At 33.7% G+C, this 144,179-nt stretch overlaps 3 protein-coding genes across 3 annotated transcripts; 2 read left to right on the top strand and 1 right to left on the bottom strand.

The window, feature by feature from the left end:
• The first annotated feature begins 5,223 nt into the window (after nucleotides 1–5,223).
• On the top strand, nucleotides 5,224–10,383 carry LOC137918496 (cuticle protein 64-like). Its single transcript, XM_068761317.1, has 3 exons — nucleotides 5,224–5,241; nucleotides 7,987–8,086; nucleotides 9,982–10,383. The coding sequence occupies exons 1-3, from the start codon at nucleotides 5,224–5,226 to the stop codon at nucleotides 10,305–10,307; spliced, it is 444 nt and encodes a 147-aa protein (XP_068617418.1). The 3' UTR covers nucleotides 10,308–10,383.
• A 32,063-nt stretch (nucleotides 10,384–42,446) lies between these two features.
• Nucleotides 42,447–105,468, bottom strand: mAChR-A (muscarinic Acetylcholine Receptor, A-type). Its single transcript, XM_068761316.1, has 5 exons — nucleotides 105,400–105,468; nucleotides 86,840–87,648; nucleotides 56,150–56,258; nucleotides 44,912–45,087; nucleotides 42,447–43,227 (listed from the first exon to the last, which is right to left on the bottom strand). The coding sequence occupies exons 1-5, from the start codon at nucleotides 105,466–105,468 to the stop codon at nucleotides 42,447–42,449; spliced, it is 1,944 nt and encodes a 647-aa protein (XP_068617417.1).
• Nucleotides 105,469–114,540: 9,072 nt separating this feature from the next.
• On the top strand, nucleotides 114,541–118,375 carry LOC137918569 (esterase B1-like). Its single transcript, XM_068761408.1, has 3 exons — nucleotides 114,541–114,687; nucleotides 115,701–117,022; nucleotides 118,049–118,375. The coding sequence occupies exons 1-3, from the start codon at nucleotides 114,559–114,561 to the stop codon at nucleotides 118,221–118,223; spliced, it is 1,626 nt and encodes a 541-aa protein (XP_068617509.1). The 5' UTR covers nucleotides 114,541–114,558; the 3' UTR covers nucleotides 118,224–118,375.
• Nucleotides 118,376–144,179: the final 25,804 nt, after the last annotated feature.

Here is a 144,179-nt window from a genome sequence, read left to right as displayed (position 1 = left end):
GAAATTCTCGTCCTTTGTGGCTTGAAGGCACCTGAGATTTGGTAATTCGAAAAGAAAAATAAGCTTAATTGTGGCCAATTTACTAGTATATTACGTAATAACCAAATATCTGACATAAAAGGGACCGCCGGGAACAAATGACGAATATTACGAACGAGCCCATCGGGGCTGACGGCGAAACATCAAAACGTTGTAGGTAATTAAAGCAATGAAGTCGTACAGTCTCTTGTGCGTCCTTTGATTTATCGCATCTTTCACGGTGAGATGAAATAAAAACGGACTACAAATAGAGGCTTGTCTTTCAGGTGGCTTTATTGTTTATTTACCTCACATCCCTTCCCAGCGTCGAAACCTGTAGAACTAAAGACGGGTATCTAGGAAGGCACGGAGTTTTGTCGTCTAACGTCAGTGTTACAAAGCGATAGTCGACACGGCATGGGTGTCGAAGTAATTCAGTACTCGCAGATTTACAATCTATTTTTCACGTAGTTACGAAATTTCATTCGAATAATCAGAATACGTCCGAGCTATTTGTAACTTCGATGCCATGAGTAAACACTTCTTTTTGTTGTTGTTTTATCAACCATCGCGCAGAACAGTTAGCCGCAGGGGCTTTAAGGTTCTGGCGCGAAGATCAGGGAGAATAAAAGTGGACAGACGATCTGGTTAAAGTCGTGGGGAAAGACTGAATGCTCGCAGCTTCTGGTCTCATTGAAAATCTACGAGTTGAGGCCAATAATAAATATGAAATAATGATAATGATCAAATATGTTTTTATTCGGAAATAGATAATAAATTCACTATGAAATATGTACTATTCGTGTACTTAAAAATATATAAACGCTTATATAATACAATGTAGTACACATCGAATAGAACTGGACACACACTCATGCACGCAAACACACACACAGACATAAATCAAATACAAGCGCATATTTCATTTGTTTTCTTCTATAAAAGTTTAATACTTCTTTATTTATTTCATTGTTTGTCCTCATTGGTAAGATATCCACTTCTTCAGTGAGTAAAAGTTAAAACCAAGGGCTTACAAACTTTGTTTTCATTTCTATAAAAATAAAGATTGTAATTATTATTCGTAACTAATACACGCAATTCAAATAATATATCTGATTTAAACTTTACGTGCTACAAACAGATTGCAACTCGGCAATGCGCAGGCAGTTAATATATTAACAGTTAAGAAAGTCTGTCAAGAATGTACCTCCAGTTATTTATACTTAACTGTCTACCAGTTATCTCTACGCCATTGGGTTGACTGCAAAAATCTACATATAGGTATGATTGTCATTTCACATTATATTGTCTGTATAAAAAAATAAATATCAAATAATAATCAAAAAAGATCATTGTTTAGAACAACACAAACGCCTTTTCTATGATCCCTAATAGTTAAAAAAGCGAACGAATTATAAAGTATTTCCAGTTAATTCCTATTAAGCCAAATTTATGCATAGATTCTTGTGTTTTCTTGTTTTATTTTTATGCAATAAAATCAATCAAAAATCAAACATCTTGGATCAAAAAAGAAGTTGAAATTTTCATTTAAAATCGAGGGGCAAGTCCATAAATCAAAGATTTAATGCTTGATAATCTTCGACATACAATTAAAGACCTAGCTGATAGTGTTGTCATTTAACATAGCTCAAACTATTATGAAGGATGTTTTATATCTGAAACGCATCAAGGCTTGATTGGTCAATATCATACTGCGTTGGTTCTTCGCTACTTTTATGCCAAAAATTTGACACTTATCGCTCCGCAAGCACTTTCTTCGCCTGATTTGGCTATTTAACAAACTGAAAAGGTCAAAGCGGGGATGCCGTTTTGACACGATCTAGGAGATAAAAACCGAAAAGAAGTTCTTGAAGGCTTTACCGAAAAAAGGCTATTCCCACTGTTTCAAGGACTAGAAAAAGTATTGCCGAAAACTTCGAGTATTGTCGAAAACTTCGATGCAAACTTCATCAATTTTTTTAATAAAATTCCGTAAAACATTTTTGGACTATCGTTAACAAAATTTAAAACGAATATAAAAAATAAATTAACAACAAAAGCTTATTATTTAATAAACAAATATTTATATAATAAATATTCCTCGGCAGTATTGTTATTTGATTATTTTGATTTCGTTCAGGCTTTATCTGATGAATTGTATATGCATAAATCTATGTTAAACTTTATTAAAAGATGTGTTGTAGTGTAGTTTCTTACTGCTTCTTCTCACTTCACTAAAACTCCATGGGTGGTCATCTTCAATGCCTTTGGAAGGGCCCCCGGATCTCTTACGAAACCCGCAGCTGCCCCTTAGTACTAAGCCAAGACACATCCCAGGAGGAAACTGGCATTCCGGCATTCTCATTGTACGGCAGCATCATGTGACCACTTCGCCTCGCTGCCCATCTCGGGTTGACATTGATTGGACAATGTAAGTCGCCTCTTACAGGGGACACCTTAGCATTTTAAAAAAAAAGGCACGAAGTTCAAATCTAGGGGCCCTAGCGGCTGTCTTTTCTATAATATTTAGTCGAATTTATTACTACTTTTACGTAAATAATTCAAAATATAAATAGTTTTTTTAAAAAATTTGAAAATAAATGCTATTCATATATTTAACGTAACACGAATTACTGTTATTGCAGGTTATATATTAGTAAAACATACGTATGTTAATTATATGTAAAGAACATATAACGAGAAACATAAAGGAAACAATACGAAATATAGTACGCGGCGATAAATATTGCACATCGACCGTTGGAAATTGACAATTGACTTATTACGGCTTCCTAGAGCATCTATCTAGCATCTATCTTTGTCTCACATTACCGGTTGTCTCTTTTCAAAGTTCGATGTGCAATATTTATCGCCGGGTATTGTGTATACTTTCTTGTTTTTTTTCTGACTGATAAAAACGAAATATTTAAAATTATAAACAATGATATTGATCATTTTATAAGCATTTTAAATTAAATATAAACAAATAAATGGAAATTAAATAATATTGTTTAATAATGTTGTATAGGTTAATGTCTGAAGTGACAGTAGGCTGGTCAAATTACCCTTGCAACCGATGATCGTAAGGGCCGAAAGGTTCTCGAATAGCGACCACGTCTTACAGAAGGTGTCTATCGGATAAAAAGAAGAATAATGTTCCAAAAATATGTACACGTGATTAAAAAAAGTCAGTTCAAGAAACGCGAACGATAAGAAACCAACATTTTTACATGCAGTCTCTGCAAATCTAATTTTATTATACATAAAGGTTTACTTCGCAATTCCTGTTCCCGAATCTCAAGTTACGAGTTCCGAGAAAGCCTTAAAATATCCAGTGGCGCCGCCTTCATCATTAACAGAGCCCGGGGAAAAGAATTTTCACTGTAACTGAATTCCTTCCGATGTTTTTTTTTGTCCGAAAAACTACGCACCGAGGTGCTTTTTCTAAAGAGTGTTGTTTAGCTATATTTGACCGCATTTAAAAAAAATTAAAAACACTTTTTAATTAAACAAGTCAGTTGGGTATAACTTTCATGAAGGCATTCATAATGCTTTTTTTTTTGGATGTTATTATCCGCGTAGAATAAATAAAAGCGACCTCTCGGATAATCCTGATGACAGCGATATCCCACGACCGTAACTGTGACGTTAGTCCACCCAGTGGGATGTCCTTCCCACGCCGTGTCTACCGTGATAGGTATCATCAATTTATTTGTACCACTTGTGGACTAAAATACCACCAGAACAGCCCAATTTGACAGACACATGTATCATATTGAAATCACCTGTATTGGCTTACTTTATTATAAAACTGCGAGGGTTTTAAATACCCTGATGTTATATGAGAACAACAAACTGATGCTAGTTTTTTTATGGTTACATTTCACAATTCACAAGCTATATAATTTATATGTTACTTTATGTAATTATCAGATTTATTGACGAGTGTTTGTTTAATATACTTATAAATATTGATACATGATAACTTAGACGTCGCTCAAGAGTGGGCAGTGGTTGCCCAGCGGTAGAGCACTGAGACTTGCGATCATAAGTCGCGAGTTCGATTCCCGAGATATATACATACATACATAATTGAGTCTTTGTGCATTATTTATATATTGGATTGCTACTACTCACGAATAAGTTTCCAGAGGATAGGCAGCAACGTAGTCTGCGTACCATAATACCACACTGCGATCGCCAACCCGCCTGTCAAAGGTTGGCGAATATGGTTTATCTTCCTACACATATGTTTGAGGGCTTGTCTTGCAATGGGCGTCCATGGGCTAAATTGACCACACAGGAGTTTATAGTAAAAGTTTACACTTACATTTAGATTTCAGAATTTTAAATTTACCATTATTTCTCCTATACTTAATTATATTTTAATATACATAAATTATTTATATTACCATCCATATAAATTATCGATTGTAATAATTTATCGCCATAAAAATTTCCACTAAGAATCTAAATTTTTTTTTGACGAAACACGAGTATAATAATAAAAAAAACTAATTTAACAGTTTATTAATTAGATTTACGTTTGGCTGGTATTAAATTTTTTCTAAAATAGTTTATTAGTAAACTATTGTTACAGAAAAGCTTAGTAAAGAAAAAAAATATTTTGTATATATATACATATACAAGTATGTTTGTATATATGTATGTGTGTATAGTAATGTATGTATTACTATATATGTACATCCTAAACTGCCCTCTCCTTCATGTATCTCATCTCCATCCAAAGGTTGCCTTGTAGAGATCGCTTCGAGCGACAACACCGCCTCTTGTACTTGTATATTAATTGTTTCTCTTAATTAAGTTATTACCTGTATAATTTTGTTTCATCTCCTTTTCGTATTATAAATAGAGTTTATATATATGTGTGTGTGTATATATATTGCAAAAACGTATCTAATTCTATAAAATATAAATTGTAGCTATATTTTAGTATCGTATAAAGAATATTTCCGAATGTAACATGTCTTTTTTTAACCTAAAGTGTTTAGTAAAAAAAATTATATCGGAAACTGAAAAAATGTGCACAAGGATACCGAATGTAAATAGCGGCAACAACTCAGTTGCAACACTTGCGTGCAAGCAGTTCCGTTCGGTTCGGCGCTTGTGGGAAATCGACTCTATCGTATAAATATGAAGTCCGACAACAATCCAGTATACTTCGTCTGAAGAAACACCAGCAATATGTTCGCCTACATCGCAGTAAGTTAAACTTATATTATTAATATTTCAATTAATATTTATTTAAATCTTTTGTCTTAACGCTAAACCTTACGACGAAAGTCCAAAATATGGCTAATAATGACTTGCAACATTAAAACATGGTTTCTAAGCCTCTGGCATTACAAGATCGAAAATAAATGAACAGATATATTAATAAACGAAAGTACTAGAAGTCCACGGATTGACAAGATGTGGCAGTTACAAGGTCACATACCGCGTAGAACTAATGGTCGCTTTAAATGTAGACAGATAATATTGTTAAAGTAATCGAAAGATCCTGGAACCAGATCTCTTTCAAACATTCCTATTGGAAATATGTTGGCTAGGCCTATGTCCAACAGTGGACCTCCTAAGTCATCATCAAATAATGATAATATTGGTGACTAATGTTTAATTCCAATTGTGTTAATATTTTCCAAATAATTATTTATGAAGTCACATCGCTAAGAAATTGTACTATCATGTAAATGAATTTTAAGAAATAAAACCAGAAACAAATTGCTCCGGTTTAAAAATAATTGTAAAATTTCTAAACAAAATAAACCCGTTTAATTTTATTGAGGACTCCCAGATGTGCGTTGGCAACCCTTATTGTTTTATATTGAAAGATATCGTTATAGAGTTCACTTGGATAATTAAAAAAAAAAAACAGTGATAGCTTAGCGGTAGTGTAGTATGACTCGATCATATGTCGCTGTATCGATTTCCGTGATACAATCATTTCTGAACGTCTTATCCATCTTAAAACACCTTTAAGGATTCTCTGACAAGCTTCTTCCATACTATTTTATCTATTTACGAATAAATAAATATCTGAACCTAACAATAGCACAGCGGTAGAGATCGCGGGTTCGTTTCCGATACAATATATAATTCACACTTTGTTCGTTATTTATATAGGACTGTCACTGCTCATAAATAAGTTTTCAGAGAATTTCCAATTTGCGTGCTCTGAGTACCATAATTTCCACACGGCGATCGCCAAACCGCCTCTCAAGCGTGGCGATTAGTATATGTTCCACCTTGATATCTTTGCGGAAGGCAGTGGGTGTCTATGGACTGAGACGACGACTTTTTTTAGGCAAATAACTATTCAGATGTCTTCATTGATCATATTTGCAACAAGTGGTAATAATTAAAATTATAAAGTTAAATGAAAATAAATAATGATTAAAATAAATGTCAATTTACAAAACAAGAGGTTGATATACGAAGCGACGAAGACAGGACGACGAAGGTAGTGACGAACTTTGAAATGAATGAGACAGCTAAATAAAAGTTTCTACAAAATTGGGCTCTTCAAGCATTTACCATAATCATTAATGAATAAGATAGAGTATCATTAGTAGAATATTGTGATAGGATGCGTGAAGTAAATATTCTCAATATCCGCCAACCGTGACCAAACATAACGCAGTTCATACGTTTTAATGAGGAACGTAAAAATAACAAAGTATTGCATCAAAACAGGTATATGAAAGTTAATCGAAGGGTCAGTGAAATCAATTACGATTTTATATAATTACAACTGTAATGTAATGGTTTAAGCAATATCATTTACATCGATAAATGTTATAGAAAATTAATTAAAGCATATAAGCTGTATATATAAAATGTTTATATTGTTAAACCAACAATAATATAAATATTATATGCATAAAATATTAAATAGTCTGTTTAAGTATAGAAAATTTAAATTTGGAATTTCAAGTTCACATTTAAGCACCAATCGTTGTCAGTGTCAGGAGGTGAATACAATGAAAAGTATATATGTGATAAAAAAAATTAGACACGTAGCGTTTGTGTGAAAAAAGCAACCACAGCGATAAAATAAAAAAAAAGACTTTCAGGACATACGCCTGTTTTAAAAATGGTGTAGAGATCGGTACAAATAAACATTTTACCAATATCCTATTCCGTAACCAGGAATAATAATTGTATATATTTTTATGACGCCGCTTTGGGAACCTTATATATATATAAATATATATGTATATATATATTTACATGTATATATATATTTATATGTATATATATATACACATATATATGTGTGTGTATATATATATATATACATATATATGTGTGTGTGTGTATTATGTATATTATTCTACTACAGTACTTTTTATGTCATTTTTTTTATAATTTGTTTTATTAGCACTCTCTGTCTATCCTTCACAATTTCTTCTATTCTCTCTTCTCTCATTCTTTACATTGTTTCCTACGGCTCCCATCTTTCGCCACATTTCTCGCAATGATAATTTTTCTAATTTATACAATTTTTTTTTTTTAATTTTCATTTGAAATTTTTTCCTCCGCTATTTAATATTTTAATGCATATAGATTATTATATACAATTAATGTTTTATCATATTTTATTATGCTTAAATATATTTCATATTACCTTTTTAAAATATCGCAAAAAGATGCGTCAACTTCCACCAACTTTATGACGGAAGCGATGCTGCGACTGTTGAATTTTTCTTTATTACTCGTAGTAAATATAACTTTTTTTAAGGCCCTGATTTTTGAAAACCTTTTGTTTTCCCACTGAACATTGCGACGCTTCTCTCTCGTTTTTTTCAATATTTTCTGTTCGTTTCTCTTGTTTTGCATTCACTGCAGAATGCTTTCCTTATATCATAAACCCGTTTGAAGATTTTACATCTATTACCAATCAACTTGTATATTAAACGTTATAATTAATTTCGTTATTGTTTTCAGGTCGCTTGCCTTCTGGCCACAGTCCATGCAGCTCCCTCTGGTTATGGAGGCCTTGGAGGTTACGGAGGTTACGGAGGTCTCGGAGGATATGGAGGATATGGTAATTCATCATTTATCATCATATTAACCTTACTTATTCTCTGTTGATGTTGTTGCATCTAGCCCGAAGGCTTTTACAGCTTCATCGGAACCGAGTTTACGGAACAGAAGGATCCGTGAACTAAAAATTCAACCTTTAGGAGTCAACTGCTGAACATAATTCTCTCATAAAGATTTATAAAAGGATACATATACAAGGTTTTCTATTAACATTGCATCTTAAAATAATAGTGCGATAATAAATTTAACATGTAATTATTAAAACAATCTTACTAATTGTAACATTATTAATTAAAAATTCTTCTTTTTGTTCATCTTTCTGCTTCCTCGTGACTAAGTGTCGTACAAGTAATAAATTCGAAATAATTCAATATAGTTATATTTACAAATGTTTTTATTTATATCGACAGCATTTCACTAGCTGGACGTTTCGAAAGTGATTATAGAAAAAATAATCCATCTGAATTTATTGTAGCCTCTTCTAGAACAGCAGGAAACGTTAGGAACTTCTGTGGTTTCTAATTAAAGAAAGTAATTTCAAAAGAGTTCAAATTGACTCTATATTCTATTAAATTGTCTCCTCTATTCTCCTCTTTACATCGTCATCGTCATTTTAGCTCATAGACACCCACTGTAAGGCAAAAACCTCTCCCAAAGATATCCATAGGGGGATATACAGTAATCGCCACGCTAGACAGGCGTGTTGGCGATCGCAGTGTGGTATTATGGTACGCAGAGGACGCTGCTGGCCATCCTCTGGAAACTTGTTTATGAGCAGTGGCAATCCTATACAATAATTGCACAAAGTGTGAATTGTATAAAATTATATCGCGTTAATCGAACCCGCGACTATCGATCGGAAGTCTCAGTCTGCTTTCGCTAGACTACCACTGTTTCTGGACGCATTTTTAAATGATCTAAATAAGAGTTCTCCAAACTTTTTTGTGTCGTAGACCCCTTACCATATTTTTCCGTGTTGGGTAGACCCCCTACTTACCTAATATTGATTTCTTGTAAATTTCTCCTTCCTCTAAGTTTTTACAAGTTCAAAATGTATTGCGATCACAAAGCGAATTCCAACATCCTACAACTTACACAATTTTAAACATATATAATATTTATTTAAATTCAAAGGTACTTTGATAAATTATGTAAATGTTTTGATATTATAAGTTAGTATGATGTAAGTAAATAGGTACTATCAGTGTATGTGAGATCCACTATCGTGGACCCCCATTTTCATTTCATGGACCCCCAAATTTTTTTTCGCTGACGTAGACCCCTTGCAGGTTGTCATAGACCCCTAGGGGTCGATATAGACCACTTTGGGAATCACTGATCTAAATTGTATATTAATTATAGGTACAAAAGATTTAAGAGGTGATTGGCATAAGGCTCATTTGTCAGCAAATTTTTTTAAATCTTTTCCACCTAACTTCAATCAATCTGTATAAAGTAATCACTGCTATTTTCTAATAGCATTAGCTGCAAATCAACAACACCTAATAGTTTTATAATGTCATGAAGTAATTTATTGTTTCTAAAAACTTCGTTTCTTGCATAGTGTATAACATACCTTACTTGAAAGAAAATTAGCTATGTATTCATAACTTTAAGGCTTTTACACATATATCTAATCACCCTTTATACATATAGAGCTGAATAATGTGTTTATTATTCAAATACTTTCATCGCTAGAACATTCATCTTTACTTTCAGATTAAGTTGATTTATTGTTACCTCATAAAATATATTCTGAACTTGCGAGTATGTTAAAGCTATTGATTTTTGAATAAGGTGTATCATACACTACTTAAAAACGAATGAACTATGTATTTATTTGTCAAGTTTTTATACCTGTAAAAATCATCTAGTGTAATAATTTTTATTCAACAGGCTACACGACGCAAGTCATCTCTGCGCCTATCTACACCGCGCCTGCGATCTCCACAGCCAGCTTGATTAAAGCTGCGCCTATACCTGTGATCAAGACTGTATCGGCTCCCATCATCACCGCCCCCATAGCGCCAATAATTAGCGCACCTGTTCTTAAGACCATCGCCACGCCTATTATTTCGTCTGGTTACTCACTTGGAGGCTACGGACTCGGCGGCTACGGACTCGGCGGCTACGGACTCGGCAGCTACGGTCTCGGTGACTACGGACTCGGCAGCTACGGAGGCTACGGAAAACTCGGATATGGTGGATGGGGCAAACACTAAGCCGTTAGTTCGGTGCGACAGACGAAGTACTCGATCCAAATTGTAATAGTACCCCTGTCCCTACACTTTGGTCAATGCACACAATAAAAATACCGCAATTCTATTTAATCGTTTTATTCAACTTCACCTTAATGTAGATAAAAATTAGATTTAAAAAAAAAACTCTTCTTGCGACTGGGCAAAGGCACACGTGGTTTTAGATACAGGATGATTAGTTACAGGTGAGAAAGCTTCAACAGGACACAGCTCTTGAGCTGTCACTTTATACATTTTACACCCCAATAAAAAATCAATGATACCAAATATAATAAATAACATAATGATAATATAATAAAATGAGGCTTCTTTAAAATTCTGGTCGCTGAACTGACAGAAAGTGAAGGATTTTGTTATTCCAATTAAATTTCAAAGCGATCACTTTATAAGTGTTTGGATATAAATGTTAAGGCTATAAAGCTTTTTGCAGATAAATGAGCTTTCACCACTTTAAAACTTTTATATCTATAATCAATCACCCCGTATATACATTTACCACACACTTTTGCATTCATATAGTATTATTTTAGTCTATTTCTTAATAACTCCTTAATTTCTCTTACCAATTCTTTTGTATAAAATTTTATTTTGATTTATATTCTGAAAAGAATATTTATCTCTTTTTAATTCTTCTTAGCCATATATAAACCTAATAGACTGAATAGCGGTGAATTATAACGGTAATCAAGCATATATATATATGTATGATTTTTACAGATCTAGACGTGACGTTTTTATGAGTAATTTTAAGTTTATTCTAGATCATTCATTTCTTCAGATTCTTCAGATGTTCACTGTGAACGATCCAAAGTGGATAACGATGTAAATAAATTTATACATAAATAAATCTCTAGTCGAATTAGCTACAGCTAGAAATATTTCTAAACAAAAATGATCTAATACCTTTTATTTCTGTCTATAAAGATTTTACTCTTACCCTAAAACAAAGTAGCTTTTTGGATCATGCGAGTGTCTTTGAGCGCTGATCACACAAACGTATCGTCAGGTCCCTTGTTCATTTTATTTTATGTTAATAAAACTGAATGTCATCATTCTCTACTGGAATTTTAAGGAAGATGAGAGTAATATCTCATCTTCTCTGATGAGTCTCTCCTGTTCTTCAGATTTTACTACAACAAGACATAGACCTCCCCAAAGGTATCTATGGGATATATACCATAATGGCCGCATTTGTCAGGCGTGTTGGCGATCGCAGTATGGTATTATGGTACGCAGAGAACGCTGCCTCCTGTCTTCTGGAAACTTGCTTATAAGCAGTGGCAATCCTTTATAGTTACTGCATAGTGTGATTTATATAAGATGGTATCCTGAGAAATGAACCCGCTACCTAAAATCGCAAGTCTCAGTTCTCTATCGCTAGGCTACCACGGATATTGATAACCATAACCTTTATATAAATTGTAAACTTATATCATAAAGATATAAATTAATTTTCACGTCAGGCATTGTTTCATTCGTTTTCTTGTGAAAAATCAAGCAGAATGATCCTTTGCGCTCATCCACGCCAAACTATAGTGTGACGTTATAAACTGCCACCGCCATCTATCGATGCCATTCAAAATTATAGCACCACTACTGCCATCTTGTATAAATTTTGCGAAACTTCATACTGTTGTTATGGTTTGTAAAACACTTTTTTACGAGAGAATATTTATTTATTTATTTTAATTATAAATAATGAAGTTGTCTGCTACCGAAAACTGATTTTTGATATAAAAACTTTAGAAACCTGAGACGTTTGAACAGGTGAGTAAAGCTGTTAATTATTAGGAATAAATAAAGGAAAAAATTAGCTACGTAAGTCTTCCATACAGAAGGTGAACGAACGACCTTATTAAGGAATCGGAACACGCTGGAAGCCACTTCCAACCTATTATATTGGAAATCTATAGAGAAAACCTATGTCCACCAGAGGACTTTCTATTGTTGCAATAGTTACAAGACAATGGAAAATTTATCAAAAGTAATGGTTTTTGCAAAAACCTTATACTTCGATTATTCTAAAATCTTTTTGTTTTTGTACCTTAATATAGTACTAAAAATATTTATTTGTTTATTAACACTTTTTTGTACACCATGAAGAATAAATAGAGGAAAAAAGAAACATTCCATATGGTACAGGAAGCAGTCTTACCGCTCGAGGCAATCTCTACCAGACAACCTTTGGATGGAGATAAGAGACATGCAGGAGAGGGCAGGTTTGGGTGTACTTACATTACTATACATACATATATAAATACAAGAATACTCATATATATATATACACAAACGTGGGAAAGGTACTAAATAAATACATGGGAAATGCTTCACAATGTCCTATTTTAGAGGCCAAGAAAGTGAGCTTTTACCATTTTTCGCGCATCTAGTTAGTTCTGGTAACTTATTCCATGACCTGACAGCTAAAACAGTGAAATATTCCTCCATAAATATAGTAGAAAGAGCAGGCATCGTCAATTTCAAGTTCTCCGATGATCTAAGCAACTTATGTGTCATGTAAGTAAAGAAATCTAGATTTAAGGTAAGAGGGAGTAAGCGGGTTAAACAAAATACTATAGATAGCGGAAAGGATTTCGACGAAGTTTAATCAGCAACCACTTGAGCTTATTACGAAATTCAGAAACATGGTCATATTTGCACAGACTAAATATGAATTTAATACAAAAATTCTGAAGGCGCTCCAGCTTATTAAGTTATTCTTCAGTAATATTAATATAGTTTTCATCAGCATAATCAATGGTAGGAAGGAGAAGAGACTGTATCAGTGAAATATTGGTACCCAGAGGTAGACAGTTGCGTAATCTTCACAAATCGCCGCAGGCGTAAAGTCTTTACGAATAATATGTTTAATCGAAAGTGCCCATGTGAGTGCTATCCAGGTTCTACCTGAAATTTTTAACATTACCGCTAAACGGAAGAATGGTATTGTCTAAAAATATATAAGGAATCTGCGACCAATTTATCCCGCTTAGCATTCTATGGTTACCTACAACAATAACTTGCCTTTTACATGGATTTACTTTTAAACCATGAGCCTTATTCAACTCAAAAATATGGTACTGGTTAGAATTTATTATCGCAACAGCTTCAATCAGCTTCCCTTCATCAACATATAGGTGGTAGGAAGAGAGGAGCTAATTTGAGATGGAGTTGATGAAAACTGCGAAAAGAAGTTCAAAAAGAACGCCACCTTGAAGCACGCCGGCGGTGGAACAGTAAGAAAAATATTTGTCCTCTATAAAAATACGCTGCTAGCGTCCAGACAGGTAATTATAAAACCAATCAATTGCTGTCAGAGATATGTTAAGGGATCGGAGAGAGTAGGGTAAAATGTCAAAATCAAGTGTTAAAAGCGTTACTGAAATCAAGTAGAAGTAACACAGTTAATATTCTTCTTCATACCAGACCTGATGTCTTCCGTAACATAAATTAAGGAGGTAGTAGTACTGTGACCGGAGCGGAAACCACATTGAAACAGATTCAATAGTCGATTTGTGTCGTTTGATTTTTTGTACAATTTTGCTATTTGCTATTATTAGCTAAAACAAAATAGTTTTTACTTCTACGCTATTTACGTTCCGTATTGCTGGCTAGTACGGCTATAATAATTTTATGATGAATCATTCTTTCACTTTCGAAATTGAATTCAAACGCCGAATTGAATTTGGATGCCATCAATAATATGGTCGCTGGCATTCTGTTAGGATTGTGTAAATTGTAAATACTATTTGTACATTTATGAATAAATCTTTGATTACTGTTTGCTGTCATTTTCCTTGTCATGAATGAGAAACGATTAGTGTTCGGGCAGGGGCGTCTCTAGCTCGTGTAGCGCCCGTGTGCAATGAAACCCTGGCACCCCCTAGGCCTTCCCCACCCCCTGTCGCTTCGGCTATAACTATAAACTTTGCCGTCGTAACAAAATAGTTTTTTCATATCCCAACAAGCTATTTTATAAGTAGGTATAGCTTACAGTACGGTATTAGCTACGGCCTTTTTGACGGATGCCTGTAGCACATCTCTGTTGCGGAACTAAGCGACGAACCGCGATAGATTCCAAAAAGATGCTCTTAGCTGTCTCAGGGAGCTCCGCGGTACGCCTTGAAACGACGGCGCCCGTGTGAACTACACACCCTGCACTATATGTTAAGCCGACCCTGTGTTCGGGCGGTAACTCATCTCCGCAAGTTTTATGAATTATTCGAAATCTTAATTACATTTCATGTATATGTACTTAGCATTGGTTATTATTACTTAGCTTTTAAGATTTATGGGCGATTCAACACAAAAAAAATAAAGTTTAACTAATTAATTTTATTAAAAGAAGAACAAGGTTGAATCTGCCTTGTACATTGAAGTGTTAATTAATCATTCCTTTCGTGTTCTCTTCTGTACATACCGACTTTAATAATTACATTTTGAAATTAATAAACGATCATTTAATAGTAAATAGACGTTCGAATTCTGCTTCGTGGAATTTCGGCTTCAATATATGCAAAACACTTCCTTTAATATTAATTTACGTAAGAACTTCATTCAAAGCCTGCGGCTGTGGTAGTAAGTTACGAAGTTGGAGGTAGTTCGCACTTTGTTCAAATTAATCGTCGGCTGTTTGCTCAGGCAAATGTGTATGCACCAAGCTCCGGTCGTTTCAAACTTGCCTGCACACAGATTTTGAGAGGAGTTGAGAAGGCATAACATGTAATTACTGGGTTAATTATACGTATGTTTATGTAAGAGATTTTTCAACGTCAACTTTGTTTTCATATCAAAATATAACAAAGAATTTTTATAGAAATCAACTTATTTATATATTTTTTTTAAATTTAGTTAACTTTCAATACGTTTGGAGTATCTTTTTTTTGGTTTCAGGAGGAAAATCTTTCGAATGTTTAAGAAACACACAGGTAATCACCGTTGCACGACCGGAGTCATTTTTGCAAAATGACTGGTTCATCCCATTATTTGATTTTATTAGTTCTATATCATCATTATCTTTGTGTTAATTTCACATGTGGACATAGGCCTTACCCATATATTTAGATCTGTTAGAAGCGCCCTGTATCCAGATTGCTCCAACGATCTGCAAAATTTTCACTCTGTAGTTATATTTATTTAATAAATCAATAAACATGATGTCCCGGACTATCAACTAAGGTAAATATACATATCCCATGCAAAATAATTACATTCGCGCCGATTTTATATTTACCCAATGCGTTTACTTTAATAAAATATTCCAATAGTGTGATCTTGATATATATACGAGTGTATCCGCGGCAAGAAGTTGTTTCAATCTCATTTTTGAAACTACGGTGGTATGCGAAGGTTTTGCTGTAGTTTTAACAAAATGCGTCGAACAAGATCGTGTAGTTTTAGCCGGTAGGAGTCTACTATACCTTTTTTGTTGACGGTTATCCTATTTAGAATTTTCTTCATGAAAAAACGAGACATTCATTTTGGGTAAATTGGTTTTTCAATTTTTCTTTTATGCCTTCCTTTTTTCCACTACCTTCTCCAGTCGAGTTATTTTAGTTTGTATTTCTTTAGCAGTCTCCAGCCAACTGCATAAAGCTCCGCGCCGGATTGCGGCTTTGGAATTACCATCGCTACCAGGGCTTAGGCGAGCAACGTTTGCCAAATGGTATCCTGTATAATTACCTATACGCTCTGTTACGAAACGGATTTCTAAACCACCACATTTACATTATATATATATGTATATATATATATATATATATATATATGTATACGCGCATACTCAATATTATTGTTATTAGTTATGAGTTAATAAGATTCTAGTTGATGTAAATTTTTCATGTGTAAAATAAATAAATAATATTACATTTGCGAGACAAGACGATTTAAAATATTACGCAAAAAGCTCAAAGAGGTACAGAGAATGGCCGGCAGTAATTTGTAACTTCAGAAAGCTCTAATCAAACTAACGAAGCAAAGAACTTCATACATTGTTCTTTTTATGACACTAGTTTACGATGTTTTAGGAATTCAGCATGATGTTTTGGTGTTATTTTATTTGCTTAACAGAACCTTTAGTTTTTATATTGCTGCGTAATGGTCTAATAAATTGTATCTAATAAATATATATCAGAAAAACTCCAATTCACAGCACAGTAAATACTTTTATTCCACTTATAATACTCGCATAGGCCAACTAGCATAGTTTCCACTAGACAACTTATCACTTCAATGGTTATTGAATGAGAGATCGAGCTCCCGGCTCAATAATCAAAACGCTGTTTCAACTCCACCACTCTCAATCCTTTTACTGGAAGTTGTCACAAAAGAGTGACGGAATCGAGTAGTATTGCCATTTAAGAAAAATAAAACTACCTTTTTTATAAAATTATTACAATATGTATTAATTTTCAGAGATATAAACTTATATATTAAGTGTTAAATAAAAACAAATTTTTATCGTTATATATATATTTTAATCGTTATAAGTATTGTCCGGTTCAAATAATAATCTGAACGTGTGCTAATCTATAAAACGCGCTAAATTTGAATAGTTATTATATATTTTTAAATTTTGTATATCTTGCGCTCTTATAACAAAGAGGATTGCAAATAAAATCAGAAAAATAGTTTTAAACATATGGCGTGATCAAATATATATAAATGCGTTAAGATTTCTGTGCGGCTGCTGTTTCTAATAGCATCAATAGATGGCGCTAGTAGTCATTTGCCATCGAGTAATCCAAAATAAGAGTACGGCTCGGTCGTGGTTTCTTTAATCAACTAATAAGGATCTCAAACACGCGTCTCAATGTCTGGAGACGAAGGTATTTGACAAGTGTGTGTTACTGATGATGACTTACTGACGGTGATGACTACTTACTACTTATCGACGATTAGTCTTTCTTTTATGGCCCCCGCTATTGGGGATCTCTAGTACAACACCTGTCTTGGGTTTCGTGGGACACACTTTCTTTCACATTCTTTTTTTATTTTCTCAATCTTCTTATATCTCACTTATTCTTCTTTCATCCGTCACATTATTTTCTATTCCTATCATTTTTTTAATCTAATTTAAGCATTGCTACTTCACACTTTCTTTTTATTTATTTACTTTATTTACTATTGTGTTATAATCAAATTTCTTCTTGTTTTAACTTATGTGTATATCACAGTATTATTATTTAATTTTTCTATCACATTTTGTTACCTTTTTTGTAGTCGATTACGACTGCATTTTTTTACTTTATTTACTACCTGGTCTGGTGGAACTACTATGCCTTGTAGTGGGCATCTTTCAGCTGTTATGATGAAGATGGTAATGAAACGCGACATAAAATGTTAGATGTAATCTGCATTTCCACTAAAAAGAGTTTTAACTATATGACGGAAACTCTAAACTAGACTACAATAAATACATAAGGATTTTCATTCCGGTAAAATTTAATTTAATCGAAGATAGCATAACCGTCATAAAGTAAGAAGAACTTCACTAACCGATTCAAATACGGAAGCTATAAACTAAATAGATTAAAATCTTTATTGCAAAACTTTTCATATTACCCTGATATTGACTGTCCACGAAGTTACCTTTGCAGATTGCTCAAGTCAAAGACAAGATAGTTTCAATATTTGGCGGTCGTTATGACTTTAAAACAACTATTATTCTAAACAACCTAAGCATATTAAAAACTAGTAAAAAGAAGTGATACCTTGTTTATAAAGATGTGTAGTACTGGCATATAAAACACAAACCAGCTCAAGTTAAAACGACAGTGTTTTAAAAAAAAAAACTAAATATTATTATGTCTCGTACTACCCTACAGGTTATTGTATGTTCTGTATAGATATAAACGCTCTAAAGATTCGAGTGTATAGCCCATAACCTGCCAATAAATGTTTAGTACACCCCTCAATAGTGCCCCGATTAGTTCCAAGTCACAAAAAATCAATAGTTATGCTCGGGGTTTAACTACGAGATCGTATCACAAATAAGGAGCTCTAAGAATTGCTCATCTGAAGTGGCAATGGGCAGAGCACCACGTGTACCGTCACTGCGAGATCGTATCACAAATAAGGAGCTCGAAGAATTGTACTTCTGAAGTGGCAGTGGGCGGAGCACATCGGTTTTGCAACTGCTAGCCGTTGAAGCTGAAAGGTTTTCAAATGGTGACTACAAGCTGGTCGAAATGGCGTTTGTGGGCAACGCAAGACTAGTCATCATAGCGATTATTGGGAGAGACCTGTAATTTGCACTGGGTATATCTGTTTCAAAGAAGTAAGAAAAGGACCAATATTTAGCCACTACCGCACATGCAATGGTAGTCGTGCAACAAAGTGCACCGCCCGCCAGTCCGCTAATAAATACGTATGCGGCAAACAATGCAAATCACACAACTGCCACCGCCAAATTACTCAACACGTGTTTCACCCCTCCACGGGGCATCTTCCGGAGTTATATTACACAGATTAGTGTCTAATGTGCACTTTGTTGCACGACTACCACTGCATGTGCGGAAGTGGCTAAATATTGGTCCTTTTCTTTCTTAGGATGGACTTCCGCGAGGTAACGCCTGACTCCATTAAATGTTTCAAAAAACATTATGATAATATAGTAACACAAAGCGTTTTCAAAATTTAAATAAGTCCACGTTAAAATTAATTACTTTTTACTATCTTTTCCTGAAGGCTGTTTTTTGTGTAGAACCCATACCCGACAACAACAAGCTTACTAGCTTGTTGTCGTGTAACAAAAAGCCTTCACAGCCTTATATTTCTTACGAAAAACGTGGCCAATTCTTACAATCGCGTTACCAATATATCTATAATAATGTTTGTTTGACCGCAAAATATCCAAAATAATAAAAAAACTGTGATATAAACTCTTAATATAAGTAATAAGATGTATACTTCTAGTTTTCGTATTCAAAAATTAGATAAATCATTTATTACATAAGGCATGTACAATAAAATTCCGCAATTAAATTTAGATGTGCCGCTGGAGAGTTTGAAAACCAAAATTAATAATGAGTAGAATATATTTTTATTGCTCATTCAGGAAGCTAATTATTGTGTACATACTATATTTGTAAAGAGCAATCGTTGAGTTTCTCGTCGGCTCTTAGCAGAACTGCCTTCCGAGGTGGTAGCTTCGTTTAGAGATAGCAATGCCGACTTTATGTTGGTTAACGATTCGAATGTGCTTGTAACAGCTTATTTGAAAAACGAATATTTTTATTTTGAATAAACCTAAAAATTCAAAAGATTGTCGAACAATTTTGAGCAGCTGGAAAATATAACCATTATTGCGGAGTAGTCAAACTGTGTGTTTGGCACTAATCGGTGTCACATAACTCCTGAAGATGCCTCGTGGAGGGGTGAAACACGTGTTGTGTGATTTAACGTTGGTAGTTGTGTAATTCGCATTGTTTGCCGCATACGCATTTATCAGCGAGCTGGCGGGTGGTGCACTTTGTTGCACGACTACCACTGCATGAGCGGAAGTGGCTAAATATTGGTCCTTTTCTTACTTAGGATGAACTTCCGCAAGGTAACGCCTGATTTCATTAAATATTTAGTCAAAATCTTTCTTCTCTAGAGTAGTACATCAACTTACGTTTGTAAATCACATTATGTGACCACTAAGTTAAAAGTCTATATTTCATTCAGGTTTATTAAACTTCACCCGCCATCTTATTTCTTTAGTCGATATAAATATTCCATAATTCTTAAATTCCAACTTCAAGGATCCTGAGAACAATGAACATTTAAAAATTCAGACTTTTATTTGACTTTAATCAAGTATAAGAAAGCTGGGGAATTTAATTAGAATCGAGGAGTTGGGCTGACGTCTCTGGGGTGAGACACGAGGGTGGTATGAAGAAACATCTCTTCAATTTTGAATTATTTACTTGTATAATATTTCGTTACAAAATTAAATCACTTTACTGATTTATTTATTTTATGACTTATTTATTTATCTTATTACTTAGTTATTTGTTAACTCGATGAAGTTAAGTCATAATCATTCTACGGGCGAAGTACGCTTTTACATCAGGTTTCAAGAAAATGTACGGAAAGCTTACAATTGTGGGAGTCGTATATATACTGATGTGATGTCTGAATGAATAATAGGTGTAAGATTTTGTGGGCGAGCGTAGCCGACGGGCGAACTTAGTGTGCCGAATTAGTGCAGCGAGCACATGCACGCACCGGTGACGCGGGCGCAGACCTTTTGTTACTTTTGTTTCTTTTATTTCTTTTGCGCCTTTGTTCTATTGCCCGCTTTCACTCGGTCGCAGAGCACATTGCGCCCCAGAGTCCTATGACGAATGCACGTCCTTTTTGCTCGCACTCAAGCGCTAATAAAAATTTGTTCGTGTGTTAAATAAATTGATAAAGTGTTACAAACGTCTTTTAATAAGACGCTAACTCCTTACAATGTTAGATTTAAGAAAGTCGTTGATTTAAAAAAAAATATTTATACCAGAAGGAAAAACAAATTTGTTTACCTTCTTAGACTTTAATAAGATCAGAAACCCAGCGGTGCTATCGTATATCGTGCTGTATATTCCCCTATGGATATCTTTGGGAGAGGCTTTTGCCTTGCACTGGGCGTCTATTGGCTGAAATGACAATGATGACGCCAAGAGAAAAATACAAGAGGAGTCGATTTAATGGACAATAGAGTCAATTTGAACTCTTTTGAAATGACATTCTTGAATTTAAAACCACAGGAGTTCCTAACGTTTCATGTTGTTCTAGAAAAGACTACAATAAATTCAAATGGATTATTTTTTTATAATCACTCTCGAATCGTCCAATTAGTGAAATGCTGTCGATATAAATAAAAACATTTGTAAATATAACTATATAAAATATTTCCGAATTGTATTATTACTTGCACGACGCTCAGTCACAAGGAAGCAGAAAGAAGAAGAAAAAGTAGAATTATTAATTAATAATGTTACAATTAGTAAGAATGTTTTAATAGTAATATGTATATTTTTATATCGCACTCGTCGACCCGCTTGCCAAACGTGATATATCCCTCCAAAACTATCAGCCGGGGAGGCCTATACCTTGCAGTGGGTGTCTTTAGGCTGAGAGAACGATGAAGACAGATAAGAAAATAATTACAATTTTTTTTTTATAAAACCTTTTTGCGACAAAAAAAAACCAACGAGAGGTTTTTTTTAACAATCTCATATGCGAAAGCGTGTGAACGACGCAATAAAGACAACCGGCCGCTTAAATTGCAAACGATAAAAACAATCAAACGAAAGACAAAAGAGGATAATGGCGAACAAAACGCGCCAACAAAAGGCGCTCTGCGAACAAAACCGTTCTAATACAATTTACATGCAAATGTAAAATGTACGAGTGTCTGCACTTGCGAAACGGATTACCAGTCAAGTTTTTAAGTTGAATTACAAATGAATTCTCACGAGTTGTGATTTTAGTTCGCTTACTATTAATTCAGCAGCTAGGAGTTCAATGACTCCTTTATTTTTACATATTTATATAATAAGGTCTTTTTGAAATTATTGCAAATAATGAAAATTTAAATATCACGTTTCAGTGTCGTAAAATGATACTGAAATATTATTTTTTAAATTACTTATTTTCTCTGAAAACTAACGAATGTAGTCGAAATATTCCAGCGTATTCGCAAGCTAATATAGCAAAGACAAGACATTGCGCGAACAATGCTGCTAGCACCTGGAGGTTGTGGATTGGAGACCACGTAGGTCCAGCGATATATATCGTCAACCCATAAGGAGTACAGATGACATTTTTTTTTTATTAAATCTATATTGCACAGATATTATCATCCGTGCCTTTGTTTTTTTAAACTACATTTAAACTTTCTATTCTAGTCTCTAAACTATTTCCTAGCTTAAATGTTAATCTATTTTTTAGCAAATTGAAGTAAACTTTATCCTGTTTGTTTTTCATAACGGCCTAAAAATGTCCAGTTGTGAACATACTGGCTCGAAATAAATATAATAAATAAACAAATAAAGATGGAAGTGGTAGACTAGTAGCAGCTTCCCTTTATGTCGACCCGGAGGAAATTTATTTAGATATTTACCAATTAGGAAATACCTGTTCTAGGGAATATAAAATAAAATTACTTACATATCAATTTCATATAAAATATATTGTTCTCTACATAAATTAATTTGGTAGAGATATAAAAATAATTAAAACGATTTTAAAGATTGTTTATAAACACAAAACCAAATATCATGACAGTCAAATAAGAGTACAATAACATCACATACAGCGATATGGAATACAAAATGCTCTCGTGTTACAAACCCAGTGGAGATTCAAAGATAGACAGCAACGGAAAAGAGGAATTTTCAACTACTTCTCAACTTATATAACTTCATCCCTCGCCGGCTTTGTTAGCACAAACTCGGAGCGTTGGACCACAAACGTTATTCAAACAATTAATTTAAGTTATTCCAATGAAAGTTTTAATCCCGTAATGTAACAAATTATCACAGTGATTTGTATTTTATAATATCTTTATTCCATATTAAATATCAAACAAAACACTAAACATACCATAACGTGTTAAACGACACATTTTAAACATTTTCATTAATAATATAAAAAAATCAACAAGCAACGGATAAAAAACTTCCTATTTATTGCGTTAAATATCAATATACTATTTTGTTTAATTTAAAATCAATCAGGAAACATAAAGTCGGGTGATATGACCCACTATGTTAGAAAGATAGCTAGTGTTAGTATGATTAGTGTAAAACTAATTATATTTAAATTTTAAGTAGTTTTATAAATATATTATATTTCCGCACATGCAGTGGTAGTCGTGCAACAAAGTGCACCGCCCGCCAGCCCGCTGATAAATGCACATACGGCAAACAATGCTAATTACACAACTACCACCGTTAAATCACTCTTCCATCACACATATTTGTTGCACGACTACCACTACATGTGCGAAAGTGGCTAAATATTGGTCCTTTTCTTACTTAGGATGGACTTCCGCAAAATAACGCCTGATTCCATTAAATTATAAATATATTATAATATATACATATATAATAAACACAAAAAAATAGGTCAGCCAAACAAAAGACGGATATATGATATTCCGTAAATCGCAGGAAGTGAATGTTAACAATACAAAAGAGATGCATGGAATATACCACAGGCGGACCACATTTCAAGAGGTCGAAATCAAAGAAAAAATAATTACTAATATTGATGGAAATGTATTTTATTATATTACCGATATATAACGGATTGAGGTTGAAGTGGCTTTGAGTAGGTTCTGAAGTGGTCACCACAGATGGACGAAGTTAATCTAAAGCTCATTAATCAGCAAAAAGCTTTAAATATACGATCATCCTGTACAAGCGTATTTTTTATTTTATAACATGCTGGCAACTTACTACATTATTTAAAACCTCTTTGTATTTTTATTTGTTTTTTATACTTTCTATATTGACAGTTTGTGTTGCGATCCAGTTTTGCTTGTTCGTCTGTTCTGTCAGTATATTGTTACGTATTATTTTACTGTTACATTGTTTTTCAAAACATCATTTTCATTTATTTAATCTGTTTATATAGTATACACGCTCGCCAATATAACGCGACGGGCCAATAAGTTCTGGCAGTACAGTCTGCAAGGATAGGTGGTAAATAATAATTAATTTTATTTTGTAGTATTCTTAATTTTAAAGAATCTTTTTTTTTCAATATTATCCTTACTTTCATTATTATTTTCGAAACTAAATATTTTAGATAGAGTGTACCTTATATTAATCAAAAGCTATAAATTCGTCCTTTAAAACTTTTACAGTACCCGGCGATAAATATTGCACATCGACCTTTGGAAAGAGACAATCGGCTAACTTCGGCTTTGTAGAGATCTCTGTCCCACACTACCTATGTGACGTTTTGACATTCGTTGTATTTCATGCGACAGAGATAATGCTCTACGAAGCCGAAATTAGCCGATTGTCTCTTTCCAAAGGTCGATGTGCAATATTTATCGCCGGGTTTTGTACACCTATAATCTATCACTATGTATAATTACAGTATTTTATTATTTTTATTTAATATTCTTTACTGTACTCCTTAGGATATATTAAAATAGTTTCACAATACACAAAATGTAAAAAGGGCGGTCTTATCACACAAGGCATTCTCTTACAGACAACCATAGTTTTGTAAAGGTAGAAGTAGAGATAATGGGTGGTTAACGTGTAAAAAACGTACATATATGCAAACAAACGTACATAGACGTACATATATATGTATATAACATATATATTTATATTCAATAAGGTATAATACATATTGTAATGTGATGCAATGATAAATAAAAACATCAAATTGATTTAGACCGTTCTTGCTGAAAATATATATATATTTATAAAATTTTATAAATTTAATTATCACAAAAAAGTTTAATCTGCAATTGCATAATAAATAAGAGAGTTATAATGGAAAGCCATTTGCTTTATACGTCAGAGACAAGAGTCTCGTTGAGTGCGTATTAAGAGTAAGTTATTTTAACTTGAAAATAAAGTAAACAAAGTGTGCAAGTGATGTTTCATTAGCACAATTTGAACAACAGAGCGCTTCAGACGTCGGGCGCGTAAGAAATTTGTAATTTTGTAGGACGTTAATTAAAATTCTAAAGTAGTCTGTTAATTCAGCGGGCGCTTTGTGAGCACGCCGTACTCGTGCCTTCAGTTCTTCTAATTACCATTTTTTGAGACCTGGAATAGGTAATTAAAATTCTCGTTTGGTATTTTTAAATTCATTTATATTTATTATATGTCACTAGCTGATCCCGCAAACGTTGTTTTGCAAAAAAAATTAAAGTTTTTAATTAAAAAATGTAAGATAAGGGTTGATCGTAGAGGGGTGAAAATTTAGGTTTGTATGTATTTCTGTATGCTGTATCATAATAAAATAAAAACCAAAAAAATTGTCTAAAAAATTAAAAATAAAATTTAGGGGTGGACCACCCTTATCACTTAGGGGTATGGAAAATAGATAGTAGCCGATTCTCAGACATACTGAATACGCATGTAAAATTTGGTAAAAATCGGTCAAGCCGTTTCGGAGGAGTTCAAGTTCGAACACCGTGACACTAGAATTTTATATATTAGATATATCATACTAGTGCCTCGGACAATTCTGCTGTTGCTAGAATTAAACTACACAAATTAATTTTAAAGGTTTTAGGAGTAATTGTAAAATATTTCTGAACAATTTTCTAATCCAATGGATGCCTACTGCAAGGTATAAGTCTGCCCGAAGATATAGGGGATATACCATAATCGCCACGATTAATTGGGACGCTGGTATCTATCCTCTGAAAACTTGTTTGTAAGCAGTAGTAATCCTATATAATTATTGCACAAAGGTGAATTACACAAGATCGTAATCCCGGGGATTGAACCCGCGAACTATGATCGCAAGTTCCAGTTCTCTACCACTGTGCTACCACTCGTTTTCGTTGATCAGGTAAAAAAAATGCTTACAATAGTTGTGTGCTATTTTAATTTCTCAAGGAACAGTAAGTGTTATTTTATATTCTATAAATATATCTTTGTAAATTGAGGCAAACTTATAACAGTACGTATACTTTGTCAATCGATCATTAATTATTTTGTATTAAATTATTACTTTTGAATATGCTCTGTGAAAATTATATGTAAAAAGATTAATGAAATATCTATTGTATTTTAACGAAGATAAAATCAGTTTGAATATATTAAGAAGGTAACTATTACAATAAAACCAGTCTTGATACTTTAAAATTCACGCCTTTTGTTACAGTCGTAAAATAAACTACACGTATGTTAAATCCGAGAACGAAGTCGTCTTTTTAGAAACTGAGAAAAACCTAGCGTCTGTAACACGTGGAGGAATGTACTGATTTATTCAAGAGATTCAACTTTATAAATACTTCACTGTCAGAGTATCAAGTTTATTTATACATCACGAAAGTCAGAGATATATTTACTGCAAAATCAACCTCTCAATCAATTTATTACACTTTACTTTTATTGAAGAGGTTCTATATTTAAAAACTAGGTAAGGCAATTACATGACAATTTTGACAGACTACTGGTTATAGGGAAAATAGACTGTAAAAGACCAAGTGAACGATCAAGTTGGTCTCATCAAATCAAATCACTAGACAATGAATACTGCCCGAAAGAAAGCAGAGGATATGATTTTTAAATACGAACAACACCTTCAGAAAGAAAGAGACGACTTATTAGAAGTGTAATGTAGAAAAGTTTAATCGAAGATCCAGACAGAGGAAGAAAATTATTCTCAAGTACAAAATTTTTGTTCACCAAAAAATCTAAATGTAGACTCTTCTTAAATAAGATTTGGAACTTTCTTCTTCTTTTCAGCTGATGGATGTTTAGGCCACTACAACGTATAGGCCTCTGCCGAAGATGGCAACGATGACTAATTCCCCGTTGCCTGCATCCCAAGATTTCCTGCGACATTTACTATGTCGTCGTCCATCTAGTTAGGAGCATTACCACGCCGCGTATACCGACGCGTGGTCGCCACTTGAGAACCTTTCTGCCCCAACGGTTGTCCGAGAGATATGCTCATCCCACTGCCACTTCAGATGAACAATTCTTCAAGCTACGTTAGTGAACTTAATTCGTTTTGCGGATCTTTTCATTTATAATTCGATATGTCAACAAAACTCCATTACTCTCTGAGTGACTTTGTGCCTTTTTAAAACTGTTATAGCTCGTTATAAAAGATGTAATTTTACAGAAGCTTAATTAGATTCTAAATCAAATTGGGGTCTATTTCTGCAAATAAATATATGTTTATTGTAATACATTATTATTAATCTATGGGAAAAGCCCCATGTACAGCGATTCTCGTTCTATAACTGAAATGATAAAGATAGTATCACGGTATTCTTTTTTATGGCGTACAAGTGATTTCTTTAAATATTTCAATTAAGATAGAGCTTTACCGAATTAGATTAGTGTTGGACAACGTTAGTATTTCTATTTTTTTTTTGTTTAATGCTATCTATAAACAACATTGAAATAAATTTACCTCGATGTTGAGATAACACCTAACACAAGAAGACAAGACGTCTCTCTTGACGTTCTATGCGCACTAAGTGATATCCAAAGTGCATAACAAAGTGTGTGAATGAATAAGTGTTAAATAACTTTAACAGTTTTTTATTCATTCAAATCACTTTTAAACATAAAACACTTCGGTTTCCCTTCACGTATAATATAGAACACTTGAAATTTTATCTCACTTAACGGCACATAGCGCACAGATTCTCCGACAATTCTTACTTAACCTAGATTCTAGTAGATGCTGGGAATTCGTTGAAAATGCGGATTTACGAGCTCAAAGTCTCGCCTCTTTGTTCTAAACTTCCACGTCCAATATATGGCTCAGTTAGACTTTTATGTGTCGTTCGGATACTGTCTTATATCTTTTGGATTTGTCTCCTGATTCGGGACATTTTAGGTTATGTTTATTTCTTAAACCCAAACAGAATTATTTGAAATTATTAAGATATACAAACACTATACATCTATGTGATATAATTGTATCCTATATCTAAAAACAAAACTGTTTTTCTAAATTTATAACAAAATGGCTGCCGTTTCAAATTATGATATTACTTTTGCACCACCTGTTGTAAATACTGGCCGATGCAGCGGTTTAATGACAATTTAAATTTGCAGCGCGTAAACTCAAACACTCAATATTGAACTTTGAAATATTAAAATTTTCCGCAATCTTCTATTTTGTGAACTTTTTGTACAATTTTTTTTCTGTAAATAACCTTTTACGATTAAAATCAAAATTGAGGTTCTCAAGTTATGGCGATAACAGAGGCATTTATTTTTTACTTCGGTTTCAATTTGTGACCCCCTTCTTTTAGGGACTCTAGCACATCTGATGTCATGTTGTATATTTTACATTTTTTTACATATTTTCTTATTTACATTCTTAACTTGTTTTATCTCAATGTAATTACGCTTTTTTCATTCCTTTTCATTCATCATTCGTATATTCCTTACATTCATCACCTTACTTCCATCATCTTTCCTTCAGAAAACTACAGGTCATGAGAAGGTTGCATGTTCATTTTACATTAGGTTTATCGTACGCCGCACATAGATAATTTTTCATATGGACATATTTATCCAGAGTGCAGAGATTACATTCTGCCCGATGTGTTTTCGATATTTTCAAGCAATATCTGTTGCAGTACACCGTGGTACATTGAGAGCCTTCATTGGTACAACGGCTTCAAGCTGCATGTACCATGAAATCCCCAGACTCTGAATCTCTTCGCGTAATTACTCTACCAAACAACCCATGTGCACATTCTGTAATGTAACTCTAGCTAGTGTCGATCACGTCGTGGTCACCCATGGTCGGGAGATACATAGCCAATATACTATAAATTACCGCAATGTTTAAAGACCTTTGATCAGAGTGTGTTGTCGATGATGACTTATGGATTCGAGACATGGTCGTTTACGATAGTCCTTAAAAGAAAGCTCAAAATTACCCAGGGAACAATGGACTGGGTTATGCTCGAAGCTTTGTTGATCGAATTACAAATGATGAGATTCGCAGAAGAACCAAAATCACCGACGTAGCTTGAAGAATCGTTTGTTTGAAGTGGCAGTAAGTGGAACACATCGCTCATGTAACCTATGGCAGTTAGAGCTGAAAGATTCCGAAGTAGACCGCCAGTAAATGGACCGACAAAATAGTCAAGATTGGGAGAAATTGCTGGATACAGGCAGCGCAAGGCTGGTCATCATGACGATCTATGGAAGAGGCCTATGCCTTGCAGTAGCTGATGTGAGTATGATGATGATAAATATAACATCACTTTGTCATTTTTTACTGAAAGTAATTCTTGCAATATTAAAATTAAAATATAACACCATATGGTACATTGAAGTACTCAAAAGTACATTAAAATACTAAAATTATATAGAACAAGATTGGAATCAGTGTAATGGCTCGATGTTATTAATATCTACTACTGGCACTGCTAGATATTGGAGAAATCCTTAGGGAGTACAACCGCGCACAAAAGTGTTATACATTTTTAACACTCGTTTTTTTTTCGTTATATCAAGATAACATTATGTATAAATAAATAAGGCAAAGACAGCAAAGAAACTCATAATTCATTTATTTTTTATGGTCCCCGTTTTTTTACATTGCATTTATAACATCTTTCATCCTTCGCAACTTTTTTGTTTTATTATTTTCTTTATTTAATTTTCCATCGTGTAAAACTTTGTTATGGACTCCGAGCTTATGTGTAGTTTAAATCTTTTTCCTATTGTATTTATCGCAGTTGTGTTCGCCTATATTTTTATCCGACCTCTGTTTTGTTCCGTTTTGTTACCTCTTCCACTACTTTTGTGAACCAAAGGGGCACAGATGACTAAATGTTCTCGAAAGGCGCTGAATGTATATCGTTCCCAATCTGAACAGTTCTAGAGCTAAAATGAAAATCATAAAACATCGTTTCCTGCCATCACATATATGCTATTCCATAAAGCTGGTTACAAAAATTTTTAACTTTATAATTTACTGCAAGGATTTAAATATTATAATAATACATACAATTGGTAAAAATCGATTAAAAATAAGCATTTAAAATCTGAATAACCTTAATACAATGTCAAACACTAATTTTCTAAAGATTTATGTTTATATTATAGTATTTTGCCAGCACTATTACTTTAATAGAAAAGATTAAATTTCATTTAAATGAGCAACTCATGAATTTCTGGCTGACTCTTCTCAACAGATCAGTGTTCGTAGTCGATGGTGGCTTACTACTAAAAATGTTAAAACATTCGACGATTCAAAAGCGCATGTAAAAGTCTATTTGCATAAAGATATACATTCGCGTACAATAATAATAAAAGCAAAACAGAATGAAAATTAAAACATTAATAAAATTATTGTAAACATTTTTGAACGCGACTGTACTTTGCCCGCTGTTCAGAATAATTTAGTTACAATCGAATCGAGCTCCGAGAACGATCGGAAACGAGAAATGATTTAAGTAATAAATGGTAGTAACGTACATAATTTAATGTATCTCAAGATATTAAGTCTCTTTAAAATTGTTTCAATGACATGAACGCTTTCTATGCTATGAATTGAACGCATATCTTATTTAACTAACGTCATTTCAACTATAGGACGTTCAATGCTGAACATATGCCTCTGCACATAACTTAGGATCATCACCCTGTGTATCCTTTACCTAATTTATTGATAATACTGTCCCCTGAGCTCCCAACTATCAGGTTACACTAATGGAGATAGTACACCAGCCCGAAGGCAGAGTACCTATTTACAGTAGATCTTGCCTCCACCGTCTCCGACAGCAGTACTCATTAAGGCAAGTGCTCTGTGCGCATGCGCACTACCTGACTCTCCAAGCATATGATAGAGTTGTAAAGGCATACTCACTTGCCGTACGTCACCAAGAATGCACTAACAATTCAATCCTCGCCAGATCCTTGCAAGATAAGCTTCCCTAACCGAAAACAGCGTGGGAAAACAGAAGTTGGTTCATTGACTCGCCTGTGGTCCACGCTGCCGTCCCAAGCCACATATACACAACATCAACACTACACAGCTCTACTCGGGTAGAGCGATTTACTACGTGCGAACAAGATCGTGCAACTGGAATGCGTCTGTCCAGATTTTGTTTTATTTTTAAGTTCACGGACCCTTCCGCTCAGTGAACCCAGTTTTGATGAAGCTGTAAAAGCCCCCAGGCTAATAGCATCAACTTCAACTGAAACCAAGATAAGCAGGGTAATATTTTCTAGATATGGTACTGGAATCGTTAGCTCAATCACTTCTTGATTCCCAACGTGAGATCTTTCCTAAACTACACCCGGCTGTGGTGGGTACTACCATATTGCTGAGCAGACAAGTACCCGAGCTGCGGTAACTTGCCGGTTTCCCACCAGCAAGATTCACCAACTTTAAGAATTGTTCGCAAGACTGAAGACGTTACCACCCACTCCGCGCGACCTCGAACGCCCGGCCTGAACCTGACCAGGCCCACGAACACCTTTGACGTCTGGAATTTACCACATAGCCGATACGATGACAATGACCTGGAACTACCGCTCACACAGTACTTGAGTCCAAATAACCGGAGCCATAGTTCCGATTGCGATTCGACTAAAGCCAAGTGTTTCTCCAGCTGTTGTGTTAATAAAGCCAGTAGGAAGAGGTCTGAATCCAGTGCTTTTCATCAACCTTAACAAGGTGGGATATCTTGTCCTACGCTGCGTGGACCATTGTCTTCACTCTAGAACCTTAAGGTCTCAAAGACCATTTGTTTTGTCTTATGTCTTACCCACAGCCACTAAGCCATAAAGTCTACTTTCGTTTGTCTATGTATCTTCTCATAGCCCTTTCCATTACTCTTTGAGCGACTACATATGAACTTCCAGATGAGACTCAAAGTATGTGCCCACGTTTCTCTGCCGTACGCCATCAATGGTAACATTTGTCTCGTTTGTTTGCTTGTTATTTAACGTTTCAAAGTATTAATAATGATATCTTATTTTCATTATTATTCTATCTGTATACTAATCACAATATAAGATAATTAAGATATTACGTAGTTAATATTTGCTCCGTTACATTTAAAGTAGTTGCTTAGAGAAGAATAATTCCGTTAATTTAAAAAAAAATTGGCATTTCGTAACCTTGGGGTAGTGGTAGTTCACCGGTACAGAACTCAGACTTCCGGTAATAGGTCGCGGATTCGATTCCATCAATATAATCTATTAATAATTCACTCTGCGCATTAATTATACAAGATTGCCGCTGTTTACAAATAAGTTTCCAGAAGATGGACAGCAGCGAGCTCTGTTGTATTAGTACACTGTGATCGCCAACCCTTGTCAAGATGGACGATTATGATCCCCCATAGATATCTTTTGGTGAGGCCTAGGCCTTGCAGTGGGCGTCTATAGGCCAAAAAGACGACGACAATGCAAATGCAGCATAAGACAGGTCATCGTGGCAATATTGAGCCGAAGCTTATGCCTTTTACAGAACATGATATAATGACCGCCATATCATCATTATCTCTTCAGCCGTTGGATGGCCTGGGCTAATATAAGCCTTTTTTTTAGATATCCAAAAGGACCAGTAGAAAATGACTCACACCCTGCGTATTTTTGTCTTTCCACATTTTGGATGGACGTCCAATACTGTGCTAGCCGGTGTGTGGTCTAGTGGCTTATTATTTCTATTACTAATGTTTCTCATGAAATATATAAGACAAAAATTATGATTATAGCATTGGCAAATGCGAGAAAAAAATATGAAATCTCATCAAAATATTTTTTGGTAAAAGTGAAATTCAAGTTTTTTTAAATGAATGTCAAATAATGTTATGTATGTATGGAGACTTACTTTATTCTTCTCTTGAATAAATGAAGTCAAATTTCTCTGTCAAACTATTCACATTCGCATGCGAAGTCCACAACGATTTAATAATTGCTGGTCTTAGTTTTCTATTTTCAGTCATGTAAAAGTAAACAAAGAATTGAAGCCTTAAATTCTTGTTCACGGACCCTTCCGCTCCACGAACTCAGCTCCGACGAAGCTGTAAAAGCCACAGATCTAACAGAATTAACATCAAAACAAACAAAGCAAAAAAGCCTTAAATTGTATATTCCTCAAAACAATATTATATTACACTTTTATCATAGTCCATGCTTGTTTTGTTGAGGTTTACGAAGTCTGGTTTTCGGCTAAGAAAGCCAGTCTGAGATCCGAATACTGAGTAAGTCAAGTTATCAGATTTTAATATAAATTATACCAGTTACAGGTGACGAAAACATGAGAATACAATTCGCCATTAATTCAAGTCATCATTAGTGAAAGCATGGGTAGCTAAGCTAATGTTAAATAAGTTTGCTGTCCATAGACTTAATTATAAACATCAGAACTAGAGTACTGGACTATGATAGAACAATAATTATAATAAATTATAAAAAATAAACTTCCATAGTGTATTTACAAGGCACCGTGAAATACTGGCTATACCAAAGTTTTAACTGCAAAAAGTCTCTAATTCATTTGTTTTTAAGCGGTTTGGTTTTATTTAGTTCGACCCGTACGGAATTTGTTTATTTATGTGTCAAAATTAAAAATTGATTCGTTGTCAGATTGATCTGAAATTTGGTACACACATTTAATTTAGATGACAATACAATATAATAAAATCAATAACATTATAAATCTAAGATGGCCGCCGATGCAAAATGGCGGATTACATATTTTTCCTTAACCCGCTCAATATGGGTATCAAATGAAAGGGCTATACTAGTAAAACACGATGATTATGTCAAAATTAAAATTCAAGATAGACGCCGTTCCAATATGGCGGACTAGGTACATATTTTTTCATAACCACCACAATATGTGTATCAAAAACCGTTTAACCTCAAGTTTTTTAAATATATTTATTTAAATTTGATTTTGTAAAACATTATTACCACTATTTACAAAATTCAAGACGCATATAAAAAGTAAATTGACGGAAAAAGGCTTATTATTTAATAAACGAATATTTAAATGACAGGAATCCTTGGTAATAATGTCGCCTGATTTATTTTATTATATTAGGGCTATATCTGTAGTGTATATCTATAAATCTGTGCAGTTAAACTTTATTAAAATATGTGTTGTTGTGGAGTTTCTTCCTGCTTCTTTTCCATAACTATAACAACATGCGAAGCACGTAGAATCAGAAATAAAATAGATTAAAAAATACGTTGAAGATCAGAAAGAGTTCCGTTAAAAGTTCCAATTTTGAATAAATTAATTTTATCTTTAACTAACTAGTAGCATTGGCAAGTATTTATCAAAATTTAGATTAGATTTATTTCAAATTTAATCAATAAATAATGTGATTGTTCAGTTACATATTCAATCCAAAAAAGCCAATAACTTCTGGCAGTACAATATTTGTCGGGATTTTACATAATGTACTAGTGAAATGATCATAATTTCTATTAATCTAACAATCGATGCCCGTAATAAGTGAATAAAATCAAAAACCTTTTTGTTTTAAATTCTCTTAAAATTCTGGTTTCCTTTAAATACCCTCTCATTTAGTTCACATTGATGTTACAATCATTTAAATATGTATTTGCCTGGAATCGAACCCGCAACCAACCTCAGTTGTAACCCACTGTTCTATCACTGTCCTTTTAAAGTTTGTTGTGTTTAATTTTCGAATAATAAATATTTTTTAGTTAAATTTTTATTGTCTTTGGTTATACAAAAACATGGATTAATATTTAAAAATAACTTACAAAAACACATTTATTTATTTCATAAACACGTTGCGAATACTAAACTTGTACATTGATAGTAATAAAATTAGATTATTTTCACGTTTTTAAGACATTTTTACATTTTGGCACACATCATCAGAGTTCGAGGTCGGCCATTTTGAATTTCATATTCAGTAGAATAAAAACAATCGAAATACGAAATTCAGAATACAACTTATTTTGAATACATCATTTTAGTAATAAAGTTAAATAAAAATATTGTAATACGTTTTTAATTTAAAAAAAAACAATCACTACAGACAGATGTAACAGTGAATATAAAAACGGAATAAAAATGTGTAAACGACATCTCAAATATGCCGCCAAAACGTCATAATGCGGCAGTATTAACGGCCTTTTGGCCATTCAATGCCAAAGCCCCGACTCTACGATCGTCAACATAATCGCTGGACCACTACCCGAAATATGTTACATCGTATTTGAATGTGACAAATTATCGTTACATTTAAACATGGTGCAATCACGTTAGAACCCATCTAGACAATAACCACTGTTCAACGACTGTAACATTACATTATTTGGCACAAGCAAACAAATACATAGCTTCATTATAACTTTACGTTTTAAATACAATTCGATATCATATAATAGCAATAAAAAATCTGTTATTTCAATTCTGATGTTATATAGTAAGTTTGTGACAAATTATTTTGTACATATTATTTAGATAAATACGATAGACTATTTTACATTTTTATTAACAAATTATACTAATACTCTCGGAATATATAAATACAACAAAGTTTATGAATATACAATACAAGCATAAATTATTTATAAATGTTATACAAATAAAAATAAAAAGTGGTCTTTTCTACTGGTTTTTCATCACGCTTCCATTTCACACAAAATGCCAATTACATCAAACATTACATTTATCCATACATTTATTTCTACATTACTTGAAATCGTTTATTATATACTTCAGTTCATTTTATTTCATTTATTATTATTTCGTGTTTTTAAAATCGATATCTAAAAAAGTTTTGATACATCTAACGTAGTGTTAAACGTAGAAACCTCAAATATTATTGAGCATTGGAATTTTATTTTAAATCTACACCATTAAAACACACAAAGACACCTGGAATGAGCAATAATTTCATACATACGTTCTTACAACGAATTTGTATAAGCTATGTTTTTATATATCTCCACATTTAAGTTAAAACGTCATCTAAAATAAAATAAAAAACAAACAGGTGTCGTCTAAATGGACCCCCAAGGGTCGATAAACTCGTCAGAGGACTAAGACTTGGTAAGCGGAGGTCCACGAAAATGTATCTGCTTTCGATAGTGTAAAACTAAAATGCTGGAATGATTTCCCACATCAATAAGAAGATAATATTTCAGTTCAGTACAAAGTGTCGAGACATACAGAATGTTTTATTCCACAACGTTTTTCCAAACGTACAAAGGGAAATGAAATAAGACTTGTAGTATTTGATTATAATCTCGCATGAATATATCAACGCAAATTTTCAAAGTTCTAATGAACATATATCTGCAGGGAGTCCATCAACCGACTTTATTGAAAGTGACCTATGCGAAAAAAAGTCTTCGAACCTCTGATATAAAGCTTTACGTATTCAAAGGTTGATATATAAATATTTGAGGTTACTACAATAATTACAAAAAACTTAATACACCAAGAATTACTAATATTATGAATATTACTTTATATTATAACTTAATACAATATTAATATAACTGGCCACGTGGTGAATAAGGTTTATTGAAAGAGGCTTTATGGATCAAAACCTACAGCGTTCATAGTCAAAAGCAATTGTAATGTACGTTAAAAAAAATTGCGATCTAATAAAGCTGCATCATCTTATATATTGTAATCAAAAAATAAAGTGATATTGTCATTTAAAAGTCGTTGGAAAGCAGGTGAATTTTTTTCTAGGTTGGTAGGACTGTCTATAACATTTGTCCAAAGTTGGAATATCATTTGGCTCAGTCCAAACCATCCACCAATACTCGATTATTCGATGTCATACTGCATTCCTACCTCGCGACTTTTCTGCCAAAAACCATCATATTCACCTGATTTGGCTCCGTACGACTTTTGACTATTCAGCAAACTCTAAAACCCGACGCAGGGACGCCATTTTGACACGATTGAGGAGACAAAAACCGAATCGAAGAAATTTTTGAAGGCTATACCTAAAAAGGACTATTCCGACTGTTTCGAGAAGTGAAAAAAGCTTAGCCAAAAGTAAGTTTTATCGGACCGTGATTACTTTGAAGGATATTAAATTGAATTAAGAAGGATAAATAAAGAATTTACATTGTATTAACAAATTCATCTTACTTTTAGATCACAGTTTTATAATCTGTTTAGGAGAAAAAACAGATACACAAAAACAGTTAAGTGACAAACTTAAATATTTTACCAAAAGCGAAAGGTTAAATGGAACCAAATATCAATATCATAATTTGAAATTTAGAACGTTCACAGCTGAACATGATCCTCGTCCACATATCTCCATCAGGACCAGCTTCCAGGTGAACGTTCTACGTGGTCTGGTCTCCACAGTGTTAAGGGATTAATAGGCAACAGTTCTATGTGTCTACATGACCAGCTCTCCTCAACTTGGTAATCGTTTGGACCATGTCTATTACTTTCCTTCGTCTTCATATTTCCTAATTTTTCATTCGATCTTATTATGAAATCCCGGGAAAAATCCTTTCCAGAAGACCAGAGACCACGTTTCACTGCCGTAGGACATCAGAAAAAACTAAACATATATTTTTAAGTTTTAAACCAATAAAATAATACGTGACTAAATAAAATATATTTCGTTCATAGCTTATTAGAGATAAAAATCAAAATGTAGGGAATAAATAAATGTGATGAGACAACTGTGATAATAAAACTAGGATGAAAACTATAATATTTTAGGAAATCTTAAAAGAGAAAGACTGTAAATACAAAAATAAATGAAAAAAATATAATACCTGAAAATGTTCCCTGTTTCAACGGAGGCCATTAAAAAAAAACATAGCTTGTTATAAAAGAGGCAGCAATAGACAATTAATTTTGTATCTACCGTAGAATACGACGCATGTTGGAATTGTATAAGAATTTTCAAAACAATCAAATGTTGCAACATTGTAATTTTAAATTAATTATTCAAATTATCAGATACATTGCGCTAATCTATTGTTCACTACAGCCTCTCAGTACCATTATCAACAATCATTTATATCTGTGTGGAAACGTAAAGGTTTTGTACTATTAAATTGCATTTAATACATCCTTTTATAATATATCAGAAAACTCTACTAGGGAGGAAGCACGACCTATATTTATAGATATAAAATAAATATATATCTTTTAAATATCGATGCATTCGCTAGTGCAGTGATAATAAACAATCTAGATCAACGTAATTGTTTATAAAAAGTTACGTTAATTTAAAAAAAAGTTCTTTTTTAAAAATAAATGAAGAAAAAATGTTTACAATCACTGCCATAGAAAATGCGTTGATACATAAACATCTTACTCCGTCAATATCGTAAATATCAAAGTACTCTACCGATTATACATCCTACAAAGAAATTCAGACTAGAACGACATTCACGGTGAACGAAATGATATTAATACTTCTAGATTACTGTGCGCATTGACAATAATATTATAAATTACTATAATATTCACCAAAATATTACAAATACATTACGATTTCAATATATTTTTTATTACCCTTATCTCGGTTCACGGCAAATAATCTCTGAGGAGAAAATTATTCTAGAAAGTTCCACAACAGCTATATGTGTAAACGCCTTTACTATTTATTTATTTTATTTATCTAAAACAATTCTTATGCAATTTATATAAATAACGGCGAATTTAATGCCGAAGGCATTCTCTACCAATTTACCGTTGGGCTGTGCAAAGATAAATTAATTAAGGTAGGTGAAACAAGTTAATACTGTAAAAGAAAAATAATAAAATAAAGAATTAATATTAAATTGGGAAAGAATATCATCGTAAGATAGAAAAACATATATATAAATATATTAATGGCTACTACTTTCTGCAATTATACATAAATATACCATAACATATTTATTTAAATATCTAGATATACTATTAAATAAATATAATAAATAATAAAATCTAATTATTGTGATGATTCTGTCAGCTTAAGCATCAGCTTTCGAACCTCCTGGATGGGCATCGAATCTTGATCATCCTAATATCGAGGAGGAGCGCCTTCCGGAGAAGAATAGATTGTATTGCGAAGAAATGAGTGAAGTCGGTATGTATACTACATCTAATATTGTATTAGAATACATTAAGAGAAATAGAAAATTAGATTCAACGATGAACGTGTGTGCGTAAAAATTATAATATACACGTAATTTTAAATAGTTTGTATAAAATGTCATCTGTAGTATTTTCAACGACAATAATTTTGAATAAAATTTTGAATTGCGAAAGTAACGTTGACTACTATTTTAATTATTATAATTAAAATTTAATGTCGCGTCGCAATGCTTCTCCTTCAATATTATATAAAATACATTTTCAGGAAAAGTAATTATTTTTAAAAATGACATTTGAAATAATAATTTAACAAAATCTATCAAAAATACGAGACGATTTTTCTATATATTATCAAATCTTTCGAAATTAATATGTCGTGTGTATTTTAATTGTACAACATTATTAACAGTAAGAAAACATTTTCAACTTGCATATATTTTATTAAAATTTCTGAATATGTGCCATTTTCGAAATGAAAAAATAATAATATTATTGATTAAATACTCGGATTCTAATATAAAAATACATATATTTCAAAATAATCAATTTATACGGGGGCATTGAAAATAGGTGAAAAATCTTTTAAGTTGACAAATAACAAATGAGATTTACGTTCACTTTTAAAACTTTTAAACGTATTTCGGCCAGTCCGAGTAGCAAAGTGTAAAATGTTTTATATTGAAATCGTCGATATGTAGTTTGTTAATATTTTGGTGTATATAATTTTGGAAGAATTGCGCATTCGGTTTTATATTACATTTACGTACCTCAGTTTTTACATTTTTTTTTAATATATGCAAATGATGCAAAGATTTAGCGATAATATATGAATTGATAATAATATAATAATATATAATAATAATATAATTGATGATAATATAAAAGTGACACGAAAAATTCGATAGACAAGTGCTCTTATGAGATCGAAGTTTTAGTATCACATGTAGTTTTAAATTGACAGATGTCATCATAGGCGATTTTTATTTCGTTTTAGTTTCTGTAAAATTAGAATGTTACATTCTATTCATAAGGCATAATTATCAGTATATATAGTAAACAAAGCAGTGGATAAAAATATAGATAGATATTAATTTTCAGATAGCAAAAACAGAGATCATTACCAAATGTCCTTAAGATGAGCTTAAATAATATATTTTTAACCTCTCATAGCTCCAATTTAAACTTGGGTGTAATACCATTGAATATAAAACATGCTGGTAAATAAGTGTTATAATAAAGTATTTTTTTATTAAAAAATTGCATTATGAATTTTAATTTTAAATGTCCGGATTTCGAAAACAAAGAAATAATATGTACCAATGGCTTTGTAAATATAAAAACAAATACGCAATTCTCCTCAAATATTAGTGTACCACAAATCTAAAGGGCAATGTACAATTTATATAATTTCACATTAGTTCTATATCACTACACATACATCAATAAATAGGTTAATAAAACCTCTTTAATAACAAAGGAACGTCGCACGATACATATGTATGTGCATGTCACAAATTCATTCCGTAAACACACACACAGACACATTACTTGTATATAAGTAATAAAATTAAATAATACATTTACATTAATAATACAAGGTCGATACAAATGTGATCTTATCAAATATGGAGTCGCGTGTAATATTTACAATATTTGTTATTAAATACATACATATATAGCATTTCAAAAGGGTTGATCCAAATAAACATACGTAATCTAGTAAATCTGTATTATGAAATTTATTATTATCAAAGTGTAAAATTCAATGAATTAAATGTATATTTTGAACATAACTGTACATTATGTGATATGAAATTTTATATCAATAGGTTAACCCTTCTGAAATGAAATTTTCATTACACATATTTAGAATTCAATTTTATATTGTATTAGCCTAGTTCTAAATATGCGATGACTTATAAATATTCTAATTATATTAAGAATGATTATAAAAAACATCGAATCTCTGTTAAATGTTGCGAGTTTACAAAATACTTATTATCGAAATAAACTTGAATGTCGCGGGTATGAACTGAATATATATCTTTATCACAAATTTAAATGAATTTTTACAACGCCACAAAATTGTCAATCTAGTATTGGACACTATATCTAAATGAATCTAGATATTCCGTAGTCGTTGTATGAATGTATTGTATGATAAAATATTAGTTTCTATCTATCAAAATATTTATACAAAGTGAAATTTACAACATGAATAACATCGAAGAATGATTCGTTAAAATATTTCGTAATCCACTTTGCAAGTTAATAAAATGACAATCACGCAAGACGACGACTTCAATATTGCTTAATATCTCTAAAAATACGAAACTTACAAGAACTTTTAAGACAAAAACACTTAGAATTGGAAAAAACAAGGCTCAGAGTTCTCTCATAAAGACGATTTATCTTAGTTAAAACTTTCTATATTACCAATTAATACTAACCACAGCAAATTCCGGATTCCGGAACTTTGGTCTTTTGACTGTTAAATTCTCCTTACAGAAACATAATTTATAACCTAAGAAATATCTTCAAATAATCCACACATACAAATTGATAAGTAACTTTTGATCACTATTATATAATTTCAATTCGAATTTCAAATCAAAGATTTATGCAGGTAATGAATATATTTTAAAAAAAACCACGTTTAATTTAAAAAAAAATCTCCACGCTCTAAATTCGAAGACATTAATCCTAAAAGCTCACACTTTGTCAACATCGGAAAAGACTAGAGAAATCACTTATCGATTATTAAAAAAAACTATATATTACGCATTATTAAATACAACGCCATCTTCATTTATAATCCTACACCAATATCCTCGTGCATATCTTGACATTTTGAGTAAAGTTTATTTGATTAAATGACCTTATAAAAGAATAACGAGGGCTTGTATTGGAAACATACTCGTTGCGTATCACAAAAAGGTACAAAATTACAAATAATGATTCTAATAATGGACGGGATGAGTAACTAACTAAATAAAAATTGGAATGTCTTTTATTTCGGTGGGTAAAAGTAATGGCGTCTTTTTTTTAAATATCTTAACATCAAAAACGCTTGGAAAATTTACTCGATCGATGTTTTTAAGAACACTTTATTCAATTAATATGTTTTAATTTTTCATTTACACCTCGTTTTGTTATTCGAATTTATCACAATACCAAATCATATAAAAAAGTTTTATTCCATTAAATATATAATTGCAAAAAGTGTAACTATGATTCAATAACCAATCCGAAGTATCAGAGTAAAACGTTCCCTTTAAGCAAATGAAATCACTTACAGTACCAAAACTGGGCAATTTCGTTTTGGTACGTAAAGTTCAAATCACACAACAAATAATTCACACGATTATGTTTTTAATTGTAAACACCTCTAGTCATTGCTTCTCTGTTCCTATTGTGCCATTTACATGTCAGAATTCTCACGTACGTTCTTCTAAATGTCGCATTACAGAGAGCGTAGCAGACGGGGTTAATAGTAGAATTAATATAGCACAATGCGTAGAAGAATGACCAAAGCTCGTCTGGTATGCATTTGGTGCACGCTGTCAAAGGTTTGAGCAGCACTAGGATGTTATAAGGCGTCCATGTTATAATAAATGAAAGGAGAATAGCGGATAGAGTTTTTGCCGCTTTCGTCTCCTGTTTCTTCTCTTGAGTTTTCTTCTTCTTAGGCTGCTTTGATGTTATTCCTTTACCGGCGAGTTGCTTAGGAATAATTTTAGCGTTTAGAGGAATCCTTACATCTTGTATATGAGATGTTCTTCTTGTTAAAGCAGAGTGTCCACCTGGATGGAGATTCATTTCGGAATCTCCTCTTGCTGGTCGGTAATGGGTTCTTGCGTTTGATGGTGGCGATTCTTCTGTTATCATTTTGATGCTCGGTCGTTCTGTATCCGCGTCTGGTAGTCTGATTAGGATGGTATAAACTGAGTCAGCGGATGCAGATTTTGGTGCTGGTGAGGTAGTGGTGTTGATTCTTGTGTTAGGTGGAAGGGAGCGACTGTCCCTCGCCTGTGGTATAGACGACGTGGGATTTTCGTAAGTCCTCCGCAGCGGAGAAGTTCCGCCATCACCGGAACCACCTGAGCCACCTCGCACGGCGTAAGGGTCGCGTATCACATTCAGGGACGTGCATCTGAAACAGCGCTTATGTTAATTGGTATGTTGCTGAGTGGGCCGATATTGATGACAGACTTTATAAGGTTTATATTTTTCACATTCACAAAGTCACACACTTAATATAATTCTGTTTGACTTAAATAAGAAACATATATGAAACATGTTTTAAAAATTCTGATCACTACATAATAAAATATATTATTTTTTACTATCTATCCCCGGCAAACGTATTTACAAAGTTATTGCCCTACTATTAAGGATATTTTATATAGGATGATTTGTAATGGGTATTAAAGTTTAGAAAGTTTTTACTAACAAACAATCGCCCCTTTAACGCCTTTCTACCTATAACCAATAGTCCTATATAATCCATGGATACACTAACTAGTTTTCAATGCTACTTATTTGTTCACGCTATATAGTATTAGATATAAACAGAATTTATTGACTATATTTAGAATAAAATATTTCTTTTGACCATGTATCGCCGCCCCATCTGAGATAATAAGTCCGAAAATTCAACTTTTCAGGTGAGACGAAAAACTAGATATTGCTTATATCTCCAAAAAATTTGCCACGTAAGGCAATTAAAATATTTATAAGAACATAATAGTATGTATTCTTAGGCATGATTTACTTATATCGTGATATAATCTTTTTAAAATATAACCATGCCTATCGATACCATTTTAGTCAGAAAATTAAAAAACTAAAATACCGTCATTTTATTCGGTGGCGGTAACAATATATACATAAGCTTTTATACATATACATCTATCTTAATGGTATATAATTTTATATATTGCTAAGGATGTCTGTCCACTTTGATTTTTTTTGATTGGACGACCGACATTGTATATGTATATATATATATATATATATACGTTTTTGTGTATAAATATATATATTCATATATATATATATGTATTTGTATATATATATATATATATATATATTGAGAACATTCTGCTGCATAATGATGATGCTGATAATTATGGTGATATGTACTAAATAGTCTCCCACTAAAAAGGCCAGTTGTATATGTTTGAGACAACAAAAGAAAGAACTTTTATACATAAAAGTATAATGTTAACAATAAAAATATATTCTCTTAGCGAAGAAATGAATACGAGGGCTTTGAAATTATCAATTACTTTGGCTATTATGTTCTTTTCAGATAAGAGGTCTGTTTGAAAATGAAAGAAAAAAATATGTAACAATTTTCTCCGAAATTAATTTTTCCCAGATAATTATACTGTTAGGGTTTCAAAAGGGGCCACGGAGGGCTACAAAATACTTTTTCATTTTTTTACTTTTAATTTTACTGACAAAGGTTTAATATTAATCATAACACAAATCAGTTTTTTTCAGCGGCCTATTGCGTCTTTATACGCAATAAGTCGCTGAAATATGCTATAAATACAAAGATGGTACATTTAATGTACTCAATAACTTTACAATAGTTCTACCGGAACTGCTATACCGCGCCTTAGGTTTGCGCAGGGCGAGACGGGGGTTATAGGATCATCCGACAGTCCACGGAGTAACCCCCACCTCACCTCGTCTTATCAAGGCGCGGTATAGAGGTTTCCGTAGCACTATAGCAAGTACGCACTCCCATTGGTGGAAATTGTTCCAAATAAAGTCGAAGAAACACCAAGAACAATTGTAATGTTTACTTATATAAAACGTTACCTCACCTGGACACAGAGCTTTGCAAAGGAGTCTCCACGGACACAGGCGTCGCGTACCCGGGATCTGATGGCTCCTCTTCTGGTTCCGTATCCTCCAAGTCCTCCCTCCCGGAATGCCACCATGCGATGCACCATGCCTGTATCGCGATCCAACCGCGCTTGGTACGTCGCGAACTTGAACTCTAACAATAAGAAAATGTTTTTAACTTAATTATCATCATTATCCAATAAGTAGAGGACCAAGCTAGAGATATCTCATATCGAATCAGGAAGGAGAAGATCTGTAGTCCGATGAGGCCTTAAGTTTCTGGAGTGAGACCATAGACAGGCAAGCGCAGTACGGGACTTCAACCCACATGGTACATAGATGACTTTGTTGATGACGTCGGAAAATTCTGGATGCAGACCGCTTCCTACTAGTGTTTTTGGAAATCTACGGGGCACGAGAACCAAATTTAATCAGAAAAAAGGGGAAAATAAAGCATGTGTGAAAAAAGATCAGAACGTGAAAAATGAAAGATTTTGCCAAAGATCTGAGGAAAGAGAAAAAGAGTTTGTGAGTAAAGAAAGAAGCAAGAATTAAAAAAAAATCGGAAAAAATTATTTACACTCAAATATCCCTGTCCGACATATAGCAGGGGGAACAAAATAAAAAAAATCTGTAGATGAGGCCTATGTCCGGCAGTCCCTTAACTGGCAAAGGATAACGAAGAGTATGTAAAATAAATGTAAACTTTTTTCTTTTTTTAATAATTTTCTTGTCATACTTCTGGCCAATAATACGACAATGTTATATTATAATTGTATGCGTAGTATCATTGTGCACAAAATTATATATGTATATATATATATATATATGTACGTGTGTGTGTGTGCGTTTGTGCATGTGTGTGTGTGTGTAACAATATTATATTCCACGAGTTACACCCAAGATATAAAAAGTTTAAAAAATTGTTAAACATGTTGAATGATTATAGATTGAAAATGATGTATGTGAACCTTCTTAATTATTCTGATAAATGACGCACAAGTAGACATTCTTTCCTCAAATAATTATACTTTTGTTTGCTTGTAGCAGGTAAGATTTTAATAATATAAACAATTTTTGTTTATACGTAACAATTGTTCAAAACCTAGATAACTAGGTAAACAGATCATCGATTACGAAAGATGTAAATGCTTACGAAAAATTAATTTATTGTTTATGATATAAATAAATATAAAAAATTAAGACATTAATTATGTGATCGTCTAAAACATTGAAGACTGCACTACCAATTGACGACAGAAGTAGGTGACAAAAACTGTGTTTTTGTAATGAAATTTGTCGAACATTGACATAGTTTTGTGTACAGTTCCTCGTAATAACAAACATCTGGAAATCCGCCAAATTATATGACCTAAACAAATTCACCGCTTAAAACTGCTTTCCCTTATGCAAAATTCGATTTGGCAATAGCATACAATCCGAAATAAATTGTTGGCCGTTCACTTTGTAGGAGTGGTCGTAGTACTGTAGCTTCCTGTTCTTCGGTAGCTTCTTGTTCTTCGGTAGCCTCTTGTTCGTCGGTTGTATCTTGTTGACCGTGTTGACCGCACCTCCGCTAGCCCTTATAATGAGCGCGGAGACTCTCAACAGCGCGATGCAGATTTTCGTTGCGTCTACTGTGGCGGCATCTGTCACTTATCTGTTTCACTGCCGCCGCGGCCATGCGTTTGACGGTCACGTGGGTAAGAGCTTGGTGTTTGAGTGGCGCGCGATATGCACGCCACAACTTTATGGTGGTATACTTTGAGTTTATGAAGCGTAGCATGCTACAGTGCTACGACGAAGCAAGCTACCACATACCAAGCTTAGCTGTAAAGAAAAATTTTTATTTTTGTATATATATAAATAACGCTTTATATTTTCAATTTTAATACACTTTTAGGTTTGTTAAAAAATAATTTCACTTATTTTATTGACAGCTTTTAAAGAGAATTTCGTTTTCGAAATAAAAAAAAGGATTTATATGATAGATAGATGAGTAATGGTTACCGTTCTATTTATTTATCTCGGTATACCTATTGTCAGACATTCTACTAAATATATTTTGACAAATAACTCTGAACATCGTGATCAAAGAACATTACATGAACCTAAATAATGTGCAGAATCGTGGCTTCTAAAAGGTATCTTGTCGTCGTTTAAGGCCATAGAGCCACAGCCCACACGCCCACAGCTGGTCATAGACCTCTCTTAAAGATCGCCACGATGATCGGTTTTGCGCTACCCACATCTAGCGACTTCTCATTTCCTTTACTATGCCGTCGGTTTGCCTAGAGGGGTGGTTACCCACGCCACGTCTACCACACTTCCAGTTATTGTAAGGAATATTCCAAAATCCTTTGTAATTTCAATGCAGAACAAACAGGTCTACCACGAAGTCTTCATGTCTAAGTAAGAAAAGGACCAATATTTAGCCACTTCTTCCAAACACAGAGTTCACGTTGGCACTAATCGGTGTAACATAACTCCTGAAGATGCCCCGTGAAAGGATGAAACACGTGTTGATTCATTTAACGGTGGTAGTTGTGTAATTCGCATTGTTTGCCGCATGCGCATTTATCAGCGTGCTGGCGGGCGGTACACTTTGTTGCACGACTACCACTGCATGTGCGGAAGTGGCTAAATATTGGTCCTTTTCTTACCTAAGATGGACTTCCGAAAAATAACACCTGATTCCATTAAACCTTCATGTCTAGTTTTTGGAATTTTTTTAATATTGTCCTGTATTTACTATTTAATCTTCAATCCTTTTAAAACATAACTCATATCTTGTATTTGTTATATTTGGATTCAAACTCTAGCCCCTTTGATGGCAGTCACACGTCAACCACTACATTAATAAACACTGCTTATTTGTAATATATATTCCTATATATTAATTGTAATATATATTCCTACTAGCTGATCCCGCAAACGTTGTTTTGCAAGAAAAAATAAAGTTTTTAATTAACAAATAAAAAATTAGGGTTTGATCGTAGAGGGGTGAAAATTTCGGGTTGTGTGTATTTTTATATGCTGCATCATAAAAAAAATAAAAACAAAAAAAATTGTAGAAAAAATAGGATAGAAAATTTAGGGGTGGACCACCCTTATCACTTAGGGGTATGAAAAATAGATATACCGATTCTCAGACCTACTGAATACGCATATAAAATTTGGTAAAAATCGGTCAAGCCGTTTCAGAGGAGTTCAAGTTCGAACACCGTGACACGAGAATTTTATATATTAGATATATAATTGTATGTGAGAGGCGTATTAGCAAGTAAAATGAATGGATCTCCATTAATAAGTGAAAACTCTACCTATTATTGAATTGAGGCAAATAATTCTCACAGGTAAGTTTAGAGCAGTTTATAGTTGCATAAATGTATTTATATCGAATATTATGATCGATTTCGAAGTGTTGGACGTAAATAGAAAATAATTTTAAATAGATAATATAAGCTTTATTTCTAATGAAAGTGTATAATGTGATCACTCTGAAATATGTTACATTGTTTTCTCTATTACAATAGGTTGGGTCAATAACTTCTGTCTGTATAAAGTCTGCGGGGACGTTGAAAAATAATTAATTTAATATGTACTATACCGAATATTGCTAACTTTTTTTACTATATTTTAATTACACTATTTATTATTAAGAAATCATTGATTTTTGTACAGCGTGTACTGTAAATTTACACCAAATAAACTATTAACAATGTATTAGTAAATAATAGTTATTTTATTGTTTAATATCTGTTCTTGCAGACTTTGTTCTTCCAAAAGTTATTGGTCTATCGAATTCAAATAGAAAACTAATTTATTTAACATATTTTAAAGTTATTCGTTCATAAAGAATGATTGGAAATTGGTATAAAAGCTTTTAAACTATTCGCATAAAAAATAAAAAATTTCACAGCGATAACTTTATACGAGGTTATAGGAAATATATAAAAGAGATTGAAAGCTCTTTGCTGACAAACAAGTTACATATTCACTTCTTTAAAGTGTTTATTCCGAATACAAGTTACTCTGCATTGGAATTGTTTTGTTTTATATTATTTTTCTATTACATATACGTGATGAGGGCAGAGATCAGTAACCACCCGAGCACGTGTCTGATCTTCGTTCTATATCTAAGAGTAAACCATGATGTGTATATGTATAAAGAATATTTACAATTTACATGGCCTTAACAAACGGATATGATCACATCACTGATTGCATTTGAATTCAAATCGGCGTCCGAGTTCGAACGCGTAAGAATGATTTAAAAAAAAGTATAATGACCGTGGTGGCCAGCAATAATAACATAGAACTGTTTTATGATATTTTCATTAAAACTCTACTAGATGGCGCTAGTCGATAAGCCTCATAGACGTAGTGCTGTTTTACCGACGCTATATTTTTTTATAATGACTCCGTATTCGTATAGTTAAATATCACAAAAACTGTGTTTTTGTCTACTTGTACCTTAAAAAACAGCCTACCCTTGTCTGAACATATACACATCTACTGTTTATTTCTACAACATTCTAGGTTGATAGGTAGAGAATGCCTATAAGATATTAAGAAGTTTAAATAAACTTATGACTAATTTTACTATACCAAAAATTATTTCACGTATTCCAATAACTTATCTTAAATGTTTTGGCTGGTATCCCATTATTGAATTCTTGGTTCGACATGTCATTACCAGACGTGCCTACTTCCGCTTAAGACGTCTAAATTTTCGATAAACTTTGTCTCTACTTTCTTTTAAAGATATCTTGAAAATAAATTTATGTTTGTTTTTTAAAGATCCCGTTATTAGAAGCATCTGGTACATCCTCTTGGGTGCACAAGATTATTATTTTTCATAATAAGTTTTTCAAATAATAATTCTATTTCCATCGACATCTTTTGTCTTCAATATCTTCTACACATGTTTTTTTATTCGTCACATAGTTTATCAATCCTATCTACACTTGTTAATATTTATTTAGCTTACTGCGTGAGTTGAAGACTTTTATAAGTGTACCGGCTGTTCTGTGTTTGGAGGACTCCTTTATCTCGAGGTTGAGTTAGGAAAAAAGCATCGCTACCTTCATAGGCTACGACAACTTACACCCATCATTCCTAGAATTCGGTAGAAAATTACTGCAGAAATACAAAAGAGGTAATATACACAATTTGGAATAATGAAAAGTTTTCGCCTTTAGTATGACTTATATTATTATTTCATATCCTTTTTGGTGTCATGCCTCCTTTAAAGTTTCTAAAATTCTCATCTTTCTTTATGTAACATATATATATATATATATATATTATTTACTTAAAACACTAAAGTGTATATATAGGATACCTATATGATAGGTTCAAAAAAATCTGTGGGAAATTCATTCAATGTATATATTTATTTAATCAACGAGTTTATACAATAGTTTTGACGGATATTTATTTCAGAATAACACCAACGGAATCTTGTAAAAAACTACAAAAGTTGAAATTACCCATTGAGGAGCGAACAGCTGCGTTGTTTAATGAGATTTTAAAACGTTCGGGAGCCGCGGCTGATGCGCCAAACACTTTGTTAATATTTTAGTCTCGTGAACAAAAATTATACCTAATAATTATAACATATTTTTATAGTTAGTATTTTATAGTATATTATAATTTAATAAAAATCTATCATTGTATTTAAATCGCTCAATGTAAAACGGCTAAACATGTCTGGAATCATTTTCTAACTGCCCGACCTAACAATTAAATTGCCTCGTATTGAAAGTTGGCCCCACGTTGGGAAACACTGATTTAAATAGTGTGGATGTACGATATCAAAATCTTACTTATAAGATAGTTACTCAACAAGCTTTATAGCATATATAAGATACATAACAAAGTCTATATATATATATATATATATAAAAATTTCCTGATTTTAAATTTGATAACCAAAGAAGCGTGCTTTAATATGTGCTTTAATAGATACGATCAATACATTCAAGCTACGCCGAGCACGTAACAAAAGTAAGTTATTTCAATAGGGACTGCAACCGTGAGGAACAGAGAGTGACTAAGAACCTCTGCCGGAAAAATGGACATATATAAAGAGAACTAACAAGCCTCGAAGCCTTATATTTATAACTGAAATAGGTTCTTTTTTCATTGACATACAAGATTCGCCTGTGTTCTATTATAGTCATAAATTATGCAAAAGAATTAAAAAATGCAGTAAAAAAATGTTCTGGATATACACGTGTCTTATAAAGAAAGCTCCGTCTTGAGGCTCCGTGCGACGTATTCTAAAACATTTTTTCTCTATTCATTCTCTCTCGACGCTTTGAAATTTTAAACTCTACAAATTCTGTCTCTTCCGAGTCGCGTATTGCGAAGGCGGTCAAGGTTACATACATACAAACAAAATATTGTCTATTTTTTATACAATTAAATAACATGATTTAATAAAAACAGGTCATAATTACATTATTTTATTTTATATATATGGTCACACACTGCTGACAAATTCATACATACTATATGTAGTTTGAAACTTGTTAATTAGTATTAAAAAACCGCTTTATAATCAGTAAGGTAAAGTAGTGCCAAACACAAAGTCAACTCTGTGTTTGGCCCTAATGGGTGTAACATAGCTCCTGAAGATGCTCCGTGGAGGGGTGAAACACGTATTGAGTGATTTAACGGTGGTAGTTGTATAATTCGCAGTGTTCGCCCCATGCGCATTTATCAGCGGGCAGGCGGGCGGTGCACTTTGTTGCACGACTACCACTGCATGTGCGGAAGTGGCTAAATATTGGTCCTTTTCTTACTTAGGATGGATTTCCGAAAAATAACGCTTGATTCCATTAAATACGCTATATAATCAACTGACAATTATTTTCATTCCAATGAGATTTGCGAATATAATGGAGACATTTTTTTCTTCCTACTTACAGCGATAGCGAATTGAGACATGCGATCGTAGGTCGCTGGTTCCATTCCCGTGATACAACGTTCTATAATTCACACTTTGTGGATTCATAATTTTGGATTGCCACTGTTTATAAATAAATTTACAGTGGTTGAACAGCAGTGTCCCCTACGTATCATAATACCACACTGTCATCGCCGACCCGCTTGCCAAGCGTGGCTATTATAGTATATCCCCCCATAGATATGTTCAGGCGATGTCTTTTTCTTGCAGTGGCCGTCAATGGGCTAAAAAGAAGAGCTGTTCCAACATAGCCTAGCAGATTGGTGAGTTGAAATACCAGTGTAGAGCAGGAGACTGTGATCTCCAAACCTTCGTTATTTTTTTAAAAGCTGAAAGTTTGTCAACGCACTCTCCCAGCATAGGTAATAACAATGAACCATTATAAAATTTGAGTAATTTTGCACAAAAGCATTGATATAATATATATTTATACATAGTATTATTTGTCCTAAATATCTAATAATACTCTAATACTCTTTCTAACACCAATATTACATTTTTCAAGTCATTGTTTATAACATTTGCCAAGTGTTTCAGAGTTCACATGTTTTAGTCAAATGTTTCATTTTTGTTAAACACATCTAGTTCCATCAAAAACTTTACTGATATCGTGCTGAAATCACCATATTCACCTGATGTGGCTCCGTGCGACTTGTGGCTATTCACCAAACTCAAAAGGCCAATGCGGGAACGCCGTTTTGACTCAATTGAGATAAAAACTGAATCTTGAAGGCTATACCGGAAAAAAGACTTCAGACTATTTCGATAACTAGAAAAAGCGTTGGCAAAAGTGTGTTTTTGGATTACTTTTAAGGGGATAAAATTGATTTAGAAGAATAAATAAAGATTTTAAATTTTATGAACAAATTCACTTTATGATTACAGCATTAAATCTTCTATTTGTCACCTAAAAATCAGTATGGTACTAATCGTAGACATGTTTTGTTTCTGTAAAATATTTTATATTTGCTTTATTGATTAAATTTTTCTCAATAAATGCTGTAAATTTTTTTGTGTATAAATGTATAATTATTTCAGGGATTTTATTATAAAAGCGTATCCTTCTGGCGTCCGTGTTCACCACTATTGGGGATCGTAACCCTTTTAGAATAATTTGTAAAGCAAATATTACATCATTTGCTGCTGGTCTTCGACAGTGTATTGTTTCGACTACTGTGATATCAAGAATGGGCTAGACCTAGTCGGAGGAAGAAGATGAAAGAAGAAGCGATAACATTGAATCTTTGGTAACGCGCGGGAAGTGTGTGAATTTTACAATTCCATCACTTGCTTGAAGAGTCAGGCAGTACGTTCACACGGGGCACTCTCTCCTTAAAGAGTATGCTATCAGAGATGGTGGAGGCAAGACCTACCGTGAATCGATCCCTGCCTTCGAACAGATGTACTGTCCCCGTCTCTATAACTTTACAATTTGGGAACAGGTAAAGGAAGGATTGTTGTCAGGGGCGGTTCTAGCTCGTGTAGCGCCCGTGTGCAAGAAAACCCTGGCGCCCACTAGGCCTGACCCCCCCCCCCCCCCCGCCTAGCTATAACTATTAACTTTGCCGTCGTAACAAGAAAGTTTTTTCATATTCCAACAAGCTATTTTATAAGTAGGTAAAGCATACAGTATGGTCTTAACTACGGCCTGCATTATAGTTTAAGCCGCTCCTGGTTGTTGTCCCAAAAAGATTCCAAAGGGTTTTTATTTTAAAAAAATTTAGAAATCGTTCAATATCGTACAATAAAAGTAAATAAAACTTGTTAAAAAATACACGCTCAAACAATTCACAACATTAAATTCTCATTTATAAATGAAACGCCACGTCTGGAACTTTCTGTATGAAACGCAACGTTGAATCGTCGCCTAATTTAGAAGCGGGTAACTTTTCACTTCAACTTTATAGCGTACAGTCCTAATTCGATTGGCTTCGTATGGTTTTCACACTTTTATACTTAATAATGTGATTTGTTAAATCTTTTCATTTCATGCTTCATTTTTATTAGAGAATTAGACGAATATTATGTTCAATATCTAATAGAATCAAGCGTTACCTCGCGGAAATCCATCCTAAATAAGAAAGAAACTAATATATAGCTACTTCCGCTATGCAGCATTAGTCGTGCAATAAAGTGCACCGCCTGCCAGCCCGCTGATAAATGCAAAACTACCACCGTTCTCCACAATCTACTCTACACGTGTTTCACCCCTCCACGGGGCATCCTCAGGAGATGTTACACCGACCAGTGCTAAACACCGAGTGAGCTCCGTCATTTGCATTGCATTTAATGTCTTAGAAGTTATGCTTTTAGTCGGTCTAGGCTTTGTGCAGCTTCATCGAAATAGAGCCCGTGGAAACAGAGGTCCACGGACTAAAAATTTTACGCTGGGGATCGTACCCCAGTTACAAAGACGTCTACACACGGAGAACTATAACCGTGTAGGTGTATAGTGTAGTGAGTGGGGTGTTGAGTATGTAGCACGAAGCGAGGACTACTCGGCGGTCGGGAGAGACACGGGCCTCTCCGGACCGCCCTCGCGTGAACGCGGTTTAGGCGGACGCGGCCGCCGTGTCATGTGTAGGTGAGTAGTGCATGACATGTGCATCGAGACCGCTGTGGTAAAAGAGCACTTTCTTGATCTACACAATAGGATATGGTGCAGCATTTGTTATTTATTTGTATTTACGTAATATCTTTTCCATGTACATTTATATATATATATAGATATGCATATGTGTATATGTATATATATTTATAAAAGTATGTTTGTATATATGGATATGTGTACACCCTAAACTGCCCTCGCCTTCATGTCTCTCATCTCCATCCAAAGATTTTTTGGTAGAGTTCGCATCAAGCGATAAGACCGCCTTTTAGGGGAGAGTAGGGTAATGAGAGTCAGTGGGTAATGAGAATCACCCATACATCCACAAAACAGTACACGAGAGCGACTCGTAAATGAGGTCCTCTACCCTGCCCTGGCCCCCAAACGTTGCCTCGAAAGTCTCGCACCAGTTGGTGCCCGCACTTCTGAGATACGGCTGTATTTTGTTTTTTCGCTCCGCTGATCTAATTTTTCGTCAATGTAAATTAAAAGGTAAGTGTCGAATAATTTGCAGTATACGATTAAGACATTCACACGTGCTTAGTTAGACATTCAAAATTGTGATGTGCAGTTCTTAGCGTGTTAATATGTTACAGTTTTATTTTCATTCATTTTTTTTCTAATTTGTGTAGAAGTGGGTAATGAGAGTCGGGTGACTCCCATTTCCCACGAATGATCATGTATCGAAAGAATCATAATCACCAGTTCCGAGCACATCAAAAGAATTTCATCCCATAGTACCGAGCACACCAAAACAGTCAGTGTCTGCGATTAACTCATCAGATCCTAGCACTTCAAGTCAAATTACATTGCATGATTTAATCAAGTTACCAGAGAAGACACGTATTATTAATACAAGACAATGCCGAAAAAAACAACATGCAACACTTTTAACTTCAACGCCATTGAAAGAAAACCTTGTAGAAAAAGAAAATAAGAAAGAAAAGAAAAAAGGAAGAACACAGAAAGAAAATAAGAAATGGAAAGGTAAAGGTCAGGGAAAAAAAGAAAAAAAGTAAAGTAGTGAAGAAGACTCCTGAAAAGGTAAAGCGTCAAATACTTCAAGAATCGAATGAAACCTCTGTATCTGATGTTGGCACTAACGATTTGTGCCAGCATGATGAGGATGATGAGCTAAAAGATGTGGGAAACAAGTGCCCAGTATGCAACGATTTCGGCAAAAACAATGAGATATGGTTCAGATGTACCTCATGTGGTCTATGGGCTCACTCGGAATGCACTGGGTGGGACTCAGCTCAAGGTTATGTCTGTGATATGTGCTAGATTTTCATTGACTCTGATTGCCCCCAGGGTGACCACCATTACCCTCATATCGGTGCAATGGGAGTCAAATCTGTTTTTTTTTTTAAACTTGAATAATTTTCAAAGTTGATTGCCAAAGTGATTGAAACTGATCTCAATTGATAGAATATTAGTTATATTATATTTAAAGGCGGTTGCAATAAATATTTTGTTTTATAATTATTTTTTATTTGATTTCTCGCTTAAGTGACCCCCATTACCCTGTTTTACCCTATATCTCTATATGAAATGTTTCTTTTTTTATATTAGTTATTATCTATTATGTACAAAATAAGTGTAAATTAAAATAGTTTGCTTTATATGGTCTACCTGGTAATCCCGCCAGCGTGGGTCGTGCAGAGCTCCCCGTACGTGGTACACCGAATCCGCGTCTCCGGACTCCGAACGCGCCCTTCCATCTACCTCTCGAGTCTCGTCACTGTTATAAAAAAAAAACAAATTCAATGTTATACACAAGCTTTCAACCATCCATCCATCCGTAAATGTCTAAAATTCCCCCTGCACTAAGCCTTTTGCTAATGTTTTTATAGTGCGAATAGTCAAGAAGTGGAACAATTTACTGGGGTCATTGTTTCATACAATTATAATTTGGAAGTCTTCAAGACAAGAGTGAAAAGATTTCTTCTAGGCAAGCATGTACCATTGCAGACCTCGTCGCTTAACATCAGGCGAGACAGAGATCAAATGTTTTGCCTATAAAGGATCAAATAAAAATACTAAATTCTCCAACAAAACTCAGTATCCCGCGTCTGAAGTAGCAGTAGGTGGGCTGAAATTTCTCGAGTGGCGACTATAACCTGGTTGATGACTGATAGGCCCCCCACTAGGGTCAAGGACGATATAGTTAAGGTTGCCGGAGGTCATCAGATGCGGGAAATGTAAGACTGGTAACCGTGGCCGTGTTTGAAAGAGGCATATACCGTACAGTGAGCATCATCAGATAAAAAGAAAAAGAAGAACTGCTCCAAAATATCTCAGCGAATTGGCAAGTTGAAATGTCATGTAGAACAGTAGGCCGTAAACCCCATATCTTCTTAATTTTAATTTAGTATGAAGTTTATTAGAGTATACTCTCTACACCAGTATACCATTATTAAACTTAAGTTACCGTGGCTTTAGAAGGTAAACTATACTAAAAATGATAAATTTTCGATCCAAATTCTTCAAATAAATTTGTATTAAATTATCTTTTTTTCTGTATTTCTAATAGATTCAGGCGTTACTTTGTAGAAGTCCATCTTCGAGTCAAGCAGAACACTCGGTGTTTGGTACTGATCGGTGGAACATCTCCAGAGGATGCCCCGTGGAGGGGTGAACGCTGGTAGTTGTGTAATTCGCATTGTTTGCCGCACGCGCATTTATCAGCGTCCTGACGGACGGTGCATTTCATCGCACGACTACCGCTGCATAGCGGAAGTAGCTATATATTAGTCCCTTTCTTATTTTTCTGTATTACCTTAAGAATATTAATAAAAAATTCAGCAGTAGTAGTCAAGCGGTAGGGGAATAAACTTGCGATCGTAAATCGTGGTTTCGATTCCCGGAATACAATTTTAAATATTCCACACTATTTACATGAATTACATGGTACTTTATCACTGCCGATAAACAAGTTTCTAGAGGATGGATAGCAGCGTCCTATGCATACCATAATACCACTAAACTCTCAGCGTTGACTTCGAAAGAAATAGAGAGAGTAGTCCAGTAAAGGACATCTTAAATCTAAAATAGTTTTAATAAAGTTCTATAACAAAGTAGGTGCGGTGAACATTTTTCGTCAATTCAAAAGAAAAAACAAGAATACAAGACAGTGATGCTTTTAGCTAAACATTCACCCCTTAAGTTTTTACGCAAAATAACACTCTTTCCATAGAATTTATTGACAACAAAATTTGATTTTTTCAAATCATGAATTAGACCCTATTTGCACATTGCATAGATACATAAAACTTAAAGGCAATAGAAACCGGAATGAATTCCATCAAAATTTCAATTCAAAGGCTTTGTGAAATTTTCGTGAGGGACAGCAAACACAAAAAGGTAACGATGAATGCCCCAATCAATACAATATGGTTTTTAATTGGAATGTTCAATGCAGGTTGGTGTGTAATTAAAAGAATCCACTGGCGTATTCATTATTCATTAACAGCTTTTTTTTTGTTTCGGTGGGGGAAATCTTCCGGTGTTCAAGATGCCTCGCTCGGGGGGGAGGACAGGGGTATGTGTAATTCCTACCCACTAACATCCCCCCCCCCCCCCGGTGGTCGCCCTCTGCGCTATACGGGGGACCGCGGTATCTCCCGGCTAGGGATCGCCACGCGGTCTTCCCTCGCGTCGTACTATTTTTTCGATAGCCCGTCCCGGGATATGCGTATATATACTACCCCCAAAACCCTCGTAATGCTATTACGATGGTTCGAGACCACGTCGAACCATCGTCCGCCTCAGAGTCGCCGTTTAGGGCCCCAACCCGGAGCGGGAGTTTACCGTAACTCCGTAGGCCCAGTTTATGGTAGGGGAGCACCATTCACGAGTCACGAGGCGCGTCCCTGCGCTGACGGCGTCGTCTCCGTGCGGGATCTGTCCTCTGATGATCCCGTTCGGCCGCCTTCTTCTGGAGTATGACGGTCTCACAGAAAGAAGCCGCGGCACTCCACGCCGATAACCCGTTCAGCATCGCCGACACGATTGCTGGCAAGGAAAGTTCCTGTCCAATCTCGTCCGCCAGGATTCGCCGCTCTGACTGCCACGCCGGGCCGTCCACGAGCGAGTGCGAGGCGGAATCCTCGGCGGCCCCACCGCAGTGGAAGCAGTTCACCGTCGCTTCGCGTCCAATCCTACACAGGTAATCACCAAAGCAACCGTGCCCGGTGATCACCTGCTTAAGCCTGTAGGTGAGCCTTCCGTCTCGTCGCTGCATCCAGGTCTTGTAGACGGGCAGGACCGCTCCAACGATGCGTCTGTGCGCATAGCGCTCTTTCGAGAGCTTAGCGCGCCACGTCGCGAGCGCCCCGCGCCGTTCCTGCCGTCTGACCGCCTCGAGCACACTGTCCGGCTCGCCACCGCCGTCCCAGCGGAAAGTGCGGACTCGGTCGTAGACCCTCGCATCCGTCTCCGCCAGAATGACCAGGGGCGGAAAGCGCGCCAGGACTGTCGCCGCCTTGAATGATATCGTGCGATATCCGGGTAAGATCCGTATGGCCATCCTCCGCTGGACGCTGTAGATCTTAGTTTTACAGCGTCGAAGCCTTCTTGCCCACACGGGCGCCCCGTACAAGGCTACGGACAGTACGACCCCTTCATAGAGGCGGCGAACTTCCTCCGTGGGTATTCATTAAGAGCTCTGGTATCCCAGCGATAAAGGACTGTCTTGCGATCCTTGGTCGCAAGTTCTATTCCCGGGGTTCAATCATATTTAATTGACACTTTGTACTTTAACTATGTGGGATTATCATAGCTCGAAAACAGTATCCCATAGGAAGGGGGGCAGCGTTCTCTACATACCATAATACCATTTTTTTTTTCGGTGGGGGAAATCTTCCGGTATTCAAGATGCCCTGCCTCCGGGGGGAGGACAGGGGTATGTGGGATTCCTACCCACTAACCCCCCCCCCCCCCGGTGTCATATACCATAATACCATCGCCAACCCGCCTGTCAAGCGTGGCGAATATGGTATATCCTCTCATAGATGTCTTATGGTATGACTTTTGCCCCATTGGCGGTTTGGCGATCGCAGTGTGGTATTATGGAGCGTAGGAAACCCTGATGTTCATCTTCTGGAAACTTATTTGCAAGCAGAGACAATCCTAATTAATGTATAAAGTGTAAATCATTTAAAATTGTACCCCGAGAGTAGAGCCGGCGACGATCGTTGAATTACCTACCTTTTACCTCAACAAAGACATCGAGGTATTTTGAAACACGATCTTCAGTTAAACAATTCATATAGAATAACAAAGCCTCGTTCCACAATACGAAGTCGATACAAATAGAGCATAATACAATGACACATGTCGTAGTGAGACGCGCGTCCGATACGACCACAATACTGTCCATCTCCGACAGCTCCATAATGCTGTCTGTTCCACAGACGCGTCCTTCCGTCGCCTACAACGTAGACAGCTGATCTAATCGAAGCCTTCACTTCGTTTCTTAGCGCATCGACCGAGTAACAGACATCTACGGAATTGTTTCATTGAAATGCTAGACCACGCAAACCTTCCAATGTAGATCTTTTAATAGATTACATTTCGACGAAAGTCATATACAGGATGATCGGTTATAGATATAAAAACTTTAAAAGGGTGAATATATATATATAAATATATATAAATATATATATATATATATATATATATATATATATATATAATGAATGTATATGTTTAAATAAAAGGGTTAAGCATTGTAGCCTAAGTTAGTAAAAAGTAAAGAAAAACCTATATTTACTTCCTACAGCTAACCATACAAATTTCTATACTTTTCTTATATTTAAGATTGTATTAATAACAGAAGCATTTAAAAACTTTAAGCCATGATGCTGTAAAAATAATTAAAATACATTTATCGAACTGTGTTCGCTTATTCGCTTTATTGCCTGGTTACACAGTTCGATAAATCTATTTACTAACATATATTTTTCGAGATGTTATCTCTTTACATAACGCAGAGGAATGGATTGTTTTTAAATTAACATCATTATAAATGCATTTAATTCAACTAATGATTATATGTAAAAATATACTGTGTTAAAATGGCGAAGTGAACAAAATCAAAAACCGTTGTACACCGCCCACAACGCCACAAGCCGGGAACGTAAATAAGATTTTATTATGATAACATCGAAGCGTTTAGATGTGGGGTAATATCTTGAGTCATCTCAGCTTCCTGTATACCCGGTGTAGGGGCTATGTCCCGTGCCAAATTAATTTTTACCTGCTCTCTTACTATCATCAAAATGATCTTTCGTGTAAATGTAATTTATTTGCATACCGAACATATACATCTTACTTCATCTTTTTGGCCGCGACCATCCTTCATGAGGAAGCAACTAAAAAGATTTGAATAGATTTATTGCATCTTAATAAAGAGCTATTACAACCTCATATAAGTATTATGTAAGACAAAAGTAATTTTAATTCCAGATGAATAAATCAACTTTCGTGCAGTCTTCCGGTTCCTGTATGACACAATACAAGACCACAAGCAGTCTTGTGGCTCACTTAAGTTTAAATTATTTAACTTTAACTTAATGATGCTTTAATTAAAGTTGTTATTAGATCAATACAATGTTTTATAAAAATTTATTAGTGGTAGTTTACAACGTGTACTAACGAATAGAAAAGTTTCATAAAATTGGTAACAGTTTTGTGTGTTAGTAATATACTTTTTAGCTGATGTAAATCCAGTGCAAGGCACAGGCTTCCCACGAATATCGCCACGATCACCGATCCTTCGCTGCCCGTGTTCAGGGATTTCAAGCACCCTTAACTAAGTCGTCGTTCCTCCTAATGGAAGGCTTACCACGTCTACTGACTTGTGATCGCCACTCGAGAACCTTTCGGCCCCAACCGCCAACGGTTACAAGATATGCCCCCCCCCCCTGCCATTTCAGACGAGCATCAACATTCTTCTACGGATCTTCTCAGTCGATCTCGCAGACATAATAATAATTAATATCTAAAAAAAGTCGTTGTTATAGTTTATTTATTTTATGACTGTTATTTATTTTACTTAACATCAAAATATAGATAAGTAAAATCATCAACATATTAGCGCCAAAATCGCCCACATCTAGTCATAGAATTACCCCAAATATCAACATGACCACCGGTCATTCGGTCCGCATCGAGAGATCCAATGTTGATCATGTCAACAAAATATATTTGTTGCGTGCGATCTATTTACACATACATTCCCCCCCCCCCCCCGGTCTATGTGTAAATAAATCGCACGCACACAAATATAAGGAATATATATTTGCAAGTTAAGCACAAAATGATGTAATTTAGTTGAGAATAGAATAGTACGTAATAAAAATTGTAAATAGATGGAAAGAATGAGTTAGTAATAATAATTATTAGACTAATTTCAATAAAAAATAAAAACTTAACCATACCTTAGATAAAAAGACTGACAAAAAGAGAGTGACAGAAGAAGAAGATTAGTTAATTAAGGGAGATGGTAAAGTGTGCGAAATGCTAACAATTTTTCAAATAGTTCGCACGCACACAAGTAATAAATTAGTAAGATGTACAACAAAGTAAATAAATTATAATGATATGAAATATTAAAAAAATATAATATATATATCGTATATAACAACTAATTAACTATAAGATTATTAATTAAATAAAACACCTGGGAAAATTATTACCTCAGAAAAAAGATTGTCACTAGGCGATACAGGTTTAGATGGCGGCCAAAAAAATAGGGGGAGCTACCCACGCCGCATCTGCCGGGTCATAGTGACCTTTCATTACACTACCATGCAACATATCTAAATTATCTTGTCATAAATTTAAGAATTCCATTAAACAAAACCTTATAATAAATTCTATCACAGTTCTAATGATTTTTAAGTCATAATGGAGCATGGGAATGAATTGTACTACAATTGAAAATTTTAGGAGTGAGTAAAAAACCCCGTCTGAATTTATTGCAAAGATTAATCTGATTCTTAATCTAGAATCAGATTGGTCTCAGTAATAAATTTTAGATTCTTAATAATCGGATTGGATTCAGTGATAAATCCTAGATTTTATATCTAGAATCAGATTGGACTCATTAATTAATTCTAGATTCTTAATATATAATCAGATTGAACTTAGCAAAGAAATTCTAGATTCTTAATATGCAATCAATTTGGACTCGTCAATAAATTCTAGATTCTTATTATATAATCAGATTGAACTTAGCAAAAAAATTCTAGATTCTTAATATGCAATCAGTTTGGACTCAGTAATTAATTATAGATTCTTAATCTAGAATCAGATTGGACTCAGTGATAAATTCTAAATTCTTAATCTAGGATCAGATTGGACTCGGCAATAAATTCTAGATTCTTAATATATAATCAGATTGAACTTAGCAAAGAAATTCTAGATTCTTAATATGCAATCAATTTGGACTCATGGATAAATTCTAAATTCTTAATCTAGGATCAGATTGGACTCGGCAATAAATTCTAGATTCTTAATATATAATCAGATTGAACTTAGCAAAGAAATTCTAGATTCTTAATATGCAATCAATTTGGACTCATGGATAAATTCTAAATTCTTAATCTAGGATCAGATTGGACTCGGCAATAAATTCTAGATTCTTAATATATAATCAGATTGAACTTAGCAAAGAAATTCTAGATTCTTAATATGCAATCAATTTGGACTCATGGATAAATTCTAAATTCTTAATCTAGGATCAGATTGGACTCGGCAATAAATTCTAGATTCTTAATATATAATCAGATTGAACTTAGCAAAGAAATTTTAGATTCTTAATATGCAATCAATTTGGACTCATGGATAAATTCTAAATTCTTAATCTAGAATCAGATTGGACTCGGCAATAAATTCTAGATTCTTAATATATAATCAGATTGAACTTAGCAAAGAAATTATAGATTCTTAATATGCAATCAGTTTGGACTCAGTAATTAATTATAGATTCTTAATCTAGAATCAGATTGGACTCAGTGATAAATTCTAAATTCTTAATCTAGGATCAGATTGGACTCGGCAATAAATTCTAGATTCTTAATATATAATCAGATTGAACTTAGCAAAGAAATTTTAGATTCTTAATATGCAATCAATTTGGACTCATGGATAAATTCTAAATTCTTAATCTAGAATCAGATTGGACTCGGCAATAAATTCTAGATTCTTAATATATAATCAGATTGAACTTAGCAAAGAAATGAATGTATCGGTCTATTACGGTAGACGAAATGGGTAGTAACCCCACTAGGTAGACCGACAACTTAGATAAAGTCGCCAGATGTCGCTGGCTCCGGGTTGCGAAAAACCGGACATCGTTGCAATCTTTGGGGAGGTCTATACTTTGCAGTGGGTTTCTATAGGCTTATATAATGATTAGTATGATTATGAGGTATCAATACTTACTAACAAAAAAATAGTGTTGTTTGTCTTAAAAAATAAGAAACGAAACAGGAAGTATATGACGTCACCAGCCCGTAATACAGTGCTGATCTGTAACAATTTTCCCGTTACCACCGCTCAAGCGTCTCTAAAGCCCTCGATAAGCTCTCTACGGGAGTGCACGGAGAGCCCTCACTGCCTCCTTGAGAGGATTTTATTTTATCGCTTCTCTATAGGCATGTCTTGTCCGTTTAAATTTGAATTCTCTATTCTTATAGTAATAACTTTTTCAACACTGGAAATATTGAAATTCAGTGTAAAAGGATGATTGATTAAAGATGTTTTAAAGGGATGAATACACAATTCATTTGCTCTAAATTAATGTACAGTACACTCTGTCCAAATATCAATAGTTTTAGAATTAATAAATAACATATTAATGCATATTAAAAGTTAATAATTTTTTCATCATAATCAGACTTTGTACTGAAGTTATTGACCCATTGCATTCGTATAAAAAAGTTAATTAATGTAACATATTTTGGAGTGATTTTATACAGGATGTTTGTAAATCGGTGTAAAAGCTTTAAAACTTTTGGTGATAAAAAATAAATATTTTAAAACGATCACTTTGTTGGAGGTGATATATATATATATGTATAAATGTATATATAAAAAATATATATACAGTTTCAAAGCTATGCTGAAAAACAAGCTATATGTTAACCCCGTTAAAGACTTTAAATCTATAAAATAACTAAGTTGTAAAAGTAAGTGATATGTAAAGAATTTGAATTATTAATTAAATAAGAATTCAGAATCGGTGTCATTACACATATGTTTGTTTTCCTAATTTTCAAGATTTCTTCCACGAGTAAACTAGTGTAAAGATTAAATGTGCGTATATGTGTAACTACATAAGTGTATATATGTAAACATGTGTTATAAGACATTGTACAAAATACAATACAGCAAATAGAAAATGCATCGCATAATACGTATTTACTTCACATTCATGAATACCATATTGAATACATTTAGATGCGTATATCAGACGAGCAATGAAATTTATACATCATAAACGTCACTGTTAGTTGCTAAATACCTATGAAATGACTGCATTGATTTTAGTATCGAATTATAATAATATATCATATCAAAGTAAAAAATATATAAATAATATACAAATAAATTATATCAAAGTAGGTACCTCGGGTACTTACTGTATCAAAGACACTCTCTCTCTCTCTCTCTCTCTCTCTCTCTGACACGATACCTCGTAACATAGCAAAGTTAGTTTGCAATAATTAGTTGTGAAAATTAGTGTTAATATTTAGTTGTTGTATTATTGTGTGTATTCAAAGTCAATAATAGAGTTTGTTTACTTTATAGTCCTGTGTTTTTCCTTTTTGGAGTTAAACCCATGCGTCACGCCGTTCATCAATTGTCTATGTAAAAATCGACTCTGCAGAACACGGCTGGTGGTGCAATACCACTATTCCACTAATTCTTGTTCCACAAAAGGAATAGAAGAATAATAAAAACAGATCCAGGTGTCCGTGATCGCACATGGTATATATAAAATGATATGGAGTATATTAAAAGAAAACCAACAAGAGAGTACACTTGCAAAGTTAATTTTCATTTCACACGCCTTCCGTACTCTTACGTAAAAGGGTTGGTAAGCTCTGCACGAAACGACAAAGAACAGACGCCAACGCGCTCCGTTGACAAATTACAATTGTGGACCGTCGTGTAATTTTATTAAGGCGGAATATCATTTGTCCACGTGAAAAATGCAGGGGTGTCAAACGTTTGGATAACGATCAATTTTATTTTCAAAGTGAATATTAAACTGTTGTAAATGTAAATTGTGGCCTCGGACCGTTGGTAGCGGTTTTAATTCCAACTAGACAAATATGTTTTACAAATTATATGACGGAGTCTAGACATAGAAGAATGCAATATATATTACAGACTATCTTAAAACAAAGACCCGTAAAAATTTTGATATCCAACATAAGGTACCAATCGTTTCGTGACATTAGTTCCCAGCTGTGGGAACGTTAAGAGAGTATGAGAGAAGTATGAGAGTAACAAAATGGCCGAAAATGTCTTCGCCGTTATGCACTGTATGTGTAAGAGAATTTAAATAAATAAATAAGTGACAAATCTCAAGTAAAACGCACGAAATTTGACTAATAGTAACATTTGTTTTTTAAACTAGATAGTGTTACAATAGTATGATTAAATACACTATTCAAAGCTATAGACAATACGACTTAAATACGGTGGAAAAGTTGACATGAAATTTTTTAAAAAATAACTGTCTTTATGACTTGAATTCTTATATTCCAATATATCAATCTATAGTTGGAACGAAGTTAGTATTATTCATCTCTATTTCGTGTATTGTAAAACGTACTGTTTCTTTACTAGCATATGGAAATATTTGCAAATTAATAAATTCATTTCCACTGCAATTAATAATACGATAAAATAAAAAGGTTGTCAGCCCTGGCTATAGAAATAAGTACAACGGTTTAAGTTGACTTTGACAGATGTAAGCTTCGCCCAGCGCCGGCAGGGGTGAATAACATTTTTTTATTTTATATTCCTCGTGGCAAGACCATTTGATCGGCACACTCTTGCAGAGTGTACTTATATTATTTAAAAATAAAATATAAGTGTAATCTTAGCGCAGCTGTTGAGAAATCATACTTATTCATAGGTTACAGGTTTGATTGCCGAAACATAATAAATAATACTGCTTTGTGCATTAAATATATGGGTTTTCAGAGAATGGGAAGCAGCATTCTCTGTGAACCATAATACCACACCGCGATCGCCAACCCTCCTGACAAGTTTGGTGATTATGGTATATCAGTAGATGTCTATTAGCTGAAAGGGCGAGTCAAAAACTAAGTAATAATATTTCCTACTCTTTTTTCCCTTACTAATCAAATCCATCCAAAGGCTGTATAAACAAAATCCCGTTTCGCGATAAGACCGCCCATTGTACTTCATTGCCTATAACATGTGACACGTGAAATAAAAACAAACATATTAATTTTGAAAGCTACTCTTATATGGTTCAATTTTTGATATAGCACACGGTTACTACCTCATACATGTACATATTACCTGGCTTATATCATATATGACTGACTTATGTGTATATATCATATATATATATATATATATATATATATATATATATGTATGTATTTATACGTACATATATGTGTGTGTGTAAATATATTTAATTTAAAGTGCCAGTGGACCTAGCGACGCGTAAAGGATACGCTTGCTAGTAGACAGAGGATCTTAAAGGCCGAAAATAGGTCGTCCAAACATTTCTATTGGAGATGAGTAAGGCCTATGTCCAGCTGTGGACCTCCTATATCTCAAATTATTACGATGATGATGAAATATTTTTCGAAATAAATCCTAGATTTCGTTATGCGAGTTTTACATCAGTCTTGAGTTCACAGGTATAGTTTTGCTTAATAATTTATCCATATTCTTTTTATGTCTGATTATCTCTCTCTTTGGTCTCTCATTTCCTTCTTAATATCTCTCACTCATTCTACTTCCAACCTTTTATACCTTGCCTCTTATGCTTCCCTCTCTGCCTTTTATATCGTAACTTTTTAAGTTGTCTGTGCGGCAGTTTAAAAATAAATGGAGTTATAAATATTTACCATATTCAAAGCTGAAATATAAAGAGAGGAAAAAAGCTTAAGCATAAAGGGGGATAGATGTTATAAAATATCATTAAGTGCACTGCCTCTTTGCCTATATCAAACGTGACATTCGACCCGACAAAGAGCGAGTGGAGTGTGCTTTGTTTTTAATAAATGTCGAAGCAATAATGTAACGACGTTCATTGATGTGAAAGATGAGTTTAAAATTGTCTCTCTTAATCTACGTAAATATATTCAATGTAAAGTTTTTGTTTTTAGATGATTTATAAAAAAATACGTCTTTAATAGTTGACTGACGGAAGTCTCTGGACGTCTATGTATAGCAGTGGACATATTAAGGTATCGATGATGATAATTATAGAAATTATATTATACTAGTATACAATTTATAATGTATAATATTATAACTAGTCATATATATAGAATAAACTAAAACGTCACAAAGAAACTCGTGTGGTGATTTATACGCTAGCAAACTATCTCCCTGAGAATACTTAGCTGTTAACACATAGTACAAAGTAAGACATCAGGTTTTTAACACATATATAATCGGCGAGTCACTGGATATATGGCAGCGAAAGATTGGTTACTTTTGAAGGGGAGGCCTATCCCTTGTAGTGGGTGTCTGTCAGCTGACATGAAGATCATGTAATTGATTTCTCTGGTGGAGTACACCACCTCACTGGATAGTGAAGAGGAATGTCTTAAGACATTATTATAGTTCGGGAAAAATGGTAAAAAGCCAAAAATCAATAAATAAAAAGAACCAGAACAATGACAAATAATAAACAAGAATGTTAAAATAGCTGTGATAATAGAAATGTAAATTAAGTGCGATATAGATAGTACAAAAATAAACAGAAATTAAAAATAAGTAAATTATTAAACTGATACTAAATATAATAAATCGTAAGGCGAATGAAAGACATTGAGAAGGACGAAAGATGAGAATGGTAAGTAATTAAAATTATTTGAAACATTATAATGTAAATGAACACCGTGTCGACCTATGATAGGGGTTAAACGTGAAACGGTGCTATAAAAAAAAACAATTTGTTATTTTTTGAGAGCTAGAAGGTTCATCTTGAACAAGTTCTAGCTAAGCTAGTCTTCATTACCAGCCCCAAGTGATGAGGTAACCCAAAGCTGCGGCGATAAATAATCTCTTGTCCAACTCAGAAGTGACCAAGAGGAGTAACACATTAATTATAGAACAAATAACACGTGTACATCTCTAGTCCTTTGACATATAATGTACATATAATTTGAACAGTTGTTTACTTGTAACACAGTATAACGGCGAACTTAATGCCAAAGGCTTTATCTGCCGGCTAATAATTTGAGTGCCTTTTAATACTTAATCATTTAACAAGTTGCGTTAAAAGGCTTCGTGTTTACTTTATGGTAACATCGCAGTCAATAAGTAAATCTATTACGATTATAAAAACGTATTTTCTTTTAACAATGATAACTATTACACAAAATTCAAAAGAAAATATATATATATATATATATATATATATATATGTGTGTGTGTGTGTGTGTGTGTGTGTGTAAAAATGTCATCTCTATTCATTTTTGTCTTTCATACGTGAGATACAAATATATTTATAAGAGTTACTTGTAATAGCAAACATAAAAAATATGTTCAATATAATGTCATTATAAATCAACATATCAATAAATAAACGCCTGTATTTCACTTCGAAATTCGTACGCCTAATTTCCGTGATCGTAAAGTTCCCGAGCATTGCCCTAATAAAAATCCTTATCACCTGAAGGCTGTTAAAATTTTACCCCTTCGCCTATACACGTATGGCCCATTCAATAAATCCCCCCCTCACTAGCGAGCTTTCGTAAGAGCGAATCGGCTTAAGCGCTCTACACACGTGCGAACTTTACGAAATAACTTGTGCTTTTAAAATTTACGGCGAGTAATGTTTTAGAATATTCAAAGATACTGTACTTTTAATCGTTTATATAATCTAATATATAAAATTGTCGTGTCACGGTGTTCGAACTTGAACTTCTCCTAAACGGCTTGACCGACTTTTACCAAATTTTATATGCGTATTCAGTAGATCTGAGAATCGGCTACTATCTATTTTTCATACCCCTAAGTGATAAGGGTGGTCCACCCCTAAATTTTTTTTTTTATTTTTTAGACATTTTTTTTTGTTTTTATTTTATTATGATACAGCATACAAAAATACATACAACCTTAAATTTTCACCCCTCTACGATCAACCCTTATTTTTTTTTGTTAATTAAAACCCTATTTTTTTTTTGCAAAAAAACGTTTGCGGTATCAGCTAGTAATTTATATATATTTATTATTCCTTCCTTTTTCTTCCATAAGTCTCCGTCAAAGATCGCCACGACGTCCGATCCTGAGCCGCCTGCATCCAGACATTACCCGTGGTCTTAAAAATGTTATCGGTCCATCTAGTGAAGGGATCATGCACACTGCAACTACCGGCCTTCGGTGACCACTCGAGAACTATTCAACCCCAACAGCTATCTGTGGTCTGTGGCACTAGCGATGTACCCGCCTACTGCCACTTGAGACAACCAACTTGCAGTTACGAGCTACGACTATGATCTCGGTTTTCTTCATTTCTGAAGCGATCTCGCAGCGAATCTCCAAGCATAGCTACATTGCTCTCTGAGTGACCTAGAGCTTTATTATAAAGCCCATCATAACTATGTATTTTACCTTAATAATTCGTTTTTACATATCTATATTAAACCTGAAATTTTAGTCATATAAATATACTGACTAAGACGCACATAGACACTTCATATTATCTTTTACTTAAAGTTTTCACCAGTTACTGTACTTATGGGAAAAGAAGTAAAAATCAAGTAAACAATGATTTCTTACAAAAATACTTTTTATTTAAAATGGCCCCCGCTATTGGGGGCCTCTCGTACTACTTTTACGTACTATCTTTTGTGGGACAGGGACTTTACGGGCAAATTTATTTAATTATTCACATATTTTTTATTTTCTTTCTCTTCATGTATACTTCTTAAGATCTTTCATTCATTTTTCTTACACATTTCTCCTTTCATTCTCTTTCGCTCTGTGACCTTTACAAAAATATACTTGTACACTAAAGCCTTGCAACTTTGGTAATAATATGTTTATATATTTATTGTAATAGACTGATATATTTATATGATTACATACAAATTTGCTTTATTATAAGCGACAAATATTTGACAGATGTTAGTAATTTAGTTTTGATAGAAAAAGTGCGAGACTACATCTTGATACTTTTTAGTTTTGACAGAGCAAGTGTGAGACTTATAATTGATACTTTTTAGTTATGACTGACGAAGTGTAATACTTCTACTTGATACTGTTTATTTTTCACAGAAGTGTTAGACTACTTCTTGATACTGTTTAGTTTAGACAGAAGAAGTGTCAGACTACTTCTTGATACTGTTTAGTTTTAACAGAAGAAGTGTCAGACTACTTCTTGATACTGTTTAGTTTAGACAGAAGAAGTGTCAGACTACTTCTTGATACTGTTTAGTTTTAACAGAAGAAGTGTCAGACTACTTCTTGATACTGTTTAGTTTTAACAGAAGAAGTGTCAGACTACTTCTTGATACTGTTTAGTTTTAACAGAAGAAGTGTCAGACTACTTCTTGATACTAACGTTCGGATACACCATTGTACATCGGATACGCGATGGTGCTGTTAATTAAAAGAGTTCTACCATCTAAGCTGCCTTTACAAAAAGAGATCTATGCCCTATTCAAAAAGAGATTTACCGTCTTGTTGTTTCAGCTAATAGACGCCCGCTGCTAGGCCTCCCCCATTGGTATCTATGGAATGATATACCCTAATCGCCACGTTTGGCAAGTAGGTTGGTGATAGCAGTGTGGTATTATGGTACGCAAAAGATGCTACTGTCCATCCTCTGGAAACATGCTCGTGAGCAATGGAAATCCTATATAATTAATGCACAAAGTGTGAAGCAACATTGTATCTTAGGAATCGAACCCTTGACGTGCGATCACAAGTCTCAATACTCAACCGTTGGGCTATCACTGCTCACCTGATTGTTTGCTTCTTGGAAATTCTAGAATTCTGTGACGTCATACTAAACCGAAGAAATGCGCATGTGAAAACGCCTTTAGTTACGGCAGTGAAGATTTATGTCTACGTATGGGAGATAATGCGGGCATTCATTTCACGTAAGGTATTTCCACTAAAACCGTTCCCTGTAACTACCTTCGTTTAAGCCTTGTATCATATACGAGCGTTTATCTTGATCACGTAAATAATATAACACTGTGATAAAAAATACGGTGAATTTTGTTTATAAAATGTAAATGTAATTATTTATTTTTCTAAATCAATTTCATCCCCTTCAAAGTAATTTAACCTTTTACGGTCTTCGAAACATTCGGAATAGTGTTTTTCCGGGAAAACTTCATTTTCTTCGATTCGCTTTTATCTCCTCAATCTTGCCAAAATGGCGTCTCCACATTGGCCTTTTAGGTTTACTGATTAATCAGACAAATCAGGTAAATACGATGATTGCTGAATGGTATCGAGTTTTTGACGATTTTTTTAAATAAATGAGCGATTATAACACCATTGAAAACTTGACGCTTTTGGGATCCATGCATCTTTCAAAATGGTTTCAGCTTAGCAAAATGATATGCCAAGTTTTGACAAACAGGTGCTTGGAAAACGTTATAGACAGTCCTACCAACCTTAAAAAAATTACCTACCTTCCTTCATTTTACTTTTTGATCACAGTAGTAGAGCTTCCATGTGAGACTGTTTGCTAAGCTACAGAGGCATATGTAAGATAAAATACGCAATACGAGATGTTCTGGCGATCACAAAATCACAGCGAAGAACAAAGAAATAAAAGCGTCAACATCACGACTTTCATTAGTTCATCATATCGTATGAATTATGTTCTTAGAAACCGGAGGAACTAAAGAAGATATTACTTCATGAATAACCATAGCATAGCTGGCGGGCGGTGCACTTTATTGCTCGACTACGGCTACATAGCGAAATTAGCTATATATTAGTCATTTTCTTACCCTAATATTGACTTAATTTAATATTGAATTGGGCAGTCGCTCAATATTCAAAGATTATTATTTAGAAAAACGTAATCACTGGAAGAAAAAGTTGTGACAAAAATAACTCTAGCAACCTCAAACTGTTTAGGATAATCTGTCGCAATAAAGTAACACACCTTTGTAAATAATTTTTTAAAAAATCAAGTTAATTTACAACGTGGTTTTACTGACATAAAGCGTGATTGTAAATAGGTGTAAGAGTTTTAAAGGGGATGTTGATGAATGAAATGCTGATGAAAGGAATGTCGATGATATGTTGCAACCGATCCAAAAATAAGCGATAAATAAATAATAAGAGTAAGAAAAATCGTTTTAAAAATTCAGAATTCTATATATTAAAATGAATTATTGTTTACTATCTGACTCTACAAATTTTGTAATTCCAGAAGTTATTAGCATGTTCAATTACATTAACTAAATACAATGAATGTAACATATTTCTGAATGTATTTTTTATAAATCCAACGAGAAATATTTTGAAAACATTTCTTTTATTTACAGATCAATGTTTTATATCATACTAATCGACCAATACAATAAATTATTTAATATGTTTATAGATATATATATATATATTGTTTTGCAAAAAAAAATTAATTAACAAATAATATATATATATATATATATATTGTTTTGCAAAAAAAAATTAATTACCAATAAAAAAATAACGGTTTATAGTAGAGGGGTAAAAATTTTGAGTTGTATGTATTTTTGTATGCTGTATGATAAATAAATAAAAAAATTAAAATTCGTCAAAAAATTAAAAAAAAAATTTAAGGGTGAACAACCCTTATCACTTAGGGATATGGAAAATAGATAGTAGCCGATTCTCAGACCTGCTGAAAACGAATATAAAATTTGGTAAAAATCGGTCGAGCCGTTTCGGAGGAGTTCAAGTTCGAACACCGCGACACGAGAATTTTATATATTAGATATATCATTCTTCATTAATAGTTGTTTTACTGTCAGCAAATTAGTATAACATACTATAGATTTTCACCTCTTTAAACCTTTAACTACCTATTTCCAATCATCCTGTATTTAATATATCTTGATAATATTAAAAGTAGGTTATGCCTTTAATGATTTTAGAGAATTAGGGCGCGACTGTACCAAATTGGAGCACGACTGTACACACACATAGGCAGTTCCGGAAGCACGGCGACGTCACATCGATCAAGGGATACTTCCGGTATAAACACACACGTAATGCATCCTTGTCTACACCATTATGCTATTATGCTCTTAAAGACGCCGGTAAATAAAATACATTATTTGGATAACATACGCTTGTAAATAAATATATATAGATAGATCAAGTTATATTAGTTAGTTAAAACATATAAAACTAGAAAGTGACATGAAGTATTTATTTTTAAACAAATATAACTTATTGCTTGACCTATATTCTTATATACTATAGCTTATAAACCAGCGAAACTGCACAAGAATTTTGAAGTACAAAATCCTTCCATTGACCGCATTTGCGTTTAAGATATTACTTTGTATTGATATCATTTGTTAATATTATTAACGAAATAATGTTTTTGATAGTGACCACTTCTATAAATCATAGAAAGAAAAAGCTTAAAGCTTTCATTTTAAAGCTACAATGGTTCAAAACGCGCAACTAAAAAAAAAGGATGCAACAATTTAAGACTGGTTTCTCTGTGATCACTTCTATAACATATAGTATTAGATTAATTCAATTCAATGTTCTTATAAATCATTTAAACTACAATAAGATATGTTTACAAGTCTTTGTTTCATATACTTCTTCAATTTATTTTAAGGGGTAATTTATGTATCAAACATGAGAGTGTACACGGTTGCCATAAAGTGTAAATATTTACATGAAAACCAATTATTCTTAATTTGAATAGACTGTTGCAGGCAATTTGGATCGTCGATCAATATAAAATGTCGGCATTGTTATCTCTACAGGAAGCTACCACCGGCTCGGAAGGCAGTTCTGCTGAAGTCGGTGAGAAACTTAACAGTTGCTCTTTACAAATATAGTTTTATAAAGAGTGCGCGACAATAGTTAGATTCCTGAGTCATCAACAACGCGGGCTGGCGGGCAGTGCACTTTGTTGCACGACTACTGCATGTGCGGAAGTGGCTAAATATTGGTCCTTTTCTTACTTAGGATGGACTTCCGCAAGGTAATGCCTGATTCCATTAAATATAGATGATACTGTTTCGCTTTATCTGAATCATTTCATTTGTAGCTATGGTATTGTTATTCTAGAGATTATCTATATATGCTATTTATACATGTTATTTTTGACTTGAAGTATTTGTATTAAATATTTATACAAATAATTTTAAAATAAGAATACCAGAAGAGGCCAAACCGAAAGCTTTCCTAGAATGACCTCAATTTAAAATTAAGGTTCCAAACGCGTCTCGGTCTGGGAAGATCTCAAAACAAACTCTGAGCTTTTAATACGAAAGACAAAAACTTATGGCAGTACAGCCTTCAGAGACGAAGAATAAACAATGAACAATCATATTTTTACTTAACCAACTTTAAAAGTTTTTTCTTATCATAATTAATATCATCAAACTGTGTTTGGCACTAATCGGTGTAACATAACTCCTGAAGATGCCCCGTGGAGGGGTGAAACATGTGTTGAGTGATTTAACGGTGGCAGTTGTGTAATTCGCATTATTTGCCGCATGCGCATTTATCAGCGGGCTGGCGAGCGGTGCACTTTGTTGCACGATTACCACTGCATGTGCGGAAGTGGCTAAATATTGGTCCGTTCCTTACTTAATATTATCAATACTTCATGACTTCTATAATTATTGATTATTGGATAGCGTCATGTATTAATTGAGAGAAATGAGGTACACATTCTTACCTTTAAAGTTTTTATATCTATATCTAATCACCATGTATAAAGTTCTCACTTCGAAATACGTTACATTATTTTTTTCTAATACGACATGCAAATAACTTATGACAGTACAAAGTCTGCAGAGATAGTACACAAGAACAACAATAATAAATTTATATTACGAGTATTTAGTGAAAATTTTTAAATACTTTTTCTTATAATATTATAAGTAAAATATAATAGATAGAAAATAAGCAATACGTACACAATTTTAAAGTTTTTAAACCTATAACCAATCTCTTTGTATATTATTTACATTTTATTTTGAACGCTGTACCAAGTACAGGTTTTATTAACAAGTTGTTGTGCATTTAAAACCACAGAAGCACCTGTCTTTTTTTTGGGCATTAAGAGCATTTATAAGTGCCGTTAAAAATGTATAAAGCCTATCTCGGGATTCACATTGCGAAGCTGAGAGACTCGACGCGAAATGAAATATTTATGTACTTAAATGAAAACAAAAAAAACTGTTTTATTTCTTTTATTTTGAAAGCGGAAGCACACTTAGGCTTTTTGGAAAATTACAGTACAGTGGTAACAGCTTCGCGAAGGATCGTTTAAGCTTCGCGTTATTAAAGCAAACACCATTTATTTCCATCTGGTATAAACAAAATGCAATGATTAAACATACTGTACATGGATATTATTAACGACCACACGGAGGTTCTATGTTCGAAGTTATAGACGATTATATATACCTGGAACATATCGTCAAACTTCGAGGAAGAGTTCATGTTGTAAGTCAAGCCAAATTCAACTCAGATGAGCAGCATTCGGGAGACTCCGAAACATCTTCTCGTCCAAATTACCGCTGACCTAAGACTAAGATCTTTGAATAATGACTCATGAATCCAAGATGTGCTCATATAAAGGCTCAAAGTTACTCAAAGAGCTATTGAGAAGGCTGAGGCTTGAGTTTCGCTGCGAGGTCAAATTAGAAATGAAGAGATTCACAAAAGAACCAAGGTCAACGACGTAGCTCTAAGAATTGCTAGTATAAAGTGGCAGTAGGTGCGGTACATCAGCCGTGCTACTGATGCCCGTTGGGGCAGAAAGGTTCTCGAGTGACGAGACCCCCCACTAGGAGAACCAATGACATAGTAAAGATCGCGAGAAATCGCTGGTTTCAGATGACGCGGTACAGGTCGTCGTGACAATCTTAGAAGCCTATACCTTTCAGTAGGCGTCCATCGGCTGAAATAAAATTGTACACCCCCCCCCCTTTCCCCCCTTCCCCCACACACACACACACTAGCTAGAACGAAGACATAGTGAACGTATTAATGGAATCAGGCGTTATATTGCGGAAGTCCATCCTAAATAAGAAAAGGACCAATATATAGCCACTTCCGCACATGCAGTGGTAGTCGTGCAACAAAGTGCACCGCCCGCCAGCCCGCGTTGTTGATGACTCACGAATCTAATTATTGTCGCGCACTCTTTATAAAACTATATTCGTAAAGAGCAACTGTTGAGTTTCTCGCCGGCTCTCAGCAGAACTGCCTTCCGAGCCGGTGGTAGCTGCCTGTAGAGACAATAATACCGACATAATAGTGAACGTATTAATGGAATCAGGCGTTATATTGCGGAAGTCCATCCTAAGTAAGAAAAGGACCAATATATAGCTACTTCCGCACATGCAGTCGTAGTCGTGAAATAAAGTGCACCGCCTGCCAGCCCGCTGATAAATGCGCATGCGGCAAACAATGCGAATTACACAACGACCACCGCTAAATCACTCAACACGTGTTTCACCTTTCCACGGGGCATATCATATGGAGTAATGTTACACCGATTAGTGACTCTATGTTTGGCATTTGGCACGACTGCATGTGAGGAAGTAGAACCAATATATGGATTGGTCCTTTTCTTACATATTGAAGGTCACGATAAATCGCTGGATACGATGGAGCCTATATCTTGCAATGGACATCTAGCAGCTGGAAAGAAGAAGTAATGATCTCATACATCCCACGAGATATCTTAGACTTTCCTTTTTATTTGAATCTACAAGATATCACTATTTTGACGTATCGAAGGAACTTATCAAATGTTTATTCGAAAGAATAAATACTTGCTATATTCTTTCATTGACGTATTTACAGACAGTGCGTCCTTTGAATTGTTTTCTTTTCAGTATCATTTTCTTCTGATTTTCTTCTCATGATCAATGTGTGGATAACAATGAATTGATTTTACCAATTTCGGAGCGCGTAGAGGAACTTTCAGTTTTTAAAATAACTAAAGCCTTTTCATCGAGGATTGTTGTACTATACGTACTGTTTAGGGTGTTTTTATTATCTACTAGCACTACCCCGCGACTTTGTCTGCGTAGCATTTAAAAAAAAAGTCTGTCTGTTTTTTTTTATTTTAATTATGTGATGCGGACACGAAATTCACGATTTACATAAATTCTTATGACACCCACAAATCGAAACGTCATTCTTTCGTTGTTTTCGTTTCAATTCAGATCATCGTGAAATGTCACTGCAATATATGAAATTTATTGTAATGACGGTCGCGCCATCTGTCGAAAATTTATCATACTAACTTTGACACGTGGCCTCATGGAAAACAATATTGCTAATGATAATCACATTGCACACAATGCATAGTTACGCTGATATAGAGGACAAACAGACAAACATTCAGTTTTACATGTAAATAATATCAAAGTCTAAACTTAAGCTATGACGTCATATCTGACACTTAAAAAAGGAACATATTTTTTTTTGTTTCCGTTAATTACAGTAGGCAAAAAATATTCAGAAATTTATTGTTTATCTCGAAGCGAGAAGAAAAACATTTGTTAAAACAAAAAAGGTTCTGCTCCGCCCGTCGTTCTAAATGAGACAGCAGTTCCTATAAAAGATTCGGGGGCGAATTTTTTTTTTATAACTGTCAAAACAGAATGTCGGACGGGAATTAATAAATTGATGTTATATATTTTGAAGGAGGTTTTAGGCGGGAATGAAGTAACGGAAATGGAAAGAGAAACTTTTTTATTTTTAAACTTCGAACTGATATACCCTTCGTCATCTTAACTTACTTTACTTAAATATCCAATTGAAAGCAACCTGTGTCTAGGTCGGTTGGACACTACTGGTCTGTAGTCTTCAACTTGTGAATGAATTTCTCTAACTATTCTTTAAATGTATTTTTGGACATGACCACAAAAAAAAATTCCACTGTAGAAAAGTTTCTTTAATTAATTTCTTTCCTATCTCTATCAAAATGGCCTCTTCTAGCATTCTTTTCATAACATAATATAATTAAATAGTTTAGTTTTAAACCATTACGATTAGACAGTATAATAAAATAAATACATACTGTAGTAATGAAAAATCATTTAACAAAGCTCCTAAAAAATCCACCTCTTACACCTTCGCTCAACTCATTCACGCCAGGTTCTTCTCCACCCATACCACCCTCATCATATCCCCCCACTACCTTTCCCCCTACGCCCCTTCGTCCCCCACAGTTAAGCTTTCAAGGCAAAGTAAAAGACATTACTCAGAGATACGTCACGGTGGAGTTATGCTTTGTGGAACGAAAGCTTATGCAGGCGTTTCTTTAACATCCCTGTTGCGACACCATGCGCCGGATTTGGAAAATCAAACGGATTTTATTACAAGTCGTTTAAACTCTGTATTAAAAAGCTAAACTAAAAAGTGTATTGTTTACGAGCGAAAGAAGTTATACTTTATTTAATATAGTTTTTAATAGCATGGATATAAAGTTCAATTTAAATAACAATTTTTCTTGCATTGAGTGTAACATAAATTCTCTCAATCAAATGTTATTTTTAAATTACGTCCGCTGTCATAGCGTCTTCCGATAATAACTGAATCCAAAAAGTTTTATTTAAAAGTAACTTTTTTCTTAATTTTAAATATTAGTAAATAAATAAATTTAAAAATAGAATGATAAAAATAAATTAAATTTTAATATAGTCTTTTGTCATTGTTTTTATTATATTCTTTCATTTATTTTTATCGTGTATTCAATTAAATAATAAAAATTCAATATTAAAGTTTGAATATAATGTTCCATTTTAATTTTTGTCATATTTCTTGCTAAAAATATTTATCTATTTTAAATATTAAATAACCAATAATAAATATGTTATTATAATAATTTAATAATAATAATTGTATTAAATAATAATATTTTAATATATATCATAAAATATATAAACAAACGAATAATAAGCAATATTAATAGAAATATTTAATTTAAATTACTATTGAATATAATTTATTAGCATATTAATAATTCGCACTTGCATAAAACTTAAACAAGTACCTTGTCCAAAATTTCACTCTTATAATTTTTTTAAAAACGGCCCTAAAAAGGTATAACTCTAAAAATAAAAGTTTATGTTTAATTTTAAAATTTTAATATTACGTTTTTAATAAACGAAACCATTTTGGTATCTATTTTTAACATAATTACTTGTAATATTAGTGCAAAAGCTGCATGCAAATAATATTAATGAAGTAATTTTATTAATCATATTGCAATTTTAGTTATATTTTAATTGCGTTCCGTATTCTATTTTTAATTTCGTACTCTCAAAAATGTTTACGATGACAAAATTATAAGTCCGTGACAATAAAAGAAATCAATAAGCTTGTCATATTTCAGTGATCACATTGCTTAATATAAGTTACTTATATTTATCAATAGATGGCGCTGTTACATAATTTGCGTAATTATATATTTTGCATTGTTCTGATTTTCACATTACCTGATTTTCTTTTAAGACAATTAAATATCTTTTTTTACATTGTCTATACTGTAGTTTTATTTCAGTGATTTAGATTATTCTTCACTTTTGTTAATTTTAACCACATACGTTTTAAAAGTTAACAATGAGAACTTTTCGATTTTATCTAATGCGTAATTATATATTATTGTAAGAGTTTATGGTATAAATAGTATCGAGGGTTTTAAAATCTGTGATTTGTATATGATAAATAAAAGTTTTGTTTTACTCTCTTTTTTATAATTTATCTGTCCGTCAGAACTTGGCTAGTACCTTGACGAAAATATAAAAAATGGCCGTTTGGCGGTAATAAAACTTATGACAATTTCTTTTTAAATTGAAATGGGTAACATATTAGATATATATACACTTTGTCTATTTTTAAACATAATTTTAAATATAAATTACGCACTAAAACGACGAAGAAATTGCCTCATGTGATAAAACCGCCTAATGTACTTTTGTTTTATTGCTATTCAATTATTTATATATTTTCTAGCATGTACAAGAGTTTTTTTGATAATTAAATCCACACAATACTAGCAACATAGCATTATTTTTTTTAAATAACATGTAATTTTATATTACGCTGTTATTTATTTATCTGTGAATTGTATTTTTGACAGCTGACACAATCCTTGATGTTAGTGTTGTGTAAGCCGATAAGGAGCAAATATTGTGATCGAATGGCACACTCGTTTCTGGCGAACCTCCAATGTTACACTGAATATTTTCCTTTTCGACGCCATGTGTATTTTAGAACCGGTTGAACTGAATATTTATTTTTTGTTACAAGCCGGCAATTCTCTAAAATAAACTGCTTCGTATGATATCAGGAATCAGTAAATAACTGTATAATTTTCAATATCGAATTGAAAATCACGGAATTGCTTAACGCAGCCTTAAGATAAAGGTCTCTCCCAGAGATTGTCGGTTGGAAACGGCCTATATCCGTCGAATTCCCACGATCTTAACTATGTCGTCTGTCCACGTAGTGGAAAGCCTACCCACGCCGCGTGTGAGAACCTTTCGATGCCAACTGCCATTAGTTGCACAAGCGAAATGCTCCACCCATTGCCACATCCAACGAGCAGTTCTTAGAGCTACATCGGTGACCTTGGTTCTTCTGCTTGCTTCTCTCTCAATCACATCTAAAGTTATGAGAAATACCCCGGACATTTCTCAGAAAATTTTTCATTCACTTTTCTTGTACATCATAAATTGGGACATTACCTTTATTTTGGAACGGCTCTATATATTACTATTGCATTGTTAATTATTTCTAAAAACCTTTGATTTTTTGGAAAAGTTGTACTATACATAATTGAAATTAAATTGGCTATATATTCACTTTTTTAAGGCATTTACACCTATAATCAATTGAACTATTTTGGCTTTTTATATAGACACTTCATTCATTCAACTAAATAATATTCGTCGAAATCTAGAAAAACAAATGCGTTAATAATCTTGTATAAATTTTCTATATCTTTTAATATTTTAATTGTGTTTGTATAAACAAAGACATGATATGAATAATACATCAACAAAAATTCTGTGATATTTCATCTTAACAACCCACAGAAAAAGAATGAATAATTTCTATCGAGTGGTTTCACTTCAGTGTTTTGTCATCGAAAAATTCGACCCAGTTCGTTTGATATCTTAGTTTGACAAATTTAAAATGAATATCGATATCATTATCTTAAAGAAACATTGTTGTATGTGTCTTTCTTTTATATTTTATTTATTTACATTTACAATCCTCTATTTTTAAACGGTTTTATTTAGTTCGACCCGTACGGAATTTATTTGGATCAAAATTAGAAATTGAAATTTAAGCACCTTCCCGTTGTCAGATTGATTTTTAGAATTTGGTAAACACATTTAATTTAGATGACAATACAAAATAATAAAACAATAACATTATAAATCTAAGATGGCCGCCGATACAAAATGGCGGGTTACGTATTTTTCCTTAACCCTCTCAATATGGGTATCAAATGAAAGGGCTACACTAGTAAAACACGATGATTATGTTAAAATTTAAAATTCAAGATGGACGCCGTTCCAATATTGCGGACTAGGTACAGGTTTTTCCACAACCACCACAATATGGGTATCAAAAAACCGTTTAACTTAAAAAAAATTTAAATGTATTTATTATATTATAATTTCTACTTCTTACATTTTTTTTGCCGCTAATTCTTTTTTTTTATATATACGAGACCTAATTAACACTTTCTTATTATTTATCTAGATTGATTATTGCTAAATGTAAGTCTCTTTTTGATTTTTCTTTACTTATAAACCGGTTTTTCACTCGAATTCCACTTTAATTCAATCAGTGTATACTTTTCTGCTTTATGGAAGTTTCGTACAAAAATCTACACCTTCAGAATGTGTCGCAAACGAATTTTCCCTGTTTATTTCTGCACTTAAAAATGGCGGGGAGGTTTATTCCGTATGTAGATTGACACGTGACACCAATGTCTGTCTGTTAATATATATAAGCATTTTATTACAGTTTTACGGTGTATTTAAACATACATAAATCACTATATATACAACCTATATATTTTATATTACACAACGAAAAGGATAAAACAACATAATATTTCAAAATGTATGTTACACCGTGGACCCTAATGCAAAAACAGCGCTGTCGCAGTGTTTTGTGAAGCGCTCGACAGAATATGCTGACTAAGCGCCTATTTTGGTCGACACGGTGTTGCTAATTGTTAAAGTTCAACACCTACCAGTTTACTTGTTTATTCTGTTATAACATACTGTTGTTTTAAGAATCCTAACTATTGTATTCGTTAATTAAAAATTTACAAAATAATTTGTGCTCTATCGCCACTTCCACCAAATAAAATGACTAGTGCCGTTAACATTTCTATCAGGTTTTTAAACATTTAAAATCTACGACTTCCAATACACCTTGTCAGTTTTTACCATAATTTTCTGGTTATAAAAAGCGGAAATAGACATAGACTGGACTGAAAATTCCACCAAAAATGTAAAGACGTTTTAAGTAATAATAAAACTCGTAAATAAACTGTTTTACAACTGGAGGATATAGTGAAATTGGTTTTCAGGCTGCGTTTGGGACCTTCGCAGCTTTATTTAAAGCGAAAGATAATATAATATGACAGCACAATTTAATTCTAGAGTTAAAATATTCCTTATCATTTGAGCTATTGGATGTCCACTGCTGGGATAGGAACGTTTGGAACCGACCTGCAATCAACGTCTGCTAACAACCGTAACAGGGTCGTCTGAACCTTGTGAGATGACGTGGGCTGCTGCCAGTACATGACCTCCACCCCAGAATCGAAAGCTTCTGCAGCCATCTCTTCTGCCCCTTGCCACTTTTACTGGCTCATCCTTTGTTCGCCTATGCGTCTCCTTATTTCTGTTATCTTAGTGTGACCTCTAAATGACCCGTAAACTTGAGAAAACGTTTCTGTACCGCGAATCATAATTTAAAATCAATTACCCCTTAAATTAGATTCGGGTAAAGTCGATTAAACCTAAATCCATAGAACGAGTGGCAACAGACCCGCCTTACACGCGAAAGCTTTTAAAACGTAATAGGTGAACGGTAAATCTTTCTTGAAACAGACTCCAACAGCGGGGAGGTATCGCAGACATGTTTGAACGACACGCGGTAATTGCAGAACAAACTCTACACGCCCCCCCCTTCCCCCCATCACCGCGGTCCACAAAGGGAGGGTATCGGAGAGAGGCTAGAGTTAACGAACGTAAATATTCGTGTGTAAAAATACAGCTCAATTTATATGCAAATCGCTTTTTCCTTGTTCCAGTTTAGGAACGTTATTACTATACATTGTTTTATTTAAATTATGTTCACACAAGCGCCCGGTGTTTTGATGTCTCGTAAGTGATTTATTCAATAATAAAGAATTATTAACACCGCTCTGATTCCGAGGTCGAGACGAGAAGATGTTCGAAGAAAAGCAGCATCGCCTTTCTCACGGGCAACGACAAATGTCACTCTATAAGAGAGACACTTTAAAAGAATAATATTAACATGTAGCATAATAATAAGAAAATACTCGAAATTAGGTTAAAAAGGGAGGCACAAGATCCCAGGCTGGTCATGAAAAAAATTATAATTGTATAAAAATAAAAATGGAAAATCAAAATAACAACAAATAGTTAAATATAAATAAAATCTAAAAATATTTAATGGAATCAGGCGTTACCTTGCGGTAGTCCATCCTAAGTAAGAAAAGGAACAATATTTAGCCACTTCCGCACATAAAGTGGTAATCGTGCAACAAAGTGCACCGCCCGCCAGCCCGCTGATGAATACGCATGCGGCAAACAATGCGAATCACACAACTGCCACCGCCAAATCACTCAACACGTGATTCACCCCTCCACAGGGCATCTTCAGGAGTTATGTTACACCGATTAGTGCCAAACGTGCTAAATATTGGTCCTTTTCTTACTTAAAATCCAAAAATTTCGTCAAAACTGTGAAAATATAATAAAATGAGTTAATGTAGCAAATTGTGGTCTTGGAACAAAAAGTAAAAAAGGAAGGTGATGCACAGAAGACGATTTGAATGTGAAGAAAGATAGAGATTATGGTGGAAAGAAATAAATTGTAATATAAGAGATTGCCAAGCGTCTATTTGTCAGGTTAAATCATGTTCGAGTTACGCGTGTTTTTGTCAATTTTGTCAAACACGTCAAGTCTTGATTGGTGCCAAATTACTTAATTTTTCAGAAAAAAAGTGTCAAATGCTCAACTGACGTCATTCCGCGACCACCATATTCACCAGATTTCGCTCCTGGCTGGCTATTCAACAAACGTAAAAGGTTAACTCGAAGTTGCCGTTTTGACACAATCTAGGAGATAAAAACCAAATCTAGGGTCTTGAAGACTATACCATAAAAAGACTATTCCGTCTGATTAGAAAACTGTAAGAAGCTTTAAAATAAGCTCGTTTTATTGGACGATCATTTTGAAGTGGATGAAATTAATTTGGAAAAAAAAATAAAAAATTATCATTTTATTAAAAAAATCCATCTTACTTTTAGATCACAGTATTATGTTTAGATAAAAAATCTTTCAAACTGTAAACGTGAATAAACGTACATACAGACTATACCATACAACGCTTCTTTTAAAAAGTTTCTAGTGATTTACCACTGTCGTTCTACAGAAGTAATTTTGTGAGAGCTTTCGCGTCAGCAAGGGGAAGAAAAACTACCATTAAACCTCCACGACAAGGAGAAGGCGGGACCGCGCCTTTTAACTTCCGGTAACTCGAGAACTTGCGATTCAAGTAATATAACTTACAAGTTGAGCAATTAAATTGACGATCGCACTTTGTTCTTAATTAAGCAAAGGTTTATTTTGTCTTTTATATAGAAAAATGTACAAATAATATCATGTAAATTTGTTAGTAGTTTAAAATGTAATAGTTGATTTTATTCTTAGTAAGAAAAGGATCAATATTTAGCCACTTCCGCACATGCAGTGGTAGTCGTGCAATGAAATGCACCGCCCGCCAGCTGGGTGATAAACACGTACGCGGCAAACAATGCGAAACACACAACCGTCACCACCAAATTACTAAACACGTGCTTCACCCCTCCACGGGGCATCTTCAGGAGTTATGTTACACCGATTAGTGTCAAACACAGAGACTCTGTGGTCAGCGGGTCAGTGGAGGTCAGCGGGCTGGCGGGCGGTGCATTTCATTGCACGACTACCACTGCATGTGCGGAAGTTGCTAAATATTGGTCCTTTTCTTACTTAGAATGGACTTCCGCGAGGTAACACCTGATTCCATTAAAGATTTTATTCTTGTAATTGCTTTCAAATATAATTTAGTAATGATTAAGAACTTAGTATACACAAAGGTACACTGCGAAGTATACTATTGTATTCATCTAGGTAGAGATCCGTCTCAAAAATCATCACGATAGCCGGCGATGCTATCTGCATTAAGCAACTTTCCACGATCTTTACTATGTCGTATGTTTTTACCATTGTATATTAACCAACAAATATTTCCCAACACTATCTGGGACTGATATCTATTCTACACATAGATTTTTTTTTAAATTATAATTGAAATATAACATAATGAATAGTTTAGTCATAATTTTCAGCACACATGTTGATTGATTGACAATTTTTACATCAAGTTTAATGCATTTTAATATCTATTTTTATTATAACTACATTTTTGTTTATTTTACCACGTTAACTTATCAAGTTACATGGTGTTACATATAACTTATTAACTTAATATATCTTGCGCTGTCCAGTACCCACAGTAAGAACTAACTTGTGTTATAAGTATTAATAATTCTACGAGCACAATTTACGTAAGTAACAAAAAATATTGCTCACCTAGAGTTGGATCTCTTAGATGAGTCGTGTTTCTTGCCGCCTTGTAGATTAGGCAGGTCTTTCTGCCTCTTCTTCGTCTCCCTCCAGATCTTATAGTACAATATACACATCACCGTCACAGGCACATAGAACGCCGCGATAGCTGTCCCGAATGTAATGAACTGATTGGTCTCTATGAACTGTATGTAGCACTCGTGAGGTGGCACCTTTCTTTCGCCGTCGATGTACGGCCACGCGTAGATCCAGGGTGGCCAGAGGACTAAGCTGAAGCCCCAAGCGCCGCCGATCATCACCTTGGCTCGTCGAGTAGTCCGCTTTGCTCTGTACGTGAGCGGTCGAGTCACACTGAAGTAGCGGTCGAAGCTGATGATGAGTAGGTTGAGTACGGAGGCGTTGGAAGCGAGGTAGTCCAAGGCCAGCCAGGTATCGCAGACATGCGGTCCAAGTGGCCAGTACCCGTATATTGTGAACATTGTGAACAGCGGCATGGAAATGAGACCTACAGCGAAGTCTGCCACGGCGAGAGAGAACAAGAAATAGTTGCTAATTGTCTGCAGTTGTTTGTCGATCTTGATACTGATCATGACCATAGAGTTTCCGACCACGGTGAGTACGGAGAGCACGCTGCCGATGATGGCGATGACGATGGTCTGCGCGAGGCTGTAGGGGCTGGCCGGGAGGTCGTAGTCGAAGGCCAGCTCTGTGAAGTTCTCTGTTGAGTTGGAGTCGTTGAACATGTCGTCAACTCGGTGAGCCAGCCGCGGGCCCCGCTCCGCCCCGCCGCGCACGCCGACCGACAGCCCACCCGCCTGCGGACAGACACACACACATTAATACATAATCATTTATTTATTAAACCTTATCGTCAAAACAATGATAACAGGGGACATTGTTAATGATCATTCTCAACTAAACAACTTATGATACACTGTTCAATTTCGAAACTAAATAATAACTAAAATATAAATGAATGTTTTCTTAACATATTTATATTTTAGTTTCTATATAATTTCTAGACAGAAGGTAAACATCACATAGTACAAATAAAATATTAGTGCCTAAAAATATAAATTATGAAAAGAATAAAATTTTATAAAATTAAAACGTGACTACAATCTATGGTATGATTCTGAATCTTCTGCCAGAACACCTCTGCAGGTGAAGGCGTCCTCCTTGCGCAGGGTCTTTCTCTCTTTCTTTTGCCAAGTGGGCCTTTCCACGCTGTACCTTTTTTGGTTCATCTTTGATCCTGCATACATGCTACGTGATCGGCCCATTTCCATTTATGAGTCATAGCTTGTACTAGCCCATATTTGGTTTTTGTGTTTTCTCTAATTTTTGTGTCGTATTATTTGTTTTTTTTTTTTTGTATCATACGATGATTGAATTATTTATGATCACATCTTTCCGTAAATCGTGTAATTGTTAATTTTTAAACTAGATCCATACCATATACACTATGCATGTATTCATAGTGTATAATAAATAAATTGAATCATCACAATCATTATCAATTATAGCACACGCACCGCTAGACATAGATCCTCCTCCTTCCCTCCTGAGATTTCCAATAGAGCCAGTTGGAAAATCCGAAAGCCTTGATAAGAACGCCCCAAGTTATTGTCAACTTTTCAGCCTATAAACACTTACTACAAGACATAGCTAGTTTCGAAGATGTCTATCTCTGGTGATATAATGGTACGCAGAAAACGCTGTTGCCCTCTGGAAACTAGTTTGTGAACAGTGCCAATTATATAAAATTGTATTTCAGGAATCGAAACTGCGTCCTACGATCGCTGTACATATTACAATATGTACGTAATTATTTAAAAATTTAAACAAATTTAATGTAACGAAGCAAAGGACCAATATTCAGCCACCCCCGCACACGCAGCTGAATATTGGTCCTTTTCTTGCTTAGGATGGACTTCCGCGAGGTAACGCCTGATTCCATTAAATATTAATGTAACGAGCATAATAAATACATTCTTATATATTGAGCAATATACTCAAGTACAACTTGAATGCCTTCGAAACTGCTTTTTATTGCGTTTCTAAAGCAATTATAAGTGTTTTTGTATGGCTGTCGTTTTATAAATATTTAAAATAAGACCATTACCTTAATTTGAGAGCAAAAATGTCGGAGCTTTGTACGTACGTAATCTTTAGAAGTAATTTACAAATCAGAGGCCTACGCGAGACGCGCTTAAACCTATATTAATTAAGAATTTTTGGCTGGTTTTATTTATTTACTTAATAAGCATATCGCATAACAAAAGCACTTTATTTACAATATTTTATTTAATTATTAACATCATCATTATTATTTAAGCCATAAGATCTCCACTGTTGGATATAGGTATCTTACAGTTAATTTCTCTCCAAAAAGACAGGTTGGAAGCAGACTGCGTCTTGCATCCGTCGACCTAACGTCAGTGGGCATCCAACGCTGCGCTTATCGATCCATGATTCCCACTCCTGATCATTCACAAATATTATTAAATACGGATGTGAATTGTCAAGCTATAACTAGTCGCTCTACAAAAGACTGTTTCTCAACTTTTCTTCCTTTATATTTATTAAAAAAAAACTACATTTCTCCGGGTGCACCAAATTATAACATTTTACAGTCTGTGGCGTTAATTAATGCGACTTTCTTCTAGTGCTTCATTAGAATTCAATTTGTTGCAGCGTTGGAAATGTCCATTACATTCGAATAGAATCATAGAGTTTATTTCATAAGTTCGTTTCCACGGTTCTGAATCTTAAAGACAAGCGTATAAGGTATAAATTTGTAATTTCAACGCTAGTGACGAGAACAAACTGAATCAAGTGCCAGAAGCTAGAACAATGTTTGTTTATTAAATCGAACGTAGCTCGTCTGTCTATACGCTTACATTTCGTAGACAGGTGCTACGAGCAGGGTGTCTACGTCGTAGCATGTTCCCGACGCAAATGTTGAATTTAAAATTTCATGTTTTTTTTTATGGCCTCCGCTATTGGGAGCCTCTCGTACCCCCTATCTGGTGTGGGACAGGGACTTTTGTTTACATTTATTTAATTTTTCAGTCTTTTTTATTTTCTTATTCTTCATTTATGCATCTTATGATCTTTTATTCGGTGTTCATTCCACATTACTTTTTCCACTCTCTTTCGCTCTGTGACCTTCCATTCCTCTCTCGTTACACATTAGCATTTTATCATTTTATTTCTGTTTATTTACATTCTTTTTTTTACATTTATTGCACATTAGCTGTAAAATTTCATGTTATGCTCACGTGTAATTGTTTTAGTTACTTGATGTTATTTTATAAGAGTCTGTAGCTTTGTGATTATCATCATCATCTGAGGTAATAGTCTTCACTGCAAGGGCATAGGCCTCCCCCGAAAAATTCCACAATATCTGGACTCGCGCTGCTAGTATTTTCTTCCTACGACCTAATTTTATTTATTTACACTATATCGTACACCAAAAAGCTTTATAAAAAACTAAATAATATAAACAACAACCAAAAAAGCAACAATGTATATAGCTACAAGACACGGTATTATCACTCGAGAAGATATCTACCATACAACCTTTTGGATAGAGATGATAGACATGAAGGAGAAGGTAGTTAAAAGTGCAAATAATTAAAAAATAAAAACACTAAAATGTACTTTAGCCTTGATTATGTCGTCGGTCCACTTAATGTGAAGCCTTCCGATTTGTGATCAAGACTTTGTAAGTTTTATTTTTCCTGTTTAAATGTGAAGAACCAATATCTGCTGTTAGTTAAAAGCTTGCAGGGATAGATAGCATTAATTGTGATATTTACCGCTTTTATTTTAACATTTTAATTTGTTTCTTCCCATTTATTATTTCAGAAACAAATGATTTTGGAAATGATATACCATATATTAAAAGGCAAAAAATGAACTATAAATTCATCTGCTTAAAGTTTTTATACATATAGGTATAATTATTTTAATATCTATAAGATACATTTGCGTTCTTTATACCTTAAGATATAGTATAAATAAAAAGCAATATAGTTCAGTAAAACACTGTATGATTTACTTGATATTTTTTGTACAAATCTAAACAAGTATACTTACGTTGAGTAAACTTTACGAAATGAATGTAAACAATTCGTATCGCTCTTATCTTTTACTTATAACTGTATACACAACACGTAGATATTATAAGGTAGCTAATTATAATAAATACATTTAAAAACTTTTAACCAAAACGGTTTTTTGATACCCATATTGTGGTGGTTGTGGAAAAATATGTACCTAGTCCGCCATATTGGAACGGTGTCCATCTAGAATTTTAAATTTTGACATAATCATCGTGTTTTACTAGTGTAGCCCTTTCATTTGATACCCATATTGAGGGGGTTTAGGAAAAATATGTAATCCGCCATTTTGTATCGGCGGCCATCTTAGATTTATAATGTTATTAATTTTATTATATTGTATTGTCATCTAAATTAAATGTGTGTACCAAATTTCAAATCAATCTGACAACGGGAAGGTGCTTAAATTTCAATTTCTATTTTTGACCCAAACAAATTCCGTATGGGTCGAACTAAATAAATCCGTTTAAAAATATTGTATTTCGTGTATTACGGAATAGGAAACTTGATTAGTGTTATAAAACACATGATATCAGTGTTCGCTGATATTATTTCATTTGAAATTTTTATTCTTCATTTGTTTACGTTCTAAATTCAAAATTTTCTTATGTTCAATTAACAGCGTTAGATGTCTAGGAGTGATCCGAATGTGTATTAATGCCTTTTTTTTCTTTTTTTATCCTACACAGCTGGCCCGTGCCATATTTGCAGACTTAGAGGTGTCAAAGAGGCATTGCGAAGAAAGATCTTAGCCTCTAGAGCCCTTTCACAGATAAAACTGTGATCAAAAAGTAAATTGAACTTGTTTATAAAATTATAATTCTTTATTTTTTCTACCAAATCAATTTCATACCCTTAAAAATAATCCCTGTCAGATAAATCGCACTTTTACCGACAATTTTTCCAGTCCTCAGAAGAGTCGAAATAGTCTTTTTCCGGTATAACCTTCAAAATCTTCTTCGATTCAGTTTTAATCCTTACAATAGTATCAAAATGGCGTCCACGCATTAGTGTTATTGTAAAAAAGAGTCGCAACGAACCATTGCAATATGACATCGACCAACTGTGACTTGACGAGTTTGAAACAACATCCTTCAAAACTGTTTGGGCTGAAACAAATGATATTCCATTTTTTGACAAATAGATGCCTGGCATATGTTATAGACAGTCCTAGAAATCTAGGAAAAAATTACTTGGCTTCATAATACTCGGGAGTTTTAAATGACAATTACACCTTACTTTTTGACCATTGTAATAGGCAGAGAGCTTCCATGGTATCGGCTCTATTACGGGATTGGAAAACTACTGCTCTTTAGTTAGAGAGGGAATGGCTTTGGCTGTCACTTTATATGCGTTTAGCATTCCGGCTGCATCGCTATTTACAACCCTAACAAGAAGACTAAAATATAAAAGTATATTCCCTTAACAATTATCTTTCCTCAAACAAATTATCTCAATGTTTACAGAAACCATACCACGCACTCACGCTGATATTTACATTCACATTAGTAACATAATTGGCCGGCATAAAGATAATATTAAAAAAAAGAAACATTTCAATTCAAAAATAGAACTATACTACTTTTTTATGCCACGTTTTATCATTCATTTTCACATATCGGTGACAATTTAAATTACCTTGGAGTAATTGTTAATTAAAAACGTGAATATTTTACGAATTCAATTACACAAATTAATCCAATTATGAATAACAGACCACACACACTTTGAATACGATCATAATTCAAGCGTAAAAACATTAAAAAATTTAAAATTAAACTAAAAATTTTAAAAAGGAATTTTCCATGACTTAAAAGTATTTTTGTCTTATTCATCGAAATTTTCATCATCACCATATCTATCATATGATGATCACAACTGAACATAGACCAATCCCATAGATTTCCGATAGGACCATTTGTTTTCCAAATTCATCGAACTTGACTATCCACCATATGAGTGGGTGTACAGCGCTTCCTTGTACAGTTTAATGTATTAGGGGGACCGGAAAGTAATGTCGTTTCTGTCGACATATTTTACAGAAAAACCGATTGATTTTTACCGCTCTGGAATAGAAAATTTATAAAGTAGATGGCAAAAGGTTGTTGACGAAGGTGAATATATTGTTGATTAGAAATAAAAACTAGTTAAAAATGTAGTCGTGTGAATTTAACTTAAGAAAGCGACATTACTTTCCGGTCCCACTAATAATTATATATAAACCATATACTATAGTGACAATAATTACGTAACATCGAGGAATTATCAACCATGACGTGGTTTCTTTTTTTATTTTATTATTACTCGTTTATCCGGATTTGTTTTGAGCAGGGACATTATAATGCTGGTGTAAATATTATTTTAATTTTTAATCTTTATTGCTCTTTCTCCTTTTTCCTTCTCTTTTTCCTCGCATTCTTCACAAAACAATTCATTCATCACGATCTTCTTTCATACGTCACCTTTCTTTTCTCGTCTACATTCCTTAATACGTTGATTATTATTACGCAGCATATATTTACTTGTTTTCTTTTTTACAATTTTTGTTTATCCATTCCTTTATTTTCATCATTGCTTGGTCAAGATGCTGGCAATGGTCTGCGGTACCACTTCCCTGCAGAACCTTAGAAATGTAAGACAATTGATGTCGCCCATATGGTAGGCGGCACTTTACCATAACATGGTGTAACGTACTGTGGGTTCTGACTCGAAATCAAACACCATTGGTTCATAAGGAGTCTTTATTCACAAATCAGATGGTCACCTTACTTTAACACAAAGTCTACTTTCGTTTAGTCCAAGCTACACTTTCAAATCGCTTAAGAAATGATTGTCCAAATAACTTACCAAATAGTCACTTTTATATCACTGATCGTAGATCTTAAAACTCGAAAAAACAACAATGAACTGTCAACATAGGGAGTACACCTATTTATACTACGGATAAGGTTCTAGTAATTTCGATAGTACTCGGTTAGAATTTCCGAGAACCATATACCAAAATTTATAAATAACTTCAAGGTTACGCGTGTTTACGGTACTTCTTGATCCTAGGGTTCCGTGTTTATTGTTTAGAGGGTTTTTTTAAATGGCCCCCGCTATTGGAGGCTTCTCGTACCCCTAATTAGTTGGGATCAGGGTCTTTGTTTACAAATAAGTTTTTCAGATGTTTCATCTTTATTCCTCACTCACTGTCATACTTGTCAATTTCTTTTATTCTTACCTTATTTCCATCACAATATCTTTCATTTTGTTCTTTCATTCCATCTTGCTTTCATCGCTTTCCTTCCATCATCTTATTACTATTAGGTGGTTAGGTACATTTTTTTATTCTTTATTTTATTATTTACATATGTTTAGAGGGTTATGTAACTCGTGCTTTGTAACAATAGTTAAATAGCATCTATGTTTTAATGTTAAATTAATTGACGACTTGCCCTTTATTGGCTTGGCATTTCTAATTACAACCTTATGCGGTCATTAAGGAATCTAATCTGTATTATATATTTATCGTTTCATTAGTGAAACGTTCAATGTAATTTAGATAGTGACTATACTATTAAGCCCGCATATATAATACGTTTAAATATAATTAGTTTTTAGGTCGTATATTACTGTTTTAAATTATTCCTTATTATATTTAAATGACGAATAATTATTTAATATAAATATTTAACGATAGATTGAATAACATGTATAATATTTTAAAAAGTCGGCTTAGTTTGAAGTAAAAATGTAGATATTTTAATTTGTAAGAGTACTATCTGAATATGTTTAAAAAGGTATCGCGGTATTGCAATAGACCTTTACCTTACATTTAATCATATTATTTTTTAGTGTTCACGCCCAGTGTTACTGGCCAGTATACCACAATACTTTTATATTAAAATATTTGGACGCGTTCAAATTTAAATTCGAATGCCGATTTGAATTTAGAAGCCATCAGTGTTGTGGTCGCTGCCGTTGTTAGTTCATATAAATTGTCCATACTCTTTGTATATGTGTCCTCGTTATGAAACAAGTACGAATACGTGTATGTTTTTACATTGTCTTAATAGAAATCTATGGATTATTTAATCTGGCTATTTTTGGAGTTTTTGAGAAGAACACCATAACAGCCTTATTCAATAGAATTAGATTTATATCATTATCAGTTTAAATTAAATATATAAGAAGAATCCATGACAAAATCATTCAGGTGTTATTAGGGTAAATTTGACTAAATTTAAACCACTAGTGTTGACAAAGCCTTAACTTTGTTTGAGACTTCTATAATGAATTAACCTAACCTAACCTAACCTTTAAAGTTCTTAAGTGGTCACTTACGACGAGCCCCATAAAAAGACTCAAGGTCACTCAGAGAGCAATGGAGAGGACAATGCTGTATGTCTATATGAGAATCAAAAAGGAGGAGATCCGCAAAATAACCACTATAACCGACGTAGTTTAAAGAATTTCTTGTCTGAAGTGGCAGTGAGTAAAGCATATCGCTCGTGCAGCCGATGGTTATTGGGGCCGAAAGGTTTTCAAGTGGCGACCACGAGCTGGTATACGCTGCTTTGGTAGAATCCTCGTTTGGTGAATCGATAATCAAGGTCGCGGAAGACACATAAATGCGGAACATAATAAACCGGTCATCGCTGCGAATTTTGGAGCAGACTTATATCTTGCAGTACGTATTTATCGATTGATATGATAATGATGAAGACGATGAAAGGCCAGATCTGCAAAAGTAGCTGCACTTATTTGTATAATCTTTCTTGGTTTTCTTTTGAGTAACGGATTCAAGAAGTATATTGACTGCATTAGTAGAATTAAGATACGCTTAGTTCCAGTACACCTTCACTTGGGAGGAGAAGAGGAAAGTTATCTTCACAGAAACGGGGTTTAGTGGGTGACCATGAGGATTTTAAACGCATAGGCAAATACCAGCCAAATACCATAATACGATGAATAGTTGTCCTTTGTCTAAAAAACGATTGTAATTATTTTTTCTTTTTTATTTTTTGTATCTTCATAATCATGATCTTCTGCCCTGATCAAGAGAAACAAGAGTAGAGAGAGAATATTTTTATTTCATTTAATTTAAATTTTTAATTTTGCTACATATAATTATGTTTAATATTTCAAATAATATTTGTAATTAAATGAAATAATAATTTAATTTAATAATATTAATACTGTGATTATGATTATTGAAAGTTAATTTAAAATAAACTATTAAAAAGGTTGAGAACCTATGCTCTAAGCACTAAAGGCTTAATTTTAAATAACAGCTTAGAAGTAATCAACTTATGTTTAGTTAAAAATGGAGAAAAAATTTCAAACAATACTTTTACTATGATTACATTTTCAGCTGAAAGTCAGAATCGAACAGTGAATTGGGGCTCTAAAATAATAAATACATTTTTGAGGTATCCGAGCTTGATAAAACCTCTCTGAAGTTATAATAAGCGTATTTTCTTTTAAATTCCGCTGGGAAATTATTTGCTTTATTACAATTTTTTGTAATTACAAAAATCATTTATTCCCTATTGTTGTATTTTTTAACTTCTTAGGTATTGAAAATTCTTAAAGATTTTTTTTGACGGTTTTCACTTTGCCTGTCTTGTAGATTTTCAATAGGGCGGGTTGGAAGCGACATACATCCAACGTCTATGCACCTTGTGGACCTGGAAGTCTGTGGTTCCACTCCGGTACATTAAATCCTCAGAGGCCAAACGTAATATATTTTAAAGTTTATAATTATATACCTATAAAAATTGAGAGCTAAACATATATTGTATTATTTAAACAACCGCGTTGGTGTGCGCGATTTTTTATCACAAAACCTTTTGTTAATTCTATGATACAATCATTATTTATTTCAGATTTTTGATGGAATGTCATTTATTAAAATGTAAAGTGTTTTTTTTAATTAAAATAAAACTTCGAGTTTATCTAAGAGTGATTTAATTTTTTTTTAAATTAGGCAAAGACATTATTAGATTTACGACAAAGAATAGTATGCCTAAAGATATTAATACTTTGATCAAATTTTGGACATAAATCTCATTAAAAAAAAAACAAGATTTGTGTTTTGACATCGATTTTATTTGTACTCTACAGAGATAAATATAACGTAACTTCTACTAAACAACTGTATAAACTGTTTCAAAAAAATACATACAAGAAAAATATCACGTCGCTGTATATTGTTATTTTAAAATTAGTTAAGAATGAAAATAATGATTCTCGGAAAACCTCTAAAAGACTGAATTAGAAATGATGACGTCAACAGACTTCGAATCAAAGTTATTGACATTTCCCAACTTGTTGATAAGTTTGCAAAAGGTTGGACACGGCGCGTAAAAAATATGACTGTAGTGATTCGTAGATAAATGTTAAATTTAAACCGATTCCAATTAGTTCTATTTCAATTCTATAGTGGAGTCTTATGTCAAGCAATAGATGTCATTAATGTTATGTAAATATAAACAAACATACATTATTATCAAAACTAAATAACTCCTAAGTTTCCGTGGTCTAACTTTTATTATATAATTACAATGACACATTATGTGCAAAGAGCACAGTTGTTAAAAAAAATGTTTTTGTTATATTATCTAAGTTTAAGACACAGGTATAACAGACGTCTACGGTACAAGCAGACCCTTGTTTAGAAGACAGTGCGAAATTTCGCTGAATGTTTTTTACTATTAAGTACATAGGCTATATACATGTAAATGTATGTTTTGTACATGTTAACTACAAGTTTTTTGTATTTCTACTGTTTTCATACTATGGTTGTCTGGAAGAAATTGTTTAGTGTAATAAGACTGCCCATTGTACTTTTTTCTCTACTATTATGGAACTATTTAAATATATATTTTGTAGTGTAATTGCGTGTACTATAAATGATATCAAATAAATAAATAAAAAAATTAATGATGTATTTTCTCTTTCATTAATACATTTTATGTCCTCTAATAAATTCAATGATTTTATGTATAATACATATATATATATATATATATATATATATATATATATATATATATATATATATATATATATGTAATAATTCTAAAAATAAATAGACATAAGCGTATTGTGAAAATTCAAATAGTTTCTAACTAGTTCACATATATATGATGTTCAGAAATATATCTATCTATTATTAAAAAAAAAAAGAAATAATTCAAATTTAAATTTAGAAGTTCTTTATTCGGTGGATTACATGTCGCGTTGGTGCGTACATGCATATAAAATTCTCATGTCACTGTCTTAGTTGCATATTAAACAGCTATATCGATTTTTATAAAATTTTATACGTATATTCAATATATCTGAAAATCGCTTGTAAGCTATATTTTAGTATATTAATTATATTGCTGAATACTTGGACTGTCGCATTAAAATAAAATAATTTAATTCTGTAATATATTTAAAAGTGATCTATTTGTAGATGATGATAGGAAATAGGTGATAAATACTTAATGAATTTGCTGATGAATTAACTTACGAATCTTAAAGGTTTTTTTCTGTTACCAATCGCCCCGTATAAATCAACTTTAAAGTATTTTAGTGATTTTTAGAAACATTTTTTTTTCAGAGCGTTTCATTTACGTAATATTTAATGCAAAAAGAAATCACCCTGTATACCTTGTTACGACACCTAGCAAAATAATGCAAACTAATACCATTAACAGTTGGCTTGAAACACAAAACTTTCACTTGTCGCTGAAGTCAAAGACCTTGACACACTTCCGCTGAACAATGTATTACGAGAATTGAATGCGCCGTTGAAGAGATCTGTTACGAGATCTTGTATAATGAGTATAATTGTATTATAGCTCGAAATGTGGTTCATTGAATGATTTTTTTAATTAATAACTTTAATTGAGGGGTTTCAAAGTTACCTGTGTACGGCGAAGTATATATCAGGGGTGGCCAAACTGCGGCTCGCAAACTTTTTTGCTGCGATTGATTGTTGAATTATTTCAATATTTAATTTTAAATAACCTATGTCAGCTCCTACAAAATCAAGATAAATTACTCGTCTAATTATTATTATTATTCCACCATAAAATTAGCGAAATCCAAACACCGATCATAATTAACTAACCGGCATCTTAAGTATTATTATGAGTGCTGTCATATGTTTGCCAATACATCTAACTTCAATACACATATTTTGTAATTTTGTTTAAATAATTTCCAAAAAGATTATTTTTGTAAAAAAACATACTTTTGCGGATTTTAAATCCGGCTCGAAAAAAAAAAATATTTTTAATAATAAAAAATAGTTATGCACTTTGTTGCACTACTACCACTGCATGTGCGGAAGTGGCTAAATATTGGTCCTTTTCTTACTTAGGATGGACTTCCGCAAGATAACGCCTGATTCCATTAAATATTTAAGTAAATTACTTCAAATATTCTCAGCTGTATAACGGAAGAAGAATTCAGGATCCCTATGTAAATAAATATATATATGTATATATTTACCCTATAAATACCCTATAAAGCTTTTGCACCTATAATTAATCACCCTGTATCATCTTTCAGCCAATAGACATCCACTGTAAGACATAAACCTCTCATATAAATATCTATGAGGGGATATCCTGTTACTGCCATGCTTGGTAGATAGGATCTCCATCGCAGTGTGGTATTTATTACGCAGAGAACATTGCACTATATAAATAATTCACAAAGAGTGATTATAGAAAATAAAAACACTATAATAGTTATTATTTGTGACAGCTCTATGAGATATAGGTGTAAAGAGATCTGGAGTTATTCGACTTAGGCCCCAGTCCGGCCCTGTCGTGGCCCGGCTGGCAAACGGCCAGGGCCACGTTAATACCGCTGTGTAATAACCTCCGCTAATAAATTACACCCCAACCCTCCTGACACAGAGAGGGTTTTCCGATCTGAGTTTATGTACGCGAGAAGGATCAGTTTCGCTTGATCTTACACAGGATCGTACTTGCATGCTTCTTTAATTACTATATCTCATTATTTTTATTGAAGTATTTGATGTAACATTTTATTAGGATTTTCTTTTCATTGCGTCTACAATTTCCCTTGTATCATAGAAAACCGAACAGGAATTTCCTTTCTTTTAACATTTTTTATTTATTTATCTGTTCACCCTTTTTAAGAATTATGTAAAGGAGGACTTTAATGCCTGTAGGCATTCTCTACCAATCAAGCAAAGAGACCAAATTAATTCGTTAGACAAATACATAGTATTTATATAAATATATATACACACATATATATCTAATATATAAAATTTCCATGTCACAATGTTAGTTACCGTACTCCTCCGAAACGGCTTGACCGATTTTTACCAAATTTTATATGCGTATTCAGTAGGTCTGAGAATCGGCTACTATCTAATTTCCATACCCTTAACCCTTTATTAGGCGCATTAAGAAAATCACTCAATTAGGCGCATGGGGTCTTAAATGACCCCAAAAAAACATTGGGAAAGAAGTATCAAAAAGGAATAAAAGTTAATGGATTTCTATTGTAATTAATAAAGTTCTTTAATATACTTAACTTTAAGAAGCAAATACTTACTATGACATTAAAAATATTAAAAAAAAAACAAAACAGTAAACCTCTCTTTAAACAATTTTTTTGGCGTAGCCGGGATCAACTTAAGAAATAAAGTTTATTCAGCCTCATCAGCGGAATCTTCTGTTCTGCATCCGACGCAGTAAATCCTTGGGTGTTGCTGACAAATAAATTTACGACACTTGAAACATTTTGTTGGCACTTTTTTGTCGTCCTTTCTAGGACATGGTGAACAGCGCCCGCGCTTAGCTGTCGATTGATAAACCGCCTTGTTCACATTATAAATTTCGTGGAGCCGTTTTTTTGTTTTCGCTGGTACAGCACGTAGTTGTATGCGAGCTATTTTCTTCAAGAAAATCCGTCTTGTATATGTCAAAGTCTTCTCAGTATTCACTTTGTGTATGACAAATAGGTTGATGCCAGGTATGTTTATACTCCAGGTATGTAAAATAATATTTTGTCCTCGAGTCCTTACTGCGTTCGATGGTGGTACATACATACATACATTCAATTACAGTAGTACATACATACATAAATTCATACCATTTCAATTTTTGGGCCATTTCTCTGAGTATGTCGAGATAAAAAATAACTATCTTCCGTTGATACAGAGATGTCTTGGATATGTTCAGACTCCTCAATTTCGCTTTCTGAATTATGAGCACTATCAATGACAGCATCGTTTAAAGTTTCATCTTGCGAATCCGAACCAGCAACATCTTACTCTTCATCAAGCACTTCATCCAGCCATAGCTATACTTGTTTGTCGTTAGGCATTTCAATTCAAAAAAAAGAAAAAGCATGGAAAAAAAAACACAAAAATACATAAAGAAATCATACCGTATCAAAATAGACACATAAAAAGATAAATAGTAAACAATATACTAATATAAACTCAAAAAAATCACAAAAGTAAAAACTTACCTTTGCCAAAAAATGGAACGTAACTGGGCGCATGGGGTCAGCTCTCTAAAGGACAGCGATGTGTGGGCAGGAGTTAATGTTCTGGATGCGACTAATTTGCGTACCCCGGGGGGAATGAGGAAGCTAGAAAGAGCGTTAGCACGCTCTGAAGACTGTAAGCCATTATTTTTTGAATTTCAAGCGGCCCTGACCCCATGCGCCTAATTAAGGGTTAAGTGATAAGGGTTGTTCATCCTTAAAATTAAATTTTAAATTCTTAACGAAATTTTTTGTTTTTATTTTTTATTAAACGGTTTTATTTAGTTCGACCTGTACGGAATTAATTTGTTTGGGTCAAAATTAGAAATTGAAATTTAAGCACCTTCCCGTTGTCAGATTGATCTAAAATTTGGTACACACATTTAATTTAGATGACAATACAATATAATAAAATCAATTACATTATAAATCTAAGATGGCCGCCGATACAAAATGGCGGATTACGTATTTTTCCTTAACCCCCTCAATATGGGTATAAAAAAACCATTCAACTTAAAAGTTTTTTAAATATATTTATTTATGATACAGCATACAAAAATACATATAACCCTAAATTTTCACCCCTCTACGATTAACCCTTTTTTTATTTGTAAATTAAAAACACTATTTTTTTGCAAAACAACGTTTGCGGGATCAGCTAGTATATATATATATATATATATATATATAAATATGTGTGTGTGTGTGTGTATGTATATATATATATATATATATATATAAATATCTGGTACGCGATCGATCTGTAGTATTTTAATTCTTTGGAGGTCGACTCGTCTGTCTATACCGAACCCTAGGGTAAGAACTGTTCATACGGCTCATTTGGCGAGCAAATTGGAGATTAGATCCGTAATGACTTAACCATCCGTTAATAACTTTTGATTAACTCTGAGAAGACGGTGGAACTTGCCCTGTCAATCTTATAACGTACGTAATACGTATATACTTTTACTGACTTTTCCTTTTCAAGATCCTCCCCTCCCCCTCGATATTAGGATGATCAGGAATTGCTGCGCATTTAAAGCGAAGGTCCGTGATGTATCGCTTGACAAGCTGAAGGAATCATCACGATAGCTGGAATTCATTATTTATTATATTTATTTAAAAATTATATAAATGTATTATGGCATATTTATATATAATTATGGTAAGTAGTACCCATTAATATACATAATTATCACTGAGGCTATATATATACTCGTATATATTCATTTTTTGCGTTTTAATCTCAGTGATAATTTTCCTTCTCAATTTGATTTTAATTCTTTATTTTATTATTTGTCTTTTATAATTAACATGTTTCACCTACCTTAATTAATTTATCTTTTCACAGCCTAACGGTAAATTGGTAGAGAATGCCTTGTATACATATATGCGTGTATATGTATATATATTACGTAGCAGTCATTAGTATATTCATATAACGTATTTTTATGTGTTTCTCTTCTTTCTAAATTTGATATTCAGTTTTTTTTTTTAATTTTTCGTGTTTTATGATATTAACTAGTTTCACCTACCTTTATTAATTTATATCTGCACCGCCTAACGGTTAACTGACAGAGAATGCCTTCGTCATTAAGTTCACTGTTATACATATAATATATAAAAAGTTTTTAAATAAATAAATATGTCTAAAATCATTTCCAAGTTATACCTTGTCTAGAATCTAAACTATCATCAATACAATTCAACTTTAAATTACTACATAATTATAGTACTATAAATTTAAAAAGTTCAATAAACAAAAACCGGTGAAGCAATTCTATTATACTGAAAATTATTTTTAAGTTATAAATATTCAGATTCAAATGTGTTTCGAATGATCAACATAATTCATATAATAAAACCTTCAAGTGAAAACGCTTCATTTTGTATCAACGTTATTTATACTTCACATTTAAATACATTCATCACTTATACTTTGGAAATCGCGTGTGTATCACAACATTCGAGTCACTAAGGTGTTAAAATATGTTGATTTAAACTTGACTATATACAGAGTGCTCCAATTAGCCAACTAAAAACATTATAATTTTTATTTTATAGTTGAATGCAATGAGAAAAAAAATCAAATTGATATAGCTCATTATATAATTTAAATTTACTATGACGTAACGCAAGATATATACACATCGAGTCGTCATGTCAAGCCATACATACCCACTGGCATATGCCTACCCTAAAGATATCTATGAGGGTATATACCAAAATAGGCACGACTAGCAGACAGATTGGCGATCGCAGTGTGGTATTATGGTACGCAGAGGACGCTGCTTCTCATCTTCTAGAACCTTATCTGTGAGTAGAGCAATTCTATATAAAGCACAAAGTGTGAATTATTTGGAATTATATTCCAGGAATCAAACTCGCGACCTAAAATCGTAAATCTAAGTCCTCTATCGCTGGGTCTTAAAAAATATCAATTTCGAAGTTCTATAAGCTTCATATGACATGCAAAGGATTTCAGGTCATTACCGCTTACTCCAAGGTTTAAGCCTCCCCCAAATACATCTATGGGGGGATATATCGTAATGCTACGCTTTGCAAGGTGTTCGGCGATCGCAGTGTGGTATTATGCTATGCAGAGAACGCTGCTGCCCAGCTTCTGGAACCTTGTTTGTGAGCATAAACAATCCTGTAGAATTAAAGTAAAAAGTGTGAATTATTTGAGATTGTATTCCAGGGATCAAACTCGCGACCTACAATCGTAAAAAGTCCTCTATCGCTTTGCTATCATTGCTTACTGCATTCTCAGTGGGTCTTAAAAATATGATTCCGAAGTTCTATAAGCATCATATGGTATGCAAAGGATTTCAGGTCATTACCGCTTACTCCAAGGTTTGAGCCTCCCCCAAATATATCTATGGGGGGATGTACTGTAATACTACGCTTTGCAAGGTGTATGGCGATCGCAGTGTGGTATTATGGTACGCAGAAGGCGCTGCTGCCCAGCTTCTGGAACCTTGTTTGTGAGCATAAATAATCCTGTAGAATTAAAGGAAAAAGTGTGAATATATGATCGAATCCCGTAAATCGAATCCGCGACCCACGATGGCAATTCTAAGTCCTCTATCGCTATATTGTAAAAATAAGTTAAGAGAAGTAAGTTAAGTTAAGAGCTATGTAATTATTTTAGCTGTTTATATGTTTCTTGTTGTTTTTATACATTCGCCCATTTAAAGGTTTTACACATAAATATCAACCTGTATATAGAAACTTTTTCATTAATTTTTTTTTTGGATGGGATTTTTTAGTAATCTTTCAAAAAAGGGACAGAAAGACAAATAGTGTGTAGAATAGTAGTTGGAATTAAGACTAGTGTGTGTGTCTAATTGAAATAAAGAAGACACTTTGTAAATATTGGGAATATTAAATATATATGTAACAATAATATTATGTATTATTTGATACACACACTGTGTAAACTTTTTTGTGTCGTAGACCCCTTGCCATGTTTTTCCGTGTTGGGTAGACCCCCTACTTACCTGATATTGATTTCCTGTAAATTTATAACTATAGTGAAGTTAAGTGTTAAAAACTTAGAGTAAAAACACATGTTAATTATTATTTTATTAATTGAATTGAAATCAAAACTACTCAAAATAAAATTTTGTATCTGTTATGTAAAATATACGTAACACTGAATAAACAAATTTTTTACTCCATAGGTACTTTTATAAATAATGTAAATGTTTTGATATTATAAGATAATATGATGTAAGTAAATAGGTACTATCAGTGTATGTGTTGAGATCCACTATCGTGGACCCCCATTTTCACTTCATGGACCTCCAAATTTTTTTTCATTGTCGTAGACCCCTTGCAGATTGTCGTAGACCCCTAGGGGTCGATATAGACTACCTTGGGAATCACTGGGTAAAATGATAAAAATTAAAATGTAAATCGAACCTGAGCCAACCTCACCGCGGCGCTGTCCACAGCGCGGGAGGCAGACAAATTACACATGCGAACGGACATGTCGCTTCATATACAAACCCGTGCTCTACATATAATATTACCCATTCATTCTCAAAGCAGTTGCCGTTAGCGACACCATGAAATTTTATTTACGTGGACAGTCCGAAATCTCCAAAATTAGTACTATGTCCGAGATTAAATTAATTATTTAATTTTTTATTTAAATTGTATATACTTCTATTATTTCTCTGTATTTTAGTAACACATAAATTTTAGCTCTGTTTAGCACTACATGAGATCAGCAAACCTAAGGATATAGAAGAAAAATATTTATATAATAGAAATTAAATTCCGTTCGGTAAATTATTTTTTTTTTTTGTTTTTTTACAAAATATTGGCGCCATAACGAGTTGAAATATTTTTTCAGCAAAATGGAGTTATTTTATAATATTCATCCATTTGAACCTTCTACTGCCCTCGCAAAAATCTCCTGCTTCCACTAGGTTGCTATAAAACCTACGTTGAGAACCTATTACCTAGTGATTATGCGATAAAACAACAAACCAAAAATTTGTCAAATAGGCAATAACAATAAATCCACGTTTTATGTGTACATCGCTCCATCGCTTATTGACAACTAATTTTTTATATATCTACATCATAAATGTCAAAGCACAATGACGTCTAGAGCTCTTTGTCAAATTTAAGACTCGTTCACATTATGATATTACTTTTGCGCCACCTGTTATATTTTGGTCTGCTTTCACATAGGTTTGCAGTATCTCATCTTGCGGTTGATATCACCACAAGGTAAGGTATTACAAAACCACTAAACTACCTTAAAAGTTTGCAGAAAGAAATCTACCTTCGAGATTTTTGATACAGTTACTTAATGTGACCGTCTCTCGAAACTGCATTTATAATTTACTTCTAGATTTTGGAGATTAACTAGTGAAAGATAGGGCCTGACATAAAATTGAAATATCATTAAAAATACCTTATTAGTGGAAATGAATACTCTTTTGTAAACCCATGCTCTAGATAAGAAAAAACATTTTAATTGTTATGAACTTTAATCATTTTAAAATTACATGAAATATATGTAGATATTTATATACATATATGAATTTGTCTCAAAAAATTATGTATCGAACATGGTCACACTGGTCTGTTCACACCGAATTAAACAAACAAGCGAAACCCGGCGCTTGCTCTAATTTTCGTTTGCCGACCGCAAATAAACATTTCAAGTGGCCTTCTTAAAAGGCAGCGTTGGAACGCGAATGCGAATGTAGATGAGACGGGCTGAAGTTTCAGCGAACGCTATTTCTTCGCTGGTAAATTTTTTAAAAGGTAACCCCACTCATGTTTGCATAATGATATAAAATACATACAGACATTCACTCCGGTGTAATAATGACTCCGTCTCATTGACATCTCCTTTCATTACTTAAGATTCTTAAAGCTACCACACCCGTCTGAGCAAATCAGTGTGGAGTTCTCCTGCCTGGAGGCAGATGAGGAGGCTTCTCCGCTTGCCACCGCGGCTGCCGATCAGGTAATTTATACCGACGGCAGCCGCATAGAGGACAAGGTGGGTGCGGCGTTCTGTGTCATGCAGGGTGCCACACAGAAGTCGCCGCACAAAAAACTCAAGTTGGGCGGCTTCTGTACCGTGTACCAGGCTGAGCTGCTGGCTTTAGCGGAGGGAAGGGGGTACGCGGCTAGCGGGTCAGCGCAAAAATGCGCCGTACTAAGCGACTAGCGATCCGGCCTTCAGACTGTCGCAACACCTGACACCCTCCATCCCCTAGCGTTAAGAGTAAAAGAAAATGTCAAGAAAGCGCGCGAGAAAAGGAAGGATGTATCTTTTGGGTGAAAGCGCACGCAAGGGCGAAGGGTAATGAGAGGGCGGACCAGTTGGCCAAGGACGCGGCCGTGAAGAGTAAATGCAAACCTGTATATGAGGAATGCCCCATCTCATTCGTAGCTGGGGCCATTTAAAAAAAATTACTTAAGATTTTTCGATAGATATAGATCACAGTCCCACATAACACTATGCTCAAAAACAAATATAAAATCGTTCGTAAAATTTAAATTCTTTCTTTATTCGCCCAAATCAATTTCATCGCTAAAGTAATCCCCGTCCGATAAAACGCACTTCGCTAACGCTTATTCCAGTCCTAGAAACAGTCTCAATAGTCTTTTTCTTCCTTCAAGACCTTCTTCGAATCGGTTTTTATCTCCTCAGTCGTGACAAAATGACATCTCCCGATTGGCCTTTTGTTTGCTGAATAGAATATTTAATGGAATCAGGCGTTACCTCGCGGAAGTCCATCCTAAGTAAGAAAAGGACCAATATTTAGCCACTTCCGCACATGCAGTAGTAGTCGTGCAATAAAGTGCACCGCCCGCCAGCCCGCTGATAAATGCGTATGCGGCTAACAATGCGAATCAGACAACGGCCACCGCCAAATCACTCAACACGTGTTTCACCTCTCCACGGGGAATCCTCAGGAGCTATGCCACACCGATTAGTGCCAAACACAGAGTGCTGAATAGAAGTCGCACGCAGTCAAATTAGTCGAAAACGGTGGTCGCAAAGAACCAATGCAGTATGACATCGACCAATGTAGACTTGACGCGTTAGAGACAAAAAACATTCTTAAAAATTATTTGAATTGAGCCAAGTGATATTCCAAATTTAAACAGTTCTACCATCCTGAAAACCAACCTTCATAATGCCAAGGAGTTTTAAATGAAAACTTCTCCTTACTTTTTGATCAATAGTATCATTCAACTGTCAAAACCTTTTAATTTTTGATTTTCACATTTTTCAATATTGAAGAAATAATCAGGAAATTCTTAGACACGAGAAAATAACCCAGCTAATTGACACATTGAAGTACCAGTTGGCACGCCAGAACAGGTTGTTGATAGGGCTGTAAGGTTCTAGAGTTACAAAGTCCACAAGGTTGACGCACGATCTTGTTGCGGTTGTTGGAAGACGCTATATGCAGGCCGCTTCCAACCGATCTTTCTGAAAATCATAGTAACAGGTCTATGTCGAGGATTGAACATCGTATAACTAAAATGATAATGATATTTTAATCACGAATATTTCAACTATTTACTTATCTGTGGGTTTTACTCTACTATTTTTTATCTTATCGTCTATTGTATAATATTAGATAATTACATAAATGTCATGGTTTTATGGTCTAATAGCTTTAACGTTTTGCGAATAAAATCCCTATATACCTTTGTTACATTAGATCTTAAAAATAATTTATTAATAAATTATAACACGATCAATACAAGCACCGGCAACTCAGAGGTAGACGATTGACACTTGCGATCGTAAGTTTTGATTTGAATCCTGGGACACAATCTTAAGTAATTGAAACTTTGTGCATTAATTATATAAGATTATCACAACTCAAAAACAATTCATTATAAGATGGTCAGCAGCAGTGGCGTAGCTAAGGGGTGGCGAGCGGGGCGGCCGCACCAGGCACCACAAGTAGGGGGGGCACCAAAGTTGAAAATAATTTTTTTGAATTTTTTTTTGAGTGATGAATAATGAAATGTTAAAAGAAAAATGAAAACCATAAATTAAAGTAAATAACATAAAAAGAATATCGAATTTTTTATGCTAAAAAAGTTGTTAAATAATATGAACACTGAAAAAAGAAACGGTTACGAATTATAATATACACAGTGTTTAAGCCTTTTCATTCACAAAACACATAGTATTTTTTTAAAGGGCCCTAAATGACAAAATAATAAATTATTACATTATTGCAAGATTATTTAATGATAAATAGATTAAATAATCTTGCAATAATGTCAATAGAACATGAACTAGACGACACTATTGATTTTGAAATGTGATTAATGACTTTGCAGGCCAAAAAGTGAGGAATGTTCGTTTATAAATTTTCCCAATAAATTTTTATTAAGATCTAATGTTATTTTATATATATTTATTATTATTTTGAACCAAAAAAAGATATAATAACTACACTTTGTTCTGAATTTTGAAATTATCTTGACTCTTTAGGGGGGGGGGGGGGGCACCAAGCCCCAATCTGCCCCAGGCCCCAAATACCATAGCTACGCCACTGGTTAGCAGTGTCCTCTGTGTACCATAATACCACGTTACGATCGCCAACACAGCCTACCAAGCACAGCGATTATGGTATATCCACCATAGATATCTTTGTGAGAACCCTATGCCTTCCAGTGGGCGTCTATGGACTGAAAAGACGAATATAAACGAATAATTCACGTTACATCCACAAATGGTTATTAAAAAAAAAATTAACAAATAAATTATTTTGAATTCAAGATAGTGCAACAGATAATAAATATGAAATGAATATGCATTGAGTTAACGAACTGAAACTATGTACGTTGCTATATTCTATAATAATAATGACAATATAAGAAATTACCTTGATATTAATGAGTTAAATTTTTAAAATCTGTTAGTATTTTGTTCGCCTTTTTTGCACTTTTGATACCAGAGCTATGTTTATAAATTTGTTTTACTCTACTCTTTAGGAGAGCTATGTTTATAGATTTCTTTTACATTACTCTTTACAGGAGTTACGTTCATAAATTTGTTTTACATTACTCTGTTTATAGATTTGTTATTTATTATTCTTTACCAAAACTGGTCCGCCAAAAGTCTGTCGCATTCTAATATTTATAAAAAATAAATTATTAATTATTTCAAAGTAATCACTTTATACAAGGGATTAAAAATAGAAACCTTCAAAGCTTTGTCTTGACAAACGAGTTATTAATTTACCCCTCTAAATCTTCTACCTATAACTAATCATCCTGTATATTTAATTAGACGTTGTCCTGATTTAGCGATAAATAATAAATTCTATTGATATAATTATATCATCCCTATTTATTTAATATTTACAGTTGTGTAAATATTAAATAAATAGGGATGATATACCCTTAAGGGAGCGACGGTTTTCATTGTTCAAGAACTAAATGTTTCACAGTACGTTTTGTTGGAATCAAGTCAACAAAGGTCGAATTGTATTACGTAAATCGCTCGAAGGCTGTGTCCCTATCAAAATTCGTTTATATAAATCGAATTATGTCAGACGAGAATCAACTTGAAGTCTCTGCGAATAGGTTCTAACGGTTTTGTTTTTACTTCTTTAGATATTCAATTTAAGTAAGAAGTATTGTATAGCATTCTCTTTCATTCGACACAAAAATAGAGCACTCCAACGTGGGATTCCCCAATCCGATGAGACGAGACTATTTAGTAATGTTAACACTATTAAAATGCAATCAGTAATAATATTCCATTAAACAACCATCAAGTTTAACGAGGTACACAACATCTTAACTTTAATTGCGGACTCAAGACCGCGTTTGCACTTAAACCTGAGTTTTTTTTTTTAAATATAAAGAATTCTTAATTACATTTCCCGACCCCGTAACTTGACCCTATGTAACTTTTTTAATAAACGAAGGCCGACGTTTTATTCAGCTTCACTTCAAGTTCACTCAATGTAACTTACCCAAGTAGAAAATGTATTAGTATAATTTTAAATTATTCTTATATTCCAAATGGAATAACCCCTATCGAATTTATAATATACTTATCAATCATATATGTATATTGTAGCAGTGGTAGCCCAGCGATAGAGGACTGAACCTTGCATGCGTAAGTCGCGTGTTCGATTCCCGGAAAACAATCTTTTATGACACTTTGTGCATTAATTATATAAGATATGCCACTGGTTGTAAACAAGCTCCGAGAGGACGGGCTGAAGCTTCCTATGTGTACTATAATAACACACTGCGATCACCAACCTGACTGCAAAGGGTGATGATTATGGTACATGCCCCATAGATATCTTTAAGAAAAGCCTATGCTCTGGAGTGGTCGTCTATGGACTAAAGCAAGGATTACAAAATTTGCAATAAAAATACTTAAAGATCAGAAAAATAGTGTCTTTGTGTTTTATTCATTTCTTAACGTTTAGATATAAATTAACATAGTAATTGTCATTGCTGTGTTCGCCTATAATAGGCAAAATATATCATTTGGTAATAATTAAAACTATTTTATATATATAGATATTTACATATTTAAGTTTTATATATGTATTACACAGTTTAAAAAAATAATCTTATATTCAACTAACAACGCTAGGACGTTGTCAGAGATGTGTGTGTTCGTAATGTTTACTCGCTTAGGAGCGAGGTGAAGGAAGAGACGCGATGCATGAAAAGAAATTAGTGTGTAGAGGAATGCTAGAGAATTATAGAATGAAAGAAGAGGAAAGGTTGACCATATGACATATAAAAGAATAGTAACGAAATGTGAAAAGAATTATTTAAAAATGAAAATATCCTGTCCCAATCAAATAGGAGAGTTTGAGAGGTCCCAATAGTGGACGTAGGAGTCTTCGAACCACCTTATCTTATCTGTGCTATCTGGTTTCCGTAACCAAGTGGCACTGTGCTCATTTTGTAACGGAATTAGCCTTATTCAAGTAAGGCCAAATCCTCGAGAAATCCAATCCCAGCAGACAAATATCTTTGAACGACCTTAACAAGGTCCACCTTATAAGCGAAGGTTATACGCTGCGCTTGCTGGTCCTTGACCTCTGCTATAGAACCTTAAAGCTCCAGCGGCCATCGAATGCGCAATCGATGTGGTTTGCCCATTGCTACTTCAACTTGCTAATCCAATGCTGAAATATGTCGGTTCTTCAATATCTCTTCTGCTTTCTAAAATTCTCCTCTTTTCTATTTCGATCTCGTAGAATAATTCCAAGCATAGACCTCTCCATGCTTCTTAAGCAAAATAAACTAGCTGATCAGGCCAAGAAAGAGAGACCACATTATCTTTTGGCCTTTCATGGTAATAGTACCATACGCTGTAATTTGTAATTAAAAAAAAAACTTTTGAAGTATTAAATGCATATCATTGTTTTAAAACTGCCGTTAAATTTGGAAATCTTTTTATTGATTTGTTTTGGTTTTTGAAACATTTTTATTGGACAAAAAATACAATGATGCCTACAAAACATACATATATATTTGTAGCTAGCTAAAGCTAGACTTTAAATTTCAAGACCGATACAAAAATAAAGATATTTGTCCACGAACTTCAGTTTCGTCGTACAAAAGTAAATGAGAAATGTACGAAATATTAGAGAATGTGTACTGCATTTGACTACCTCGTAACATGGATTAGTAAATAAACAGAGGTCAAATGGAGGTCCCTAAGGCGTTTCAATCCCCGGCCGTGCTGACCCGTTTCCGTAAACGCCGCCGTATACAATATCCGAGATACGTATTTTCTATAATTTCATAAATCGAATGTACGCTGTAATATAAGATAACGGAAACCCGTTATATAGAATGTTAACTCATACATTTACTCCTCTTTTCAAATTTCGAATACTCACATCTTGAATATGGAACACAATTTTCCATTACAAGTCATTGTCATACAAAATTCAATAAAAATTTGGACCTAAATATATATTAAAAAATAAACATAAATTAATAAAACATTCATCCATTTTTAAAATTCGAATAATATATACCATCCAAATGTCAATTCTAAACAAATAAAATGGCGGCAAATTTATAACATAACCTCTTATTTGAATATTTTATTATTAGAGGAGTAAATTCAATTTATTTCTACTGAAGTAACAATAAATTATGTATTGTCTGTAAATCTAGAAATTTAATTAATGTTTATACAGTGTTTTTCAAGGTTATGTTATATATAAAAATAACAGAGATAGGTGAGTCGTGTCAGGTATATGAAATATAAAATTCTAAACAATGATTGTTTTAGTTGTAGCTGAATTTGCTTTAAAATTTAATGATATATTTTTTTTAAAGATGACCAATTAGACCACCTTCAAGTATTATCTTTACTATAATTTTATTATAAGCTGTGTTTCTTCTACTACTGTTCTTTTCTTTTTTTTTCTTTTGACTGGTCGTACGCTGTACGCTTTCAGCGACTAACGAAAATAACAGAAAAAAAAAATAAAAAAAAAATAACCGTAACTTTTATTCTTTCTATTGTGCCAAAGGAAGTAAAATGAGTAGGCCCAAAAAAATAAAATTAAGACATCTCATCTTAGTAGACTCTTTGGTTTGGCACTAATCGGTGTAACCACAACTCCTAAAGATGCCCCGTGGAGGGGTGAAACACGTGTTGAGTAATTTGGCGGTGGCGGTTGTGTGATTCGCATTGTTTGCCGCATACGCATTTATCAGCGGGCTGACGGGCGGTCCATTTTATTGCACGACTACCACTGCATGTGCGGAAGTGGCTAAATATTGGTCCTTTTCTTACATCTCATCTTAATTCAAGTATATATCTAGATCAAGCAGGAAATAAAATTTGTAATTTCCAAATCCAAACATCAACATTCAAACAAATTGTATGTGTGTATATAGTCTCTTTCAAATTATGGAAGGAGTTCTAAGCATGCCATAAAAAAATCTTGGACGGTTGAGAAAGTAGACATTGTTAGGTCGTTGTGAACAAATAAATAGGACAACAATAATTTAATTATAATTAGTTTGCTCCAATTCATTTTAATATAGTTTAAGATTTAAGTAAGCACTGTGACATGCAGAGACGTAAGTAAACAAAAAATAAGGAAATATCAAATGTAATTGTAAATACAGAGGCGTGGATGCTTATGTCTTTGTAATATTTCAATAAACAAGTTATAAAAACTATAATTTAACACTTAAAGGATCTATCTACGTAAGAATCTATCTATCTTAATAAAAATAACACAAATAGAACTCGTACGCAATAATAAAAGTACATTTTATCAAAGCAAATTAATTTTAATCTTCATTCAAACAATAGACCCGCACACTCAAATATAAAAATATGATTTTATGTAATGAAAGATAGTAACATCTTTCGTGTGCTTCAAACTAATGATCACTTGGATATTAAAAATATATATATAAGTTAATTACACTTGAACCGATAGTTAGTTGACTGACGAAAGCCTTCGTGAAAACAATACTGGCTCTCTTGAAATTCTTTCAATTAATATATTAAAATATTATTCTTTAAGTTATATTTATAATTTTTTTTAGTAGATACGTATTAAAATGGTTCAAGTCAAAGTCAAAGAAGGTTTATTAGAAGGTGAATTAAATAAAAATGAACTAGGAGGACAATACTATAGTTTTAAAGGGATACCTTACGCCGAACCGCCGATTGGAGATCTAAGATTCAAGGTAAATATTAATATATATTTTTAAAAATATATCACTCAACAATTTAGTACTGTCAATAAACATTGACGAGTCATCTGACGACCGCTGGTATACCAAAGCCTCTCCTATAGATTTTTTTATGGCCCTCGCTATTGGGGGCCTCTCGTACCCCTAACTTATTGGGATCAGGAACTTTATTATTCAATAATTATTTCAGTATTTTCTTTATCAATCACTCTCTTTCACGCGTCACAATATCTTCCATTCTTTACTTTCGTCCTTCACAATATCTTTCCTTTTGCTCTTTTATACCTTCTTTCTTTCCTCGCCTTTCTTCCATCATCTTCTTACTTTAAGGTGGCTAGGTACATTTATTTTATTTATTTATTTATTCTGTTCTTACATTTTATTTTTATCATTATTAATACATAACAATTCTATACATAATTTGTCATACATCTCTATTTATTTTGTAAAAACGTTTACATGCTTTTTATTTCATTTCTAGTTTCTGTTTCTACTCGGTTTTATTCTTATCAATTGCATTGTCTGCCACCCTGCGAGCAAAAATTCTCTAAAAAAAAACTCCTGTAAATTTCCAATAATACCAGTTGAAACCTTCACATGTCCGTGGTCTTACTAAAAAGGTATAAGTTAGACGACCTTGTACCTTCTCGGGTAAATGTCCTGCATTCCAAAACGTCCATACTAGCGCACTGATTTGCAGTAACGGATCGGGTTATTTGTATTTTTGTATATGGCCTTGGGATTTAGAAATAAAATACATAAAAATAGAGAAACTTGTTTAATTAATTATAAAAGATTAAAAATAGAAGGTTTAATTGATTCCCTAGCGGCGACCATTAGCCAGTAGACGCGGCTTGGGTAAGCCCCTTACTAGGTAGACCGACGACGTAGTCAAGATCGCGACCTACTTCCCGCGGGAAGTAGCTGAATGCAGGGCAAGACCGGTAATCATGGCCATCTTTGGCAGAAGGTCTTGCAGAAAAAGTAAATTACATATTGTATTCCAGGCACCACAACCGAAGAAACCTTGGAATGGAGTCCGTGAAGCAAAGAAATTCGGTCCGAAGTCTTATCAGGTGGATGTACATATTCCGACTTCTCCACCAATTGGATCTGAAGACTGTCTGTATCTGAATATTTACACGCCCGAAATCAATCCAGTCAATCCACTACCCGTCATGTTCTACATCCACGGCGGTGGACTCTTGAGCGGAAGCGGTGATGATGATATGTACGGTCCTGAATTCTTAGTGAGACACGGAGTGATTCTCGTAACTATCAATTACAGATTAGAGGTTTTAGGATTCTTGTGTCTAGATACTGAAGAAGTTCCTGGTAATGCTGGTATGAAAGATCAAGTGCTCGCACTCAAATGGGTCAACGAAAACATTGCAAATTTTGGCGGGAATCCCAAAAATATAACAATTTTAGGTAACAGCGCTGGTGGATTTTGCGTAAACTATCATTTAATATCCCCAATGACAAAAGGCCTCTTTCAACGTGCCGTCGTCAAAAGTGGATCACTGACATCTCCCTGGGGCAACATATCTGAGCCAAGGGAACGTGCTTTCGCTCTGGCCAGGAAATTAGGATGCTATTCAGAAGACGTTCAAGAGCTCTACGAGTTTTTTAAATCTCAACCAATGGAATCACTTAATAGCATTCAATTACAAATAAGTTTCGACGAGAAGGCTACAAAAATGTTCGATATAATGTTCGGAGTTGTAGACGAAAAGAAATTTGATAACAATGAGAGATATATTTATGGTAATGCAACTGAGAAATTACGTGACGGTATTCATGAAGGAATTGACCTTTTAATGGGGTATACGGAGCATGAAGGCCTTATAAGCATGAGGTCAGGTATACCGCTAGAAGAACTCTGTACATATGCGAACGAATATCGCGAGTTCCTCGTTCCAAAGTCAATTGCACAAAATTGCACGCTCAAAGAAAAATTCGAAGTTGGAAGGAGAATGAAACAATTCTATTTTAACAACGAAAGGGTAACAATGGAGAACTTGCACAAGTTGATAGATTTCTATTCTCTAAACATGTTCACATTCCCCATGTTCCAACTTGTAAGGTGTGCGTCGAAGAAAAACAAAGTATATTTCTACAAATTCACGGGTAAGACAGAAAGAAATTTTATGTATAAAATCGTAAAATTGGAAGACTTTGTCGGGGACAGGATACCAGTTTGCCATGCTGACGAACTAAATTATTTATTTCCAATGAAGAAAATGAATCTGAAGCTCGATAGGGAATCTAAAAGTTTCAGGATAATTGAAAACATGACGAAACTCTGGACAAACTTCGTCAAGTATGGGTAAGTTCAAATTATTTGTTTATATTGTTCTTTACATATATGTCAATGATAATAAATATTATAGAAGTGTACGCTAGATTAGGTTGAACACACTTAGTGATCAAAAATTAAGGTGAAATTGTCATTTAATACTCCTGAACATTGGGAAGGAAAGTAGATTTATTCCTGGATTGGTAGGTAGTCCTCTATAACATTTGCCAAACGTCTGTTAGTCCAAAATTAAAACATCATTTGACTCAACTCAAACCATTTTTAAGGATGTTTGGTGATTCAAACAAGTAAAAACATCAAAAACTCTACTCATATCGTTCCACGACCACCGTATTCGTCATTCGCCTGATTTAGCTTCGTGCTACTTTTGACTATTCAGCAAACTTAAAAGGTCAATGTGGGGACGCCGTTTTGATACCACTGAGGAAATAAAAATCGAAGGTCTTGAAGGCTATATCTGAAAACGGCTATTCCGACTGTCCGAGAATTTAAATAGGCATTGACAAAAGTATGTTTAATTGGACGGGGACTATTTTGAAACGGATGAAATTGTTTTGGAAAAATAAATGAAGAATTAACATTTTAAAAACATATCCACTTTACTTTTATATCACAATATCAAGTCATTTAACGCCTTTCTCTGAGCTCAATAAGATCAATAACTCTTTTGTACGCATCCTGTATATGCTTTTAAAATAAATTCCCTTATAATGTCTTAGAATTATCAGCCTTATTGCATGTAGAAAGTTTATCAAACAGAAATAATCCTTCGAAAGAAAGGAATGCTACAGCTATGTAAAGGACATTTGTCAAAGTTATCCCGTAAAGACTAGATTGAATTTTTTGAAAGCTAATCAATCAGGACGTGATTGCAACCTATTTAAATTTAACTATGATTTTGCTTACTATAAAATAAGGCTCTTAAGGCTATATTCACTTGACGCATACTGTTTATAAATAAATAGTGTCGTAATTATATTCCATTTACAAATTTTGTAAGAAAATAATGTTTATTTATACAAACTTTATTTTTAGAGACCCAACGCCCGACGAAACTTTGGGAATCAAATGGACTCCATACAACAGAGAGGAGGAACCTTATTTAGAAATCGACGAGAAACTAACTATGGGAACTAAACCTGACAAAGCAGCGGTCGATTTTTGGGAAAGCATTTTCAAAGAATTTCTACCGTCCGAACTACCATACTAAACTTTTTTTAATTCTCCAAACAAAAAAATAGCACGCTAATAGCACATAAATTATATGCAATTAGTAAGCTATTTAGATAAGCTAGCAAAAAAATTATAATTTTAACAAGTAAATCATGACGTAAATGAACTTAAACAAAAACTTCATAAATATTTTCGGTTATAAAACTCAAATAAAAACAATATTCATATACTACTTTTAATAATGTATCATTTACTAAAATTTAAGTAAATGCTTTAAAATTCGTTTATACTAGTTATTAATAGGTCAATTTATAGCTCATTTATCAGCAAAAGCTATGAAATTTTGACCCCTATTTTCATTCACCCTGTACACCATATTTAATTTACTTTTCAATTAAAATTCAAAATGCTGTTATTTTCCGGCAGTTCAGTCTACAAAGACTGCTACTAAACAATAATCTATTTAAATCCGAAATATCAGATAACTTTGTAAAATTAAAAGCGCTTATCTTTCTTTACGTTATATATGTTAGCTGATACCATTGATTTTTGGTACGGGTGTATCTTACACTAATAGACAGCATATGAGCTGTACAAGCAACCCTTGACACCTTTTTACCAATAACCGATCACCCTTTATATATGTATGCGATGTAAATATTTGTCCATCCCACAAAAGGGTCCGACCGATGGAAGCATGCCGCTTCCAACCGGTGCTATTGGAAAAATATGAAGCAGGCCTTTTTCCAGCTATGGGCTGAAATGATGAAGACGATTAAACGTGATTGGGATTGAATGAAATATCAATTTAAAAAAATATGGGCGAAGCCACTAATTGACTTTAAAATTAAACCATTTTTAATTAAGTATATAACGGTATTTTATCAATTGCTTTTTAATTTATTCATTCATTAATAACTTCGCTATTATATTAAAATTTATGTTACGTTAATTGAGTTACGTAATTTATAATTGAGTACAGACGATCTTGTTAAGGTCATTCGCACCGAATATTGACCGCTTCATGTCAGTCCTATTGGATATCTATAGGAAAGGCTAATGTTCTGCTGTCGACGTCCTAGGAAGAAATATAATCAGTATACAAATTAATTCGTCAATAAAACAAAGGTTCTTTTATTAACTACCATATACATGTATACTACCATATATATTGTGTTCTCAATATATATATATACATACATCTCAGCCGCAGGATGTTCACAGCTGGACACAGATAGGGCTTAAAATTCCAATAGATCGTGAACTGAACAATGTGAAAAATAAGACGCCAATGATAAAAAAATATGTGCACCAATACCTTGCTTTGCGTCGTTTCGTTTTACATTTTTTTCGAAGTTGTTTCGCTGCTTAATTTGTACTAATTTTCGCTGTGCGTCGTTAGATTTTCGAGGTTGCGTTGTTTTGAAGTCTTTAATTTTTTTTTAAATTTTCTTTTTTTTTCTAAAAGATGGCAACACTTCCGTTTCTAATTGCACCATGCCTTCAAAACTCGGGGATGCCCTTTTTAGCTAAAAATCAACGCAATTTTAACACAGTTTTATTTTCACTTTGTTTTGCTAATTTTAGAGTTCAGTTTGAGTTACGTAGTGTGTTGTAATGTAGAATATTGTGCTTTTTTTAAAAAAAATCATATCAATTTCTACGTGTTGTTTCTGGTTACAAAAAAAGGTAAATATTATTGCAATTTATTTATTGGCAGAGTTACATTATTTTTGTTTTTAATTTTTTTTTTTAAATTTACAATTTTCTTTTTAAAAAAGTAGTATTTTCGTGATCTTGGAAACTATCTTCGATATTCACTTGGTTTGCTATAGAAAATCTTAATTCACTTTGCGGCGTTTCAATTTGCGTCGTGTTTTCTTGGAACGTAACCACGACGCAAAGTGAGGTATTGGTATATATATACTTCAATTTAGCTCAGAATAGATTAAGATTTAAGTTAGGAAATAGTTTGAGAGGCTAAAGTAACTTAGTAAATACTGTGATATGTAGAAACGTGACCAGACAAAAAATATTAACTGTTATTGTAAAAACAAAGTCACGTATGCTAATGTCTGTCATAATAATTAAAAAAATATGTATTTATAAACATTCTCTGATAACAAGATCTTACGCGGTGCATTCCGAAATTTAGTCTTCACTCCAAACCTTAGCTTACTTCACGCATGCCAGGTTGAGATAGACGCGATTCCTATCCAGATATTCAGGTTCATATTCACGGGGCACGAAAGATTCGCATAGTATCTGCATGGGTTTAAACTCAAGGAGAATACCTCATGCAGCTGTGACCCTGCGGTGGACCAGACTGAGAGGCACCTGATCACAGGCTGTACAGTATTTTGCGTGCTAAGAACAGAGTACCAGTTTCAATTGCAGGAAATGATAGTAGATAACATCGCCACATGGTGAAGTAAGAGGGAAGCTGCCAGATCATCCTAGTGTATTGCCAGAAAGTGATATACAATAAAATAGATGGTTAATAAATGAAGGAGAAAATAACCTGTGATAATTGTGATGAAAATAGTGAGATAGATATAATAATAAATAAAGATATAATTAGAAGAGCCTCCAAAAAAATTAGAGTATAGGAAACTGTTACTGTTACAAAATTGTTAAGGAACAGAAATACGAAATAAATATAGTTAAATAGCATTGTACCAGGAGGAACGGCGAAGGTTTAGTGGCATTGTATGAAAGGTAAATCTAAGTATATAAAGAAATAAAAGAGAATGTGGTGGGAAAAAAAACAAAATATAGATATTGAGACAGATAAAAAAGGGCGAGAAATTAAAAATTAAGTATAGACTGGGCCTTAAAAATCCTTATCGTCCGAGCAGACTTTTCACGCGTTACGTGACGTGTTTACTGCCATTTCAACTTGCCAATCCTTGACAATATATATTTATATACATATATATATATATATATATATATATATATATATATATATATAAGTGTGTGTGTGAAAATGGTTGTTTAGAAATCCGTTTCGTAACAGAGCATATAGGTAATTATACAGGATACCATTTGGCAAACGTAGCTCGCCTAAGCCCTGGTAGCGATGGTAATTCCAAAGCCGCAATCCGGCGCGAAGCTTTATGCAGTCGGCTAGAGCCGCCGAAGCTTCGAGATTATCCCGTCGAGCGCAAATTGCTACCGCACAGATGTAAAACACAAACTGCATACATTTTTGAAATTTCATTTTATTCAACTCATTGTATTGTTTGGGTCATATTAAACTTTAAAATGTAAAGTTTCAGAAAGAAATTATTTGTAACATTAAAATACTTATAAATAAATACATTCCATAAATACATGTAATATATAAAATTCTCGTGTCACGGTGTGCGTGATTGAACTTCTCCGAAACGGCTCGACCGATTAGCGTGAATCTTAGCGTGCATTTCGGCCATAATATCACCCCTAAATGTTAAGGTTGGTCCACCCCTAAATTTTTCTTTATTTTTTAAACAAATTTTTTATTTTTAAGGCAAAACTTTTTGTTGTTTTTATGATACAGCATACAAAAATACATACAACCCTAAATTTTCATCACTTTACGATCAATCCTTATTTTTTTCTTGTTAATACAGCAAAATAACGTTTGCTGGATCAGCTAGTAAGCTATAAATGTATAATACAACACAATTCATAAGTAGAAATATAAAAATAAAATATTGCAGTGATAAATACTGAAGCTCTACCAGTCTTTAGAAATTGTATATAGAACTAATCATAAAACCAAACATTAAGTTGTATGCCTTATACGGCTTAAAAAAACACTATAACACTCTAGTTTAATAGAGGTTTTAAAAACACCATTAGGTCGCATCCGAAAAATAGAGAATCATTCATTTTTTTTATATTTTAGTAATAAAAACTTAGACGTTTTATTAAGTGGGTTACTACGGGAAACATTCGAGACTTTGGAATGGCTGTAAAATCTTTACGAGTTATATCTTTGTAGGACGGTTTGTTTTGATCGACCACGTTGGTTCTGACTTGACTCCAGTCTTTTACAGGACAAAGTGTATCTACAGTAATTTTCCAGGTTTTTTAACGCCCCTTATCTTGGGGGATATTTTTTCCCTTTTTTTAACCTATAACAAGGAATGAGCTTACGAGACATTTTTTTTTCTGTATTTCAATCTTCATTTTTCTACTTCTGTGCTTCATATAACCTAGCATTCTCTCATCTTTCTTCTTCTTCAATGTCCAATGTCTTTCACTCTATAACTTTTATTTACATTCTATTTCTACATCGGCTTCTATCCGTCGCCACATTTCTTACACTGTTAGATTTTTATTGTTTACATCAGAGTTCCCCAAGCTTTTTTGTGTCGTAGACCCCTTGCCTTGTTTTTCCGTGTTGGGTAGACCCCGTACTTACCTGATATTGATTTCCTGTAAATTTCTAACTGTAGTGAAGTTTAGTGTTAAAAACTTAAAGTAAAAACACATGTTAATTTATACATTTATTAATTGAATTTAAATTAAAACTACTCAAAATAAAATTTTGTATCTGCTATGTAAAATATACGTAACATTAAATATACATAAAATAAACTATAAATAAAATAACATAAAGAATAAGTAATTTTTTTTAGTGAGAAGGATGAACCTGATGCTTTGATAATAAATTATCAATATTTGGCGTCAATTTTGTAAGGGTTTATCTTAAATCTCCTCGGCTAATGATGTCCAGTCTGTGGACCCCCATTTTCATTTCATGGACCCCCAAATTTTTTTTGCTGACGTAGACCCCTTTCAATTTGTCATAGACGCCTAGGGGTCAATATAGACCACTTTGGGAATCATTGGTTTACATTATTATTTTTATTGTTACTTTTGTTTTTCTCGGCTGTTAATTATTTTCTTATTTCTATATCACACCTATTTATCACTACTACTCGACGTTAGGTTTTGTGTATCGTGATTTTCCGCTTGGACCTGTCTAGGCGTCCTATCTTGCCGATACAGAAGAAGCACCTTCTGGCAATATTCCAGTAAAGCCGAGTGTACAATGAACATATTTTACAAAAAAAAATTTCAATCAATTATTTTGTATTTCTTGTGTATTCTGAACTCATTACATAAATAAATACACAACAATAAAATAAATAATAGTAAAAGTCTTGTATAATGTTCGAATAAATATGACATATAGTTGACAGATACTTTACCGAAGTGATATTTCGACGACGGGATCCAATAGTCATTTAACTAAAAATACAGAATCCTGTTTAGTGTGACCTCTATAGATTACAACATTTCTATAGCAAATGCTTTGTTAAATGAATTATATTTCCATCCAAGAGGCGCTGTAACATGCTAAGGTTACACTAGGTTGGAAAGATTTCACTATATTACGCTATAAGATCTAAATCAAGGAGGCCTACTCAGCATTTTTCATTTCAAAATGTTGTCTTTTCCCATATGAAATCGACACCACCGTCTTTTGTTTTTGTTTAGTGGTGCATCGCTAAAAACTGTGTGTCCCACAGAAATAAATAATATATTTAAGTATGTTTTTAATTAGTTATTAACACGCTAGTAGTATTTTCCATATAACTCAATATTATAATCAGACAACATAAACATTTATGTAAATATATTTTAAAAAAATGTTAAATAAATAATTATATTTTCAAGTAAACCCGGGTGATGGTGATTGTTGTATAAAGTTGTGCGCACATACAGGCGCTCGATCCGTTCAAAACATGACCATATAAGTTAAAAACAATCGTAACAAGGGAGACGCTTTTAATCCGTCGAAACTCTGTTTGAAAATTCATCTTTACGTCGTTTATTTTCTAAACAAGCGAAAAGAATCAATTTCCTAAGCGCATGTCACCACTGAACCGGATATTACGTGGAATTCAAACCGCAACTGACACGTCTTCCGGCGGCGGTCGCACGACACCGGAACCCTTCTATTGCTTTACAACATTTTCAACTATTGAATACCAATCGATAGAAATAATTTCTCTAAACTTACACTTATACCATGTGAACGTAAAATGCAATATGTCAAAATAATTCAGTTTAAACGAAATAAAAACAATTCATTTAAATTAATGTAAAAAATTATTATTAATGTAATGCGTTTTTGTCATTTTCTGTATTTAATAGAGTTGTTCGTTTCTTCATAAACATCTATATACAGGGTATAAGTGTAATAAATACATTTAAAAAACTTTTAAGTTAAACGATTTTTTGATACCCATATTGTGGTGGTTGTGGAAAAATATGTATCTAGTCCGCCATATTGGAACGGCGTCCATCTTGATTTTTAAATTTTGACATAATCATCGTGTTTTACTAGTGTAGCCCTTTCATTTGATACCCATATTGAGGGGGTTAAGGAAAAATATGTAATCCGCCATTTTGTATCGGCGGCCATCTTAGATTTATAATGTTATTGATTTTATTATATCGTATTGTCATCTAAATTAAATTTGTGTACCAAAGTTCAGATCAATCTGACAACGGGAAGGTGCTTAAATTTCAATTTCTAATTTTGACTCAAACAAATTCCGTACGGGTCAAACTAAATAAAACCGTTTAAAAATCAATGGTTTCAGTAATAAAAACGTAATGATAACATAGTAATAATTTTTTTTTTCATAATTACTACAAAGAAATAAAATTAATTATTGTTCCTTCCCACAACCTTGATAATGTCATTAGTCCACCTAGTGGGCACACATCCACAATGCGTCTCAACGGCTGTCGGTTCACGAGTGATGTGCCTGCATGAGTCAAGCATCATCAGTAACTTGGGTTCTGCGGATATCCACATTGGTGATTCGATCTCGCAGAGAAACCCTGAGCATCGCTCCCTTCATTGCTCTCTGAGCAACCTTGAGCTTTTTGAAACTCATCATAATCGCACACGACTATCCATATTTCTTCACTGGTAAAATTCCTTCGTATTCAAATATTGCGATATTTTAAACGAGATGTTTCGGAGCCTTCCGAACGCAGCCATTCTGAGTTAGTGATGTTTTTTCGTTCATTGTGGCCTCTGGTGAAAGTTTTTGCCTTAAAATGGGAGTCTATCGGCTGACATGAATGAATGAATTAGTCTATCCCTGTAGACTTTGTATTACCAGGACTTATTAGCCTGTCGCATTCCAACAGCGTTTCAGAATGATGACTATATACATGGTGTTTAGAAAGAGGTGTAAATACTTCAAAACCGCAATCACAGTGTAGTTATCATTATTTTTTTCATTTTATTAATAATTCATACAGATTATATAAGTGTCTGTAAATTAATTAATTATTCTTCTAAAAGTTAGGCTTCCATAAAATAATAGAGTAGTAAAAACGTTACCAATAAAATGCTATAACGAAGATCCTTTTCAATTTGTACCGCAATCCGCACGAATGCTACAAAATTGCGGTTACTTTTCTACAGGCGCTACGGGTCGTAAATTACTTTACGACACGAATTACTGCTAAAAGTCATTACGTAAATTGACTCGATACTGATTTTTCTATCGCGTAAATAACAACCTTTACTCTGTTAATGCTGCTGAGCTTTAAACTTATTTCATCATCATATCAGCACAGACATCCACTGCAAAGTATAGGCCACCTCAAAAGATTACCTCGATGCACACATCCAGCGACTCTTGCGGCCTTGACTATTTCACTGATCCACCCTTGCTATCCACTAGGTGGCTTCAAATATGCTACAAAAGTAGTATCTTCCAATAAGAACCTATCTCAAGGAGAACCCCTCGTGCTTCTATGAACCGGGCGTGCATCAGACTATGGTTCACCTTGTGGCCCATTGTCCTGCGTTCGGGGGACTCTGACTCGGCTGCCAATGCAATGATATAATGCAGACACGATCAGAGCTCCTAAAGTTTTGTAAGAAAATCGCTGCACAAATTATAAATAAGCAGTTAAAATCTAAGAAAACTGTAAACAAAATCAAAATATATATGAGCAGTAATAAATATGTACATAAATTAAATAATTAATACTGTAAAATAAAATAAAAATCAAAATTGTAAAAACTAAGGAACGAGGTGATGGATGGAAAGCATCGGAAAAGGGGGAAATGGAATGAAAGGGTAAGACAGACAAAATGTGGAAAGTGGAAAATGGAAGATCTGAAGAAGCATGGAAGAAAAACGCGAAAATAAAAACACTTAGTGGAAAAATTATTAAAAAGAAATAAAAGTCCCTAACCTAAAAATAAGTTAGGGGTACGAGACCGCCTTCCCATCCCTATTGCGACGGCCATAAAAAAAATAACACGCCATCTTTAAAACTGGAGACGAGACCTCTCCGCATCGCATTGATTAGCCGTACAAGTGCTGGGTTCATTGCACACATTACTTTTACCGACCAGACACCTCTCCATAAGGTTAGGTAGTGCACCAAAATTAACTGATTTGGTTCTTCTAATCGAAACAGATAATTGATTTCGCAAGCATGAACAGTAAATGACTTGCTGATAAAATGTATGATAAGTTTGGGTTCGAGGATCTCAGATGATTTAGAGGATAAATATTAATAATCATCATTTCAGATACAGGACATGTTGGATATGAGCCTGTCCCCTAGATTTCTAATAGAACTGATGATCTAAGTATGGTCGTTTGTCCACCTTATGGATTGACGTTCTGCGGCCAACATTTCTGCGCGCTTTGAGGTTCAATTCAACTTGGTCATCCGCTGGGCTGTTTGTTTTAGTTCGTATTACGTATCTTCTAATTCCCGGTTCAATCTCGCAAATAAATCCCGATTATAGCATTTCCGAGGGTTCGTTGAAAGACAGTGAGTTTGTCCACACCAATTAGACTCAAAAGGACAGTCCATGTATTTACGCAGCAAGTCATAAAATAAAAGTAGTAATATAAGTTCGTTCTTTTGCATAAATTCTAGAACAATCTTGTTAAGTGATGACGTCATCAAACACCCATTGAACAAACTAATACATCCAATTTCGTGTAACAAAGAGCCACGAACGCTGTCCCGGGGAATTTCGGTGCAAAATGTAGCGGCATCAAATATTCACAGCTAAAGGCGACCCGTCCGATGGTTTAATTGAAAATTTAATCTCCAGCCGTCAAGAGCTCGTCGACTTCCGTTGTGAACGGGATGGAGGGGAGTTCCATTCGTACACCTGTTTCTCTAACACGTGTAAGCTCAAACTTTCCGGGGTTTAATACATCAAATGACCACCTATTATATGTAACAAAGTTTTTCTAGATCGGACTCTCACAGCTGCCCAAATTACATATGAAGATCCCGCGGTTTGAGTCAGCAGGACATCAGCAGTTCGAGGGCTGTCGGGGAAGTCTCCATACTACAATTTTACTGAATTAGTAGACCACTGAATTCATAGGTCGCTTCAGTAAACGCTTCATAGAGTGACTATGCTCAAGGCTCAATGAGGGGACCAGGGCTTGGGCACCCGTATATGATACCCACTTAGCATTCCAACACAAGAGCTCCAAAGAGGGCCGAACTTCAACTTGGTCGGTTGCTATTGCCTGGCTAATATTAATACTGCCACTTCAGACAGCGTTAGCTGAGAGAAGAAGTAGAAGAAATTCCAGCAACACTTCTATCCAGTATATAAAAACGTCATATGACTCGAATTTACAAAGTATTTGGTTATAGGTGTGAAATCTTTAAAATCGTATGGATCATTTGACAGTAAAAAACTTTTCTTTTTTTCATAGTCCGTGTTTTTGAGGAACTCTAGTTCACCCTTAAATGCGGAATAAGGACTTTGTGTACATGTTTACTTTGTAAAAAGCTTTTACATCTATTTTCCAGCAAACTAAATAATGTGATCTGTCATAAATATGTATTTTAATTCATTTTGCTATTGGAATGCGACCGGGCAATAACATCTGGCAGTACAGAGTCAGCAGGGACAGATAATGAACCATAAATTTAATATGTAGTAATTCGAATATTAAAGACGTTTTTTTTACAATACTATTGTTACGTTATTTATTCATTATTATTATTTTATTCTGACATCTAAAATATACATATGTAACAATCTAGTACTTTTTTAATAATCTCTTTTTGTTAGATACAAAAGCATAATCGAAAATAGTTATGATTTTAAGTAGCAAGATGATGAACACAGTTCAGCACACATGCTGGTTTCCATTTGGTACTATTTGAAATCTTTGTGAGAGGCCTACGTCAGAAAGCTATATTTATGTTGAAAGGCTGATGATGATACTAACTTGAGATCCACTCCGGGAACTTCACCTCGGGTATTTCTATTCTCCACGGTGCATTTTCATTATTTTTTTAAACATCCAGCTGTTTTCACTAATACCGGAAATAATATTTGTTATGACCGCCGTTTTTGTGGACTTCTCGTTCTCTCCTACCATGGTAACGCGAGGAATATTTATAAAATTAATTATTTTTCACTAAACATTAATACTGGCACGCTCCTCTCTCATCCTTCTTAATATCTTCCATTCATTTCTCTTTTCTTCCCTTCACAATATCTTACAATCCTTTACTTATCTTTCCTTTCATACATCTCACGTCCATCGCCTTCTCTACAGGACTCTACAATGAAATTTTCTTTTATTTGTGTTTGTTTATTTTTGCTATTAACATTTAACGTGTAGTGGTTGCTGCCGTTATGTTAGGTTCTTGTAAATTGCAAATAACCTATGTATATATGTGAATCGCAGCCTTCAACCACTACTATCATCTTCCTCCTAACTACCCTCCACCAGCTAATTGCGTATAATGATGAACTTGGTTGCAAAGAAGGAACAGATGTATCAACGGGTGTTTACTTACCTTCACCCGCTATTCGCATACAATCGTGACCATCTCCTTAACCCTTTCCTTACAGCAGTACGTTCCGCCGAAGTGACGCTACTGAACCGGGCATATGCGCCGCGCACTGTGCACATTGCATGGCGGTAAGCTGATATTCGATTTTTCTCATTTGTGTTACATATTTAAAGATTTTACTGGTACATTATTAAAAATGGAAGTTAGGATAATTCTTAGAAATTTATTTAGCTTTACGCATACACATAAGTCCACATTACAAAATGGATACCGGCTAACTCCGGCGCTGGTAACGAAAGGGTTAAATAAGGAACAAATACGTGATCGGGCGGTAACTAATCCTTATCTGCTAATTGCGTATTTATAATTAAACGTCGCTTGTTATCTTGTTAAAACAAAACAAAACGAGCTCCGATTTCCTTGTCATCAACTGCAGGCGTAGTGATTAAGCAGTTCATGTTGCAATTAGCCGAATGCAGGCCGCGATAAACACCGTATCAAAGTTTCTAATGGAGTCATTTGGTAACCCTAACGGTAGGCAACTCTAGTTTCGGTGCGGCCGTAATAGCGGATTGATGATGCCTCTACATCAAGCTGTGGCGCCGTTAGTACCGCAACCGGGAACAGCATTGGTTGCAACGTTATGTGGCGTGACAATATCGCAAACAAAATATTTGAAACTAAATATTATTACATGTTAAAAGTCGTGCGAAACTAAATACGGCGTAAAATTTATATGTCTAGTAAATGTAAGACATAATGAACGAGACTTTGTTTACGAATGAAAGAAAAAAAATAAGATTAAGAATAGATTTATACCATGTATCTGATATTGTGACGACCACACAAATATCTGATGCATGGGAGACCGCTGGGAACAAAGGACCTATTCCGTGATCGAGCCAGTCGGGGCTGACGGCGCGATATAAAAAGATGCAGGTGGGATAATTGAGATAATAAAGTTATACGGGCTCTATACGTACCTCATTTTATTGCATCTTTCACTACAGCTGCTAAGTGAGACTAAATAAAGTACGCACTACAATAGAAACACGTCCTTCCTCGGCTTTGAACCGTCTTGAAATAACATGCCAGCGGTATTTAACCCTTAAATGCTCGACTTTTATTTATACTTTTAAAAAATATATATCTTGCAGATAGGTACCCTACAATGCAGAGGAAAATATTTTTATATATGTATAATATACTTATACTTATTTAATTTTTAATCAAAACCTTATGTTGCAGCTATACAACAGTATGCATTTACTGCTATTTATACCGTTTAAGTGATATGTTTCAGATTTGCATCATTATGCATTTAAGGGTTAAGGAGCGGTCTCTAAGATGACTAAAAGCTTGTCTTCTGAAGTCTCATCAGCCGGTGTCGAACTTAAGCAGTGTTTTTTTTATCTTTTATAGGCGTAATATTTGACATCTGTCAAGTCTTATCTCAAGCGGATGACGAGGCCTGTGATGGTACAAACCATCGCAGGCCTCGTCTATGTGTACCGTATATCGGTATAACCGTACCTAACTACTATTAAAGAAGTAATTTGATCAAAGTATAAGTTAATTATTTGCTTTAAATATTTACTGTATTTTTATAGTATTTTCTAACAAAAAATATTGTGTGTACTTCACCTGGTTATTTTTAACGAGAAATGCAATTCTATTACTCGTTTAAAAAGGATTTGGCTTGATCATAATAAAGACGGAATAACTGACAAAGAGAGTAAAATGTTATGGAATTCTGAACTTAAATTTCTAACGTGAACGTCGAAGGAACATATTGAAAATTTTTTATATACGTACCATTTTTTGAAATTATCTTTTTATTTATTTTAAAATTAATTCTATACCAATAGTCATTGTAAGCATTAATGGAGGTAAAGTTTATTGGTGTTGCTATAAAACAATAAAAGCAAGGATCAAATAATTTTACAAAATGTACCTATTTATTTATTAGCACTTTTTACGTTTTAGACATTATCTACCGGTCAACCAATAGTGGTGCAGAGATAACAAGACGACAGATGTGTAAAAGTTAAATGGACAAATAAAACAACACATTTTTAAAAAATATATATCTCTTATTGTTTTTAAAAACGCTTATTATTTCCCTATGTTTTTGCTCACGTTTTTACATGTCACAGTGTTTACTAAACTAAGTTACTATGTCATCTTCTTAAACTGTAATACTTTTTCCTAGAACACAGTCTCCTACATTATCACAGCTACTATTATAATTTTTATTTCTAGTTTTATTTTATTCTATTATAACTATTTTATTATATTTTTTGGTAGTAGAAGTTATATAGATATTAAACGATGATCTAAGAAAACTCTCATCATGATTTGAGTCAAAAAATTTGTAATGTGGGGTTAAGGAGGTAGGCGAAGCGGTATAACTAAAGACTGGTGGCTCCATAGATAATAAATAACATAACTTGTTGAAATCGGTCTGCATCTGTTTTTTGTGTTTTCTGACATACTTCGTCATCTTGGGTGAGTGCCACTGCTCTTGTGTTCTGTGGTCTCCAATTCAGACATAGAGAATCTTTGAAACGATTATGAAAATCTATGACTTCTAAAATTTATCGCAAAAAATGTTTAAATAAAATGAAATTTTTTTTAGAATATTTCATAAAAACAACTAAATAATGATAAAACCTATTTATAATAATTATAATAGGTTATTGCTTCATTGCAAGCTTCGTTTCCAAATTCTTAAAAAAATTTTACAACACCATATGTCACTATAATATTATTCGTGTAATTATGGTATCAATTAAATTTATAAACTATAAATAAATTTGAACAATTACATTTTATTTTCAAAATAAACGATATTTAAAGGTATAAAATAAATTAAGTAAAAAAAAGAAATTGTAATCATAGACACTAATTTATTAGCGGCCAATACATCAGCGGCCATCTTGTGATCGTTAATACAAGATGGCGCAGCTCATAAATTGTCTCCGCTCGTAAACTAAGGAGGTGAATCGAAGTTTACGAGTTACGAAGCAACTGCGGCCTGATTGATTTTGAACAAATCGACCATAGCCTGTCCGCTTACATTATTTCAACGATTTAATACAATACTACATTTATTATTTAAATTGAATTTAAAAGATTAAATTAAGTATTTAATGTTTTCAATTTTAATATTTAAAAGAGACTAATTTATCTGAATTCCTAATCATCATAGCATTCTCTAACTTAAAATAAAAACCTACGTAAATTCACAATGCATTCCAGTCTGATTTTAACAGTATACTTGTTTCTGTTTTAAGAAAAAGGTCAAAATAACCTATTTCGATATAAAGAATATGATAAAAAAAAATCCCTTACAATGACATCTGACAATTTAAAGTCGAAAGAGTATTTGGAACTGCAGCTCCTAGCAAACATATCAATCTGAGATAAACCACACAAAACTCTTATCTATACAAATGAATAAGATTTGTCTGTTTGTAATATTAATATAACCGCTTTTTACTAAATGCATATGAATATATGCGCTACATATACCAAAATCACATATTTTTTTAATTTTGTCTGTCTGTTTGTTACGGCTAATGTCTGAAATGGCTGGACCGATTTTAATCGGACTTATACCAGCAGGTGGCTTACATAATAAGGAGTAACTTAGGATAATTTTTTTTTTGAAAAGGACAGAAAGCACAATATTTTTTTGTTAAATTCCACGTGGACGAAGTCACAGGCACTGCTAGTTTTTATTATAATAGTCAAAGCGATTTATACTCATGTTATATTAGCATTTAAAATCTTTACACGCTAAGATTTTTCATGACTATTCTTTACTTCACTCGCAAAGAAACCTACAATTGTTTTTATTTTTTTTTATGATAGTTTAACACCATTAATCACAGTTTTAGAGTTTAGACATTACGCTTAGATATTATGCTAAGGTATAAATACGTGGAAGTACGAATACTTTAAGTAATATATACGCTTTGGTATGAATACGTTAAGAAATGAATACTTTAAATAATAAATACGCTGAGGTACGAATACACTAAGATATGAATACTCGGAGGTACATTTGGTTACCCTTAAGTATATACGATACGGTACGAATAGACTGTGGTATAAATACGTTATTGTACGAGTATCGCTACGTATGAATACGATAAAGTAAAAATATACTAATATAAATATGGTAAGTTATTTCATGTTAGTGGTGGAAGGCGACTAAGCAGATGGACGCCCATTGCAAGACATAGGAGTTCGCCAGGATCACCGGATTCACTGTGTTTTTAATCTACCTCAGAGTTCCCCAAACCTTATTGTGTCGTAGACCCCTTGCCACGTTTTTCCGTGTTGGGTAGACCCCCTACTTACCTGATATTGATTTCTTTTAAATCTCTAACTGTAGTTAAGTTTAGTGTTAAAAACTTAAAGTAAAAACAGATATTAATTTATACATTTATTAATTGAATTTAAATTAAAACTACTCAAAATAAATTTTTGCATCTGTCATGTATAATATACGTAACATTAAATAAACATAAAATAAACTATAAATAAAATATTATAAGCAATAAGTAAATATTTTTAATGTGAAAGATGAACCTGATGCTTTAATAATAAATTATCAACATTTGGCGTCAATTTTGTAAGGGTTAATTTTAAATCTCCTCGGCTAATGATGTCCAGTCTGTTTCTTTTTTTCGTTAGGAGATTGGTAACAGCGCTGAACCCTCTTGCCACTAGGTATGACGAGACTGGAGACTGCGACTCTTTGCGACCACAAAACGAATACCAACATCCTACAACTTACAAAATTTTATAAACATATATAATAATTTTTTTTCTTCACAGGTACTTTTATAAATAATGTAAAAGTTTTGATATTATAAGATAGTATGATGTAAGTAAATAGGTACTATCAGTGTATGTTTTGAGATCCACTATCGTGGACCCACATTTTCATTCCATCGACCCCCCAAATTTTTTTTCGCTGACGTAGACCCCTTGCAGGTTGTCATAGACCCCTAGGGGTCGATATAGACCACTTTGGGAATCACTGGGCTAACTAGTGGGGGGCTTACTCACGCCGTGTCTACCTGCTCGTGGTCACCACTGGAAAATCTTTCGGTCTCACCAACTATCAGTTGCATTAGCGATGTTTCTCTACTACTGCCACTTCAGACAAACAGTTCTTCGAGCTACATCGGTGATCTAAGTTCTTATGAATTTCGTTATTAATCCATAACATTTCAACTAGCTATCACATTGAAAATATACGAGCGTAGGTCTAATCAAAACTTATCTAATCTCAAAACTGTAAAACGTGACGGTAGGAGGCATCTAAATTTACGAGAGCTATGAAAAAGCCATAAATTCGATATTAGATATTTTGTAATAACGTCCCTTTATCTCTGCTTTACCGGCGATTCAATATACGCTTTATTGTATTCAGCGCTTTGTCGTATGGTAACCAAATGTGCTTTTGCAAATACAAAACTATAATCATCCTTTATTTATTCTTCCAGATCAATTTCATCCTTTTCAAATTAATTTCCGTCTGATTAAACACTCTTTTGCTAACGCTTTTTCTAGTTCTTGGAATAGTCGATTTTTTTTTCCTGCTACAGCCTTCACGACCTTCGATTCGGTTTTAATTATCTCAATCGTGTCAAAACGTCTCCGCATGCACTATATGAGTTTACTGAATAGTCAGAAGTCGTAGACAGACAAATCAGGCGATTAAAATAATTGCGGTACGACATAAGTCTATATTTAAATATTTTGAAATAGTTTTATTTAGTTCGACCCGTACGGGATTTATTTGGGTCAAAATTAGAAATTGAAATTTAAGCACATTTCCGTTGTCAGTTTAATCTGAAATTTAGTACACACATTTAATTTAAATAACAATACAATGTAATAAAATCAATAACATTATAAATCTAAGATGGCCGCCGATACAAAATGGCGCATTACATATTTTTCCTTAACCCCCTCAATATGGGTATCAAATGAAAGGGCTATACTAGTAAAACACGATGATTATGTCAAAATTTAAAATTCAAGATGGACGCCGTTCCAATATGGCGGACTAGGTACATATTTTTCCACAACCACCACAACATGGGTATCAAAAAACCGTTTAACTTAAAAGTTTTTTAAATGTTTTTATTTGATATTAAAATGAAGTCGGGTGATAAAGAGAACCGAATAGTTGTAATTACATTACATTAAGCAGGTGTGGCGCCAAAAACAAATTTAAAAATCCTCCGTACGTTTGTTATTAGTATGTTTGTGTACCGGGCTATAATAGATACAATGAAACATTCTGTATTTGGACATGAAAAGATAAGGCCGTCTACTTAGTGTTGGTACGAAAAAGACGATCTAAACAATATGGTAAAGAATTCAAAGAAATTCTGTACGAAACCACAAAAAGATTCCGGGGGATGAAGATAGCAACTAGAACCATGTCGCGTACTTTAAAAGATGACTTATTACTTGCAGCCTATAAGAGATGGTTGGTAATTGTTGACTGATAATAAAAAAATTAAGTGAAATAATAAGTTAAATTAAAATAACTACTTAAGCGGTACGCAGAGGAAGGTCAAAAAGAACTTTATATTACGGTTGAGAAAATTTTTACAATTGACCAATATTTAATAAACATGATGATCATATTGATGCTAAAAGCTCGTGTGCATTATCCGACTTTAGTGATGATTAGGTGGGATGTTAGTTATGAAGGAGTGACTGAGCAATATTTCCATGAAAAAGGTATCAAAACATCAACACAAGATCCAAGAATTAAGAAGCAAAATTTTTAGCAAAACTCGGCGTCGGGTCATTAATCTCTATCCACCTAACCTTAGTTAAAAACGAATGTTGCTGACTTCAAAGCTAAAGACAGGCCATCATCTAGTCCTGATCTTATCTCACTGGATTATGATTTGTGGTTAATTTAAAAGAACATGGCCTGCTTTAAACACCATAACAATTTGGAGTACCTAAAACAATTCATACTGGCAGTGAAGAATTTTCCCATAGAAAGAGTGCATGCTGCTATTAATATCTGGCCTCAAAGTTTAAAGAACTGTGTAGCAGTCGATAGAGACCATTTCCCATTAGCTTTATATATTTTAATGGCTATATATATTTAGGTGTTAATATATATAATATATATATATATATATATATATATATATATATATATATAGATGTTTAATAGACACCCTAATGGTCAATTGTTTCTCCTTTGTTATTTATTAAGATATATTTTAGCTATTTACTTGTCAAATGAAAACAAATCAATCCTTGCGTTTGATTTTTATTGAATGTATATAATCTTTATTAAAAAATAAGACCGAAAATAAGTTTTTTGTGATATTTTTCTAGCGTTCGACGAACGTAAAATAAAGCCTACAAAGGAGCGAAGTTATCGTAAACAGAGCTGTAAAACATAGCGAGTCAATTTTCACGTGGACTACATGTGTGGAAGTAAGCAAACAATCCATAAATGTAACCTTTTTCGTAGCTTTCTCTGTCTAATAGTAGAAAAAAAATCGAAAAAAAATAATGAAAGTATGGTGACTTTAAACGAAACATTTAATTATCAAATAAAATATTTTTTCTAATTATATTTTTTTAATGTAATCTTGGTATATGGAAGTGTATATTTTTGTGCCCCTATACTCTTCTATGGAAGAAACCATCCAAATGAAATGTAAATATATATAGTTTTGATGCTATTAGGTGTTCAAACTTATTCGACATATCAGCCCATAGACGTCTAATGCTAGGAATAAAGGTCTCCGAAAAAGATATCTATGGGGAGAAATACCATAATCGCGTGGTATTATGGTATGCATAGGACGTTGCTACCTATCTTCTAGAAACTTATTAAATGGAATCAGGCGTTACCTCGCGGAAGTCCATCCTAAGTAAGAAAAGGACCAATATTTAACCACTTCCGCACATGCAGTGGTATTCGTATAATGTTACCGATTATTTAAGTTATATTTGACTCTTTGTTTGGCACTAATCGGTGTAACATAACTCCCGAAGATGCCCCGTGGAGAGATGAAACACGTGTTGAGTAATTTGAAGGTGGCGGTTGTGTGATTCGCATTGTTCGTCGCATACGCATTTATCAGCGGGCTGGCGGGCGGTGCACTTTGTTGCACGACTACCACTGCATGTGCGGAAGTGGTTAAATATTGGTCCTTTTCTTATTCTAGAAACTTCTTTATAAACAGTGGCGATTCTATATAATTAATGCACGAAGTTTGAATTACATAAGATTGTATCCCGGGAAACGAATCCACGACCTACGATCGCGAGTCGCGGTGCTCTACCACTAAGCCACTACTGCTTGATTTATAACAATATTTATATTTATTCATAGAAGAATAATAACACTTGTCGTTTCATTTCCAAATCACATTTTAAATTAAAACACTTGTCTTGTTAAAAAAATATATTTGAAGGAGAACATTTATAAAGAGATAAATAATTGAAAAATAGTTAAAAAATTACTTACCGTTTCTATTACAAATACCAGTGTAAATCAACTTTATTCATATAACACTTGTACATATGTGATATAAATTTGACCCCTTTAAAATATAATAAAACAAAAAATATTACATGTAACAAGTCACCTGAGATATGTGAGCGGTGAACCGTAAGAGAGTGTAATTGTCAAGACGCACACGAGAAGAGACTTCTCGACGTATGTCTGCCTCCTACGTCCTGCCGCCCACATACCTCAAGACGTGACTCACACTTGGTCTTACACTAAAATTATTACCTACAAATTTATTAATAACTTCACCTTGAATGGTAAAACTAATAGTTTTTCTTACTATTATTTACACAATAGTTAATAAAAATTCACAGGTGTGTAATTGTGTATGGTGTATAACATTTCACATAAGGTATTTCCACTAAAACCGTTTCCTGTAACTACCTTCGTTTAAGCCTTGTATCATATACAAGCGTTTATCTTGATCACGTAAATAATATAACACTGTGATAAAAAAAATAAGGTGAATTTTGTTTATAAAATGTAAATTAAATATTTATTTATTCTTCCAAATCAATTTCATCTCCTTCAAAGTAATCCCCGTTCAATATGACGCACTTTTGCCAACGCCTTTTTCCAGTACTCAAAACAGTCTGAATAGACTTTTTCTGGTACCTTTTTCATACCATTCTTCGATTTGATCTTCTCAATCCTATCAAAATGGCGTGCCCGCATTGCCCTGTTAAGTTTCTTGAGTAGCCAAAAGTTCCACGTAGCCAAATCCAGCGAATGGCGAATACGGTGGTGAACGAAATCAGTCAAGTTTTTGTCGCTTTTTTTACAAAAAAAATAACAATTTTAGTATCACGCGAGACTTGACATGTTTGACAAAAGCACGTGTTACTCTAAAGTAGTTAAAATTTTTGATAAACAGACGCTTAGCAAACGTTATGAGACAGTCGTACCAATCTAGGAAAGAAATTATCTGCCTTTGAGTGTTAATGCCCGTGAGTTTTAAATAACAATTTTACCACACGTTATGTTTACAGTATGTTTAAATACATTAATTATTCTAGTGAACAGTATCCCAGAACAGTTTTTAAAGTCACCAGGCAAATAGGTTAAAGAATAGAAAACGTAATTTTACAAGACGACCAACCACAAGTACCTGTGACTTAAAGTATATTATAAAGCATTCTTTAGGTGTAATAATACAATTTAAAAAAATACGGTGTTTATAAAATACTCTACAGAATTTCTCGCAAAGTTATTCTTTGCAGGATCACGGGCCGTTTAATGATCAGTTCACCTTTAAGAAATACATACTATTATAAAGAAATTATAAAGCATCAATCTTAAAAAATACAGGTAAACAAAATAAACAAACATTTTTTTAAAATAAGTCCAGTAGGTAATGATGAAGGAAAAGAGACGACGAATATGTGAACGGTGATGAAATGAAAATGAATCAAAGATTATGTGAAAGCAGAGCGAGTAACAATTATTAGACAGTAAATAAATTGTTTGAAAAACTGTTGGGGACGATAGGGGCGTGTACGAGAGGCCCTCAAAATCGGACCCTAAAAAAAAATACATAGCAAAATAAATGGCCAGTGAGGTTAAATGAGGTCGTTTAACATTCTAAAGACCAAGGACTGGCAGACGAAGCGAAGTACGTTAACCCACAAGGTAGATATACAACCTTTTTAGTCAGTCTTGTTGGTTGAAGCTGGATCAGGTTGCATACAACTTGTAATATTCGAAGTCTCCAAGCAAACTAGTTGTCTGCTTAATTTAAAAAAATATATTTTTTGAAGTAAAAGAGAGGTAAAATAAATAAACACGGAGCAATAAAACAATTTGCACTCGTGTCAAATTCCTTCACACGACCAATTTTAATATCGCACTATACTCGTATTCGATTGTACGGCCCGTACCTGGGCGACATATTACAACGGATCGCGAGCTCTCACGACTGTTGGAAAGTTTTATGAGATGGGAGCAAAGGCTCTGGGCGGGCGGCGTGGGGCGGCCTGTCGCAGACAATTTATATTGGCCTTTGTTTCCGCGTCCTGTGCACTGTATCGAGAAATTGGATGTTTTAAATCATACGAAAACTATAAAATAATGCTATAGGACTTAGAATTCATACTAAATCCAAAGTATCATTTTATTATTTCGCATTAAGTATTAATCGTAACATATATAAATATATACAAAAAAAGCATTCCAGCAAATGAGCAATACATTCATATATTTAAAGCTTTTGCTATTTCCGTTATATATAACTATCACCTGGTTTAAAGTAATGACTCCGAAATATGTTAGTTTAATTTTTTTTTCTAAAGAAACGCGATAGACTAAATACTTCTGACGGTATGAAGTATGCAAGACAGATATAGTAGACCAGTGATTCCCAAAGTGGTCTATATCGACCCCTAGGGGTCTATGACAACCTGCAATGGGTCTACGTCAGCGCTAAAAAATTGGGGGTTCATGAAATGAAAATAGGGGTCCACGATAGTGGATCTCAACACATACACTGATGTACGTATTTACTTACGTCATACTATCTAATAATATCAAAACACTTACATCATTTATAAAAGTACCCATGAAGTAAAAAAATTATTGCTTATGTTATTTTATTTATCGTTTATTTTATGTTTATTTAATGTTACGTATATTTTACATAACCGATACAAAATTTTATTTTCAGTAGTTTTAATTTAAATTCAATTAATAAATGTATAAATTAACATGTGTTTTTACTTTAAGTTTTTAACACTAAACTTCACTACAGTTACAATTTTACTGGAAATCAATATCAGGTAAGTAGGGGGTCTACCCAACACGGAAAAACATGGCAAGAGATCTACGACACAAAAAAGTTTGTCGGTAGATAATTATTTTAATATAAGTAATCCTTTTTTGAACGCTTTTTCTAATTATATTTTATTGCGTTATTTATTATTTATAAAACCATTATATTTACATACAAATGACTTATGCATTCAAATCTTTAAAGCTTTCCCATAATCAAACATCTGTATATCGATGCAATCGCAAGGTTCTTTAGATAATTGATTTATCAGCACGAATGCAACAGGTACACGCACGGACATCACCATTGTCGATATTTGACAATTCATGTTCGTACATGTTCGAGCCATCATACGACAAATCCCTATTATTACAGTTTACCACTGAACAGTGTGTCTCCTTCAAATGTTAGTTTGCTGTAGTCTGAATAAACTAAACTGGAATAAATCAAACTTAAGTGAACACTATAATATCATCACATAAGTATCATTCATATAAGTACAAGTAATATAACAATTGACAATATAGCTGCGTGGGTAAGACTCCACTAGGTGGTCCAACGAAATTGTAGATTAAAAATGGACTAATATATAGCTACTTCCGCTATGTAGCAGTAGTCGTGCAATAAAGTGCACCGCCCGCCATTCCGCTGATAAATGCGCGTGCGACAAACAATGCGACTTACACAACCACTGTTTCACTCAACGCGTGCTTCACCCCTCCACAGGGCATCTTCAGGAGTAATGTTACACTGATTAGTGCCAAACACCGAGTCAAACACTTAAGTCCTGTTCTTACTTAGGATGGACTTCCGCAAAGTAACGCCTGTATCTATTAGATAGAAATAGTAATAGGAGTCTGCCTTTCAGTGGACCTCTATTAGATGATATGATGATGATATAATAGCCTATTTATGATGATGATTATATTTTTAAAAATATGAATATTCTTCTCACATTTATATGTAAGCACAAAACATACATAATAATAGAACCATCAATGCGTCATCACCGTACCAATAACCTTCATGATTCGTCCCTATGTGGAGTACATACCTTCGATCTGGTACTTAGCTGATCTATCCCATAAATGGCTACAGTATTCCACACATATTTACTTGTGGTACACATTCAGGAGCAGTCGTAGTGCAGAAATATCCCCAGAATACCACTACACCAAAACTATTTTGGCAGCTAATTTAGCATTGGGCACAGTTAACGGTCTATTAAGTATATTCTACATATATCAACAAGACTTTTGTGCTGTCGGCACGTCATTTGTCTGTTCGCCATCCTCAATAATTACTTTTTAAAGATGAAGTTTTTAAAAATTCATCATCATCGTAGGCTTCCATTACAGGTTCACAATAAGACCGGCTGGAAGTGGCTTTCATCCAGCCTCTTCACCTTGTGGGTGGTCTCCAATCACTTCAAGATCCCAGCGGACATCTTCCCTCGCTTTTGAGTCTACATATCGGTTACTACTCTAAAATAATTTTCAATAATTACGTGATACCATGACTCGGAGACGCGGAGTTGTAAATAAATGCTGGCGTCTAACTGAGTCATATGAAACCTCCTTATATTTTTATTTTTATACTTTTTATTTTGACAGTTTGTGACGCGATGCAGTTTTAGCTTGTTCATTCGTTCTGTCAGTCAATTGTTACGTATTATTTTGCTGTTACCTAATTTTCATAAATTATATTTAAATCACCACTATCATTTTAATTTATTTATACAGTCCACACGCTCGACAACATTTGTAAGAGTGTATTAAATATACAGCAAATTAATATGTTAATATTTAAATCCAGTTTATCAACTAAAATTACATTCGTAAAAAAATATGTACTTATAAAACTATCCGCAAAAATTGGGGTCAAATAAATCCTTCGATTTAGGTCAACGTTGAAACATGATTATTTTGCGGAACTAGTAAAATTTATGACCAGCTGTTTTTTGTCAACGTTTGAAAAAACAGGACAAATTAATTACAAATATATTTGTATGGTCTCGAAGAAGTCACAAAGTAAAAAAAAAGAATAGTTAAAAATTATGAACGAATATACAGACCAAAACCAATTTCTACAATATTCTTCACAGAATAAACTCACCATTTTATAGTTTCTATTGTTTATTTATTGTTCATTTTATTTTTAATTACAGAACTGCCACCTTTAATTCACTCAACACGTTTTTCACCCCTCCACGGGGCATCTTCAGGAGTTATGTTACACTGATTAGTGCCAAACACAGAGTTGACTCTTTGTTTGGCACTTTGTAATTCGCATTGTTTGCCGCATACGCATTTATCAGCAGGCTGGCGGGCGGTGCACTTTGTTGCACGACTACCACTGCATATGCGGAAGTGGCTAAATATTAGTCCTTTTCTTACTTAGGATGGACTTCCGCAAGGTAACGCCTGATTACATTAAATATTTAATATTATCGATATTTCATCACCATCGTCATCGTCTTCTCAGCCGATGGACGCCCACTGCTATACATAGGCTTCCGCCAAAGATTACTGCGACAACTGCTCCTGCGCTGTCTACATCCAGCGACCTTCCGCGACTTTAACCATGTCATCGGTCTACCTAATGGGAAACCTAGCCACTGCGCGTCTACCAACTCGTCTCCAGTCGAGAACCTTTCGGCCGCAACCGCCACATGATACACGAGCGATTTGCTCCGCCAGTGCCGCTTCAGACTGACTTGGTTCTTCTGAGGATCTCAATATCGCAGCGAAAATATATAATTGTATTCTAGTAAATGCATAAAAATAAATTTTACTTTTAATAGCCTTGAGTAGTTCCTTCAAATGTTGCCATCTTATCTGACCTCACTAAAGTAATTTTCAAATAGATTTAGAGAGCATCGCCGTAATGATGGGCGACGACAACCTCCGCCCATCATTCCTATCGTTTGCTCTTAGGGTGATGAGTAACACTTTTAATATAAACAAAACAGTATAGATAAGTGAGTACCTAATAAACTGCACATAAAATAACTAGTCAATTAATAATAGGAAAATTACAATAAGAAAAGTGTAGTAATGTATTAAGAAAGCACAACTCAAAGAAAACTGTGATAAAAAAATTGAATATGTAAATAATAAAATAAAGAATAATAATCAAAAAATGTACCTAGCCACCTAAGAGTAATATAATGATGGAAGAAAGGCGATGAAAGCAAGAAGGAATAAGAGAACAAAATGAAAGATATTGTGATGGAAATAAGGTAATAATAAAAGAAATTGAAAAGTATGACAGTGAGTGAAGAATAAAGATGAAAAATCTGAAAAACTTATTTGTAAACAAAGACCCTGATCCCAACTAATTAGGGGTACGAGAGGTCTCCAATAGCGAGGGCCATAAAAAAAGTAATTTTCAAATACAACTTAGTTTAGAAGCATCTATTTATATTCGATTAACAGCTTAAAAATTGAGACATTTCACTCTAAATTAGGTGATTTGTGCGTAAAATACTTTCAAATATTCGTTGACATTCAATAATTATTACAAAACATTCATGTCTACTTAAATATTTCGCCCACTCCATTTGCCACCACCAAAGATATCTATGGGGAGTTTACCATAATTGCCACACTTTGCAGGTGGTTTGGATGTCAGTGTGATATTTTGGTACGCAGAAGAAGCTACTGTCTGTCATATGGAAACTTGTTTGTGAGCATTAGCAATCCTATATAATTAATACACAAAATTTGAATTATATAAGAATGTATCCTGGTTCGCAAGTCTACTAAGGACTACCATTAAATACGATTTTTACGAATACAACGCATTATTGCGGCTCTGCGTAT

Source organism: Battus philenor, unplaced genomic scaffold, assembly GCF_028537555.1.
Source record: "Battus philenor isolate CCGP_79_NKW_IND1 unplaced genomic scaffold, ilBatPhil1.0.hap1 SCAF_14, whole genome shotgun sequence".
Lineage (NCBI taxonomy): Eukaryota > Metazoa > Arthropoda > Insecta > Lepidoptera > Papilionidae > Battus > Battus philenor.
Note: the sequence above shows the minus strand (reverse complement) of the source record. Positions and strands in the feature narration are given on the sequence as shown.

Excerpts from the sequence above, each read along its gene's own strand:
- LOC137918569 (XM_068761408.1), top strand. The coding sequence starts at position 114,559 with ATGGTTCAAGTCAAAGTCAAAGAAGGTTTATTAGAAGGTGAATTAAAT. Across the intron at positions 114,688-115,700 it reads TTGGAGATCTAAGATTCAAG|GCACCACAACCGAAGAAACC; the intron begins GTAAATATTAAT and ends ATTGTATTCCAG. Across the intron at positions 117,023-118,048 it reads ACAAACTTCGTCAAGTATGG|AGACCCAACGCCCGACGAAA; the intron begins GTAAGTTCAAAT and ends CTTTATTTTTAG.
- mAChR-A (XM_068761316.1), bottom strand. The coding sequence starts at position 105,468 with ATGTCCGTTCGCATGTGTAATTTGTCTGCCTCCCGCGCTGTGGACAGC. Across the intron at positions 87,649-105,399 it reads CCGCGGTGAGGTTGGCTCAG|GCGGGTGGGCTGTCGGTCGG; the intron begins GTTCGATTTACA and ends GTCTGTCCGCAG. Across the intron at positions 43,228-44,911 it reads TTGCAAAGCTCTGTGTCCAG|ATGCACGTCCCTGAATGTGA; the intron begins GTGAGGTAACGT and ends GCGCTGTTTCAG.
- LOC137918496 (XM_068761317.1), top strand. Across the intron at positions 8,087-9,981 it reads CGGAGGATATGGAGGATATG|GCTACACGACGCAAGTCATC; the intron begins GTAATTCATCAT and ends TTTATTCAACAG.